The 119,569-nt window shown below is 46.0% G+C and overlaps 1 protein-coding gene across 3 annotated transcripts; it reads right to left on the minus strand.

Moving 5' to 3' along the window:
• Positions 1 to 21,319: 21,319 nt before the first annotated feature.
• Positions 21,320 to 90,779, minus strand: PAM16 (presequence translocase associated motor 16). Of its 3 annotated transcripts, none has more exons than XM_069646850.1 (5): positions 90,615 to 90,779; positions 63,091 to 63,175; positions 54,406 to 54,542; positions 22,289 to 22,354; positions 21,320 to 21,883 (listed from the first exon to the last, which is right to left on the minus strand). In XM_069646850.1, the coding sequence occupies exons 1-5, from the start codon at positions 90,615 to 90,617 to the stop codon at positions 21,776 to 21,778; spliced, it is 399 nt and encodes a 132-aa protein (XP_069502951.1). In that variant the 5' UTR covers positions 90,618 to 90,779; the 3' UTR covers positions 21,320 to 21,775. The 3 variants fall into 3 exon arrangements, with proteins under 3 accessions (XP_069502951.1, XP_069502952.1, XP_069502953.1); XM_069646851.1 differs by lacking the exon at positions 90,615 to 90,779 and adding an exon at positions 90,417 to 90,584; XM_069646852.1 differs by lacking the exon at positions 90,615 to 90,779 and adding an exon at positions 89,724 to 89,937.
• Positions 90,780 to 119,569: the final 28,790 nt, after the last annotated feature.

The raw sequence follows: 119,569 nt of genomic DNA on the forward strand, positions 1-119,569 counted from the left end.
TGGAACAAGGGTTGTGGCTCTAGGTGGTTGTACGTTTATAGTTTAATTTTTTGTGGGGTTGTGCTGGTCCGTTCTTTTCCTTAACTATACTGTCAGCCTGCAGGATTTGTCCCATTACAAGATGGTGATCCTACTGGACAGCAGTGATTGATCCAGTGAAGGTTCTAAACTGCCTTTCATTCAAACTAAGCCCAAGGGTAGTCCCAGCCACATGAAGCTCCAGAGAGAATATTTAGAAAACTGAAGTCAGGAACAGGTTTCAAGAAGTCAGCTACGCTTGTGGTCCAGTGAAACCAAACTCAGATAAGTGACCATTGAGATTACAAAGGAAAATGCAATTTTTGACATGACTGTTACAGAAAGAAACATGCACGGTTTACCTTAAGGAACTCACTAACAGGAATAGTATTGAGGAACCTTAAGACTGTTATTTGTGGAAGTTAATGTAGTCTTGTGGAATTTTTAATTGAGAAAATATTTAATATGAAGAAATGCAAGAGATTCTGCGCGTCCAGCAGCTGCTGAAAGAGGCGTTCGCATTAGAAGGGCATATGTAAACAGTTTGGGAGAAGATATCTTTAAATGCGCGTGGAGCTTCGTTAGCACGTTCGAGGAAAGGACCAATAGACGCATTCGGCGTCAAAGCAAAACTGAGATGGGCCGCGTTGGGAGTCCCCTTAAACCTTTGAAGCCGCACAGCATTAAATAACAGAGGCGGACAGAAGGCATCGGTGGAGTTTCAAGTGCGAAAGGAACTTGAAAATGCTTGTATGGAAAAGCGTGGCGGGCAAATAAAGTATCTAATAGCGCAGAATCATTCAGAGTTTTGTTTTCTCTCGTGAATGGGTGAGATTTATGAAGGTGAGAGTTTATTGAAAAGATTTCCACCAACTAAAAAGAGAACAGAGACTCCACGCCTGTAATTTAAGGACACATGCTCAAAGTTAAGAGACCATGATTTTGAGTTACTCAAGTTAAAACAAAGAAAAAGAACTGTAGCAGTGAGCGGAGTCCAAAATAATTCATATTCCTTTTCCATGAGTGACCTCCAGGCTTGGGTCGGAAGTAGTCCGGTAATCTAGGAAAGAAGGGATTAAAATGTAAGGGAAGTGTTACAATATTTGAAGATGTTTAACCATAGATTTATCCACTGCAGATTTCCTGAATACTGAGATATCCAGGAGTTGGAGGTTATCGGAGGAGACCTGAACCTTTGTTATTTTATCCACTTCCAATTTCCCCCCCGGTCTGGTCTGCTCAGTAGTTGTATTTTACTGCTGGGTGTAACCGGGCTAGGGTATAACCGGGCTAAGGGGTATGGAGGACTCCTCCTCTGCTCCTGCAGGATTCAGCGTTGGGAGAGCCTAGGGTTGCGCAGAGACAGATTACTATTATGTCAGGGAGTTAGGTGGAATGTGCAAAGGCTGGGAAGTTTAGTAGAGATCAGTAGTGGATGCTCCCCCTTCGTGCACCCTTTCTTACCTATCGTTCGCAGATGGTCAACAGGTGCACCGTGCGCTCGCACAACACCGCAGCCTTGTTCCGGCGAGGGCTTTGCCGTAGAGGGTCGATCCTCGGTTCTTAAAGGTTTGGATGCGTGGACTTAGGCGCAACGTACCGATCGACGGGCAGCGTCTCCTGCACACCTGTGTCGCACAACACTGCAGCCTTATCCTGCAAGGGCCTTTTGGTGAAAAGGGAAAAGCAAAGAGTAGCAGTATAAAGAGAGAAAAGAAGAGGACCAAGTACCGAACCTTGAGGGACACCATAGAGAAGAGGGAGTGAAGCAGAAGAGTGCCCAGCCCAGCTCACAGAGTAGGATCGTAGAATCAGAACCATTTTATTTATTGTATATTTGTATGGTGCCCATACACGAGGGTTTCCAGGTGCCACAAGGCAAGAATGGGGTTGCAGGGACATGGAAAACCAAGTGTAAAACAACAAGAACAAAAGAAACAGTTATATTGGCCTTGTGTCACTCCTATCGTGCAAATGCATGACAAGGTGATAAGCGCGGGTGGGTGTGGGTAAGAGGGAAGAGCAATAGTGGGTGAGCCCTATGGGTGGGGGATGGTAAGTGCCATAGAGGCCAGGGAGGCAAGTGCCCAGGGAAAGAGGGGGACAGGGAGGAAAAGTGCAGTGGACAGGAGGGCTGGATTGGGATAGTTCAGGAAAAGGTACCCTAGGGCAAGTGCTGGCAAAGTAAATAATAGGCAGGGACTGCCGGGGGAGGGTGAAGACCCTGTATGACTCTGAAGGGACCAGGCCCCAGTACCTGCAGCAGGAGAAAAGCTTAGCACAGGAGGGAGAGAGGGAAGGATGATGAGAAAAGGAAAGTCTTGAGAAGTTTCCGGAACTTAAGAAGATTCGGCTGGTCTTCAGGGGGGCGGAGGGAGACTGTTCCAAAGGGAGGTGCCAGCTGAAGAGAGGTATCTACCTCCCACTCTATGCTTGGAGAAACGTTTGACCTTCAGATAGTTGGAGCCAGAGGATCGAAGGATTGTGGCTGGGAGGTGTTTCAGGCGGGCAAGCTGGATGTAGAGAGTTCCCAGGCCCCAGACAGCCTTGTGGATGATGCAAAGGGTTTTGAATTTGATCCTTGCAGTCACTGGGAGCCAGTGGAGAGATTCTAGGACTGGAGAGATGCAGTCCTTGGGCCTGAGGCCAAGAATAAGTCTTACAGTCCCAGTCTGGATTAGTTGGAGGGGGCGAAGGGAGGAACGAGGAAGGTTTAGGAAGAGGCTGTTGAAGTAGTGAAGCCCACAGAGAACCAGGGTTCTGCAGACATTGAGCTTCTGGGTGGAAGATGAGGACATTCAAGAGCATGAACTGAAATACCCAAGGAGGAAAGGGAGGAAATAACAGTGAGCAACAGTGTCAAACGACGCAGACAAGTCGAGAAAATAAGAATAGAGGAGAGTTTGGAATGATGAGCTATGAAGAGAGAATTTGAGGCATGTAGAAGAGCAGTCTCTGTAGAGTGAGAAGGGCAAAAACCAAACTGAAGAAGAGTGAGGAGAGAGTGAAGATTCAGTTAGCAGGTTACCTGAGCATAGGCAGCTGTTCAAGAATGTCAGAAAGGAAAGGCAGTAGAGAAATAGGGCAGACATTAGCATGACTAGATGAGTCAAGCAAAGGTTTTTTTTAGAATGGGAAGAATAAGTGCATGCTTAAATGTCGCAGGAAAGCAAGAATTTGCAAAAGGGGAGTTTCCTCTTTTCCTCACCCTCTGGAATATATTTTGCAGTCATTGCCACAACTTTCCACAAAGTGTGTCAGAATTTGGCTATCGCACAAGTAGCATTAACTGCTTTCAGCACCATGCCCCACGGCAAGAACACCCTTCCCCCCAGGGCGTCAAACCTCTTGTCATCCCTATATGGAAGAATTGTTGGATATGCAGCAGCCTTTGAGGTTGATGTGGCCGCCTGGACAACCAAACATTCCAGAGTTTGATGTCCCGACAGGAATTCAGGATCTATTGCACAAGGCTGTACTTCCTAGCCAAGTCCTTACTAACTGTTGGAGTAGTATCAGTTTGTTTCCAGTTCTCCAGGACCCTGTTCTTCCATGTCATAATTAAAGGCAGAATTGAATCCTTGCCAGGATCGCTGTCAATAATGTCTGTTAAGATCATCATTCACATATTCATCCACAGGCCTACTCCATCATAATCAATCAACTTAGCTATGACTGACCTATATGAGGCGTCAGCATGACCAACCACCTAAGGAGTGGCAAACTCCACTTCTGGAGATACAGCCAGGCCAGTGGCATCCTTCAAGGTGTCCACCATGTCTCTCGGTCTGGACTCCTCACAGATCAGCTCTTCAGGAGCATTTGGAGTCCATTTTCCAACAGAAACAGAGGGCTTCTCTCCTCTTCACCTCCTCCTCTTCAGAAAATGGAGGTCATCAACAAAGTGTCCTCCTTTGGTAAGGGCTTACAAACCTTAGACAAATCTGTTGATGGTTTCGGAATCGAGGGATTTGGCGTTGAAGAACCGGACATTGATACCTTTGACAGAGCAGAAGGGGATAATGATGGCTTTGACTTGACTAGAAAAGCAAAATCACTCAACCCCTTTCATGGGAAGCTCAAGGATTTTCTGCCAGGGCTCTTCGATGCACAGGCAGAAGATTACAACAACGCCCTAGCATCCTCAGGAGGAAAAGGTGGAAGATGCCACCCTCGTGAACACCTCAAAGATTCTGCGGCGACATTACTCCAGTTTGGCCTTGGAAGCCGATTTACTCAGAAAACGTTTTCTATCAGGTAAGGAGTCAGAAGACGATCGGGAGAGATGGTGTAGCTTCTTAGACTTATGCGAAGATGATGACAATGAGTTTTGGGAAGTCGACCATGAGCTCTTGTGGAATGTTTGCGCTTTCCACCTCCATGAAGTGAAACCTCTCTCGAGTTCTTGTCGTTCCACGACCGCATTGTCGACGGGGTAGTGGAAGGGAATTTGGACAAGGGACTACCTAGGCCGAGTTTCCCCTTCCTCTCCTTCAGGGCTTACACTGTCAACGACTGGCATGAGCCGCAGTAGTCAACTTCATGGCCTATATCAAACGCCAAAGGCATTTTCAGTGTGGATCTGTGATGGACATCTTTGACCCACAATCAAAACATTCTTAAACCGAGTCTTCAGGGTAAACATCCTGAAAAATTCAATAACGCAGTAGACAAATCGGAGAGGCGAACAAACCATTTTGAAGCATGCTGTGAGGAAAAATGGAACTGAAGCAACAGGCGAGGTGTGTGCTACTTCTACCAGTGTGTACGTCACGGCCGAGCGGGATGGTAGCCACCGAGGAACCTCGAGTAGATGACCTCTGCTGTTGAAAAGTTTCTGAAGCTACAAGTAGGATATTCGATATATCAAAGATGAGGAATACGTGGGAGGACACAATCCATTACAAAGAAGCATTGTCAAGTATCACTCCAAGTGGGACAGAATAGGAGCTCTCAGAGAGGGTTAATAGTCACATTGCCAAGACATGTTCTATTCCAGATAAATGAGAAAACTAGCATCTGGATAACAGAAATACGGCTCATAAAGCATTTAAAGAAAGAAAACGTAACAGGATTACCTTGGCAATTCAAACCCCTGCAGCCAGACAAGACGGTGACACACCCTGTCATTTACTCCGAGTCTTGCAGAGAATAATTGAACAACAAAAATAAAGTTAAACTTTGTATCTTTTTGCCCACGTCTACTGAGTTGGATTGGTCACAAACGGTATCAAAAGGATTTGCCAGAAGTCCAACCCATGAAAAAAAAATAAACCAGGCAAATGATGGCACCCATGGAAAGTGCTGTTCTAAAGTTTACCAAACATATGTTACATGCCTATATGGCCACTAGAAACTCAGAAGGCAGCAGGACTTTATATCGCACCTATGAGTACAGTGCCACGTCACAGTCAAGGGGCTTAGTTCAGACAGCCATCCCAATTGTAACCCTTACAGGGTGTTCTAAGAAGATCACAGTTAGATCTGGATTAGCCCTCAAGAACTTAATGTGGGAGCTGGTTATAAGACTGAAGCCTATAGACCTAAGCTATTCCTCGCTTATGATGCCTAATGAGGCCGAAACATGTCTGAGGTTGCTTTGCAGTCTTGTGCAGAGGGGGTGTTACCTAGCAGTTCAGGCGTGACTTGGACCAAGCCTGATTTGCATTTAGTCTTTCACCTTTCTGTAATTGCTTGCAAGGGTGAAGAACGATGATCTGGAGGGTTGCGCAGAGCTACGCCAGATGTTAAGATTAATTCTAAAGCTTCCAGCTATCACCCAGCTCTTTTGTTTTGCGTCAGGACTGAAGACTATCATGGGAACCTGGATGTTTTTATGTTCAAATTGCAGAGCTTCTTGTTGAAATCTGAAGTGTGGACAGAATTATGTTCTATGGCATTTGTAGTGCTCAATGCCATTGGTATGGCCTCAAAGCACTGTGGGTGAGCGCCCTTGGAGGACCGAAGTCCGAGGTATGAAGGATTTTTAAAATGCGTGTGTGCATTTTAGCCAGCATGAAGATAGGGAGGGGTGGCTAAGTCCCTGCTAGTGACCCATGGATATCTGGCTAGTGGATGGGTGCTGTGACAGACAGACAGGAGAGTAGGGGAGTCAAGGAGACTGATTATGTACCCAGCTGGTCAGAGTTTTTGTCGTGGGGCTCGGCTATATTCTATTGGCAGAGGTGATGTGCGTTATGAAGTCGAGTAGTGAATTGCTGCAGATGTATGTGGGCGAGTAGCCGTGCCCCAGGCGGGATACAGCTACGTTCCATTGAGATGGAGTGCTATACATACCCGGGGGTCCATGTAGGCTTTGAAATGTATACCTACAGCACTATCCCTGTGGGAAAAGATGCAGGGTACCGGCAACAAGCAGCAGTGAGATTCAAAATGCAAGCCTACAACACCGCCCCTGTGGGAAAGGATTCAGGGTAGTGTGGTTAATTAATCTTTTTAACAGATATGCTCCTTTACGGTTGAAGAGGTAGAGCTAATGGTGCCTTAGGTTTTGATTCTACTTACTCAGCATGAACCTGCATCCCACAGATACTTCGAGCAGGAGCTTCCCATCTCACCTGACTTCGCAAAGCAGGAGAGGTCTTTAAAACAGGTTTTTCATCAGCGCACCACATATGGAAAAGGGCACTGATGGTAACCACTCCTAAAAAAAAAAATAAAGTGGGCCTCCCCCTTAGGGGGATGGACAACCTTACTGGCAAATATTAGTTTTGAAGTCCTTTCACAGGTCTGTAATGAGCCTGGCACATTTGATCCACTGAAGGGGCACTTGGGGATAGCCAAGATGTAGTGATCGTTTAATGTCCTCTTGTCCTGCCCGCTATCTGTGAATGCTGATAGAATGTTGTATGACTGAGAGCTCAGGAAAATGTTGCATGGTGTGTAAATATTCTGAATGGACTTTCTAAAGAAGTGGGCGACACCAAGCATGTGTCTGGTCTCCTTCTGCACCCACCACTGTGGCAACGCTTTGTCAGTGGACCTGCAAAAAAAACAAAAAAGTAAGTAGTTCATGGGTGGGGGCGAAGTGAAGATGGACCACCCACTGCACCTCAAAGGTATCACCCATATTCTAGGCAAGATGCGCTACAAGGTTGGGAAATAGAACTACATCTGTGGAACTTTCATGTGACCAGATTACCACATGTGCACTCCACAGAGCGTGGTGCAGCAGCATCCTCAGAACCCAATTGTGGGGGAAATAAATGTTACGTGTGTGGATATTTCCAGCAACAGTCTCTTGCACCGACCTCACAGGTGCACTGAACAGCACAGACGACATATGGCGCACACTGCACTGTATATGCAGTGGGTACAGTTTAGTTGACCAAGTTGAAGGTTCCATCACAATGTGCTGTTCCTTACGTTGCTCAGTCTTATCTGCTTCGAAATTCACATAGAACCAGTTGGTGCAAATCTTGTGCTTTGGCACTGTGCTGGTATCGGCCCCCGCCAGTGCAAACATTCTTGCCTTCCTGCCAACGTTACAGGCTCTCGTTAGTAGTTGCCATAGATTAAGCCCTATGTTAGGTATGCAGGGCTGCTGTACCGGTCAATAGCTTTCATTGCTTGGTGATGCTCCAGGTTAAAGGCTCACAGAGGAGTTCATTCACAGTGTTATATTTTAGTGTAGACGGACTAAAAGCCATGTTTGCCCCATACTAGATGTCTTGTGGAAGAGGGATCTACACGTTAAATGTTGGCTCACAGGATTGTTCCCCTTGGTTAGGATTATTTTGTATGCATAAATTAATCAAGGGCTGTAGGTAATAGGTTAGTAATTTAAAGCTTAGTAGCTTAGCCATAGTATCAGTTCTTGTTTGGATTCATGTTTTACAAGTTAACACTTCACTTTAGTGTTATTTTATATACCGCTCCAGGAGGTACTGCAAATCTCTTGCATGGGCAGTGCAATTGTCTGGGGATATGTAGCGCTGTGTTTGGTGACGCGAATGGGCATATATTGGGCTGTGACTAAGGTCTTGTGATGAGAACAGCAGTGTGTCACACAGACACACATCGCAATGCGTTTCGTGACAGGGTAGGTGTCTGACTACAAATGTGTGCATCTGGTGGTACTGTAGTGCCTTGTAACAGAGGCGCATGTGTATGGATACACAGATCTTTTTGCTTATGGGTCTGTGTGTTCGGTAAGGAATTGGGATACAGTCCACACAGTGTGTGTCCCGAGTTGCTGGGTAGTTGTACTCTGGTCAGTAGTTTGGGTATTAACCTGGGGTGGGGGGTGGCTTTACTGGTTTGGTTCTCTTGCATGATAGAGAAGAACAAGTTACTTACCCCCGGTAATGTTCTTTCGACTGGATGGTCCTTCCACGTATTCCTCATCTTTCATATTCAATACCAGGTTCAGCTACTTCGAGAACATTTTTCAGTATAGGGTGGCGATGTGGGTCAACTTAATGTCCCTTGAGGGCCTCCGTCTTGAAGATGATGTCATCAAAAGGTATATATAGCATGCGTAGCGCCAGTTGGCTTTAGTTCTGTTTTTTCTTTCAGTAGAACTACCCGCATAAACACAGGTTTGACCGTACTATGCTTTATAAAGCTGTAAAAGCATGGGAAATTCTACTGTGGGGTAGGTTGGGAGGGCGATGAGGAATACATGGGAGGAACATCCATTCGAAAGAACGTCACCAGGGCAGAGCAACTTGTTGTTCGAATGGATTGTGTCCTCGCACGTATTCCTCATCTTTGATAGACTCCCAAAGCAGTATTTGTTTTGTTAGAGGGAGTAAAAATGTTATCAATGTTTCCATGAACCGGATGGAGGACAGCTTTTCCAAAGCTTCCATCCTGTCTGAGGGAAGAATCAAGGCAGTAATGTTTAGTGAGTGTGTGTATTGCAGACCACGTAGCTGCCTCACAAATGTTTTTGATAGGAACACCTCTTTGCAGAGCCGAAAAGGTAGCCACAGCCCTGGCGGAATGGGCCTCAAGCCTTCTGGAGGATCTTTGCCCGCCAGCCTGTAGCATTCTGAAATTGCTAGAATGATCCATATGGATATGGTCTGCTTTGTCACAGCATGACCCAGTTTGTGACCTGTATAGCCTATAAAAAGTTGATCATCTAGACAAAGTTTGGACAATCTAGAAATGTAGAAGCTTAGAGCTCTACATGGATCTAATCTGTGCAACCTCTCTTCATCCTTGCCAGGATGAGGTGGAGGGTAGAAAGTTGGTAATACAATGTTTTGTCCTACATGAAAATCTGAAATGATCTTAGGCAAAAATGAAGGCGTAACCCTCAGGACAACCTTGTGGAAACTGCAAAGTGCAGTTTAGATGATAGTGCCTGCAATTCACTCACTCTACAGTCTCAATTTAGTGCTACCAACAAAATGGTCTTGAACGTTAGTAACCTTAATGGACATGAATGTAGCGGTTCCAATGGTGCACACATAGTCATTCAGAAAAGCTACTAATAAAGGCTTTGATGAACTGGCTCCACTTAAACCAGAAACAAAAATCTACTAATCTGAATAAATGGTTTTCTAGTGATATCCTAAAAGCCAGAAGAGCTAAGCGCAAAGCTGAGCGTCTTTGGAGAAAAGACCAATCTGCACAGTCACTAGCATCCTATAAACAAGCCTCAAAAGCCTATAAAACGACTATTTTTCAAACAAAAGCAGAGCACTTTAACAAGAGAATTCAACAAGCCTTAGCAAAGTCATAATCCAAAGAAATCTCTTCAATTCTCAAGGATCTGAAAGACCCTCCGGCTGCTCACCTAGCTCAAGAGAGTGGCAGTTGGTGTCAGCCAATACATGAGGGTTTCTCTGACAAAAACTTGCAAACATAAACAGGCTATTGAAGCCCAGAAAAAACGTTTTCTTGACCCAAAGAACGATCTCCATACGACATCCATTACTAAAAGTGACAAGCCGGATAGCCATCCAGATCCTTTCTCCTTTGAAAAGGTATCTGTTTCAGAGGTTCTGGAGGTTATCCATACTTTAAGGCCATCCTCATGTCAGGGGGATATTTTACCCGCAAGATTATTTAAGTAATTTGCAGATACCCTAGCTCCTTGGGTAGCACAATTTGTGAACCAGTCTTTCGAAGAAGCTTGTTCCAGTAGACCTTAAGGAAGCATGGATCACGCCTCTTATTAAAAAGGAGAACCTGGACCCCTCAATACCTGGCAATTTTAAGCATATAACAAACATGCCTTTTTTGCTCACAATTATTGACAGGATGGCCTATTTACAGTATCAAAAATGTGGGTAGACACAAATGAAATACTGGCCAATGAGCAATCCGGCTTTAAGGCTAAACACGGAACAAACACCGCTCTTCTGGATCTCCAGGCTAACATCGCTGGTATTATAGAACTGCCCTACTTCTGCTACTTGATCTCACCTCAGCGTTTGATCTTATTGATCATGATCTTCTGGCCGAGAGATTGAGAACAACTGGCAGATGTTCTCCACTCGCAATAAAATGGTTTAAATCATTTCTGGGCGCAAGGATGGCTGCAGTGGTAGAGGGAAACTTTTGCTCCCTGAAAACACTGCTGACCTGTGGCGTCCCGCAGGGATCAATTTTGTGCCTGTTGCTTTTTAATATCTTCTCAAAACTATTGTGTGGCATGCTTCAAAATCTGGTGTCCAGTTTACGAACTATGCCGACGACACCTAGTTGGTATTTGAACTCTCAGGTTCCTACGAAAAGGATGCGCGAAGTATTAATGAAGTGTTCAATGCTATTCAAATATGGATGCCAACTAACTCTCTTGCGCTCAATGAGGCAAAGACCGAACTCTTGATATTTGGCACTCCTCAGAAAATAGGAAAATTAAACAAACAATACAAAAAATCTAAGATTAATAATAGTCTCGTCGAGGTATCGGATCATGTTAAAACTATGGATACCTTTCTTACAAGAGACATGTGTCTTACCTAAAATTAACATGTGCGTTTCACTCAAACCTGATAGGGCAAATTTGACCATCTCTAACTGAGCAAAACCTAGCTTTGATTACAGGAGCTAAAATTAACTCAAAACTAGACTATTGTTATAGTCTCCTGATGGGTACATCCAAAAGCAATGTTACAAAAATGCAAACCATACAAAATGGAGCGGTTAAGGCAGTCTTTTGATTGAGCCGACGGGAAAAAATCTCAGCAGCCAGAAGAAAACTTCATTGGCTGCCAGTCCAACAGAGGATTACATTTAAATGCTCAGTCATGGTTTTCAAATGCCTAGCTGGTACCGCTCCCAACTATCTTGCAAAAAAAACAAACAAAGGCACCATCCGAAGAAACCTTCGATCTAACAATAAACATGACCTACAACAACCACAAAAGATTTTGGAAAGAGTAGGTGGTACAAATGTTGCTCATTGGGCACCAATTATTTGGAACTCCACGCCCCCCCATCCCCGATTAAAAAAAAGTGCGTCTGTTGCCGTCTTTAAGAAACTACTCAAGGCACACTTGTTTGATGAAGGAGAAATCTAATAGCCCCCGTTGCTCTTTATCTTGCTGTAGGTCCACTGTATTTGTTCTTTGTTGTTTGTCTATGTGAGCGGTCTGAGGCCTATGGGCGATATGGAGCTATACAAAAACCATGAATAAATGAGATGAGAAATGTTAACACCAGATTAAGGTCCCAAACTGGAACCTGGAAAGGAGATTGGGGGGTGGGGGGACACAGTGTTGAGTCCCTTCACAAATGGTGTCACTAGTGGGATCTTAAAGTATGTATATTCTTCAGACGAGCGCTTAAAGTTGTATAGCGCCGCCAAATAGCCTTTAATTGTTCCAACCTGGACCCCCAGATTGGCTAGGTACAGTAGAAAAGAGAACACTTCTGATATTTTGCATAGTAAAGGGTCTATATTCTTGTCCCTGCACCAGCTGCAGAATTTGTTCCAACGGCAGCGGTACAGGACCTTCTTTGCTGGCCTTTTGGCTGAAAGCATTAGGTCATCTGGAAGGGCCCAATCCTTGTATCTCAGCCTCTCAGAAACCACGCGTGAAGGAGGAGAGTCTTGACCTCGGGATGGAGAACCTTAACCTCCTCTAACGAGAGAAAGTCCTCTCTTTGTGGAAGATGTATTGGAGGGCAGATAGATATGTCCAGAAGGTCTGGGTATCACGTCCTCCTAGCCCAATACGGGGCAATTAGGATTGATTGATTGATTCGTTTATTTATAGAGCGCTTTATACCAAGGCGCTGTACAATGGAACAACTCAAAGTGAACAACAATAAACAAACAATGTGAGCAAAATTACATGATGAATCATTCCACAGCAAAACAGTGCAAAAAGCAATTAACTGGGGAGAAGGGGAAGTGGAGAGGAAGTAGGATTGGTGTGGGGGAACAGAGAAGGATAGAACAAGTGAAGAATAGGAAGGTGGGAGAATGAGAAGGGAGTGGGGATTAAGGAGTTAGAAGAGGGAGAGAGGGGGGATGATGAGAGAATATGGAGATCTTCAAGGAGAGTGGAGGAGAAGGGATTTAAGGGACGTGCGAAATGAGGCAAGGGTAGTGGAAGAGCGGATTGAGAGAGGGAGTGCTTTCCAGTGAAGAGGAGCAAGGAGTTGGAAGGAGCGGAACCTGGAAGAAGCACAAGGGGAAGGAGGTACAGTGAGGAGGAAACGGTCAGCAGAACGAAGAGAGCGTGAGGGGGGAGTAAAAGGTGAGAAGGGAGGAGAGATAAGGAGGAGTTAGACCATGTAAGGATTTAAAAACAAGGCAGAGAAAACAGAATTTTAACTGAAAGTGGAAAGGTAGCCAACGAAGATGAGAGAGCGAGGAGGAGATGGAATCACGGGAGGTAAGGATACAGAGTACGAACAGCAGAGTGGTAAATTGATTTAAGGGGGTAAGCTGGGATGCAGGAAGACCAAAGAATAATGGGGAGCAGTAGAATAGTCGGGAAAAGGAGAGACGAGATAAGGAGTTTGGTCGCATGGAATGTGAGGGAGGGACGGATTTTGCGAATGCTGTATAGGTGGTAGAGGCAGGAGCGAGAGGTAAGTGAAATATGTTGTGAGAAGGAGAGGAGTCAAATATAACGCCCAGATTACGAGCATGGGAGGAGATAGGGAGGATGGAGGGGGGAAAGTGGATGAATGGGGGAGGAGAGGGAGGAGGAAGTGAGTTAGAAAGGAAGAAAAGAACTTCCGTCTTATCAGTGTTGAGAGAGGAAGCGGGAGGACATCCAGTTCTTGATAGCTGTGAGACAGGAGGAGAGTTTGAGATGGAGGTCAGGTGTGAAAGAGGAGAAAGAGAGAAAGAGTTGAGTATCATCAGCATAAAAGTGATGAGATGTCAAAGGAGGAGATAACAGGGGCGATAAGTGAGGTATAACGAGAGAAGAGGAAAGGACCAAGTACAGAGCCTTGTGGAACACCGTATGTTAGAGGGAAGGAAGAAGAGGTCTGACCTCCCCATGAGACAGTAAAGGAACGAGAAGAGAGGTAGGAAGATAGCCAATTCAGAACAGGGCCCTTGAAACCAAAGGAGGAGAGAGTGTGTAGGAGGAGTGGGTGATCAACAGTGTCAAGGGCAGCAGAGAGGTCAAGGAGAATAAGGATGGATGATTGCTTGGCATGCCGAGCAGAGAGGAGAGAGTTGAGGATGGAAGTGAGAGCGGTTTCAGTGTAATGTTTAGGTCGGAAGCCAGATTGAAAGGGAGGAAGGAGAGAGGAGGAGAGAAAAGAAGAGTTGAGAATAAGCGAGACGCTCAAGGAGTTTAGAAAGGAAAGGTAGAAGGGAGATAGGTCTGTAGTTAGAGGTAAAGAGTGGGTCAGCTGAGGTTTTTTTTGGGATAGGAATAATCGTTGCATGTTTGAAGGCTGAGGGAAATGTAGAAGAGGAGAGGCAGGAGTTAAAGAAAGTGGTAAGGTATGGGATAAGAAGAGGGTAGATTTTGGGGATGAGAACAGAGGGGAGAGGGCCTGAGGGAGCGTATGTGGGGTGAGCTTTGGACAGGAGGGAGGAGACATCCGACGTAGAGACGGGTGAGAAAACAGACATATCAGAAGAGGAAGGAGAGGGGGGAGGAGAAGAGAGGGAGTTAGAGGGGGAGTTAATTTTTTGGCGGAGTGAGATGATTTTGGAGGAGAAGAAGTTAGCAAAATCAGAGGGAGAGAGCGTGGAATTGGATGAAGGGTCAGGAGTAGGAGGAGTGAGAAGACGGGTAACAGTTTGAAAGATTCGCCGAGGATGAGATGCTGGAGACTGGAGGAGGTTAGAGTAGTAAGAGGACTTGGTGGTTGCAAGACAGGAGTTGTAAAGAGCGTCATAGGAAAAGTAAGAGGTTCGATTAGAGAGCCAGGGAGTTTTGAGCAAGAGCCTCTCTAACCACCTGAGGAGTCGCCGCATAGAGCGGAGATGGGGGGTAAGCCAAGGTTGAGAAGGCTTGCGTTTAGGGCGGAAGAGAGAAAGGGGGTAAAGTTGGTCAAGGGTAGTGGAGATAGAGGATGAAAGGGAAGAGAGAGCATCATCGGCAGACAGTAATGCAAAGTCTTGGTGAGATGGGAGAGAAGAAGAGCAGGTGTCAAAGAGGAGGGTAGCGTCGAAGTTCCAGAGGTCACGACGCGAGTAGATAGGATCATGAGTTTCCAAACTTTCTCAAACTCCTGATCATGTGAGGAATGACAAGGACTGGAGGAAACACGTACATAGTGGAAACTCCCAGTCCACCACAAACGTGTATCCTAGAGCTCTTCTTGGAGGAAATTCCCTGGAGCAAAACAGTTCGCACTTTTGGTTGACACTGGTCACAAACAGATCTACTTGAGGGGTTCCCCAAAGGGTGAAGATCTCATGAAGGACTTCCTGAGCTAGTTCACGCTCGTGGGAGACTGCTCTGCCTGCTCAGAGTGTCCGCCGCCGTGTTCTCCTCTATGGCTAGGTTAAGGGAGATTCCTTCTTGAATTGCCAGTACCAGAGCTGCTTTGCCTCTCTGCACAGTGGTAGTGACCCTACACCACCTCTCCTGTTGAGGTATTCCTTGGCCACTGTGTGGTCCGTAATTATCAGGCCATTCTTTCCCCGTACAGAGGATAGCAAGGCCTTCAGCGCAAGTCTGATTGCCCTCAGCTCCAAAAGGTTGATGTGTAGTTTGGACTCCGATGGAGACCAACAGCCGCTGATTGTCAGATCGTTGGTGTGGGCTCCGCATCCTGTGAGTGATTTGTCCCGTCACTACTGTGGATCTCTGGCCACGGTTGGCAAGAAGGTTCTCCCTTCAGAATGTTGTCCTCGCAGGCCCACCACAGTAGATCCTGTGCGACCCTGCTTGGAACCTGAAGTAGGTCTGACATGTTCCCTGAGAGCACATTGAAGTGATCACATTTCCAGGCGAGCCTCTGGCACCAGACAAATGCAGGTTGCCATGAGGCCGAGCAACCACAAAAAGTTGAATGCCTGGAGATGCTGGGCACTCTGAAACTTGGAGAACATCTGCAGAATGTCTTGAGCCCTGAGCTTGGGTGGCAAACTCTTTCCCAAGGACGTAACAGTACAGCCCCGATGACCTGGAGCTTTTGAGAAGGTGTCATATGGGACTTCCTGTAACTGGGGGAGAAGCCCAGTCTGTGAAGAGAGTGGCAGGTGACGTTGAGATGATCCAGGACTTGTTCTGGAGAACGTGCCCTGATCAGCCAATCATCCAGGTAAGGGTAGTCTTGAATCCCCCCTCTCCCGAGACTCGCTGCCACCACCGCCATCAGTTTGGTGAAAACCCTTGAGGCAGAGATCAGCCTGAATGGCAGAACTCGAAACTGATAATGAGAACTGCCAATGACGAACATCAGGTACTTTCTGTGCTTCAGATGGATTGGCACATGAAAATAAGCATTGACACCATCCAATCCTGGAGTTGGAGGGCCTGAAGGATATGAGAAAGTGTGACCATCTTCAACTTGTCCTTCCTGAGGAACTTGTTCAAGTATCTCAAGTCCAAGGCGGGTCTGAGTCCACCGTCCTTCTTGGGGGATTAGGAAATATGGAGAATATCATCCTTTGTTCCTCTCCACTAGAGGTACCGGCTCTATAGCACCTTTCCCTAGCAGGGTCAACATTTCCTGCACAAGGAACAGATCTAGAACCTTCAAAGAATGGCTCCCCGGTGGATGGATCTGAGGTCTCTGAATGAAGGGAAGGCACTGACCTTGGGCTATGGTTCCTAATGCCCAAGCATCCGAAGTAATGTCTCGCCATTCTTTCAGATGCCGACACAAAATGCCTGCCGCTGGTGAACTGTGACTCAAGAGCTCAAAGCAGTTTTGAGGCGGCTGAAGCAGTGGCTGTTGGTAAAGATGTCCCTGCTTGAGCAGGCTTTGCACCTCTTCCTCGTCCGCCATGAGGGAATCTTCTTTGGCCTCTCTGACTAACTATTTCTCTCGCTCTTCCAACTCTGCAGTAGTAGCGACAAGATCTACCCCTCCAAGGCTGTCCACTGGGATGAAAGGGCTGAGGATGCCCGATGGCGGCACCTAAAGATTTTGCTGCCGCCTTCGAGATCTGCAGCTTCTCAAGGCTTTCATCAGACCTGCTGCCAAAAAGGTGAGACACATTAACAGGCATGTTAAGGAGTCTAGATTGCACATCCGGTGCAAAACAACATTTCCTCAACCACGTAAATCCGCGAATTGCGGTGCTTGCCGCCATGGCCCTGCGGATGCTGTCAGTAGAATCCAGACCCGACTGAAGAGACTCGCACATGGCTTCTTTGCCGCCTCTAACAATAGCAAAGAAACTGTCTCTTTCCTCCCCTTTGGGAATATGCTCAGCCGCCATAAAAATAGAGTTCTATAGAGTGAATGAAAACTTTGCTTAGGCACATGTCGAGGTGTCAGACCCAAGAGCCATGCTCCCCAGAGAAAATACTTTCTTTGACCGTGCATCTACCCTTTTGTCATCCCTATCCGGTGGGATGGTTGGATAAGCTGCCTGTTTTGAGGTTGCAGTAGCTGCCTACACAACCAGCCTTTCTGGGGTGGGGCGTTTTGATAAGTAGTTGGGGTCACTACTGGATGGGTGGTATTTTCTTGTCAAGTTCTTGTTTACTGCCAGACTGGACAATTGCGTCTCGCAATTGGCAGACACTCTTTAAGTGCAATGTGCAACGGTAAAATGGGATCCCTTTGCGGACCGTTAAAGGATGTCTGTTAGATCCCCAAGTAATCTACAACCTTACACATCAACGGCCCATATGATGGATTTGCATGTTGACCAGATTCAGGTTTACCAAATTCTAACTCTGGTGAACTGTCCACTCCACTGGCTGTGGAATCTTTTAGCCTTGACTCCTCTGATATAGAGTTATCAGGGACATTTGGTGTACCATAACCCAAATGGTGCATCATTATCCAATGGCTCATTTTCCTCATGAATCAAAGTTAGGGACTTAAATAATCCTTTCTAGGTAAATGAGTATAAGTTTTATCTGGTAAGGGCGTCGAAGGTTTAAAAAATTATGAACCCGACCCTCGAGGAGTCGATATTTTCAATGAAGTCTTTTTCGACTTCGATGGTGTAGAAGGTTCCATTGGTATCGATGGCGCAGCTGGCGTCGGGGGAGTCTATGGTCTTGACGACCTCGACTTTTGACTTGCGGCTTAAAGGATCCTTCGATGATTCACTGCGTCAAGGCCTCAGCAGCTCTCGGTGTGTATTTGGCCTTCGGCCCGAGCTCGAGGGCATGCAGGATTTGACTAGAGCCCTTTCATTACCAGCTTTAGAAGGTGCGATAGGTGCATGGTTTGTCGAGGGTTTTTGCTTTTCAAAAATTGTCAACATTTCTAACCTGAATGCTTCCCATTCGGCAGGAGTGGAGGCCTTTGTGGGGCGAGATATAGCTCTCTCAGGAGAGGAGTTGAAGTGCTCGACTTATGGTGCCTCTTGTTCGACTTAGACGACGGGGACTGGTGGGAGTCACTCCTCGATCTGGACCTTTTCACCTTCTTCCTTTGAGGAGTCACCTCTCGCATCGTCCGAAGGTTTCTTTGACGGGGGGGCAGGGGGGTTAGTCAGTGGGGATTTCTTGGGGTTTCTACCTACTGCCAATTTCACCTTTCGCTCCTTCAGAGCTTTTCCTGTCATCGATTGGCATTTCGAGCAGGCTGAGGTCTTGTGCTTCACACCGAGACACCACAGGCCTACTCGATGCAGATCGGTTATCGACATCTTGGAAATGCAGTCCTGACACTTTTTAAAACCGGTCTTTGGGGTAGTCGAAGATGAAGACATTTTCGATTTTTGCAAATGAAACTATTGAAGCGCCGTAGTTCTCGAAGCGTTTAGCTTACTCAGAAAAAAGGAACTGAAGCCATCGGGCGCTGCACATGCTATATATACCTTTGATGACATCCTCGAGAACAAGTCCCTAGAGCATCGAGTCGACTGCAGATGCACAGCACCCTCTGCCAAAAAAATCTTTTCCGAAGCAGCTGGATATTGAATATCAAAGATGAGGAATACGTGGGAGGACACAATCCATTCAGAAATGTGTCCAGAATAACATGTCTTGCATCATATTGGATGCTTGGTGCAACACCACTCTGGAGCTCGTATTACTGTCTAGGCATAGGGCTGTGTAGGTCGGCCTGCCCAAGCTCTGCACCTCACAGACTAATGCATCCTAACCCCGTTGTAGTGATGACCTGGGGTTGCCTACCAGCTGTAACCCTGAATGCTTCAAGTTTATTTCTGCTGTGCTTGATTTTGCATTGTCATGTGTGATGACCCTGTTGCAGCTGTGTGTGTGCATGTAGTCGGTGTGACCGAATTGAACGCAGTGTGGTAATGAGTTGCTATTGTGTCTTGTTTGTAAGGAAGGGAGATTTAGTGACTGGTTGAATGTTGTCTCGTCCTGCTAGCTAGCCGTGAATGCTGACAGAAGATTGAGGAAAATGTATGACTGAAGGCTCAGGAGAATATTCATGAGTGCTTTGGGTAGGAGTGTACTGAATGAAAGAGTAACTGGAGCCTGTAAATACCTGAAAAGTAACCTTGTCTTCTAAAGAGGTGGCCACAGCATGTCTTTGTTTGGTCTCCATTTGCACCTTCTTAATTTACTAAACAATATTGTATAGAGTCCTTTTGATAGAAAGGAATCTACAGCCAGATTTTTTTTACAAAGAGACGAAAAAAAAGACCTGCAAGATTTGCCAGAACACCAGTACAAAGCCATCTTCAGAACCCCTGCCTGTCATTTATGTTCCAATTAGTAGCATAGAGCCATGGGCATTAGACCACTCAACCCATCCAAGAGTGTATTCAAGTACAACATGGATAAGCCTTTACACTACATAGTAAAACAACCCATAACATTCTAAAATAAATTTGAATGCTAGATTTCACCCAAGTAGGGATTACCTAAGAAATGTGCACCGTCGGGGAAGTAAAGACATATTGAAGATGAAAACTCTAAGGACATCCATTGTTCATCCCCAGGAAGATTGCTGGACGAGAGATTCAACAAAAATCTCATGAGGAAAGTTGTTGACCAAGGCAAAGGGAATTGTGTGATTTTGCTGCCAAGAAGAATGGGGTGCTATTGTGAGTTGAAAGGAGTATGCAGGAGTCATGGCATCTTCAAGCCAGTACATTTATTCTGTTCAGGCTCAAAATGCACAAGTACAGCATATGGGAAACTCCTCTAAATGGAGGGCTCATTCCTGTATCTCCAACCATCGTTATCAGGAATCCTGCTCTTTGATAGGCATGCCCCACTGTCACCTGAGAACTCACCATGCCAGAGAGTGCTCTACTAAGAGGGTAGTGGGGCAGAAAAGGTACACGGTAGGATAAAATGGGTCTCTCTCTCTTGGAGGACGCACAGGAGGCTGGCAGGATGGGACAAATTGGGACACAACAGAAGACAAGGAAAATTCCTGCATGAACATTACACATGGCTAGGTTTATATAGCAGGCCGGACAAATGCATGGCATTACTCCAAGAAAGCCTGCAATAATATCCAGAAAAAGATCAAAGGGGAGCGAACACCTGTATGGCAAAAACCCACATTGGCACACCCTCAAAGAGGGAGATCATATGGTCTTAATGACAAATAACACATGCACAAACCATTTGCCTATCAACCCACCAATCAGACTAACGAAATAAATATCAAATGTTATTATGTGAACTGGCTAAGTATATGGAAATCCAGAGAACAGTCCAGTACATACATCACAAACAAGGAATAGAAAAACATTACAGGTAACTTTAGATGGAGGTGTGCCCCAAACTCTAGAAATCCTAAAGCCCAAGCAAAAGACGTTCAGACGTCAAGAGAAATTAGTGGAGCAGAAGAAAGTTGTTAGAGACAGCTGTTTTGTAAATGTTTGCACAGACTTTGCGTAAAGATACTTGCCAAACAATCCTCAACTGTCTGCTAACAAACCCTTTACATATTTATATATTAAATACATAATAGTATATTTAAGACACTTTTTAGGACTTCTGAAAATGCAATAAGTGTAGTGGTGATGGTCACAGGTTTTACTTTAACTCAGCATCTTACATTAGTATGCATAGCCAAGACTGACTTTTACCCCATACATGGAGTTTAATATCTAATCATTTAAAAATGTGCACAAAACATTGGTGAATAATGAACATAATTGCCATAATGTATTTATGTTCTTGGCTTTTAACAGTAGTAAAAATGTGTTTTTTAAATATAAAAATAAAAAAACAACCACAATTAAATTCTCATTGAAATATTGAATCATTGTTTTATCTTGCAAGATTCAGACCAAATAATCTTCAGTGGATCTTCCTGGTCGGAGGGCTCTCAAGGGGACTGGTGTGCAATATACATACATGAACACACCCAATAAAACTCCCCACTGCATTGAACATTTTACTGGATGTTCACCAGCCCTCGAGGACCGTGGCTAGTGTACAGATATGGGAAGGAGCCATCCAGAACAAGGAAACGTGAACTAGCAGTTCCTTTCAATCATGAGCACGGCCATACTTCTTACGCCACCATTCTCCTCACCCTTTGAAGCTGGAGATGTGAAGTGGATGTGGGGGGCTGAAACACTGCAGTGTGTGGGCAGTCACCAAACCAGATTGATCTCTGATCTCCCGTTCTCCTGTGCCTTCATTCCTTGTATCCATGAGTCATGATTTTGTGATGGGTGGAGGGAATACAACATTTATCTTGTACTCTGCTAGCCTAGCTGGCCCCGATGTTGCCCTCTGACCCCACAAGCTGAACACACCCTGATGACACTCATGCGATGCTGAACCCTCCAATAGCTTAAGCATTACACAGTAGACCGACCGATATTCATCATTTGACTTTATTTGTTGGTGATCAGAAGGTAACCAGAGTGAGTGTCTTTGAGAAAAATATTGGTTACCAATGTCAACTTTTTCTCATTTTCAATGTCTTTGTTGAGATGATGAATAAATGGGAAAATGAACCAATTCAAAAGAGAACATTTTTGCAATAGATTCTCCCAGAGCTCGGAAACAAAGGATGCCCTGTGCCATAAACAATTCCCCATTACCATTAAATGCATTCACGGCCTCTGCATTTAATTATCATTTCCAGTAATGTCTTGCCCTTAGATGGCAGGGATCCAATGGTACCAGTCACTTGCTGCTCCCCAGTCAGCGATTTGAAGCATATGACTTGCTCTATATTTGTGTCTCCCATACACATCAAAGTAAGAGAAAACACTGCATCAAATTTCCTGAAATATTTATTTACAAGAGTGAAGGAGGAGCATGAATGATCACGTCTCTGGAGGTGGCGTACGATGTTGCTGCTTGTTTTGGTTTTCGATTTGCTCTTCAAACTGAATCTTGAGCTCTTCTTCCAAGCGTTCCTTCGCCCTTACCACCTGTTGAGAGAGATCCCGCTCGTTAACTACATGATAATCAATCTGGGAAAGAGAATTTTCCACTCGGCGACTTTAATCGTTTCTCATGTATGCAGATACCCACCCTCACACTTTCCTGCTAGAACCATAGAAAAACAAAGGGAGAAATACACGTTCTCGAACATATTTGTAGAAAAAGGTTGGTGCAAGAAAATTATTTCTAGGAGCCACAAGAGAACAATTGTTTTAACGTGCAAAAAATTACTTCTACGTTATCCAATTTAATGGGTGGCTCGGAAATCCGTCAAGACTGAATGATTTGTGGTCAATTGTTTAGGTTAATTTGATCAACTAGAATTACATATTGAGGTAAAAGCAGGCACTCCTCCCAAGAATTCTAATAACAAAAATACTCGAGGCACTTACCTTTGACTGCAAGTAAAACGATCCCCCAACAGACTTGTCGTTTACTTTAAATAAATGTTCATAGTTCTGTAAATACAAAAAAAAAAAAAAGTGGTTGGCACTGGTGGTCAGGGGGAAGTCTCATGCAAAACTGGATAAGAGGCACAGCATGAGATTAAACGGGAGTCTCAAAAATGAATGCCATGGCACAAATCTAGCATGCTGGAAGATGTGTTTAGTTCAAGTGCAGTTAAGTTGACCAGATTCAACACAACAAACCCCTTGAAATATTCTCTCTGAAATCACTTGCATAACAAAAGACCTAGAGAGACACACTTCTATCCTATAACATCTCAAGCCTCTCCCCTCCTACAAAACCACCATCTACTCTTCCACTTTCCTCTTCCTCCTCCTCCGTGCTCTACTCCTCAGAATTCCTCATACTATCGTGTAGCTGTCCAGCAGGCTCCCAAGGAGACCCTTGCCCCGCCCCCACCCTGTTAAAAGAAATGTCATCCACTTGTGCTGGAAATCCTGTACAGTCCATCAACTCGTCACTTACGTCTGGTATCTTCCCAGCAGAATGTAAAACCACCTACATCAAGCCTCTCCTTAAAAAAGCTCCCCTTGACCCGACCAATTACAGACCTATTTCAAATAACTGCTAGATACCTAAACTAGCTGACCGCATACTTCAAACTGCGCTTCTTAGAATCTAACAAGATACTAGACGCTGCTAAACCAGGGTTCAGACTATTATGGGGAACAGAATCATGCTTAAGTTTCCATTTGAGACTATCTAAAAAGACACACTGACTCAGATGGATGCGCTGCCTTAATCATGACTCGACCAACCTCTCTGCAGCATTCGATACCATAGACTATTCCATCCTCACCAGTAGACTACACACCCTAGGAATCGGGGATCTAGCTATGAACTGGATCTCCTCCTTCCTCTCCAGCAGATCACAAATTGTACACTTATCTCAGTTCTCCTCATAAGCCCACCCAGTCCTTCACAGGGGTCCACAAGGTGCCTCTCTCTCTAGTTGTTAACCTCTTCCTTGAGGCAGCTCTCATTCGTGCTCACAGTTTATCATGCTACAACTATGCCCGAGGACAATAAAATCTTCTTCAAAACCTCAAATAACGCCTCTCCCAATCTCGCAACTTGCCTCTCTGTGATGGAATGCTGGATGACGGCCAATAACCACCTACTCAACCTAGGCACAACAGAGGTCATGCTATGTGGAAACCCGCTCTCTTCCCTCAACTCATCCCTTGCCCCTCTTCTGGGCCCACCACCGCTGCCTCTAGCGCAATAAAAAGTCTGAGTTGCATTATGGACTCTAATCTGACGGTCAAATTAACTGAGTGGTAAAAAGCGGTTTCCTCGACATCTGTATCCTTCGCCACATTTGTCCTTGCCTGAAATTCCCACACAGTTAACACAATCATCGCAATCATACTTTACCGTCTAGACTATGATAATGTACTATACTTAGGGGCTCCCGCCTTGCATCTTAGAAAACCTCAACAAGTGCAAAATACTGCTGCAAGATCTTAGGCCCAAGAGAACACATCTCTCCTGCCCTCAGAGTTCTCAATTGGCTTCCGATCAGTTGGCACAATTCCTTCAAAGGGATGTGCATCACTCATCGAACTTTCTACAATAAAGGACCTGAAAATCTGCAGCAAAGGTTTACTCGCTACAGGTCAAACAGAAACCTCAGATCTGGCTCAGCACTTCTACTCATAATTTCAGTGAGCGAATCAACTTATGCAGGGGTACCTCCTTCTCAGCAGACGCACCCATAATTTGGAGCTTACTCCCTATAAACATCTGCCGCATAGAGGACCACCTTGCCTTCAGGAAAGCACTGAAAATATGGCCCATTACATTTACCCCTCCATACCGGATCCACTTGCCCAAGACAAACAACCCCCTCATTTGCCTGAATCCACCCACCAAAACCCAGCGCCCCCAACCCACTCCAATAAGCCATCCATCAGACATCCTAGTTAATCAAGAAGAAAACCTGGCTAATTTGCACTGTTATTTTTTTGGAAAGGATACATTTCCACACACTTGCAGTTAGTAAGTTTATTTAAGTGAAGACTCTTGGTCTTATTGGTGTTTCAACCTCTCGGGTCTTCATCAAGGCTATGTTCTGATTTTGGGGGTGGGGGGGTTGCCGGGGTTGTGTTCCCAGATGGATCCCCCTTGGGGAGGATTTAATTCTATATGGAATGATCGGTGTACTGATGCGAGACACATCAGGACACTGATCGTTCCACTCGGAACCAACAACAGCAGGCCCACACAGAACCCAAGACTGGGACCATATAGAACATAATTCTGACCCCCAAATCAGAACATAGCCTTGATAAAGACCTGAGAGGTCGAAACACATGTCGGCTGACCACCAATAAGACCAAGAGTGATCACTTAAATAAACTTACACCATATCAACCGCAAGTGCGTGGAAATGTATCCTTTCCAAAAAAATAACAGTGCAAGGTAGCCGGGTTTTCTTCTCGATCTTACCAAAGAGGTGTGGGCTTCACCTCCGCCAACCTGTGACCTTGCATATATAACTACTATAGTACAAGAACTCAGAGCTTAGCGCAGGAGCATTCACAAACTAAGGCCCGCCCTTTCCTCTCCTATCATATTTAATCAATTCCGATCCAACCACAGTGACATTAGCAGCGAATGACATTTAATGGACATAGGCTCTTCTAACAGAAGCTATTCTCCCAACTAGGCCGAAACACGTGTCTGGGGTTTGTTGGGTGTCTTGACCCACGTTCAAGTTATTATGCTGCAACATTTGGTGCTGTGGGCTTAGGAAATCCAAGATGGCAGAAAAGCCCACATTTGCGTCAGAATCCAGGAGAACCGCACAGTTTTGCGCACACCAAAATGGTCTCCTGACCTGCCACCCACCAGAGCAAAGAAAGATGGTTCTGTTCAAAATCTGTTTTTATTAATGTCAAAAATTGCTAAGATCATGGGCCCGAAACCACCAAACAGAAATCCAACTATGGTTGAGTGTTTTACTTTACTCTACTGCAGATCCACATCAATGCCATGTCAAGCAAGGATCATATACTATCAAGTAAAATCCTTTCCTTTTTAAATGTATTAATTCAAGACAGCTGTCAAAAATAGGTGCAGTACAGGCATTGGACACTGACCGGCGCTGGTGCTCTATAAATCCTGACAGGAAAGCTGTCTTGCAGAACTGTGCAGTGAACAGAAGGGGGTCTTATGTAATTAAAAGTTCAAAAGACTTGCTTTTCCTGAGAACCATTAACACCTCAGAGACACACAACAGCCCAGGATATCACATGGCCCTGTTGATTGAGAGGGAGGAGTTTCCCCTGCAGCCTGCAGGACACAACACGGTAGACCCTTTCAATTGAATGGGGTATGCTGATTTTGGGTGTGGACTGTAAACAGTCTTCTGGAGAAAGGAGAGGCCTGTGATCTCTGACTCACCAAGCTTCTGGGGGCGGGCCAGACTGGATTGTGGATTCATATTGCAGCAAATATATGTTTAAGTTAAATTGCTTATAAAATCTTGTATTAAGCTCACAGAAATGTACAATTTGGGGGTCCTTAATATGGAAAATGCCCTCACGATTTGAAACCAAACTCCACTTTGTGCGGTGTTCTGGGACCGAACCCCGCTATTTATTAATATTGCAGACATTGTGTTTATGCTAGAGACATAGTCAATTACTGTAATATGCTCAGGGAGAGGGTACAGGTCTGTGTAAAGATTTGATGAAAAAACAATGTTGCTAAAGCTCCCAAAAACGAAAAAATGTTGTCATTTCTTAACCCAAGCTCTTAGAAAGATCAGAGTTAGACAAGAATGTACCTTAATCCATATGAAATGTGTACATGTAATTTCAACAAACTGTATCTGGGAAATATGTGTTTAGGGTAAAATTGATTTTTCTAAGTAAATGCAAAGGGGAGTGTTCTTTCTGTATGCCATAAAATTGATGCCTGATTACGCTCCATTCCTTCCCCCAATCAAGGGAGAGAGGAGAGCTTGGCCAATGATAAGTTGTGAGGGGCAGGCTTAGTTATGCCTACGCACAAACCCATTTTCAAAACACATAAAAAGAGACTGCTTTGGACAGGCAAGACATTCACTTTCCACTTTCTTGCAAAGCATTTTGCCAGATCAGACAATATCCAGAAGGACCATCTGCAGATCTTAGACTCCAGACTTCAGAACTTTGCATTGAGGCCTCAACCACCAGCTGAATCCTTTTTCAGCAGGCCTCAAAATCTTTTGCAAATTATTCAAACAGCCGGGCTGAGCTGTTTGATTCTACCAAGAACCCTGTGCCGGTACCCAGAAAGCAGTGCTGTATCCCGAATCCACTTGATCCAGACCAGCAGAACCAGAGACCCAGACCAGGTCGCTGTGAGCAGAACCGGTACTAAAGACAGTCTGTGGCGAGAGAACCAGCCACCCTGACCAGACCCTGACGGCCTATTTCGAATTTATAGTGCGAGTACTCAGCTAGAACTGTGCCAGAAACAATCTCTTAGTTTAAAATAATCTGATTCAAAACATTTGAACCTGTCCAGAATTGCATCATAGGAATCGTGTGTTCATTCTGTCATTTCAAAGCTGTAAAAGTGTCATTTTGTCATTCTGAAGTTTACTTTCATTTCGAAAAACTATCTCCACAAAATCGTCCGTATCTCTGGGACCGCGTGTGCTAGGAACGAGATTGAACTTTCATTTTAAAGCTAAGATTTTAAAGCTTTCCAACAGGCCTAAACCCGACTTTCTATTCATTATAGTTTTTCCGTAATCGCGCTCGACGCACTCAGAAAAAGTGCCGCGATTTGGTGCAATTAGCTCCTGTCAAAATAGCCGCTTTTGCTTGAACTGCTAAAATTCGTTTTCAACCTGCTAATCCCTCATTGAGCATTGCCAGTGTGACTTGAACTAATCTTAAATAGCCATCACCTACCCTGAACCTCCTTGTTACGGACTTGGTCTTGATCGTCGTGAAGATTAGTAAGCCTCCGTCCCCAAGTACCACACAGACAACGAGATATTCAGTGTCTGTGCAGTCTTTGAGGCCACAGGTTTTTTGTGAGCCGTCAGGTCTGGAACCGGGAACAGCCAGAAGGACCCCTGGAGCACTGCAAGGCAATAAGTGACTATCAAAACAATGTGCGTGTTGTACAATCAATACCCAGCAAGGAAAAAAAAGCACCGCTTACCTAGTGTATAGAAAATGACACCCTGATGGATAGTGGGGCCCTGGACGGGGTTTGGTGTGCGAGACTCTGTGGATGGGCGCACACCGAGGTTTGAGGCAATCCAGGTTATGCAGCCAGGCGAACGCCTTGCAGAGGCCGGTGGCCAAGAATACCAAAACACAACGAAATCCGTGAGGCAATCCAAATCCAAGTCCGAGGTCGTAAAAAATGCAAAGCCAAGGTTCAAAGGTGCCAGAGGAGTAGACAAATCAATCCAGTAGACAAATCCGAGGTCGTGACAGAGTTCAAGCCAAAGTTCACAAATGCCAAGGGTTAGACAAAAACAATCCAGTAGACAAAATCCGAGGTCGTACACAGATCGTAGGAGCAAGGTTCAAAACAAGGAACAAGAGCCGTACAGCACTGAAAGAGTTCAGCTGTGAAGCAACGCTTCCGTGTTCCTGGCCGCTTTTGAATCTTTGAGAGAAATCACGTGATGCGTGTCACGTGATGCGGAAGCGTTGTCGCCACGTGACTCCTGGCGGTGCTCGCCCCCTCACGTGATGCGTGATCGTGTTGGCCCTCTCACGTGACGCGAGGATCGTTGCAAACGATGTGGATTGTTACGGGCTGCCAGTGGGAGTCTCCATTGTGCTTTCCAGCGCTGGGATGGCCGGTAAACCCCTGGTCCAAACAGTGTCCTGGTATGGCGGGTAAGATGATGCAGTCTCCGACTGCCAGAGTGCATAAACGGGATCTCCTGGTGGATTTTGGCAGAGACCGGGCGTGCGGAGGGAGCAGGGAGAGGGTGTGCGGGAGAAAGCGTGACAGAGCCCCCCCTCAAAGGCCCACGACCCCGTGGGCTAGATGGGTAGTCCCTATGAAAACGGGCAACCAGGGCCGGGGCGTGCACATCTCGGGAAGGGACCCAGGAGCGGTCCTCAGGGCCATAACCCACCCAGTCCACAAGATACTGAAGACGACCCCTGAGGAAACGAGAACCCAAAATGGCACTGACCTCGTACTCGTCAGGAGAGGACACAGAAACAGGAGCAGGAGGGGCACTAAGTCGGGTAGGAGCAAGACAGGGTTTGAGGAGGGAGGTGTGGAAAACAGGGTGAATCCGCCAGGTAGGCGGAACTGAAAGGCGCAAGGCCACAGGATTCAGGACCTTAGCAATTTTGTAGGGACCAACAAAGCGGGGCAGCAGCTTGCGACAGCCAGGTATATGCAAATGGCGGGTCGAGAGCCAAACCCGGTCACCCACACAATATTTAGGAGCCGCCAGCCGCCTCCTATCTGCCTTGGTTTTCATCACCGCCTGGGCCTCGCGCAGGTGGGTAAGTGTTTGGGCGTGGATCGCGACCAGGTCACGAGCGCAGGCGTCAGCAGCAGGAGTGGCGGAGGGGAAATCAGGAAGAGGAAGGGCACGAGGATGCTGGCCGTACAAGGAATAGAAAGGGGAGAAACCAGTAGACGAGTGCCAGGAATTGTTATAGGCAAACTCAGCTAGGTGGAGCAGGTTAAACCAGGAATCCTGGTACTGGAGGGTAAGATAGCGCAGATACTGTTCCAGGGCCTGGTTCACTCTCTCGGTCTGCCCATCACTTTCTGGATGATAGGCAGAGGAGAAGCGGGAATCGATACCCAAAAGGCCAGTGAGAGCACGCCAGAAACAAGACGTGAACTGGGACCCTCGGTCCGAAACAATGACCTGCGGGAGACCAAACAGACAGAAAACGGACTGAAAGAACAAACGGGCCAATGTGGGTGCCAAGGGTATTCCCGTACAAGGTATGAAGCGGGCCATTTTTGTGTAGGAGTCAACGATAACCCAGATCGTGTCGTAGCCTCGTCTGCGGGGTAGGTCAGTGATAAGGTCCATAGAGACCGTGTGCCAGGGCCTGGGCGGGACTGGTAGTGGTTGGAGCAGCCCCAGAGGCCGTCCCCTAGACGACTTGCACTGAGCGCATATTGAACAAGTGTTGACGTAGTTCTCTATGTCTCTCCTCATTGAAGGCCACCAGCACCACCGCTGTAGGAGTTCTAGAGTGCGTTTTTGCCCCGGGTGCCCGTTGACTGCAGCATCATGAGACCAAGCGAGTGCCTGATTGCGTGCATCGCTGGTTGGGAGAAATAGTTTCCCTTGAATAAAAGGCAACCCCTCCTGTAGTTGAACATCCCACTCATTTAAGGCATGTGGGTGTTGGGAAACCCAGTGTCTGATGGTGGTAAGCATAGGAGGGGATGGTGTACACACACAGATGACGTGGCCCTTTTCTAACAATGTGTCGGGAAATAGAGGTAACGATTCCCCCCCAGGAGACCGGGAAAGTGCATCCGCCTTGCCGTGGGCGAGACCCGGCCTATGTTTCACCACAAAATCAAATGCTGCAAGAAAGAGATGCCAGCAGACATGCCTGCTGTTTGTACACTTCAGCGTTGCTAGATCTTGCAGGTTCTTATGATCAGAATATACCACCGTCTGGTGTTTTGCCCCGATGAGGTGGTGTCGCCATGTCTGTAGGGCGTCCTTGATGGCTAACAGTTCCTTTTCGGTAACTGTATAGTGGGATTCGGCTGGAGTGAATTTCCGGGAATGATAGGCTACCGGATGGAGACGGCCTGTAGTTGGACAAGACTGGGAAAGAACTGCCCCTAATGCGAAAGAGGAGGCGTCTGCTTCTAGGATGAACGGGAGTTCTGGGTCTGGGTGTTGTAAGACCGGAGCCGAGGCAAACCTAGATTTAAGTGCCTCAAATGCCTTTTGGTGTTCGGGAGTCCAATTAAACGGAACAAGAGGGCTGGTCAAGGCTGTGAGGGGAGAAACAATGGTCGAGAAACCGGCGATAAAGCGTCAGTAAAAATTGGCGAAGCCAAGGAAAGACTGGAGCTGTTTAACATTGACCGGGGCAGGCCATTCCATGATGGCTCGAACTTTCGACGAATTCATGGAGAGACCCCCGGGGGTGATGTGAAAGCCCAGGAAATCCACCTTCTTCGAGTGAAACAAGCACTTCTCTGGTTTAGCAAATAAAGCATTGTTCTTGAGACGGGATAGGACTTCTCTGACATGCATGACATGTTCTTCCAAGGAGGACGAAAATATCAGTATGTCATCCAGATAGACAACAACATAGACATCAAGAATGTCAGAGAAGACTTCGTTGACGAAACGCTGGAAGGTGGCAGGGGCGTTACACAGCCCGAAAGGCATTACTGTATACTCATATAACCCTTGTCGGGAGCAGAACGCCGTCTTCCATTCGTCTCCATGGCGCATTCGGATCAAGTTGTATGCCCCCCTTAGATCCAGCTTAGTGAAGATGGACGCACGTGTCAATCTATCAAGCAAGGTGGAGATAAGCGGGATGGGATACCTGTTCTTTATAGTGATGGCATTCAACCGTCTATAGTCTATGCATGGTCGTAGGTCACCCTCCTTTTTGGGCACAAAAAAGATAGGGCTGGCGGCTGGGGAACAAGAGGGACGAATGTGGCCTAACCGTAGGGCTTGTTGTATATAGTCCTTCAAAACGGTTTCTTTGGAATGGGATAATGAGTAAATCCTACCCTTTGGTATTGGCGCATCGGGAATCAAGTCAATGGGGCAGTCATAAGGCCTATGCGGAGGGAGACCCTCTGCCGTGGCTTTATCAAAAACCTCCAGATAATCGTGGTAGTCAGCAGGAATACCAGCTGTAACAGCCCCCACGGTATGTGTAGGTGTGGGTGGATCAACATCCTCAATTCGAGAAGAGGCCATGGCGCCAAGAATAGCGGCGGGAGAGGTGAGTCTCTCGGGTTCTGTTAAGCAGAAATGCTGACATACATCTGATTCAAACGTTACCTGCCCAGTGCCCCAATTGATCAAGGGGTTGTGTTGTCTTAACCAGGGTATGCCCAGTATGATACCAAACTGGGGCGTGGTGATAAGGTCGAAAGACATGGTTTCTTTATGGGTGTCATTAATCACCACTTCTAGAGGGGCAGTCTGCTGTTTGATTGGACCAGACGAAAGGGAGGTGCCGTCAACCGCTTGTACAGGCTCAGGATGTTCTTTCTGAACTAGGGGCAGATTGAGATGCTGGGCTAAAGTGATGTCAAGAAAACAGCCAGTGGCCCCTGAGTCAATCACGATGAGTACGGCATGCATGACCTCCCTAGAGGGTTTCAGCAGTGCCTGTACTACTATGGGTCTAATAGGGCCAAATACGGGTCCAGTGGGGGTCAATGAAGGGCTCGCCGGTACCCCCGATCTCAAGGGCGAGCCTTCGGAAAACCCAGAGTTTTGTTTTTTGGCCGACGGGGACATTCTCTTACATAATGCCCACTAGTCCCACAGTAAAAACAGGCATTCCTGGTTCTCCTGCGTTCCCGCTCAACTGAGGTTATAGGACTACGGATGCCATCAATTTGCATAGGTTCACCACCAGTGGCAGTTGAAGCGGGAGAGAGCTGGCCAGAAATAAACGTCTCTGCTTTACGCTTGGTTCTGCGAGCGTCCACCTGGAGAGTGAGATCAACAAGATCAGAGAAAACAGAAGGAAGGGATGGAACCACCGCGAGGGCGTCTTTCATGGGGTTGCATAACCCTCGATAATAGACAATCGCCTTTTTCTGCTCTGGCCAGGACGTTTCGGCTGCAAGCTGGTTGAAACGAGTGATGTACTCAATCAGAGAAAGCTTGCCCTGTGATAGTTCAAGGAGTTCCAGGTCTCGTGATTGGGCCTTATATCGGGTATCGAACACCTTCGCCATCTCGGACACTAGTAGTTCGAAATCATACAAAGCTGGATGGTCGTTCTCTAGTAACGGATTCGCCCAAGTAGCGGCTACACCGGATAAGTGGGACAGAAGAAAAGCGGCCTTGGTAACGGAGTCGGGGAAGGCCTGGGGTCTGCACAAAAAATGTAGTTTGCATTGGTTGATGAATGTGCGGTATTTGCGGGGATCGCCTTGGTAGCGTTCTGGAGCCGCCAGGGGAAGAGGGGTTGGGAGTAGAACAGGCATGGGAGTAGGAGGCAGAGTAGGGGCAGGCTGGAGTGGAGGGTCGGGATCCCCGAACTCTGCGTCAACAGGCAAAGGTTGGCGTGCGTTTTGTAAGGCGTCGAGACGATGGTGAATGGCAGTGGTTGCGGCGGCCATGTCGGTCCTAAGGGCCGCGACAGCCTGCATTAGAGCGGTCACAGGGTCCCCGGCGGAGGCATCCATAATCAGCACGACCAAGCAGGCTTCACAGTCTGTTACGGACTTGGTCTTGATGGTCGTGAAGATTAGTAAGCCTCCGTCCCCAAGTACCACACAGACAACGAGATATTCAGTGTCTGTGCAGTCTTTGAGGCCACAGGTTTTTTGTGAGCCGTCAGGTCTGGAACCGGGAACAGCCAGAAGGACCCCTGGAGCACTGCAAGGCAATAAGTGACTATCAAAACAATGTGCGTGTTGTACAATCAATACCCAGCAAGGAAAAAAAAGCACAGCTTACCTAGTGTATAGAAAATGACACCCTGATGGATAGTGGGGCCCTGGACGGGGCTTGGTGTGCGAGACTCTGTGGATGGGCGCACACCGAGGTTTGAGGCAATCCAGGTTATGCAGCCAGGCGAACGCCTTGCAGAGGCCGGTGGCCAAGAATACCAAAACACAACGAAATCCGTGAGGCAATCCAAATCCAAGTCCGAGGTCGTAAAAAATGCAAAGCCAAGGTTCAAAGGTGCCAGAGGAGTAGACAAATCAATCCAATAGACAAATCCGAGGTCGTGACAGAGTTCAAGCCAAAGTTCACAAATGCCAAGGGTTAGACAAAAACAATCCAGTAGACAAAATCCGAGGTCGTACACAGATCGTAGGAGCAAGGTTCAAAACAAGGAACAAGAGCCGTACAGTACTGAAAGGGTTCAGCTGTGAAGCAACGCTTCCGTGTTCCTGGCCGCTTTTGAATCTTTGAGAGAAATCACGTGATGCGTGTCACGTGATGCGGAAGCGTTGTCGCCACGTGACTCCTGGCGGTGCTCGCCCCCTCACGTGATGCGTGATCGTGTTGGCCCTCTCACGTGACGCGAGGATCGTTGCAAACGATGTGGATTGTTATGGGCAGCCAGTGGGAGTCTCCATTGTGCTTTCCAGCGCTGGGATGGCCGGTAAACCCCTGGTCCAAACAGTGTCCTGGTATGGCGGGTAAGATGATGCAGCCTCCGACTGCCAGAGTGCATAAACGGGATCCCCTGATGGATTTTGGCAGAGACCGGGCGTGCGGAGGGAGCAGGGAGAGGGTGTGCGGGAGAAAGCGTGACACTCCTACAGGGAATTAAAATCATTTTTAGCATATTTTTCCCTTCTTTGCATACCACATTTAAAGTATTTTACCTGTGTTTTAAAATCATCCCTGTTCTCTAAACTTGCTAAGGGGGGGAACTGAAATTCGTATTGTATTCCTGAAAACCGTGTGCTTCACTTCCACCTCCTTATATTGCATAGGGGGGGGAGTGAATTGCTACCAGGGGAAAAGTGACATATTATCTCTTGTGAAACCCTATCAGTTATTTCTGTACTGCATTCTTTCCATCATTGTTTTCCTTGAAACCATCAAAGCATTCTCAGTTACCTTTTCCTTCCTATACTAACTCTTAAGTAATTAAATCAGTGTGCTAGTGTAACATCATCCATTGTTGATCACTGTCATATGCCTAAGTGTGCTATCAAATATTAATTTATTATAAAAGTGTGATATATATATTGTTTAATTTTTCCAATAAATCTTTTTAAATTGCAAAACAAACCTACTTCTTGGCTCAGTGAGGTCAGGGGGATTCAAAGAGAGGGGCGTTATATAAGGGTTTATCATCCAGAGTATGACTTGTCATAAAAATATATAAATAAGGGCTTCTCTTGGGCATCCCAGACGAGGCACTGACTTAGTGGGATTGCTGAATTGAAGTCACTTAACAGATTGGGGGCTCGAGTCGGGGATTCTGGATTAGATCTATCACTTGTGCAGATTAATACGGTGTGCTAACTGACAGGACACATAATCCTGTTGGATCACCACGCCGTGTTTCCTTTTAAAAAACACCCCTCAAAGGATCGCTCTAAGGAAACGGTCTGTTTTTCAAAATAAAATACAAACTTCTGTAAGTCAGGAAGGAAATCAATTTCCAGAATGACGACCTTGGTAGATATCAAAATAGCCAGAGAACACCTCTTACATAAGCTATTTGTGAGAGGTGAGTGGGCTCATCAGGACCAGGCGGTCTGGTTGCAGGCAATCGCACCCCAGATCACTGAAACAGGGTCAGACATATGGAGAGATCAGGGTCCATTACATGTGGCCCTGAGTGAACTATATATGGCCCCTAAAGCCAAAGATGAGCACGACAAGATTGTCAGGATAGCGGCATATTTATATTTATATATGGGAGCCATACAGGACAAATGTGCTGAAGGCCAAGATCTGGCAAATAGGCAACTGAGGGCATTAGAGAAGGCCCAATCTGATCTGGACTCTTCTGAGCAGAGGCTGCACAGAAGCCAGGAGTCAGAAAATGAGAGTAGACAGTGCATCATTAAAATAAAGGAGGATATGGATATCCTGCAACAGGAAAAGGCTGACCGGGATACCAGATTTCTGGCCTTGCAGAAGGAGTACCAAGAAGGTTTGGACTCCCTACTGCAGAGCCAGAAAACGCTGGAGCAACAACTAGACTAACAGGGCATGCACAGAGCAGGTAGCCACCCTGCAAAGTCATCTAGATGGGGAAAAGGCAGAGAGCAATAAACTGATTTTGAAAGACCTGGATACCCAGGCAGAGTTTGATCAAGAACGCCAGAAAGCTGGTGCATTTCAAAGGCAGAGGGATGACCTGGCGGCACAGATGCAGGCTCTTAGTCAGGAAAGGGACACCTTAGGCCAGGAAGTCTGCCAATTAAAAGAAAAAAATGAAGAAAATCACTTGGCCCTCCAGGGACTGGGTGACCTCCAAAAAGAGCATCAGAACTTGTTAGAGCACACCAGGAGGGTGGAAGATGCTCTGGCAAGAAAGGAACAGGCCAGTAGGGATGGGGCTCGGGAGGTAACCCTCCTCCAGCAAAGACTGGCCCAGTATTCCAGGACCAATCAGGAGGCGCAGAGAGAAAATGAGGCTCTCTGTCAGCACAATGATAGGCTCCAGCAACAGGTAGCCATGCAGGAGAGACAGAGTCTAGTAAGGCCTTAACTGAGGAACTGAAAGCGCAGGCTCTAGCATTGCAACAGGGAGCAGGGGCTGACAGAGATGAAGTTCGCTGGGAAAGGGAAACACCTGAGCATAACCTCAGGAGCCCTAGTACCAGATGCCTTCATCTCTCCCAGTCCCTGGACTCTGCCACCCCCATGGCCCCTGGCGCACATGAGCACAGGGCCACAGGGATGGCAGATTACTATCCAGCCAAAAGTATGGGGATCATAGGCCAGTACCACCCAGGAATGGATGGGCGGGCATTCGGGTATGGGCACCTAAGTACAGTGCAATTTAGTGAGGAACCCCAGGAGAGTAGGCCCACTAAGGGCATCCTGAAAACCTCTGCCCAGTTAGGTCAGTGGGGTGGGGGGTACCCATCACATCCTGGCAGCAAGGAGGAATCTGAAGACTCCTCTGAACGTCACAGGACACAGGAGACCAGGTCCCCACATTCTGCCAGCCATTCCCAGGCTTGCAGATTCCGGGAGAGCCTGGAAGATCAGACAGGCACCTCTGGGAGCAATGTTTCGGAGTCAGAGGATGAATGGACTAGGGTTACCCGAACCAAAAAGGCCAATAAGGCAAAAAAGGGCCTTGCTTAAGGACCCCTTAAAACAGATTAAGGCAATAAGGAGTGTCATCACGCCTTATCACAAGAACGCCAAGTATTCTGTTTGGGAACACTTGGAGCTTTATGAGCAAATGATGGAGACTTTCCATTTGACAGACAACAGTAGCTGCATTCAGTATGTCAAATGGACAAACTCCCCAGAATACTCCAGTTTCTTTGCAGGGCTGGAGGACCAAAATCATTCAAGATGGTCCACCTACAGGGCGGCCATCTTGAAACATTTTTCTGTTCACAGAAATCCCCAAGAGGCTCGCAAGGCAGCCTACAATTTGCAATGTGGGGAGGATCAGGCCCCACAAGAATTTGTGCAGGAGTTGAAGCGTGCTTTTGCGCAGACTACAAAAAGGGTACGCACGGACAGTAAAGAATTTGTTCATACGTTTTTCCATGCCTTACCCAAATACATAATGACCCAGCTCATGAGAGACTTTCACAAGAAAAGATCTTTAGACTGGGTCATTGAGCAAGCCACCCGCATCTATGAGGTGCAGAAACTGGTGGAAAATAAGAATCAGCCCAAAAACCCCAAAACCAACAGCACCCCTGCTGCTGCCAAGGTGGCAGAGGTAAAGGTTGCCCCCGTTTTAGATCTGGAGATGGGGGGGCCTAAAAACCTGCCTGCACCGAATAATTCACAGCCCAGAAGGCCCTCGGGCCAGTCACAGACAGGGAGTCAAGGAGGTAATCCCACAAATGGGGTCCCTCGCTCCCCTTTCTATGTTAGTCCCCGCTACAAGGGAAACAGACACATCCTGGGTTACCTGTGGACTCCAGCCCAAGGGGGGGGGGATCCAGGCAAGCACCTGACCCAGGGAACTTCCCTCCTAACTTCACACAGGAGGGCAGAAATTCCCCAAATCCTGGGCAGAACTTGTTCCCCAGGTATCCACCCAAACTTCCAGCCCCAAAATCATCCATCCTTCTTTCCCCACTTCCCTGAGCCCAGACCACCTAATCCGGGAGAGGGGAGGCCAAGGGTGGAGGGGTACCCACATCTTCCCAACCCGGGGTACTATCAGAGAAGGGATAGCTACCCTTCCCGGGATCAGCCCAGGGGAGAAAATAGAACACCGTATCAGCCTGAGCGGGTTTCCCAACTTGAGTGCCAGGTCCAAAATATGGCACGGGATCTGGGTCACATACTGAGGGCTCAACAGGACCCTCAGATGAGCATGCCACCGCAGAATGCCCCAAACTCTGGCCTGGTGCTCCAGAACAATGACGGGGCAGCACCCAGATAACCCACCGGTTCCCAGGGAGGAGGCACAAGGTGAAGGGGGGTGTAAAGCTTTGGAGGAAGCTTCCTTCCCCCCTTGTAAACAGCCCCTGGATACCCAGGAACAGGAAACAAAATCTCCTACCCCTGAAAGTCTGCCGCCCAAGGAGCAGAGAGGAGGTAGGAGAAACAAAAGACCCAAACAGACCCATTTTGTGGAGGAGGAACTGATCTTCCAGTTTGAGGGAGAGGGATCCCAGGAGGATCCAGGGGAAAGGATCTTCTCCTTCAGAGATGGGGGAACTCCTCCCAAGGAAAAATGGGTCCCAAGGGATTCCAATCCTGACTGGGTAGATGTGGGGATTGAGCTGTCGCCGCCCATCATTCTATCCCAGAACCAACAATACCGAAAACCCCTGGTTCAAACCCATCCTGGTGACTGCCTCCAAAAAGGGGGGGGGGCGGCCCAGAACTGGAACTAGGGGAACCCAAAACCATATCCAGCTGCCAACTTTTTCTTGCCGATTCCCATGACTCTCCACAGAATTTTGCCCAAATCTCTTCTCTCTCAATGTCCAAAACCAGAAAATTAGCCCCCCAGTTGTCCAAAAAAATGTGCATTATCTGTGCCCCCTTACAGAGAAGGAGGGAAGATACTATGCCCCGGTTCAAGTGCAGGGGCAGGGTACAATTTTGGCACTGGTGGACACTGGATCCCAAGCTACTCTTCTGTCCAAAAGGGCCTTTGATTAACTAAATTTAGGAAGGGGGAGAATTACCAAATTCCTCTCACCTCGCTTCCTGGACAACTTCAGAACTTTGACGGGAAGGAAATTCCCGTCGAGGTGACTGCGGATTTGGACATTAAAATTGGGCGACACAAGGTAAAATACTCGATCATAGTAGTGACTCCAGAAGGCACCCCTTGTTTACTAGGGAATGACCTCCTGAGAAGGTGGTCACCCCTAATAGATTGCGTAAACAAGGTCCTCTGGACCCAGACTAGACGACCAATAAAATTAAAACAGAGTGTCAACCATGTTAGTTTAAACGGCACCTGCCACATGGTTGAACAAAAATCTGACCAAGTAGAATTCCACTTCCAGAACAACCAAATTCCAGACGTGACAGTAATAGCAGAAGGACAACAGACTGGTGATGGTGGGGTCCTCTCTATTTCTGAAAATCATCCTTCCCTCCAGTTTAAGGTGGTATTCCACACTGGAAGGAAATACTCTGAAATTCTTTACTAATCCACAATCAGAAACTCCCACTCCTATAGTCCAGAAAGAGGTGAAATCAGCTCAGAGCCTGGCTGATGTTCAGCAAATTGGAGAACAGTTGTTCATCCCTGTTCAGTTAAATGATGGGAAGGACTGTTCTCGCCCGAGTGTGTGTGAACAACGGTAAGAGCTTCATCAGCGAAGCCATGTTCCGCCAACTCCCAAAAGATCCAGCCATTCCCACATTCAAACTGATAGACAAATGGGAAATGGACCTGGAAGCACCCAATTCCAAACATCTCCTGCCAAGCAGGTGTATGCTCAAGATCTCCATTGGCAACAAGAGCATAGTCCATAATTGTTGGGTCGTGCGAGACGTCACCGCCGCCTTTTATTTAGGCAGTGATATTCTCAATCGCTTTGCCATTAGTTTGGACCTAATAAACTTCAAAGCTTGGTCCCGATTAGCGGATAATCCCATGGGCTTTGATGATCCAGAAAAAGCATTTAGGTCAGCTCAATTGCTACCTTATGCAGTTGAAATTCAGGTTAAAGAGGAAGTCACCATCCCAGAAAGGACCCGACAATTCTCCCTGTAAGTGAAAGTTAAGAGGACAAAAATGGAAAAACCCTGATGCTTATATTCATCTAAATGCTTCTCTCCAACAGGAAGGGTTGGGGGTAAACCCAACACCATTAGTCAACATTGAACATGACACCACTCCAATAGAGGTGGATAACAGCGACTTAAAGAGTATTACTCTAGCCGCAGGCACCATTATTGGAAAGGCAGTTGATGACCGACATTTCTCCATTGATTTAGGAAATTAACTGCGAGGACCAACCCCCAAGGACTGTTTTGACAGCGACAGTGATGACAATACTACACCAGACAGGATCTTTACCCGGCATGGGGGGAACTTCCTGGTGTACACTTCCTGCCCTTATGGTAAGGAAGATGTGACTTGTGACTTCTGGAGGGATGAGGTGATTTTCCAGGTCCATGAGGGCTGCCTTTCCCACCTGAAGTCTCCTGTCCAAATCAGCACTCTGACCAGGGACTTCTCCACCCAGCTGGAGGAGGCCGCTGAGATAGCAAAACCAGAAGTCTTTCCAGGCTTCAGGCAGATGGTTGAAGAGAGAGTCAACCTAGCTGACGCCTGTGTGACTCTGGAGCAGAAGCAAAAGTTGAAACAAGTTTTCTTGGATTTTCAAGATCTCTTTGCAGTAGACTCATATGACTGTGGTCGCACCGACATCCACACAACAATTCCCACGGACCCTGCCATGACTCCAGTGTTTGTGAAGCAATATCGCTTGCCTCTCGCATCCATGGAGTCCCTTACTGAAATAATTAAGAACCTTGAGTCCAGGGGAATAATCCGTCCAGTCCACAGCACCTTCAATAATCTGGTGCTGGGAATATTGAGGCCAAACGGCCAGTGGAGACTCTGCGCCGACCTTAGGGAGCTCAACAAACTCGTCCATACTTCCCGATAGCTTCTGCCCTACATCGACCAAGGGCTGGCCCAGATTCAGGGGTCACAAGTATTCACTGCAATAGACCTGACCAATGGATACTGGACCGTGCCCGTCAGTAGGGAGGACCAATACAAACTGGTTTTTACCTTTGGAGGCCAGCAGTACACATGGACCCGGACTCCCTTCTGATACCTCAACTCCGGCAATGAGTTCAACATTTTCCTACACAAGGCCATGCTTGACCTGGGTGTAAGGGGCAACCTGGCTTATGTAGATGATGTCCTCATCAAAAGTTCAAATGTGGAGGAACATATAGCGGAGATCCGTTATGTTCTGACCCAGTTGAGGGCCACCGGAGCAAAACTTTTCTTACAGAAAGCACAGATGTGTAGGACCCGTGTTAATTTCTTGGGGTATGAGATTACTCCTCAGGGTCTCTGTCCCCAAGAAAAGAAAGTGGAAGCACTTCAGAAACTGAAAAACCCCACAACTCTGCGGGAACTAAGGAGCCTCCTTGGACTGACTAATTACAGCAGAAAGTTCATTGAGGGCTATGCAGAGATCACCAGACCCCCGATTCACCTCTTGAAGGGGGGCGGGGGCAAGTGGGAGTGGGGTCCAGAACAATCCGAGGCAGTAAAACAGCTCAAAAGAAGCCTCTCACAAGCGCCCTGCCTAGCTTACCCTGTCAGAAACAAGGAGTTTTTCCTGGAGACAGGGTTCTCTAATACGTGCTTGACGGCAGTATTATACCAAAAGCATGACAAGGTCAATAAAGTAATCTCCTATGCGAGCAAAATGTTATCCTCTGTGGAGAAAAAATTCAACGATTGTGAGAAGGCACTCCTGGCAACGGTATGGGCATTGAAGAATTACCACCCGTTTATCCAGGGGAAACACATCATAGTGGAGACTCCACACCAGCCTCTGCAATATCTCCAAAGTGACAGAATCCGGGCCGGAAATGTGAGTAATTCCCGAATTACTTCCTGGATTCTGTCAACGCAAGGCTTTCCTGTGGAGGTCAGATATGGCCAAAACAAGAAGAGGAGTCCCCTCGCGCAAGGTCTGGCTGACTTGCATGATTGTGCCAGAGAAAACTGTCTCGAGCACGAAAGTCTAAAAATCAAGGACAACATGGAGGCATACCATAATTCCCCACACAAAGTCTTTGAAGAAGACAAGTGTGAGGGAATGCCCACTGTCTATGTGAATGGATGCTCTTACCATGATGACAACGGGGAAAAAGAACTTGTGGCCGGCATAGGGAATGCATGGGTGAATGCTGTGTATCAAGCCATCCTCACTGCTGTCCATCAACTCCACAAACTGGTCATAATCACATATTCAGATTACGTACGGAACAGATTAGTGGAGCACCTCGTTAATTGGAAAACCAGAGGCATGTTATGTGCTAATAACAAACCCTTGAAACATGGGAAGTTAATTCAAAACATTGATGATCTGGTCACCTCGAACGTGATGACCATCTACTGGAAAAAGATCAAGGGTCATTCCAAAGTAGAGGGACCAGACAAAACTGTAAATGACTTAGCTGATCAGCTTGCCAAAACCGGGGCCATCCAAGGGGATCTAATAGAGATTGAGTCCCTGTTGGGGAAGATCCTTGTCACTGCTATCACTAGGTCCCAGACAAATGCTCACAATGATCTTTCAACTGCACAATGGAGTAAGGAGACCCCAGATGCTGATTTGATTACGGCTCAGAAGGGGATCCAATAATTGGTAAGTTTTACCAACACATTGAGGACCCTGAAAACTTTCCCCTGACGGATACCGACTACATTGGGAAAGAGGACCTTAGAGTATTGATGAAATGTCCAAAAATGTTCCGAATCCAAGACGGTTTGTTGGTAAGGAAATCCCAAGCTGGCCATGATCAGAGGGTGGTTCCTACCTCATTCCGAAGCCTGATGTTAAGTCATGCCCATGATGCGGCCACTGCCGGTCATAGGGGGTTTCACACAACACTTGAAATCTTAAGAGAGGTTGCATACTGGCCACACATTCAGTAGGACCTCGACCAATACTTGAAGGGGTGTCTTGTGTGTGCACAATTTCAGCCAACATCCCTCACACACCGGGCGCCTCTCCAAAAGAGGGGGATGACACTGCCATGGTCAGATTTGCAAATCGACTTCATAGGCCCCGTGATTCGCTCCTCTAGGGGAAAAAAGTACATGTTGATGGTGACATGCTTATTTACTAAATGGGTGGAATGTCTCCCGGCCCCAAACTGCAAGGCAGAAACAGCAGCTGCCCTGATGATCAACCACATCTTTTCGCGTTTTGGTCTACCCCAAAGGATTGAGTCAGACAGAGGTAGCCATTTTACCAGTGAAGTAATGACTAAAATGTAGGAGATACTGGGGGTTAAAAGGAAGCTACATATTGCTTACCGGCCAGCCTCTTCTGGTGCAGTGGAGAGATACAACAGAACTATTGTGAGCATCTTAAAAAAGTTTGTGGCAGATTCTGGGTTAAGTTGGGATATCCGATTACCTCTGGTCCTAATGGCCATCAGATCTACCCCTTCATCTGCAACTAAAATGTCACCGTTTGAGCTGATGACTGGACACAAGATGGCGCTTCCCCAGTATTTGCTCTACAGGACCCAAGAGCAGACATTGATCAATGCCTCCACAACTCACGAGTATGTGGAGAATTTGAGGAAACACCTCCAACATGCTTTTGCCTATGCTCAGCAGAATCTAGAAAGATCAGCTGATAGCATGAAGACCCATTATGATTTGAAAACCACCATGAAAGAATACAATGTGGGAGACCGGGTCCATCTATACAATTTCCAGAGGAACCAGGCCAAACAGCGAAAATGTTTGCCTACATGGAAGGGACCTTTTGAAATTGTAAACAAGATCTCCCCAGTCGCTTACAGGATCTGCATCCCCAAAGGTAATTTGGCAGAAGGGGAAGACAAGTGGGTCCATATAAATCAGTTAAAGTGGTGCCATCCCAGGCACACTCTGCAGCAACTGGAGGAGTCCTCTGCAATACCAGAGGGGGCCGCTCCAGAGTAATTCAGTTCCAACCCTAAAATATCCCACATATAGTCTCTAAAATATTATGATTCTTGAATGAAGATGTCTTCTGATTATATCTTGTTTTTTTTTTTAACATAAGAATGTATATGTCTATTGATTTATAAAATGTATATGCCGCCTCACTATATCAATATTGGGGGAGAAATGTCTACGAATAGGTATTGCCGCTTTGCTTTGTCATCCTAGGAGAAAGAAAACCTGGAGACTGACCACGGAAGACGACCTGGGGACCGGGAGCAAAGATCCGAGGGGCCCGGGGTACCGCCCAATACTCCCATCAGGACCGGCGAGGAGAACCGATCGATCCACCCTGATGGAGGAAAAGATGCTGAACTTTGTCATCTGCGGAATCGGAAGAAGATGATGCGGACATCCCAGCGCGTGGATCAAAACATCCTTTGCAACCGACTCCCCCTCGACTCGAAATTAAAGCGCAGTCAGGCAGGGGGGCTTGTTGGGTGTCTTGACCCACGTTCAAGTTATTATGCTGCAACATTTGGTGCTGTGGGCTTAGGAAATCCAAGAAGGCGGAAAAAGCCACATTTGCGCCATAATCCTCGAGATCCACGCAGTTTTGCGCACATCAAAATGGTCCCCTGACCTGCCACCCACCAGTGCAAAGAAAGATGATTCTGTTCAAAATCCGTTTTTATTAATGTCAAAAATTGCTAAGATCATGGGCCCGAAAACACCAAACAAAAATCCAACTATGGTTGAGTGTTTTACTTTACTCTACTGCAGATCCACATCAATGCCATGTCAAGCAAGGATCATATACTATCAAGTAAAATCCTCTCTTTTTGAAATGTATTAATTCAAGACAGCTGTCAAAAATAGGTGCAGGGCCGGCATTGGACACTGACCGGCGCTGGTGCTCTATAAATCCTGACAGGAGAGCGGTCTTGCAGAACTGTGCAGTGAACAGAAGGGGGTCTTATGTAATTAAAAGTTCAAAAGACTTGCTTTTCCTGAGAACCATTAACACCTCAGAGACACACACAACAGCCCAGGATATCACATGGCCCTGTTGATTGAGAGGGAGGGGTTTCCCCTGCAGCCTGCAGGACACAACACAAAAGACCCTTTCAATTGAATGGGGTATGCTGATTTTGGGTGTGGACTGTAAACAGTCTTCTGGAGAAAGGAGAGGCCTGTGATCTCTGACTCACCAAGCTTCTGGGGGCGGGCCAGACTGGATTGTGGATTCCCATTGCAGCAAATATATGTTTATAAAATCTTGTATTAAGCTCACAGAAATGTACAATTTGGGGGTCCTTAATATGGAAAATGCCCTCGCGATTTGAAACCAAACTCCACTTTGTGCGGTGTTCTGGGACCGAACCCCGCTATTTATTAATATTGCAGACACTGTGTTTATGCTAGAGACATAGTCAATTACTGTAATATGCTCAGGGAGAGGGTACAGGTCTGTGTAAAGATTTGATGAAAAACCAATGTTGCTAAAGCTACCAAAAACGAAAAAATGCTGTCATTTCTTAACCCAAGCTCTTAGAAAGATCAGAGTTAGGCAGGAATGTACCTTAATCCATCTGCAATGTGTACATGTAATTTCAACAAACTGTATCTGGGAAATATGTGTTTTGGGTAAAATTGATTTTTCTAAGTAAATGCAAAGGGGGGTGTTCTTTCTGTATGCCATAAAATTGATGCCCGATTACGCTCCATTCCTTCCCCCAATCAAGGGAGAGAGGAGAGCTTGGCCAATGATAAGTTGTGAGGGGCAGGCTTAGTTATGCCCACGCACACACCCATTTTCAAAACACATAAAAAGCGACTGCTTTGGACAGGCAAGACATTCACTTTCCTGCGAAGCATTTTGCCAGACCAGACAATATCCAGAAGGGCCATCTGCAGAACTTAGACTCCAGACTTCAGAACTTGTAGCATTGAGGCCTGAACCACCAGCTGAATCCTTTTTCAGCAGGCCTCAAAATCTTTTGAAAATTATTCAAACAGCCGGGCTGAGATGTTTGATTCTACCTAGAACCCTGTGCCGGTACCCAGAAAGCAGTGCTGTATCCCGAATCCACTTGATCCAGACCAGCAGAACCAGAGACCCAGACCAGATCGCTGTGAGCAGAACCGGTACTAAAGACCGTCCGTGGCGAGAGAACCAGCCAACCTGACCAGACCCTGACGGCCTATTTCAAATTTATAGTGGGAGTACTCAGCTAGAATTGTGCCAGAACCAATCTCTTAGTTTAAAATAATCTGATTCAAAACATTTGAACCTGTCCAGAACTGCATCATAGGAATCGTGTGTTCATTCTGTCATTTCAAAGCTGTAAAAGTGTAATTCTGTCATTCTGAAGTTTACTTTCAATTCGAAAAACTCCACAAAATCATCCGTATCTCTGGGACCACGCGTGCTAGGAACGAGATTGAACTTTCATTTTAAAGCTAAGACTCCAAGCTTTCCAACAAGCCTACAACCGACTTTCGATTCATTATAGTTTTTCCGTAATCGCGCTCGACGCACTCGGAAAAAGTGCCACGATTTGCGATTTGGTCCAATTAGCTCCTGTCAAAATAGCCGCTTTTGCTTGAACTGCTAAAATTCGTTTTCAAACTGCTAATCCCTCATTGAGCATTGCCAGTGTGACTTGAACTAATCTTAAATAGCTATCACCTACCCTGAACCTCCTACAGGGAATTAAAATCATTTTTAGCATATTTTTCCCTTCTTTGCATACCACATTTAAAGTATTTTGCCTGTGTTTTAAAATCATCCCTGTTCTCTAAACTTTCTAGGGGGGGGGGGGGGGGGGGACTGAAATTCGTATAGTATTGTGATTGTATTCCTGAAAACCGTGTGCTTCACTTCCATCTCCTTATATTGCATGGGGGGGAGTGAATTCCAACCAGGGGAAAAGTGAACATATTATCTCTTGTGAAACCCTATCAGTTATTTCTGTACTGCATTCTTTCCATCATTGTTTTCCTTGAAACCATCAAAGCATTCTCAGTTACCTTTTCCTTCCTATACTAACTCTTAAGTAATTAAATCAGTGTGCTAGTGCAACATCATCCATTGTTGAACACTGTTATATGCCTAAGTGTGCTATCAAATATTAATTTATTATAAAAGTGTGATATATATATTGTTTAATTTTTCCAATAAATGTTTTTAAATTGCAAAACAAACCTACCTCTTGGCTCAGTGAGGTCAGGGGGATTCAAAGAGAGGGGCGTTATATAAAGGTTTATCATCCAGAGTAGGACTTGTCATAAAAATATATAAATAAGGGCTTCTCTTGAGCGTCCCAGGCGAGGCACTGACTTAGTGGGATTGCTGAATTGAAGTCACTTAACAGGTTGCTGGCAGTACTCTTGTTCAGAAGAGAATTGCCAGTCATTTCGGTGCTGGACTGCCCTTACGCAGGACAAAGAATGATGTGTAGTGGAAATCTCTCTTCTGTGAAAGAATGGTGAGCTAAAGACTCTGCTTGAGACTCTAACCCGGGATATAGGCCGTTAGTAGAGAAACTCCCAGAACCACCCCCCCCCTTGTTTTTGCATGTTAAAATATCCACCCATGCCACGCGTACATGACCATGGTACCATACGCTCGTGGTGTGCCCAACTCTTGGCTTCTTTTCTTCAGAGACCCCTTTCGTCCCTGATGCTTCCTCCGGATCATGAGGGACCCCTACAGGTTAGGGTTCCTTAACCAAGCTGGTGCAGTCGTAGGTGGCATGTTAGCACATGCATTCGTAGGCATACATGCATACATTTTTAGGCAATTGAAATTGTGATGTGGGGTTCACACTTGCATGCCAGGCAGGGTCAGACTGGGACAAGAAATGGGCCTGGACACCCAAGAAAAAAGTGGCCCACCCCTCGCCTCAATAAAAGTGGCCCACCCCTCGCCTCACAACCCTTGATCTCTGATGACATCACCGGAAGTGATTTAATTTGACCCCAACCGAAAGTGACATCCCGGGAAGCGATGAAACATGACCTTTCACCCCTTGACAAAACAGAAAGTGGCATCAAATAGCATTGTTCCTAAGTACACTACGAAAAATATGGTTATGATTTCACTAATGTGATATACATTTCATACAAGATCATTAATATCTGTGTATAGATCCATATTGTCAAATTACTGTGAGTGCAAGCAGACGACCAAGGCCAAATGCTAATATGTTATTGTATAGCACTTAAGCTCTTTTTTACAGAACAAAAATGCACACAATATCACTCAACTTGTGTTGGAACTCCTTTATCAACCTCAGAAGGACGAAAGGCTGGGATTCGAACCTGCAGATATCACATACATCGCAGCAGTGAGCGCTCAACCCACTGAGCTAGCTTATCAGCTGTAGTAAAAAGAGCAATTACTCTGTAGTGGATACCATTAAACTGGTAACCTAGATTTAACAGCAGACCAGTTAAGCTCGTCTGGTGCAATGTTGGCCGCATGATGCATGCATCATAACGTATGATGCACACATCTTGCATGCAAATCCATCATCAAAGCAAGGTAATGTTTTACCTTGCTTTGATGAAATATGCTGTTTGCAGGTGCTTTTTTTTTTATAAACCGGACCAGGTGTGGGCAGAAGCCAGCCCCCTGGGGCCTACACATGATTTTGTCCCGGCCACGGGCCAAGTGGCGGATGGGCCAATCCAACCCTGATGCCAGGGGAATGTTTGGAAGGGTAGAGGGGGCAGAGGTTATCACAGCAGTCCTTAAGTGGGGGCTTTCAGAGGTAAAGGGCAAAGTTAACTGCTTTTAACATTCAAGCTTCACCAGAATAGTCTCATGGAATGAATGTGTAAAGAAGTTCTATGCTCCCACACAAGACGTTTGCCCCACCCACATTCTCTGAAGTTAGCTCCAACACCATTAGCCCCCCTCCCTGAAATTTTAGCCTCGGTGTACCCCTGCAAGAGGGCTGATGTGCGCAGTTCCTACTGGCAGAGGTGAGGAGGGAAGCCTTTCCTGAAACTGGCGGCAGTAAAATTTTACTGTGTTTGTGCAGAATCAGAAAAATTCACAAACCCAGTGAAACTTTAAAGCTCCTACTTTCAAGACTTCCATCGCCCATCTGCCTCAGCAAAATCAAATGCTCACATCAGCCCCCTCCTCACGGAAGCGAGCCAACTTACAACTACCTTGTGTACTTTGACATTTGTGGGTAGGGGCTTATGTGCGTACCTGGTTTTTCTCCAGAATATGTGTTTCATGTGGCTAGAATAGCATTTTGGTACAGTCAGTCAAGTCAATTATTACTGTTGCATGACCTCAAATTTCTTTTAATAGCTCCTGGTTAAGTCATGTGGCTCCTGCTTAGAGTAATATTCCTGTAATATTCCTCACAACCATGAGCTGCTTTCAGCTCCTGCTCCATGAATCCCAATTTCGACCCCTGGATGTAGAAATGTATTTGGCCAAACCTAATTTTTCCATTAAATCAATCTGTGGCATTGGGTAATTAACGAAGATGGAAATCGAATTTAGTTTTCTAAAATCTATACAGAATCGCCAGGACTGACGAGGTCTGGCCACCCCGACAATAGACTAATGAATCTCAGAGGGTTTGATATCAGCCTTTAGATTCTCTTCTAGCTCCTGTTCAATGATTTTTCTCCGGGCTTCAGGGATCCTATAAGGTGTTAGGTTGATAGTTTTCCCGGACGGTGTTCGGATGTAATGGAAAAAATGAGCAGCTCTACCTGGTTGTTCCGAAAACACTTTGGGAAACTGAGACAGTAGGTGGCTAAGATCTTCTTGGCAGGAAAGTGGAAAATCAGGGAAATCAACTGGCTTTCTATTTCTGAGTCTGTCAGGAGAGCAGCCATAATGAAATGTCTCGCTGGGGTCCACGTTCCACTCTTTGATCAAGATAGCATGGTAGACTTGGGTTTTTTGACATCTATCAAGCTCGGATATCAAATAAATTAGGGGCTCTTTCTTTTCTAGGACTTCATAAGGTCCATACCACTTGAAAATCATTGTATTCTCAGATGTTGGGAAGAGAACATAGACAGATTGACCAACAGAGAAGGATCAACACACCGGGCATTTGTTTTTCTCCTACTGCTGCCATATGGGTTTTCAATTTTTGGACGGTTTGAGAAATTGATAAGATGGCCGCCTCGCTCTCTTCCGAGATTTCTTTTAGCATGTCCAAGACATCCCGAGGTTCCCTCCCATAGAGTAACTCAAAAGGGGAATAGCCCAAGGATGCCGGATTGGTCTTCTGGACTACGAATAAAGCCCAGTGTATCATGATATACCATTTTATCCCCCGATTCCTTTTAATGTCGGATTGAACTATTCTCCCAAACCATTTGTCTTGGGATGGTAGAACGACGTTCGTAGGGTTTTGATGCTAAGTAACTCCTTTACTTCTTGCATTAGGCGGGACATGAATGTAGTGTCTCGTCCGTAAGGATTTCCTAGTAGATGTTTTAATATCTGTTGGGTAGTGTTAATACGAAGGGGAAATGTTTCAGGATATCGTGTGGCATAGTCCATAATCACTAGAATAAATAGGTTTCCTAACTTAGATGTTTCAGGTGGACCTCGTATGTCTATTGCTAGTCTAGAGAAAAGGGATGTCTATGATTGATAAGGGTTGCAGGGGGGGACGGTCGCCTAGGACTGGAGTTGCTGCAGTTGACATATATCACATCTCAAAACATTGCTTTTACAGGAGCGAAAAAAACTCCTGGCCAGTAGAACCTAGGGATTACCAGACTCTGGGTTTTACCTACTCCTTGATGAGTGGCCTTCAAATGAGAATGGGCCAACTAACAATATTTCAATGGCTTCGGGGGACCCCTAACTGGGTTTGGGCTAAGCCACACCTGGTTACATGACCCGATAGAGTAACCTTCTTTATGAAGATAAAAAAGAACTCACCTAGCTGCGTCCGGCTTCCTTTGAGAATAGCCTAGCAAATGCCTCTTTGAGGACGGGGTAATTTCTCTATGCAAAGGCTAGGCCGAGGCTTCTTGTTGGGGGGGGTCTGTACTATGGGGATATCCGCTTCTCCAAAGCCTCTCACACCCCTCTGTTTCTTTTAACATGTCTACCTTTCTTTTAAATACACATGTTACCTCTTGGGGTACTGAAAATAGGGTCGTTGCCAGGATCCCTTGTGCCATTTTCTCTACCTCTTTCACTGTATAGGGATTATTCCCCGTGATTGTGTAGTAGAATTTTGACGTTTCCCCTAAACTCAGGATCTATGCTCCCACCCCCTACTAACACATCCAAGCCATATCGCCAGGCTAATCCTGATTTCTTTAGTATAGTGTAATATAGGTACCTTGGAAGGGGCCAAAGTAAGTCCCTTCGGTATCAAGCGCCTCTCGCCTGGTGGAATCAAGAGTTCCTCTATACTTTGTAAGGTCAAAACCAACAGATTATTCAGTGACCACAGTAGGGGCTTTGGGACTTAATTTGGTGAACAGCACGGGTCTCCACCTTCCACCAGTTGGTTGACATCCCAATTCAGACACCATATGTGACGAGGTGGCCACGTTAAAGAGATTCAGACTTACTTTTAATAAAACTTATAGGGAGGCCCATCTTCCTCTACTGCTAGAGGGATTTCCGTGCCTATCTAAAGGAATAAAAGGTGCTCGTCAGTTGTCAGGTTGTCTTAAAGAAAATAATGCCCCCCGTCCAAATCTAATTCTACTTTACCCCACAACTAATACAAGCAATTTAAGGGCTTAATTTTCCTGCTATTCTTTTATCTTCTAGTAGTCTCTTTATATCAAGGCATCTCTTTCTGGTGCTGGTTTCCTAAAATGATCTTCTAGTATATTCTCTGGATATCTCCTCGATTAATTCTTGTAGCTCATCCACAATATTCTTGGGGCTTGCATGCTCTTTAGTGATGCGTCTACGATAGCTTTCCTTGTGCTACTTCCTCACACTCTTGTTTGAACTTCTAGAGCTCTCACATTCAGTTAAATCCAGACACACTCAGCTTGAATGTGGTTTGATCCACTTTGGTATCTCTCTCCTCTTGGGCCCACTATCTGTAACTATCTTGTTCACTTGATATCTCCTCTCCTTTATTACAGGTTTTTGTGTCATACTTTCTCCATTCTTCAATTTTGGGCTTGCATTGTATTTTACCTTCTTTCACTGGCCTGTTTTCAGTCTATATCTACTTCCCATACAGGGCGATTCACTCTTCTCTTTGTATGCTTTGCACAGCTCCAGTTTAACACTTTATATTTAGTATCTCATTATTACTGGGACAAGTTTCTCTCTCCATACAACGTTTCCCCAGCGGACTACCGCTTCTCCTGTTCTCCCGTAACCTCTTTACGCAGGGGGACGCGGCTGGGTATGATATTCACTCGGTTATTCCTCTTCGGTGTTCACCTTCTTGTTCCTCGGGTTTCACTGGTCTCCAGTTCCCGGCCTCTTCTCTGGCTGCTGCCGTTTCCGGATGCTGGCTTTATGAAACTGTTTACGCTCCCTCTGATGGTCTGGGGGGGGCGGGGGAATTCCTTGGGCGTCCGGCACACCACGATATGGACTTGGTCCCGTCACCACCTGGTACCAGATTCTGCTTTCCTGGTTCACAACAGTCTCTCCATTATGGATGCGCCAGGTCTCTGGCGTATAAGACAAGTGTTCTTTGCTTTCTCGAAAGTCAATGGCTCGTCTCAGGTCCGCCTCTCCAAGGCATGATCACGTTAGGGGGCTTCCCCCTGTGTAAGATACTCTCCTTGGTACTCCACTTGTCTCAGTTAAGCAGAAATTTATTTTTTCCTTTTTGAGGTTGGTTTGTGGCAGCATTAACTTCAGATAAATATGCAAGGCTCATATACGCAGAAGATAGTCCCGCATATGCTACTATGGTATGTGACTCAGGGAGTTCCTAACAGTAACAGGAGTCCTTGTCCCCAAAGGGGGAGGCTCCCCCCGGGAAGAAGGGACAAATACCCGCAATTTGTCACAGTGGGCATTGCTGAATGACGGCGTTCAGCCCAAGGGATATACATGTGGGGCTTGGAGTAATACTACTGGTTTGTGGAATAGCCTGTAATACAGCTAGGGAGTTGGAACATAGAAAGAATTCAGACTACAATTCAGTATGATCTTTCTGGTTAGGGGCTGGTGACTGGGTTCGGTTGGATTACCCCCAACAAGCTTTTGAACGCTTACTCTGACATTTCCGTTGGCTTGGGGCTGGGTAGGATTTTTTTTGCCGATTCAGTTGAACTTAATTCTTGCTTCAGATTAATGGAATTAATCGTTCCAAGGCCAAGATGCTAAAGTTTCTCTTTTACAGCGCACCAATGATGGCCTTCAGGGATGGCAGGAACTCATTTGTATGGTATGGATAACATTGTTATGATCACCTTAAAGGTCCAGAGTCTAAATACTCTGTAGGCCTGGGGCTGAAGGTGCAATGTTGCAAAAGACTTCTTTAAATCCCCCTGATGAGCATTACTTTTAGAACAAGCAGTTTTCTAGCGACAAGACGAAACAAAGTAGTCGCTGTTTTATAGTGTTCCGAGACGGACACAGCAAAAAAAAGGTTTAACTTGAGAAAGGTTCCTTAAGTAATGCCCATATACAAAGTAAATACCTTTGAATTATTATAAAAATGTGTGACAGTTTGGATTTTGCACACTACTACATTAGCATAGCTAGGGTAAAGAGACTTCTATTCACAGCAATGAAGAGAAGTATTTTTACTAGGTCTATGTAATCGCCTTCCAACACTAACATTACACACCCCACTTATCTCCATTGCCATTATGACCTATAGATAGATGCTAAAGGCACCAAGCAATCTCTAAATAGTCACCCCCGCTGATATCCTCCAATGGGATTGATTGGCAGCCATGATGTTAACATCATTCAATCCAATGGCTGGGATGTTTTCTACATTCAGGGGCTGAAAAGGGTGTGCCTCATAAAATAAGGCTCAACAGCTTCCCTGCTGGTACCTAAACAAACAAACATAAAAAATATTTTTAAAAATTAATGAATCAGCCACTAGCTTTTCTAAACGTGCCATTCAGTATGTGGCACTGACATAGAACAGACCAAAGGCAAGCCAAACCCTTATCTTCAAAAGTATACCTTTCAAAACTACTCTGAGGCACAGTGGAGACAGCTGAAACAAAAATAAATTACAAGAATAGTGGACGCTAAGTGGGAACGTTAAACCTCCCTTCGGATTTGAAATGGTGGCAGGGTTTACTCTCATTTGCTTCCTCTCAGATGAAGGACTGGATGGGGAAATTGCCTCCTTGCACTACACTTCCATTGTAAACCAAAAGCACAGAGGAGAACGAACCAAGGATTACCACCTGTGAACACAGAGTAGCCCTTAGCTCCACAGTGGGTAGTAAACATTTTTGTACTGCATGTATTGCCTGGTAACAAATCGAATTACTCAGTCGTGATAGGGAACCAGCACCTTTTGCACTGACTGAGATGGTGATTCGCAGATGTGTGTCTTGCAGTGGTTACAGTTTTTCAACTCAGAACAGTTAGGGGTTAGAAGTGGAGAGTATAAGCATTTCTGAAGAATTTACATTAAGGAAGTAAAACAAAACGTCCAAGACCTTTATGGAACATAGAAAATAAAGAAAATAATTTAAAAAATGATGTGTTTAAGTCTTGTCTACACCTGAAGCTTATTACTGTAGATAAAATGTGTGGGAAATCAAGTCAATACAGGAGCCCACCGGGTGAAGGACTCAGATGATCCACAGACTGTATGAGCTCACCTTCTCATTTTCAATGTCATCCACAGTATTAACCGACTGTTTCAGCGAACCTTAACAGTTTCTAGAAAAATCACTTCACCGAGATCACCTTCAGAATATGTTCTAGAATATGACGAAACTAAGCCAGTGGACCCTCTGCAATTCATGCATCATCGAGCAAGCTCATGTTCAGAATTAAATGGAGAATGGAAAATCATTGTGAAAGCTTCCATCAATGTGTTCTAGATTTTAAATTCACCTTGTGGGTTTGGTTTTTTGCATGGGCTCGAAAATAGCAAATCCCAGCAAGAGCTCACCTTCTGTATGTCCTCTGGATTGATCTTTGGAACGTTCAGAATCTGTTGTGCCTCTTGGAGGCTAATACCAGAGAGGTTGGAAGCAGCAGCCGACTGGTGCCCTGACCGGCCACGTGCATCGGCTGCTGCTCGACTGGCTGCAAGAAAAGAAAAACAAACGTGAGAAGCCTGCAGCGGGAGTCTCCCACTTGCAGAAATCCCCACCTATTCAGGACACTCATATTTCCCCTATATAGTTTCATGCAATCTGTTATTAAAGTGTATTCCATTTACGAGCACATTTTTTAGTAAGCAACAAATAAACAATATACATCTTTCCCTACAAACCTACCTCAGTTGAATCCAGTGAGTACAATACTAGAATTACCTTTATTAACTATAACTTTAAACAAGTCATTTGCGATGAAAATTAAAAGTTTGGGATTATGGAACTAAAAGTATTCTTTTCTCCAGGCAGACGAATGTTAAAAGAATGTGAGCCAGTGCACATATAATCTGGCCCCCTTAATAGGTGAAAAGCGAGTGGCATCTATATATCTGGTGCAGGTTATTGATACACATTGTTTAACACTTAAAATGGATTACTGAAAAGAAAGTAGTCTCCGATTTCCTCATGTTAAAATTGTATTTAATATGTTGCATTAGGACATGGCTCACAGGAATCATGTACAACATTATTATAATGGCTTTAAAAACAGACATTACCAACTGTACGTAGCATATAAAAACAAAGGGAAACTGATGTGACATTTGGGGGGTGTTTCAGAAAGTTATCCTTGCATTGGGGGGGAGAGGGTGGGGGGGTGGGAGTCCGCGGTATCCTCAGAGATGTGTTCTGCTGTGAGGACAGACGAAAGTCCAAAAGTAAATTGGGCCAGGGCACAGGAGTTGTCGATGCAATGAAGGCCGAGGGTTGCAGAGACAAAAACGTTCCTTCCCCATGCATCCAGTCTTTTGCTCTCCTAGTCAGGGGGCAAAGAGGGGAATGGTGCAGTTTTCAGGTTTGCTGTAGCAGCCTGTACAACCAAACTCTCCGGTGATACAGGAGCAGATAGGAACAATGAGTCTGAGGATGCTGGCTCTGGGTGATCATGGTTCTACAGTCGGCACCAAGGCCGGTTTGGCTCATAGCTCAAGGACTGCTGCCTCAACTGCTTGGTTGAAAGGCAGCAGGGTTTGCTTCTTTGGTCCCTCGTCCAGGATATCTATGATCTCATATTGTACCTTGGGACAGGATGGGGCTAGCAATCCTAAGGTATCCACCCTTTGGCAATCAGGAGCAGAAAAGCTGCCTGTGAATTACCTGTGGTGGAAGCAGGGAGCATATTCAATTCTGGCGAGGTGTCAAGGCCACTTGCCTGCTGTAAGATCCACTTGCTCACCATAGAACTCCTCTGGGAAGTCCACAACACGGTGGCATCGTGGAAGGAAGTGTAGATGTCGTAGGACGTACTTCTGAAGATCGAGCATTGCAACTTTGAGACTTCTACCGGTGGGGCCTGAGGGTGCTCGGCTGAACGATAGATCAGTGTCTCAGCTCGACAGAGCGCAGTGGACTCAACTGTGCAGAAGCCATCAACAAGGAGACCGCAGCTTTCGGCACCAAGGCCAAAACAAAGATGTCAAGTATCTCAAGTCTGAAGGCTTCCCATTCCAGCAGATTAGAGGGTTGAGTGGGCAAAGGTTCCTGTGGTGCCTGATGGTGTCCCTGGAGTGCTGGCTCCTTTTCTTCGACGAGGAAAAAGAATGGCACCTTGAAAAACCACCTGTAGACAGATTTCCGGTGGTGCTTTTTCTTTTTGTCCATTTGAACTGGGGATAGTTCTTCAGTGCAACGACCCTTTGTCACTCTTCTCATTATAGAAGAAAGTGAAACGCTTGACTTCCTGTTCCCAGAAGTGCCTTAGGGTGCCGCGACTGAGAATATACGCAATCCTGCATGTAGTGTCCCCCACCTAGGAAATAAAGACAAATCCACTGAGGACAAAGATGCCCGAAGTCAAAGCAGGGTTCAAACCCTGAAAACTGTCGGATTTTGCATGTTGTAGATTGTAAGGAGAAACCATCAAAGAAGCAGTGTCCCTAATGTGAGCAGAGTGCATGGAAAAAAGCGGGGTGCAGAGCCTGGCCCCAACATGTCCATCACAGGGTGTGTAGTAGCATCAGGCAGAGCTGCACTGCACACACAGTGGTGGAAAAGATTCTAAAAAGCAGCTTCAGTGGGAGAGAGATATCAAAGATGCGCAATGGTATTCCTTAAGCAATCTGAACGCAACCTTCGGCTGGTTGTTAATTAAATAACAGACTTCGGTAACCACACTTGTATGAGTATTGACTGGGGAAAAGTCACAGGCATTTCCCCTAACTGAGAAGGCAGCACTTCTGTTGGGAACCTCAGATGGGCTCAGTCTAGTGTTAAATGCTTGGCTATACATGTGGCTCACTCAGTTGATTCATTATAGACATTGAACTATAGCTGCTTACTGGTCGAGCTACAAAGCAAAGCAAAAAGATGCTCCAGTTTACAGTTAACGTTTATGGCTAGAGTATCGCTAGTGAAAATGTTATTTCTTCCCAAATACCTGTATTTGACAATATTCCTATTCAACTTACCACTCAATATTTCAGTAAGGTCACATCTAGCCTCACTGATCTTGCCTGGGGAGGTAAAACACCTTGCATCAAATGGGCGACTTTGGTGCTACCATGTAGTCCCGAGGGTCTGAATGTGCCCACTATTAAACTGTATGCACGTATCTGTGTGCTTCAGCACGCGATTCATTAGTATCAATGTGCCCCTACACCCCAACGAGTTAGAGTGGAAAAAATGCTTGCCAGACCGGCTGCAATTGAGTCAACACCCACTGATAGGTCTCGGTGCCAATCCACATCCATCAATTCGGTAGTAAGTACACATGGGGCGTCCCAAAAATTATATCATGTGCACACACCGTCTCCTGTCTCAAACCCATTTACGCTGCAATGGCTCACCTTGTTCATAAGGAGGATATTTTGTTTACAACAGAGAAAGGCATTATCCATGAACTACATAAAAGGGGGTTTATTCAATGGGAGGACCTCTTCATTGACGGTATCTTAATTTCACTACATACATTTTGTCAACTATCCACTCCCTCTATGATAAACACACTTTTATACGCCCACATTAAGGGGGAATTGAAGACCACACTCCAATGTATCCCTGAGGAACCCAAGAGAAGTCCCTTTTTACACTACTTGATGACTTTGGACACCACATCACGCACTGTCTCGGAACTTTATATAACTTGCTCTGATCGAAACGCCAGTTGTTGAGAATACTGCTAAAACGAGATAGGAGCAAGCTTTGGGGACACAAATTGATAACACAAAATTAAGGAAAATAGATGATCTACAACTATACACACAGGGCGTTACAGTACTGGTTCCTTCACTAGACATACTATACACCACTGAGGTTTAGGAAGTTTGACCCTACAGCTACCAGTGGTTGTCCCAAGTGCTAACAACTTGGGCAGACTTCCTACACATGGCTTGGACATGCCCTAAAAACAGCAGAATGTTGGCATCAGGTCACACATATCCTGACAGCTATCTCCAATACTGCTGTTTTCCACTGTGCCCTTATATGTCCGATTGGCTTCCCTCTGCCCACACCAAGGCATGCAAGCAGGTTTGTGGTGTTGGCGCTGTTGCTGGCCCGAAAACGTATTGCTATTAAGTGGATGGACATGGTCTCTCCCTCGGTTAATCAGTGGATGCATAAACCTAAGGTCCATGGATATGAGGCCTTACACCGCGAGATGGTGACCCGCTTTCTAGACCCAAAGGTATGTGGCATCTCCTACAAAGGAAGTTGGCAGAACGGGTTAAGTTGCAAACTAACCACATACCATAGGTATACAGGTGATTGTGGTTGGATTTTACAAATGTGTTCCTATTGGTTTCATGGTGTCTGATTTGCTTGCCATCTGTCCTGTCACACAATATTTAAAAGGCATCTGTTCTTGGTTTCTAGGTCTACTATGGTTAGACTATGTTGGTATTTGCTTTAACGGTCAAGATGATTGCTATGGTATATTAATATTATGTAATGGCAACCTGAATGAAGAAATATTATTTTAAAAAAGAAATGCCATTTCTCTAAATATCTATGTTGAGTAATCTCTAGTTTATTCAACCAGATAGCGATGTTGGTGGTAAGTGACACTTTGAGTTAATGAGTGTTCGTGTAGAGGTCTATCTATGTTCTCTCAAAAGAGTCGCCCATACACATATATAGTTAAAGGTCATTGGCACATTGATAGTGCTTGCAAGCGTGTGTGAGTGAAAACGTGGCACATGAACTGAGAACACAAATTCCGTGCAGCATTACATACCAGCCTCTGTTAAAGCAAGTTTCACACAGTTCTCGAAAACAGGTAAGGTTCGTTTCGCAACAATGTACAGCCCATCAGCAGTCATAATAAAGCCTGAGTTTGAAAAATCCATTTAAATAGGATCCAGGTAGCCTTCTTATTTATTTCAAATTTACAGTAGTAATGCCATGATAAAGATTGAATGTAGAGATTTGCAGAATTGATGGTGGTACAATGTAGCATTCATTTCATATAATGACAGCAATAAATATATAGCTTTTTATACACCTATGAAAAAACACATAATACAAATAGTACATTCCTATAACACAAGAAAACAAATCCAGAGAGTAGACAGGCACCTTCATATATAATCTGAAATTCCGTGCTCACAATCCCTCCATCACAGTAGCAATTTCATATCATAAACGTGTCAAATGATATATTAGACTTGAGTCCTTTCCACTCACATCTATCCCACAGATTATCACTATGTGCAGTCAGTACTTCAGAATGCCCATATGCCAACAAATGTTTTCTGCGTAGTGGGTTTAATGCCTGACACAGTCCATATATGATCACTTTCAATATGTTGCATCATACACAACTGGCAAGTCCTTCGTGATCGATCGATTTTTGGCAAAAGCACCAGTAATTTTCCTTAATTTCACTGTGTTAAACCCTAATCCTCAATCACGCTGTATCAGATTATTTGGAAATTCATTCATATACCTAGGAATTTCTTCCATATTCGGGGCATAAGGATAGTATTCACTACAATATGCCTTAGTTGACAGATCCCTCAAATACTGCTCATAATCTAATCCCGCAATTAATTTTAATATGGCTCTTAATACTGGAATCAGAGAAGTCATCCCATTTTATCTTGATGTTTTTGCCCCAAAATACCCCATCTTTCATAAATGTATCATTTACAATACCCCTTTAACATAGGTTCTTAGCAGGAAATCCCCTAGCAGTACGAGACTTCAAATTCTAAAAAGGACCCTTGACATATTTCTATAACTTATGTCTACATTGTATATTGTCAAGTTTGGCAGAACCAAAACCAAATTCTGCACGTCATACTCTATGGGAAGACTACTTGGTAAGTCCGTTATTCTTCTTAGAGAATAACTTTCTATCTTAATAAGTTAATTCATTTTGGCTGAGGCCCATAGCAGGTATTATTTGCATTCTGTAGGTGCCTCTTAGCGGTCGAAGGGACTACTCAGAGTTTTGTGATGAAAGACCTCATAGGGCAGCAAGAAGTCACTGCATTTGTTTAAATCTAAAATATATGTATGTATGTTTGGGTGGGGTAAAGTGTTAAATTTTGAAAACAGGGGTTTGGGGGGACTCCCCTCCCCCCAAATACAATTAAAAAAAAAAAGAATTGGGATACAGGTTTTCGGCGAATAGTGTTATTAATCTACATTAGGTGAAAAGGTTTTAGGTAAATAAATGTGATGAAAAAATCTTTACACTTTATTGCGCAAAAAATAGAATACAAAACAGAGTAGAATACTTCCTACACGGAATACCACTATTCTTTCAGAAACAGGTCTTCAACCTTCATTTCTTTTTCAAAGGCCTGCCACGCCTTTGCAATTGCACTTGATAATGAGGTGCTCCACCCCGAGACACATCTCAACCAGAAGGATTCATTTTGCACTTCATAGAGTCGGCCAACATGCTTCAAAATGTAATCTAGTCTAATACTTTCTCATGTGTTTACAGGCAGTGATCACATGATGCACTGTTTACAGCACCCCGGGATCACAACGCAACCAATGTTGATTGAGCTTCGGAATGCTTAACTATATTCTAGATATGTGGTCACAATTAACCTCCCAAGTTCAATTCAATAAAGTACCTTTAGATAGTTATTAGCAATTACTTTGATTAAATCATTCAATTATGATACAAGGTTCTTCACGGTCTCTACCATCTTTTCCACTGGTTTAATCTTTCTTCCTTCCGTGTACTCGTCTTGGGTTTTTTATGCGTGTTCCTTTCCTTTGTTCTTGTTTCACTTTTAGCCTTGTATCTTGTCTGAAACAAACCGCACTGTTGCATAGGTTGTTCTTACGGTCCCCCTCCAGGTCCTCACGCTTTCCCAGTTAACCCAGTTTGTTTAGGAATTACGCCACCAGGATTTGTGGCAACTCGGGCCCTCTTTTCCAATTGTCTGGTTGGCTTCCCGGTTCCTCAGGAATCTCTTCGCTCTTCCTTCAATACGTTCGCGATGAGGAACCATGTTGTAGGTGGTATCGGCGTGATAATGGACCCCCAGGTCCACCAAAGCTGACTTGTGGTCCCACACCCAATTGCCTTTGTTTCAGGATGCTCTGTGTCCACTTAAGCTTCTCCTCCTCTCTCCAACACGACGCAAGTCTTCTACTGTGTTCACTGGTAAAGTTGGAAGCCGCGCGTCCACCTGTTCCTCCACGTAGCGTGACCAGCTGTTTTGAAGCTCGCAGGTTCTTTCGCTTTGAAAGTCTTTGGCTCTCAATATTACAGGGCTGTGGGCCTTCCCTGGCGCAGCATCAAAGTGTCTGTTTGATTACAGATCTGTATTCTTCCAATGGGTTTCCTCGTCTCAGTATTCCATGTTTTCACAGAGTTCGTTGTTGGCTTTGGTCGCAGATGGGTTGGTGAGACTTTGGTTAGGGAGTTCCCAATGAGAACAGAGTTCCCCATGAGAACGGGAGTACTTGTCCCCAGGCAGGGAGTCTCTCCCGGTGATGTCCCGCTTGCCCCCATCGCTAAGGAGGGTATTGCAGAGCAGGCTCACCTCCCTATCCTCACAGGGAAAGGCTCAGCCCTGGGGAGAAGTGACAGAATTGCAGTTTGTCACAGTTCATAGATAGCTGTGTTTGCTGTCAATATTAGTGTCTGTTTTATCAGTGTCAGAAATTAAATTCTCGCTAATAGCACATTAGTCTTCTTCGTGCTATACAGGCTTCATCAGCCCTAAATAGCTGTACGCAGCACAGAAAATACATAAAAGTTCAACATCATAACAAAATCAGTAGCAAACAGGACTAAAGGAAAACTAATATCAGATGCAAACATGTTGTGTGGCATACTTTTTTTGCATGTGACATCAAGACAGTTACGGCTTTAAACTTTGTCCTGACCATTGAGGTGCGTGCTAAGCAAAATGCTGCAATGCCATGTACTATGTGCAGTAAAACATAGTTTGCAAATGTTTGATGGTGACAAGTGATACAAAACCTACTTTTATTCAGGGACAATACACCAGGCTCCATTGATTTAAGTACCTTATTTTCACATTCTGTCAGTGTGAGTAATCCCATCTATTTCTCAGACAATTTTCTTTTGGGTGATTTCAGCTCATTTTGAAGGTTCACCTTTATCCTAGATGATGGACCTGTAAGCCCTTTATTTGGATACCTTGAATCGCTGCCTATAAAATTGCCATTGATTAGAGGAAACATATTCCCTGCAGTTTTGAGAGGGTACAGCACCCATGCAACTCAGGGAACCTACAAAGTCAATGCATTTCGTTAGTTTCCCATTTCATAGTGGAATTCTGTGCACCAGAGGGTCTATAACCACTGATAAAATTGTCAGCTCGATTCAATACGAATATAAATAATATCAGCTTTTAAAATATAGAACGTCATGACAATTCCTCCCCAGCCAAGCGCTGAAATATTAGCTGTTATTGCTGGTTTCAATGAAAGCAAGAATGATACAGGGGTTGTAGGTGACATAGGGTGCCATATTTTATTGATTGAGGTAGCAAGATGGGACAACTAGATTGTTTGATAGGACAAGTAGATACCTCAAACATTCTTTCCCTTGACCAGGTAGACATTTTTTTTTAGCAAATCCAGACCCATGCAGCATGGCATCCTAGAAAATTAAGAAATGGCACGATGGCCAGACCTTGCAAGCATTTCCTCAGTGTCAAGTTGTACAAGTCTCTCAAGACTGTGGCCCCTTCCAGGCTTCACACCAAAGGAGTAGCATTTAAGGAAACACAACAGTATGTTGCTGAGGCACCCACAGTTTTATCCAGGATGTAGTGGTCTACATACTTTATTGAAGTGTAAAGACCATATGCGCAGTTCATAATGCGAGTCATAATTCCCATTTAACTTAATGTCGGGTGCATGCATGTGTTCCCAAAGGTAGGATAGTGACATGTCAATGAACTTTGAGACACAGGCATGATCTGAAGAAACTGCATATTGGGATATGTTATTTTGTGATGCGTGTACCTCCCAAGGAGGAATTTTTGTAAGGACAATTAAGATGGAAATTACCTGCAGCAACACTAAGGCTTTCTGCTTACCTGCAAACTCCTGACGAAGGGCTCTTGCGAAGGCCCTTCCCACCACCTGCGCCCCCATCACTATTATCTGCGCCAAGTACCTGGCCTGCAAACAAAACAGAAAGCAAAGTTAACCCTACATAAATCAATTAACACACCACTCCCAGCATGATGTTAATCATTTTATGTCCCAAAGGATTGGCCCATAGCATCACGTGTGTGGTTCATTCAAATGCCACCAGTGGCATTCGAGGAAACAATGAGGATTCAGATACACAATGTGCTAGTTCCGGTCATACTCTTTACTATGTATACAAAACAAAACCTGTTACGGTGTCAAATCTAAATGGCTGTTGCGGAAAAGTCTCAAGCATGTACTCCACTTCTACCGACTGCTGCCATCAAGGCTACAAGACCATCACTTAATTCATCAAGGGAGTTTCAAATGTCTATTTAGCCTGCAAATATAGAAAGTGTAGTGAGTACTGTGAAAATAAATGCTGCTTTCTGAGATTCCAAACTACAGGCGGACCAATAATTTAGCACTGGATTCCCAAAAGATATCCCATTTGGTCCCCAGACCTTTACCGTAGGTCTGATCACTGACTACGGACTACTAAAAGTGAAAATGAAATTAAAATCTTTTATTTGAGAATCGAGCTAGCAGCACACAAACCCAAATGACACCAACAGTGGATGGCTGAACAGTCTTGTGAGCATCTCAAACTCTGAGACAATGTTAAACCAAGTCTTTGAATTTCAGTCTATACAGGTCCACCCAGTCCATTTTTGGTACCTAGCGTATCTGCTCCAGTCTACCCATTCAATTGTACACCCCTACCGCCCCCCGTCTATTCCTTAACCCAAATTCCCCACTATCCCACTAAACAAGCATCATCAAATCAGGCAGAAGGAGGCCGGACTCATCCAATCACACAAGAACAGAAGTGGTTCTCTTCGTATAGCAATCATCATCCAATCCAAGACCAGCACGGGGCGTGGACAAAGATGGCACGTAGGTAGCTCTGTTCGCCCACGTCTTTTACTCATGCATTGCTGAGAAACAACATACCATCTGCTTCCCAAGTGGAAAGTGTTGGGATGTCGAAGAGATCCCGACGGTGCCCTTCTATAAGTGGAAAGAGTGAGAAAGGCAGATAGAAGAGACAGCGGCCTACCCCATGTTGAGAAGAGGCTCCCTGTGCGACAGTTGCGGCTTCGCCTGAGGTCTGAGAAATATCCTCAGTGAAATTCTGCACCGTATCGTATTTGGGAGGTGCGGAGGATCAGAGCCCTGGACTCCGTGTAGCTAATATAGCGGGTAACAGTAGTCACGGGACCGGGCGGGTGCAGGAGCGCCATGACCAGGGTGGTGGTTGCTGGATTTGAGCCCAGGTTGCCAGCCCCATGGAGAGTGCTATGCAGACTTGAATGCAAGAGGATTCTGAGGTAATTTGTGGCCACCTGCATGGTTCTTTGGCCTGCAGTTACATGCTTGTGGAATCTGGTTGGAGTATCATGCGAGGCAGCCACCCAAATAGTGGAAGTGTGGACCCTGCTGCTCGGAGTGCCAGCGAGACCCCTGGACTGTGGCGGATGGTGCCCATGGGAAGTTTGAGGCTAGTGGTGGATTACAAAGAGCTCCAGGTGGAGATTAGGAGCCGTGTGGGTGTGCAGGCACTTGGCAGCACAGTGGCCGCCGCTTCATCACTGCGAGGCCTCGTGGATGCTCAGGGCCCACACAACATTAGAAGGAACCACTTGAGGCGGGTATATGACCGAGATTGCCAATATTAGTTCACAAAATCACAGGTACCCCCGATCCAGAAGTGCTAGTTTTAGGTGGCGTAGAGGGCCACTGGGACTTGGCCCACTTCCAGTGCAGTGAAAGGATTATCACGTGAAGACTGAAGTATTCTGGAGAAGGCTTAGTCTGGCAGGCTAGGTTGTGGCGGAGGAGGGTTTCAGTGGAGACTGAGGAGAAAAGTAGGGCACATCCCCTGGAGAAGGCCATTCAGGCCCCATCCACGAAGGAGGACATATTGCAAGAGGGTCAGCCTTCAGTTTCCAACTTGAGAGGAAAAGTGAAGGTGTTGGAGACGAAGCTCGAAGGCATGGACAATAATCACTTCAATGCGGATATCTTTGAAATGAAATTCGAGGGGAGGATGACGGACTTGGAATCCAGGAATGAGGACTACCAATTAAAGCTAAATTACCTTGAAAACAGTGAGCGAAAAAACAACTTGCGCGTCTTCAGCATGCTGGAGTGCAAGGGAGAGTCAGCCAGAGATGTAATGAAGACTATCAAGACATTGGTTAATACCCGGTTTTCGGATGAAGGTGGCAAAGAAGTGGAGATTGAGAGAGCACAACGGCAAGGCATAAAATAAGCAGTGTCGCATAGCAATTTGCTATACAGTTATGTAGGTTTGCTTAAGCTAGCTATTTAAGTTGCTGTGTTCAATGAAAGCCCAGCTCACCCGGCTTTCCTCTCTTGCCCGGTCTCTCTGCACCCTCTTTTCTCTGTTTACTGCAAGTTCAATGGGGCTAATGGAGAAAGATGGCAGCAGTAACCTGCTCCTCCAATCTTAAGTGCCAAAGGCCTTTGTGGGAGTGCAAGGCAGGATATTTGTTTTTCTTTTTCAAATAATTAACTAGACATAATTGGGATGATAATTTTATTAAGCTATGTCCTGTCTGTCGAAGGCCAGTATGTACTCTTTTTTTTTTTAAAAGACAGTCCTGTAAATTCCATTCCTAAAATTGTAAGTAGTTACATAATGCATAATTACAGTATTGCTACTGTAAAACACTGTTTTATCTCAAGGCCTTAGAGAAATTTAGGTTAGTGCATATAAATCTCATAGTTTCAACTAGGTTTCATTTAATTGCGGAAGATGCATCACATTGACAAGTGAACACTTTTGAAAATGTACACGATCACACGCCCAAATGCTTTGGTGGAAACACAGGTCTGTGCTCATTGCATACATCTGTGTAACTGGTGCTCAACCCATGAGCTCATCACATACTAGTTGCCCTTCTATCTTATCACCCCGTTGCTTTATACCAGCTGCGCTGAAAGTGAGCTGGCCGAAAGCTGCAATATTCCACCTAGTTTTCCCAGTTCTCTGCCTGCCATGCCATCCACTCTTAGTCTCTTACTTTCCTTCCTCTTACATAATGAATACACAAAGCTAACTAGATTTTTCTGCAAATTGGCAATCAATAGTTCTATCCAGACTAATACATCTTCAGATCTGCTGCAATACCATACATTGTAGTTGGCCTCCAGAGCACTCTTTGCTCTATGATCAGGATTGCATTATCTGTTCACACCTGCGTTAAGAGTGCTGGCCACACTGTTTTCAAAGCCTTTTTATATCATATCTATTTATTTATGTCCATTCATGCAGCTAACATTTTACAGACATTCATCCAGGGCTTGCAAAGTCTATTCGCCCAGTCTAGTGGTTCTTAGGAAGTGCAAGTACCATTTGCTGTGGATGTTGGAAGCTTTTATTAAACATGTACTTTGGAAGCAGTACATGTCAAATACAAGTTTCACTTTGAATGGCTGGCCTCCGGGTGGCCGCAGTGGGCCAAACAAAGTAGGTTTGTGGTGACAACCATTTCAAAGAAAGCACAGTTACATATTTGTCATCCGTTGTCATGGGTCTGGTGCATTTCTCTTAGGTCGAGTAGATAAACCAAGTGTCTCTCTTTTTTTTAAAAATGTTTATTTAACTTTTACCACAACAAGAATACATAGATCACAAAGCAAATACAGCATAATATGAACGGAGAACCACAATGCAAACAATACTTGAATACATGAAAAGAAAAAGAGAAAGAAAAAAAAAGGAAAAATATATATATATACACACACACACACACAACCCTTGCTAATACAGATTTATATACATTCAACTTGTTAATACAGATTTAAGAATACCTCCTACACCTTAGCATGTACCTGCAATTTCTTCAATCGCCTATACATCACCAATATTTGCCAAGGAAATCATCTCATCAATCCAACCTTCCGCTGTTGGCGGGATCCGGGATTTCCAACCCCGTAAGATCATTTTCTTGGACACAGAAGCCCCTCTGAACAAACATTTCTTCTCAGACATAGAAAGATCTTCAAGCAATTCACCACAGCCTATAACCATCGTCTTAAAATCCAAATCAATGTTACAATCCAGGACCCGTAAGCACATAGTGCAAACCTCCTGCCAAAAGCCCCTCACCCTGACACAATCCCAGAGCATATGTTCAAGAGTTCCAACATCCAAACCACAAAACCAAGTTTCTCGAGCTGCAGGTCTAGCAGAATTTTAATGAATTTGCCAGGACTGTCTCATCTCATTAATGTCTTCAGCGGTAGACTGAAATGCTATATTGATGCTCATTTTATGTTTTGGGTATAAATAATGTCGGTTGACATTAAATATATTAGTACAGCATTGCTAATCAAGTGGGTTGGTTTGCTAATCAAGAAAATGTTTATTAGCAAACTATGCTAATCAATTTTTGAAAACTAATTTATGCCTTGCAACGGGGTGGCATGGTCAGGGGTAGAGGCCCGAGGTCGGTTGTGGTGAGGTTCCTTCGATATACCGAGAAGAGCGCAGTGCTGAAGAGCAAAACGTCAATGCACCATTCAGTTTGAAGGGGACAAAGTGCAAAGCTACCAGGACCTTTCGAACTTCAACCTATTAAGGCACAGGGCCTGTCGGCCTCTTACATCTTGGTTATCGGAAAGGGGAATACTTATTTGCCTTGGTTTTTGAGAATAAAGAGGTGGATTATAGGGTAACTAAGGGCTCAAAAGCTGAACAGGTTCTTCAGAACGTCTCTGAAGGAGAGAGCGGTAGGTCGTGATGCAGAGGAAGGATCGCCCACGAATCAAGACTCATTGAAGGGCCCGATGCAACAAATAAATAAAAGAAAGTACATAAAGGCTGAAGATTCCTTTGCCCGGGAAGTGAGAGCGAAAGGACTGGATCCCCAGATGGGGGCAAATTGGTGTCCTATATGTAGTCTTATAGGATTGTGCCATGTTCGGCTAGTGTTGACAGTTAGATGGTTTGGAGTAAGGGGGGTTCTTTGGTGGCCAAGCAGGTCATGGGCGTCTCACAAACAGTTGGGTTAGGGGTGAAATGGGGGCATTGGTATTCTGGGAGTTAGGACGAGGCGGAAGGGGATATGCAGTACAGAGGAATGAGTGAGAAAAGTGAACGAGGTGGCCGTGCAGGTTTCATATTGGGGGAAACAAGACTGCAGATAAGATTGAAGCGGTAGGGGCGCTGTTGCACGAACGGCAAAATGGCTGCCCTTGCGTGAGCTCCGTGGGAGTTGGAGTCTCCAACAAAAGCTAGGCGACAACATGAAGGGCAAGCTACAGAAATGAATGGGAAGAGACATGAAAGAGCCTGACACACACTGACCGAGTTACGAGGAAATCGCTTCGCTGGACCAAGAGATACACAGTGGGTCCTGTTGGGCCCAGGCAGTTGGCACATGAAGAGGAACTGCAATGACAGAGAGGTGCCCTGTGCGGGCGAGCCTGATGGTGGCCGAAGGTCGGTGGAGAATGCTCGAGGGATCTCTAATGAGACAGAGACCCACCACAAGTGATACTGCGAGACACCGCAGTGAGGCCCCATTGATCAGGGAACCAGAAGCATCACCCATGAATACCCTAGACAGCAAAGTGAAGATGAGGCAGAGAGGGGCGCAAATCAACGAGTGAAGTTCCTGGCCCTCGATACTGCAGCCTTACTCCGGCTTCAGCAGTGCGAGAGGCGCCAACGGGACCAGGCAGACGTCCCAACGGAGGAGCTTTGAGCATAATACCCGAAGCGAGCGTGACGGCAGCGGTGTGGCTGCATCGGGAGGCCCCCGTGTACTACGCTCGGGCCAAAGGAACCAGGGTGAGCCGGCCCGGAACTATGATACACAACATGGCGCTGTGAGAGTCAAGGAGGTCATGCTCACACCGCAAATACTTAGCTTCCCAGGAGAGACATTTATGCAAACCACTCGAGACACTTGATGGGCTGCCCAGGTACTGGCCCTCCAGCTGACAGAGCATCGATTCCCACCGAAGTGCAGTGCTGAGAATTCGACGCAGCAACTGCATACCCTGAATAACACGCTGCAAGGAGGCCAAAAGCTTGCGACATCAGCAGTGAGGCTGCAGCCCCCTACGAAACACTGTGGTGGTTGTGATGGGAATAACGTGGTGGCAGTACACACAAACCTGGAGTCGGGGATGGGTGGGGGCTAGCTACGGCCACCCAGGTAATACAGCGTGTGCAGGTGTTTCTCTTGCGTGGACACCACACCACGAGAACTAACGCTCCGAGGGCATTGACGTTTACTGGCTAATGCTGTGGAGAAAACACAACCAGAACCCTCAAACCCCCCCCCCTCCTCAAGACAGCAGGGAGAGAGGCAAGCCCCCTGATCACACTCTTGGGCCGTCCTGAGTGGGGCCACGCAGTGCAACCATCTGGCGGAATTGCAACCATCCTGGGCTCATTTATATTTGTATTTTGTTTATTTATAAAGCACAGCCAGGCCCTGGGTGCATACGGGCGCGCAAGTTTAGATCTGGTTACAGTTACATTTGAATGCGGTAAGCAAAGGTTACAATGGTTACAGTTGCAGATGAGTACAGACATTAGTAATACAGATACATACATACATGTTGCAGTGTTCATGTGGCAGGCAATGGAGGCTGCCGATAAAATATAGTATAAAATAAATTATTTACAGTACGTACAGTAGGCAGTCAGTAATTCAAGGATCGGGGAAGTTTTTTTTACCAACTTTATTTAATACATTTATATGAAACAATACAACTGAGTAACATCAGAAATGTCAGAGTGAGAATAAGTGAAAGAACACATCACATACAGCAGTTCATTATAATATAAATTACACACTAAGTGAACAGCCTTTCAGAGAAAAAAGAACAAAAAAAAAACATCCCCACCCTCCTACCCCATAACAAGACAGAACACCACAAAACAAAACCACAGGACCAACAACAGCACAAAACAAACACCCCTACCGACCCCCCCAATCTCAAAATCCATTAACAGAAAAACCAAATCCTACACCTTATCCAAAAAGATCACGAAATGACCCCCACCTTTCCTCATATTCAATTTCCCTATGATGTCGAATTGCCCGAGTCTTCTCATACCAAGAAAGTGTCCACATATCCGACACCAAATTCTCGCATTGCGGCTTCTTCCTAGATTCCCACACCCTCATTATTTGTTTTATGGCCATCAACAATGCCCTATCAATCCAATCCGAATAGTCCCACAACTCCACATTCCAACCATCAGTTGAAAGGACAATCACTGATTGAAAGGTACGAGGCAAGAACATACCAGTTACCATATCAATACTATCTAAAACCTCTCGCCAAAAGTCTACCACTCTACTACACTCCCAGAGCATATGCAGGTAAGTCCCTCTCAAGCTTCCACACCCCCAGCATAAGTCCACATCAGTCAAACCTCTCCCTTTCATCCTCACTGGCGTCCAATAAATACGATCCAAAAGACGTTGGTGAATATACCTCAGATTCAAATCAACCTTGGCCTTCACCAAAGCCCTCCAGCTATTATCCCACAAATTCTCAGAAAGGTCAGTTCCCAATTAGGATCTGGGAAGTTTAGGCTGTCATTGTGTACAAGTCGTGAAGCCAATGCTTCGTGTTGCGTTTGAATAGGTTAAAGGAAGGTTCAGACCTAAGGAGCGCGGGGAGTGTGTTCCATAATTTCGATGCTTGTACAGGGAAACTAGCTCCACCCGAGTTATGGAGTTTGAATCTCGGTATGGACATGGTGTTTGCTTGAGCTGCTCTGAGTGGTATTGATGATATATGTGGTGTGAATTGGTTGGTGAGGTAGGCTGGTGCAAGGTTGGCCCTGGCTTTGTGTGACTGATGCCACGGAATGACCATCTAATCCCCCCCTGTGGAAAGTGGGGAGACATACTCATCACACAGGAACCCAAGCCAGCCGGTAAGACTAACCCTGCTGCTAAGATTCTGCCCTTGTACTGCGCCCACTGTGCTCTGGAGTTAAGAACCCGCAGGCCTGCTGTAGGCTAGCACCAGCCATACAACAACATTGTCAAACTACCCCGCGGCGGCATACAGAAGGCGCTAGGCACACGTCGAAGCATGCCCGGCTGCTAGATCCTAAAGAACACCCTTCCCCCCAGGGGCACCGATCAATCGGGTAGGCTTTACCTCACTGCAAAACACGGCACCGGACTAAATCAGGCCCCCAGAAAGGAAGCACTGGCGTGCTGCCCTTTTCACAGCCCCCACAGAGGGACTACTATCTACTGGCCCAACCTGCAAATATCGCAGGGAAGATCTCCCGCTTGACTCAGTCCCCCACACCCAGCACACGAAGAAGAAGCAACTGAGTACCTAATTGCAGCCATAGTCTGCAACTAGCGCAAACTGGTGAGTGGAGACAATACTAAGGTCTTGTACTAGGTCCTACAAAGGGGACGGACAGCAGCCAAAGCACCAATAGTGCATTTTAGTTACAGTTTTAAGGCAAGCCAAGCAGTCAAATGTCAGACAAAGCCGGGCATATCACACTGCATGGGGGAGCTGTCAGAAAATAAATCAATCAGATAAAACAAGGGCCTTTGTACAGAAATACACTGTGCGACACAGTGCACAAGCACTGGGTACCGCTCAGTGGAACAGTATAATGCCTAAAGGAGCACTCAATAAAAACAGTGGCACAATGGATAAATTCACCAAACCTGCCGCTACGGTAGAGGACGCCACGAGCGAAGGGGCGAGGAGTCAGAAACCCCGACGGTGACCTTGGTGACACAGCCCGCTTATCTGCAGGGTTTATGACCATCATGCAGCAAGGGTTTGCGGCCATAAATGGCAAGCTAGATGGCATAACTATCAACGTCAACACAATCCGGGCACAACTGGAGAAAGCCACTCAGCGTATTACAGAAACTGAAACGCGTATTGTTACGGCGTAGGGCGCAATAGAAGCACTACAGGGCACAGTGACTACCAACGCCAAGGACCTGGGTACTATTAAGTTGAAATGTGAAGATCTCAAAGCAATATGGCGACAGAACAAAATCCATATTATAGCGGTGCATGAAAACAGCCTGAAAGGTCCTATGGAGCTGGCTGTAGAAGGGCTATTGAAAGATCTGCTGGGGGACCCAGGCTGATCCCAAATGTTTGTGGTGGAACTCGCACATAGAATACTAGCAGCAAGACCCAAAGCAGGCGCATTCCCCCAGCCAATATTAGCATGCCTAATGAACAACAGAGACATGGTTTTAAAAGCTGCAAGAGAGAAACGAGAGCTGTGAATGGACTCTGACGTGATCTGCATTTTTCCGGACTGTACTTTAGCAGTGCAACAGGAGAGATGCACATTTGTCTGGGTCAAGAAGCTATTGAGAGAACGTAATGTACCCGGCTAGGCTATGCATGCAATATTCAAGACCAAAATCTACTTCTTCACGTTTCCAGAGGAAGCAGTCTCTTTTGTGGAAGCCAACATTCCAATACCAGAGAAACATCCACCCGAAGACACGGATTGAGTCATGCAATGTTGTGCAATATACATTGAAGGTACTGAATAAGCTGTGTACTCTGATCCCACTGATGCACGAGAGGGTCATAATAATGTTGCTTGGAATGTTGGATTAATCAGTGCATGGGGGACACAGTCGAGACCAGCCGGAACACAGTAGACAAATGGGGCCAAGTAGTATGCCTGGGGCAGTATTAAAAACTATGGGAGTGCTGTACCATGGAGGTAGCTATGATAATTCATGATGGGTTATGGTAACGTCCTATGTTGATGCTAATGGGGATAACATAGCCCGGTCAAAGTTTGAATAAGGTATGACTAGGGGCTCCAACCACCATGGAAGCAGTCACCCCCAATGCGAGTGCGAAGTTTCGTTAAACAGGGTCAAGTGGAGGTGGGGAATAAGGGACTGGGACATAACAGTCAAAGTTTGGGGCACTATAAGGGAGGGGGAGGGGTGAGTTGTGGGATGTTGGGGTGAAACAGTTAAAAGAATGTACAGAAAGAGTAAAATGAATAACTACCTAGTTGCAAACATGCACTGAAACAGAGAATGCCAGGAGACATGTGAGAGATGATGGCAACAAGGGACCAACGGAGGTTAAAGTAATTGAGCTGGAATGTGAGGGGGGCCTAGACTTGCCCATGAAAATGTGTAAGGTAATGGCATATGTGAATAGGCAGGGAGCTCAGATATTATTCCTACAAGAGACACACTGCTAGATCACCAAGCATGCAAGATTGCATCTGGGTGGAGGGGGGGGTGAGCATCGTTATTATACTTCCTAGTCGTCTAGGGCCAGAGGAGTTATGATCATGGCCCACACATTATATGACTTAAAGCGACCCCTGCGGCAGATATGTGATTGTACACAGGAAACTGTGAAGTGCTGAGGTGTTATTAATAAATGTATATGGCCCTAATATAGATGACCCAGACGTCTACAGTTAAGTGTTCCGAAAATGCGGGAGGTATCCCACTGCACATGTGATCTGCGGGGGCGACTTCAATACTATACTCAACGTGGATCTAGACCGTACATCCCCGATGCCTAGAGCCCTGTCGAATGCAGCTCGTCTGATACTTACACATATGGACAATCTGAGCCTACGAGACGTCTGGCGCTCGCTAAATGGGATGCGGAAAGCCTTCCCATTTTACTCCTCAGTCCACGATATGCACTCCCGTATAGACCTCTGGTTGATATCACAAAGGGTACTGAGCTGGGTGTCAGGTGCTCAGATACTACCCAGAACACACTCGGACCACTCCCCAGTGTCAATCTCGCTGAATGTTCGAGGGCGACCCCAGAAATCACAATGGCATTTCAAAGCCACATCCCTGTTAGACCCAGTGTTTAAGTCCAGTATGGCACAGAATATTACTGACTTTTTCGAACTCAACGAAGGGTCAGTAAGCATGCAAGCGGTTCTCTGACAGGCCTTTAAGGTATACATACGGGGGTTAGCAATGTCCAATGAATACAGGGTACTCAGTGATATAAGAAGGGAATTTAAGAGGCGAGAAGACACTCTAGCAAAACTACAGGTGGAGTATGCCAATAACCCAACGCCACATATTACTGCAGAAATTAGAAAGCAGCTGGATGAATATAGACAAGCAGCAGACAGAGAACTGCTATTTTGAGAGGCTGGCCGCTGCGTGAAAATATGGAGAGCAGGAAAGACTGGGGAGACTCTTAGCACATACAGTACGTAATAAAAGGGGCAGCACTACTATTCCGTGTATCACCAGACGAGATGGCGTAGTGGTCACTAAGGTTGAAGAGGTCTGCAAGGTGTTTTATGGCCTCTATGAAAAGCTATAATCGCCTCAGAGCGAGGCCACGACCAATGAGATCGATGAATACCTGGCCAAGGTACCCACAACGCTCCTGGAAGCAGGAGCTCAGGATGTGCTTTAAACCCCCATTAAGCTGGGCGAGATAAAAGAGGCGATTAAAAACCGGGTGGGAAGGCCCCGGGGTCAGATGGGCCAAGTACAACAGAGTTTTATAAAGAATTTAAGGACATACTGGCTCCCCGTCTCCTAGCAGTATGGACTGCGTAACTGGAATCTGGCAACCTGCCGGACACTATGCGAGAGGCTGTCATAACACTGTTGCTGAAACCCGGGAAGGCGACGACAGACTGTGCATAATACCGACCACTATCCTTTATTAACACAGACGCAAAGATAATCGCAAACATATTGGCCTCCCGACTAAACCCACTAATGCCCTACATGGTGCACAAGATCAATCCGGATTCATCCAATGAAGGTCAACAGCATCGAACAATGCCATACGCAAGGGGGGTTAGAGGGGTGTGAGTGTGTGAGTGAGTGGGAGAGAGAGAGAGAAGCCGTCACCAATTTTAATGCTAGCTGGTGGCACCAGACAGGGATGTCCACTTTCTCCTTTATTGTTCGCACGGATCTTATGCGGGCCTGGCACACGCGGGTAGGCATTCCCCCCCCCCCCCTCCCTATGGCAGGTCGGATAGAGCTAATAACGTTGAATGCCTGCCGATATCTTGCTCCATGTGAGAAATCCCAGGAAATACCTACAAAGGGTCCTAGACGTGGTCAAGGCGTTTGGGGAATATTCGGGTCTCAGCCTGAACGTCAACAAATCCAAAATATTCCCACTGACGGATAAGACAGATATACCTACCAACCTGCTTGGATTGTGGTGGACCTCCCTGCAAGTGAAATATCTGGGTGTTGAGACGGCACGCACAGCGAACATGCTACGCTGTCTTAATTATGACGCACTGGTTAATGTAGTGTGCACTAAACTAGAACGCTGGAACCATCTCCCTCTTTCCCTTATGGGGTGCTTAGCTCTGGTGAAAATTATACTTCCCAGACTGTTTTATCTCTTTAGCACGATACCACAATGGCCAGGCAAGTCCTTCTTTATGTAAATAACCAGCGCATTCTCTGCGTTTGTATGGTAAGGGTCTGCTGGAAATGGCTTACATTCATTCTAGAAATATTGACCAGGAAGGTAGAGGCGCCAGATATCAATGGGGAATGGCAAAAGGACCTGGGCATAACGTTTTCGGAGGCACAGTTGATGCAATTGTGCAGACTTACGAAACATAATTTAACTCCAGGTAACGACTGATCCAATTTAAGATATTGAATAGAGTACACTATACCCCACCCCGCCTGAAGAAAATGTATGCGACAACTGAAGGGAGGTGCCCGAGATGTGGGACTGATGACGCTGATCCAATACATATGCTGTGGTCTTATGGAATGCTCTCAATGTACTGGAGTAAGGTGTGCGAAGCACTGGAAGAAATGGTAGACCAGCCAGTAATCTGGGGGAAGGCAGCATGTAAACTGGGCTACACGTCTAGAATGAATCCAGTGAAACTGCAAACTTGTGAATATGGGGTTACTGATGGCTAAACGTGCTATATCAATGTGTTGGAAGGATAGGGCACCTCCTACGACTGGGTGACTGCCATGACCTGGGAGAATGACAACAAGGAGGTGTATTCTAGCCTGCTTCCTCTAACTAATCGCCCGAGCGATATATGCGCCAATACCTGGCTGCCAGAGATGATGGGGGAAATGCAAAGAATGCATCACCTTGAAGTTGAATGGAATTGCACTGTACTTGCAATGTATGATGCTCTATTCTGTGCAAAGTAAATAAAAGTTTTTTTTAAAAAGGAAGTGGTTGGAGGTAGTAAGGCGGGGCAGGCAGACCACCTACTCATGGGGACCCTGAATGTGAAAGGCCCGAATTCCCCCACTAAGAGCTCGCTGTTTGCCAGGGAATTTCAAAGATCGGGCTGGATATATTAATGTTGCAGGAAACAAGGACGATGGAGGGTGAAAGAGGAGGTTGCTCCACAAGCAACTACGGTTGGAAATGGAAAAGGTTGTGGTGTGGAAGGAGGGTGGAGGGAGGGCATTGTTGGTGTTTGGTACTCAGGATAGCATGCAGGTGTTTGCAACGTTGCATTAGCCTAGTCCAGGACAGAATTATTTTTTTAGGGGACTTTGGCCCAAATTATCCGTGAATGTCAGGGATCCCCGATATTGGGTGGAGATTAGAACATGTGGGCTGACCCAGTGTTGGATAGACGGGCCCTAGGAATAGAGGTTGGTCGGGTGACTGGAGCAGGAAAAGAGGAGGGGTTGCAGAAATGTTTGGAGTTACACAGGCTGCAGGATATGTAGAGGCTGCTCCATCCGGATGAAAAGTGTTTCATATTTTATTCCTCACCTCACGGTACATATACCCGCATTGACTAGGTGTGTGTATATGGGGAGCTTGTTGGGAAGAGTGGAATCATGTGAAATAGTGCCCATCAGTTGGTCAGACCATGACACAGTCTTTATGGAGTCTTCTTTTAGTGGTCTGAATACTAGGTAGTCGCTATGGAGATGTAATGAATTGTGGAAACATGAGAAGTTTCTGGGGAGATGATGGAGTGGCAATCATGAATACTTTGACTTTACTGATACCGGGGAGGTGGATTATTGCATGGTGTGAGTAGAAAGTAAAAATACTCCCAACATAATAATTGGAAAAATTAATGTAGAATCTTGCGCCCCTAGTTTCAGCCTCAAAGGTCCATGGATATTTTTGGACCAGTAGTGCATGTAGAAACTACTATTTGAACTGGCTGATTGGAAAACGTAAACGTGTATCTTTTAATGTGCAAGACTTATCCTTAGCCTCAAGCCCATGGATCTCTCTCCAGCTCTGAAATCTCTTCACTGGCTCCCCGTGGCTGCAAGGATCAACTTCAAGACCCTCTGCATTGTCCACAAGGCTTTCTGGGGCCTGTGACCGCTCAACCTCCAACTTTCTCTTCCAAATCATCTTCCTTCTTGAGCTCTCTGCTCATCCACCTCCAACTCTGAGGGTCAGACGCTTCTGCAAGCAGAGAGTTGGGGGCAGATCCATCTCCTCGGCGGGGCCTTTCTTCTGGAACAGCGCCCCTTCCTCTCTCAAACTTGAGCAGAACCACCTCCGGTTCCTGAAGCAACTCAAGACCTTCCTTTTCACTTCCACTTTCTCTCTTCCTTTCCCCTGCTGAAGCACCTGACTGCTGCGCACACTTGTCACCTGGTCACCCTCTGAACTCTGGCACAGGCTTGGGCATGTCCAGTTGCCCTTGCACTGCCTCCGGGCTCCCAGCACTTAAGAGTCTGTATCTGCAACCCTACAGTCCCTTCTCGCTGCACTTATGAGCCACTTGCTGGCTGCACTTCCCCTTCCCCTCACCCCTGGCACTTCTACCCCACCCTCTTCCCCGTACTTGCGCGATCTGAATGACACAAGGCTTAGTAAGATCGTTATTTTGACCTCCCTTTTTTCCTTGTCTCGTCGCGCCTAGAAACACAGGCGCGTTACAAATGCCATATCATAAATGTGATATGATGATATGGCATATCTAGGTGCAAGGAAATCATAAAATAATTTCCATGTTTCAGTGAAAACATTTTTACTCGTTTATGAAATACTCTCATTGGAAAATGGACTCGCTAAAAATTAAATTTAATCCCAACTTTAAAAAATAGGGAACAAAACACTCCCACTTTCAAATCTTATCTGGAGAACTGGGTGGACGGGATGATGCAACTCGAGAGGAGATAGAGCACATTGCAGTGTTTTATGAGGGGTCTACAGTGTTGGGAAGCAGGTGGAGGCAGTGCTGCTAGAATCCTATCTGAATGGGAGAACGCTTGCAGTGCTAAGAGCAAGCAAAGTAGCGGATGCGCCATTCATCCAAGAGAAGGTGTGTAAGACTCGGGTATACCATCAGGTTATACAAATCATTTGCAAGATTAATGGCCCCAGTTATGGTGAAATTGTTTAACCATATTTTGGAAACTGGGAGGCCTCCGGGTTCCTTTTCTCAGGCCCTGATATCGGTGATACCCAAAGCAGGGGGATTAGGGGGACCCATAGTGATACGGATCATATTGATCTGTATTGCTCCCCAACGTGAACACATGATATTTTATGAGGGTACTGGTCTCTATACTTGAGAATCTGATGCCACGGCTGGTTCATACTGACCTGGTGGGTTTCATTTAGCGCAGACAGGGAGTGTATACTTTGAGAAAGACTCTGCCTCTGATGGACATGGCTCGTGGAAAAAGGGGAGACCCAACTCTCCTATCTTTGGATGCAGAAAAGGCCTTCGACAGGGTAGATTGGGCCTTTCGGTATGCAGTCCTTGGGAAATATGGGTTTGGACTGAATGTTCTTAATGGCATGCAGCCTTTGTAGTCGAACCCGAAGGCAGGGGTAGCGGTAAACTGAAGGCACTCAAGGGTGTTTGGGTTACACAGGGAATCTAGACAGAGGTGCCCGCGCTTGGCCCTGCTGTTTGCAATGTCCATGGAGCCACGAGGAGAGGCTGAGGAGGACTCCCCAGGTGGAGGGAATCCTAATTAGGGAATACATTCAAACTGGGGATGTATGCGCATGATGCAACATTGCATGTAAGGAACCCACACACCACTGTCCCAGCAGTGTTAGTGACGATTTGGCAAAAAGGGGAGTTTTCAGGGCTTAAAATAAATAGAGCCAAGTCCATTCTGTTCCCCTTCGACAAGAAGAGTGTTGGGAATATTGGAGTACTCGAACATCTACTGAGATTAGAGAATTTTCACTATCTTGGGGTCGTTATCACTAGAAGGTTTAGTGAGCTTTGTGAGGCAAACTACCCACCCGTACTCTATACTCTGTATAGACAAATGTTAAGTTGGAGGAAGCTCACTTTGTCCTGGATGGGCCGCCTCAATGCCTTAAAGATGAACCTTCTCCCCAAGTTGCTGTACCTGTTTGAAATGTTACCGATATGGGCACCAGAAATGCTACTTAAAGAGGACCAGGACCACGGTGTAATATGCCACACCGGGTGTGGCATATAACACCCTGAACCTGCTCAAGGAAAGGGGGATGGTTCCCTGATCTTCACACACATTATAAGGCATCGCAATTAAGGTTGTTTGTCCCCCATTTAAGAGAAGAGACAAGCAAACAGTGGGTTTCGCTGGAAAAGCATCATTCGCAACTCAGGACACGGGTTGTGGCTCCTGAAAGAAAAATAAATAAAATACAGCGCAGATCAGGGGGCATCCCATTTTGGGGGTTATCTGGAAAATATGGCATAAGGGACCCGGGACGTGTGGGATTACCTCATGGCCCCCGCCTTTGAGCCATTTGTGGGATAAAGAAAGAGATTCCTGACTTAGATACCAGAGATGGTTTGAAGAGGGATTGGCTAGAGTGTGGCAGCTGTGTAAAGGAGGGAAATTAATTACGATCCAAGAATTGGAAGAAGCTTAAGGTATAAGGACACTGTCGGTATTCTCCCATTTGCAAATAAAAGGGGTTCTTACTGCAGAGAAATGTAAGTCACCGGTCCAAAAGGGAGCCTACTCAGATGAGAAAAACATTGACATGCACCTAGAGATGAAGGGCTTAATTTACCTACTATATGCTTCACTGATTGAAAAAATTATGCGTGGTACGGAAGGGCTCAGGGACAAATAGGAAAGATATCTGGGTCAAGAAATAGATGACCGGCTGTGGTGTAAAATGTGTGGTAGAGCATTTAAGACATTGATCGCATGCCAGTATAAGCTCCATGGTATTAAACTACTCCACAGATGGCAATATGACTCAAGTCTGCCTTTCCAGGAGGTTTTCGGAGTTTGTTAATAATGTTGCCGTTATTGCAGAGAACGAGCCACGTACTGGCACATGTGGTAGAGTGCAGGTGTATTGGTCTGAGGTGTGGGATGGATAAAGGAGGTGGAAGGGATATGAGGTCGTTAGATCCCATGCTAGTGCTTTTTGGTTTGAAAAATGTAGAGGGATAGTTGAAGAGCTTACCGCAAATGACACTTCCTAATTTTGGCAACTAGAGTTCTTCTGGCAACTCGATGGAAGGGAGAGCGGCTCCCTGAATGGGTGGAGTTGCTGTCCAAGGCCAAAGACCTATTTGATGGAGAAGATCACGACAGCCCTACATGGTGGGAGTGCTGAACTGGAAATGGGTTGGTCAGGGCTTTGTAGTACGTACATGGGGTTATCAGGGAATTCTTTTGGTGACGGAAGGGCTGATGCATGCAGCCCAGACATGAGGGGAGTAGCAGAGAGCTCCAGCTCCCTAGTTGAAATCGCTGGAATTAAGGGTTATGCTGTTTTGGGGGGTGGCTTGTAGTCGAATAGATATTTTATTGGACTTTTATTGCACACAATGCCGGGTTCCTGCTGGCTAAATAGTGGGGTTGCCGCAGGGTTGGAGGGCGGCTTGAAAATAAAGGAAGTCCTGGTGGTGTGTATTTGTGTTTGAAAGTAAGTAGTTCTTGTATCTTCCTTACTATGTTAAAAATAAAAATAACTTGAAATTTTAAAACAAAAAACTTAACAAAAAAAAGACGGTCCCATATAGCAAACTTGGAGTAGAGTGGTTGGAAGATTTCATCTTAGGACAAGCAATAGTGCTGACATGTGCAGAGATATAGCTGCATGACACTTATCTGTAAGCAACCAGATGGACACGGGAGCTTGCATGAGAAACATGTTCAGACGCGCCGAGGTGTAAATTCTTGTCACGACAGACGATATAGGTGAATAGTCTGAGGTACCCATTGCTTAATTATTGGACATTTGCCACGGTTCCCAGACGTTTAGAAGATGTGATCAAACTTCCAACTGGTGATACAACCAACTAAACTGTGTGGGGCTTAGATGCTAGATTCTGGAACGACAGCTAAAATCAGGCTAGCATATCCACAGGATAAAGCAAAAAATTAAAACAGTGTATGGAGAAGAGAGTAAAAGGCAAAAAAAGCTTGACAGCCAGTCGAATGCAGATTTAAGGCATGGTCTATATTAAATCTTAAGTGTAAGCTAAGAGTAGCATAGCTCAAAATCTGAAAAAAAAACTCTCCATGATTTTCATGGCCCTGCACATTAACTTCCAAGACACGTCTTCTTATGCTATTTTGATTAAACCAATTAGGAACTCAAGTGGTTATTAGTGCATGACTGAATATACCTCAAACCTTAAGGAAGGATCACTACTGTAGCTGTACGTTGATTGAGATACCGATTTACTCAATGTCCAATCCTTGATCAAATGCATTTGCATAATATATTTGTGAGATGTGTGTTTTCGAAGTTAGGATTTAAATACAAATCACTTGTAGAGGAGGCTGATGAAAGGACGCAACACCATTCTTAGTCTGGATGCACTGCAATATCGGGATGCTATTATGAGAACATAGGTACATTATTTGTAAAATAAAATAATTGAAACATTTATTTTCCTATTTAACCTGCTTTTAAGAGCGTTAAGAGTTTCTATATAAACTATAAAACACTGCAGTAACAAAAATAATTTGTAGCAGACAACAGCTAGATAAAGCATTTCCGTACATCACTTTCTAGTGTTCAGGAAATCATTCATGGTTAGTGTGAGATCACCACAAAGGGACAGAACTAATATTTTGTCTATGCCTTTAGGTGCAACCAAGATGTCTTATCAGTAGTCAAGACACTGGTCTAAAGCTTGGTGTGAACCCAGCCAAAGGGGTCCTATTTACTTTCACTAAGGCAAATCATTTTTATGCCCATACAATATTGGGTGTTTAATCATTAAAATAACTGCCACTAGCAGTACTAAAATATGCATAGTATTTTCTTTTGAAAATGTTCTTTTGTATATGGCATTGTGGCACTTTTTATGTTTTATTGCTATAGCGCAAGCCTAGTTCAAAAGCAGCAGAATGTTTTACAACAGGAGGGTGCAAGCCTTGCGCCTGGCATTTTGTGCAGTACTTTTGGTGGAGGAGAGAGAGATTATTATTTGTCTGGCATGAATGGTCCAGAGAAAAGAAAGAAAATAAGTGTTTTGAAGAACTGAAGGATTATGGGGGTATTTCAAGCCTCTGCCGGGTTGGAGTTCCAGATTGTTGGGTGTTGCAGGTGAAGGACTGCTTGCGGATCTATACATACTGTGATGAATCCTGTGGAGTCATTACTGATCCCCAGCCTAAGATCTCCACCCATATATGCAGGGGACAGCAGATGCTACCTGGTCCGGACCTTGGGGGTGGCAGCTTGAGGGAGGAGATGGCTGTTGGGAAGATGTGGTGACCCCATCAGGAGAGACACGGTATGCTTCACTTCCTTGTGAAAAAAATCCTACAATTCCTACATTTCTGATGGCAAGTTGTCATACAAATCCTTCCAGTTGTAAAACCTTCTTGCCAAACACTAGACAGGAACCCATTCACACCTCATATGTAAATAACACCTTTCGTTTCTGATGGATTTGGTTTAAGCAAAAATCCACAGCAACACAACTTTAAAAAGCACAATAATCATATGGACTCAACTCCCATAAAACATCATGTACGTAAACTAGGAAGAAGAAGTTAATGTGGATTAAAAGGAACACCAAGCTAAACGTGCAGACTAGGTGTTGTGATGGAAATCAGCTGTGCCGGACATTTAAAAATGGTGTACTACAAGTCAAAAGTGAAGGTGGAGAAGAGAGATGCAGAGTGGGCGAAGCGGGAAGCAGAACCGAAGGCAGACACACAAGAGCAGACCGTGCTGAAGGAGGCAAGCGCTTCCTACCGGAAAGGCGAGAGACCATGAGAAGCACAGGAGGTATTGCAGGATCACCGTTGGGGAGCCGCTAGCAGTGGAGAAGCCGTCAAGGATGTGGTCGCATTGAAGAGCAGCAGCTCAACAGGCAGGAGAATGAGAAGCCGGTAGGAGAACGGCACAGGAGTCTGCAGGGAAGGAAAAGCTTTCCCGAAGCAAGGACTTCACCGCAGCCATATGCCACAAGTCGAAAACACCAGCAAACAGTGCTGTGTCTGTCCAGAGGTATTGAGAACCCCAGTGTGTACCACATTAAGGCACAAGGAGGTTGAGGGAAAATAATGGATCCCAAGCAAACCCTCACATGAAGGGTAGAACCCTTGTTAAATGACAAAAAAGGCTTGTGACTCCACAGTAGACCGCTGTCTTAGAAAAGCAGGAGAAACCTAACTTTCATCCTCAAACCATGATGTTATCAAGGATAGGGAACAACAACGTTCATAAGTCGAAAACAATTGCATATTTTAATTAATATTCAAACATAAATCAATTACATAAATATATTAGAAACAGACAAAAGAAATGCTTTTTTCAGAAACAATTAAAAAAACAAAGACGACATCACTGTACACGAGCAATGCAAAGTAATTCAATTCAAGGGTCCCAACGACGGAGTCTAGGTGATTCCAATCACATACACAATGTCGTTGTGAACCAGCCTCTTAGTTACTCTCCCACTCGTCTTCAATCATACCACTCGCACACACTCACGAAATAAAGTTAATTCGTTCACACAAAATAAATTTCAACAATGGTTAAAACAAGCCCAACATGTTTCTTTCCTAAAGGGGATTAATCCGTGGCAGAAATTCAAGTGGGAATCTTTGTATAGTAACAGTGCTTATTTCTTGTTGCGTACAATGGAGTTCGTCAAAGAACATATCTTTATATTGCTTTCATAGAAATCCCAATAATTTGATTTCTACCCTGTTAGTAGCAGAGTCTCTGCGTCCAGACACTAAAGGTTTTAGGACTGTGTTGTATATTGCCATCCGATGTGCGTACAACGTCAGTGGAGTAATGTGTTCCAGCTTTTGGTTGTCACCATTGATGTGCTCTTTTAAATCATCCAGGCCTCTCATCCGTGTAGGGCGGGATACGGTATGGTGTGTCAACACCGTATGCAGCACGTACCTAATATTTGGAATGTCGAGCAAACGCTCACTCAGATACTGGTGATTTCACAGAATCTCTAATCACTGTGTCCGGTTACTTCACGGCACCATAACGCTCAGCTGTAGACGCCGTCTCGCCCAAGGACCGTCTCCTCAGTTCATGGACACATACCAGTGTTTACCAAAAGGTGTGCAAACAATTGGACACTTGTTTTGAATAGCAACCAAGCAATAGAGAAAGACAGAATGTAAAAAAGTCTCCATATATGAGATGTCGATGTGGGGAAAACTGGAGTAAAGGTCGTCATAAGCAATTGAACACTAATCAAGAAGTTGAAAGGCAAGATCTGTACAGGTCTTCATATAGGAGATGCCAATATGGGGAAGATTGGAACAAGTATTGCCACAAGACAATGAATACTAACAAACAAAACTTGAAACAAGTCTCCATGTATGAAATGTCAATTCAATATGGGGGAATTGGGAACACGTAATACCTGGAGCCAATCAAGTATAAACAGGGAAGGAGTAAAAATGTGTTATACTTAAAGAGAAAGGGAACAGAAAGATAAAGTAAAGGAAGTACATGAGGCAGTGAGCCTTTGATGGGGTTTGGGGGGTAGATTATACCAGGAGATATTCAAAGCCCATATGTATAATTCTGGCAGTTATTACATTTTTTGATAAAGTTTTACATTTTGTGTAAAGGTACATGCAGATTTGTGAGTAGTTTTTCAGAGCAGTTGGGGGTGTGGGTGCATGGGTGCACCCGGGGGTTGCAATGATGTCCCCCACATGAGAAGAGAAGGTGGTGGAATAGGAGCTGCCCCAAACAAAGTGTTTCCCAGCAGAGTCAAAGACAGACCACGGACACCGGGATTTAGGGATAAATGGCCTGCGGGGAAAACACATGGTACCCAAACAAACTGACAGTCCAAATCTGTCCGCTTGTGCTAGTTAAGAAGAAATTATAGTTGTACCTTGGCTATAGAGGAGTCACTACAGTAGACCTTCAGTATTTCTAATTCTGGAAATGTGCAAGGCTTTTGCACTGTAGGGAACACCAAGGACACTACGAACAGACAATGGGCCACCATCCCACAGTAAACAATGTAAACAATGTGTATTCTATCCTTTGGTTCCACCATCTCACACTGCACTTGGGACCGGCGAACTGCGAGATGCAGCATTTTATGCACACAAAGCAGATGCTCTGCAATGCAACTGCGAAGAATCGGTGACTATATGAAGCAGTGACTTCGTGTATGTGTTACAAGGGATGCCACATAGCGGGTGGTGGGGGGGAAATCAGAATCCCAATCAACTTTTGTTGGAATAAGTTTGCAAGAAAAATGAGACATGTACAGAACAAGGCAAGCTGATTAGACCGATGCCATCGAGTTGAGGTAGTAAGACATACAGGAAATTAAGTGGCGATAGGAGGACGGCAGGCCAGGCCTGTGAGTGCAACTAGATGTTTTGGTGTTTCTGCGCAACCTGCAAATGTCCCATGCCCCATGCCATTGTGTAGTGATGAGAGGGAAAGCATGATGCCTACAGCACAGTGAAATGGCTAGTTGGTGACATGAATGTCCCAGTCTTCAAAAATTGATTTAAATAAAAGGATGTGCCCAACATCCAGTAGAAACCAGAGAAGCAATCAAGAGGTGGCAGTGCAAGAGGAGCCACCAACAAGCAGTTACAAGTGTCCTGTGCACAGCCAACGATTCTCTAAAATGTTACATGAAGGTAGTGTGGTAGAGCAACATGAAAGTGCAAGTCTCTAATACTTAATTTGAAAAGTAGAGGGTGAAGTAACTCACATCTCCAGCAAAGGTAAATCAGGTGGCCACATTGGCACACGCAGGACCCTACATCGGCCAAGAGTTATCGTGTGTCTCCATTGCAGCTGGCCGCAACACTCCTGTGTTCCTATTTATTGATACAGTGTGTACTCTTACAGGCCAACATGCTTAAGTCTTTTCTCTCTTGTCCTTTGCAAAGAACTTTCAACCTGGTCTCCTACTCCCAGTACTAAGTGCTAAATTATTCTGGTTCTTAAGCCGGTCCTATTCTGGACAACCATACTCCATTGTCAATTACTTCATGATACAATAGCTCTTCTAAAACCACCCTCTTTGGCCCTGCTCTGACATTGTCCCCTTTCTTTTTCCTCTTTGCTTTTAGAGCTTGTATGAGTGGTCTCAGGATAGTATCAAGTGCTAAACAAGTAAGCAATATACTGTGACAAGGTCACCAGTATGTGATAGGTAGAGAAGGGCGAGGGAGCCACTCTCTCTGAGAGGACACCAGGGTGCATTAGAAGGTGGGGTTTCCACAGTCCTCCAATGGGTGACCCTAAAGTGCAACCCATCTCCAAGGCAAGGGGGCAAAACCACACCATATAAGCCAGGAAATAATATGCTTCATGACGGAGGAGAGTAAGCTTAATACCCGTGCACAAGATCCAATCCCATCGACACAAGTCAAAAACACAGACAATATAATTTGAACCCCTTTTTGACATTCCCAGGAGAAGCAGGATTTCATTCAAAACACCACAGGACACTGCAGAGAACAGAAGCAAATCTGCAGTGGACATCAAGCATAAACTCTTGGCATGAGCCTCTCGACCTGGACCCAACATAAGGCAAAGAAATAAAATGAGCAAACACTTGCACACAGCACAAACGTGCTAGAGCAAGGAAAAGATAACATCGGCGGCCTAGGGAAGCAACGGGTCTGCAGGCCACCATGATTGTGCCACCTGACCCCAATATGGTAACCAAGGCTTGTATAACCAAGGGACTGCTGTTTGATGTTAATGGAACATTCACAACATATGCAGACAAAGAAATTCATGGGCTACACAATTGGAGGAACTGAAACCATAAAGGAAAACCAATCATGGAATATGTACCTTATGGGGAAGCGAGCCACAAATAAAATTTCTCAACCACTTCAGTAGTACAGTTATAAAGATAATGTTTTTCTTTTTCAAGACATAAGCCCTGAATTGGGGATGTTGTGACAGCATTCTTGAGAGAAAGTGGTGTTCTAGTGCACAGAGGTAGAGGAGAGTTAGGAGTGCAGAATCTGTGTTTGGCAAGCCAGGCATACTAAGTAAAAACGGGGAAAAATAGAGAGGGTGAATCAGAAGAGCAGTACATGTGCTGGCCAAACAAAGGACAATTAGTAGAGAAGAAGGTGGCTGTTCTACTTCAGTCAGAGATTAAGAGAAACCAGACTGAAGGAGCCACAGACTAGGCAGCCTTCTGAGAATCTGGGTTTAAAGACCTGCAAGGCACAAACCTTTAGGAAGCATTTCTAGTGAAGCCATCTGGAGTTTCTGGACCAGTCTCTGGTTGCAGGATTAAGACTTCCAGCCCAAATAAAGAAGTCTTGCCAACCTATAAAAACCTAGATGGTGCGATTTGGGAGATTCTACCGATGGGCTTGCCAAGGTAGACAGGCGAGACCACCTGGTAAAACTAGGGAATTGACTGAACACTTCCTTAGTCACAAAGGCCAAAAAAAAATGGTAGCAGCCTTTTTTTCAAATGCAACGTGATTCGCAAAATGTCTTTTCTTCAAATCCTAAAAGACAACACTCACTACGCCCACCCTTTATGTGCCGACTCCATGCCCCACCCCCTTCTGAACTTCAGAATAAAATATCCGATATTACAAACCACAAAGGTGGGACGAGGCAGCCTCAAAATCAAAGAAGCTAAAGTATTGCCCCACCCCCCATTCCCCGCGTTCTGTAAATGCTGCACTGACTGACTTTCCACTGCTAACTTTCAACGGCTCGGCCACCTTTGCTGCTTCTGCCAAGAACCTGGACGTCTACCTCAACAGGAATACAATGGCCACAAAAGTTAAGTTCAGTAAGAAAATACACCTTTTTTCCAATTCACGGAACTAAAAATGAGCTTTGCCTTACACAAAACAAGAATTGCATACCACAGTTGTTGTTGACGTCAGCCCTACAGATAATGGGTGTACCGGCCACTTTTACTGCTTAAAAATGGGCAAATACTCCAAAAAACAAAAATAGGGAGTAAAAATATTCAACAAAAATAGGAAACGCAGATAGGAGCTTGTCCTGTGCTTTCACCCACAAAGCTACATGGATGCCTGGACCAGTAGTAGACCTAATGCCACAGGAAGCAGCTCTACTATTATTACTGCCTGGTCTGAGGTAAAAATGTATCTTAATGTGCATGACTAACTTGGTGCAAATACATAAATAGCACAAAACATACACCTAAAACTTTTTGTGTGCATCATACAGTTAAGCAAATAACTTTCGACAACACCTTCGATAAAGAATACAGCTCTTGTATCAAATTAAGCTCATAAAAATACAAGCACATTCAATCAATGATCTTCGTTAGAAAGACTATCAGTCCGTCATGAGACCAACACACGAAGAGGGCCCCATAGAGCAGCTGGAGGGTAGTGGGGATCCAATCCTGATGCCCGAATGTCCCTTCAACGAAGCACAGTCAATGCATCACAGGTTGTCAGGAGATGCTGTACAGTCTCCACCTCACCACTGCCACAGAGCCGGCAACATCCACCCCGCCCCCCCCCCTAGGAATTTTGGACCACTGAACTACAATTTCAAAAGGAGCTTACTGCATCAAACTTTTTTTTACATGCTTATTAAATACTCCCATTGGTAATGGGACTTTACATTTTTACTACCTACGAAATAATTTTTCACCCAACTTTAAAATACTCCCACTTCTAAATCTCAACTAAAGCACTGGTTAATGCCAAGCTTGACTACGCTAACACTCTCCAAGCCATCCTCTTAGTTTAAAGAACTAAAATAAAGAAGGTACAAAACTGTGCAGCAACGACATTAAACAGACTAAACACAGAGATCCTCTAAACTGCAGTTTTCAATAATCGGATTTAAATTTTAAACAAAAATCTAAAACCTGCATCGCATCCCAATCTCCACTTCTTTATGCAGCTAAATCACACTGCAGTTCCTTCCTCTTCCATTTCACCAATGTCTTTTGTTACAGGCCAACAAATACGTGGCATTGAAAAAAAGCGCTTATGGTGGTTTGGATTCGAATCAAATTAATGTTATTAAGCTTTCTCCATTATCAAATCGAAACAACTTACACATTCATTATGAAGTTATTCTCGCCCCAACTCCTTACAGCAGAATTTAAACGGGTGCGCCATTTGAAAAACACATCAATATCACATCCAACCAACATTACCTGTGATCAACGCTCAAGTCGTCTGGCTCTTCCCTGCTATGGAAGGATGACTGAATGATGGAGAGGATGTTGTGATGTCATTGATGCTGTGATGAGGGAGTAGAATGTTGAGCGTGCACAGGAGAATAGAGGTGAATGTTCCAGGTGTGACAGTTGCAAGAGAACTGACAGGTCTGACTGCAGTGATCTAGCTAGGACCCTAAACGTGGGATACTTCCTTTGTTGGGGCCATGTGTGGCATCGTGCATATGTTTAGATTTGGTTGGATGGGCGTTACTAGTTCCAGTTTTTACTATATGGGCTATGTTGGATCCAGATAATATGTTCAAGCACGAGTTTGAAGCTGTATGCTCTAATAATGCTGAAACATACACAACACATTGCATTTGGAAAAAAATATAATGAACGAAACATTTTCTCTGCGGGTTTGGGAGGCATTGTCTCGCCCACCGCGAGCAATACCCCCATTTAACCCTTTCATTACCTAGTTGTATTACCTTATCTACCGCTGCCGATTTAATCACATCAAAGCCATATCGCACCAGCACATCAGAATATATATAACTTCCGAATTGCGACAGTTTTACGTTAAGTTGGAATTGAAAGCAGATAACATGTTAATGCTATTTCTTACTTTAAAGTATGTACAAGTGTTTACCAGTACAGAATAGAAAGCATAAACACAGTACGTACAATAAGTCGATCTCTCTAATGAAGTACTGTTGCCAGTTTTAGATGCATTGTAACACCTGTATGTGCACTTCAAATAGTCCACCTCGCACGATACTCTCACTACGGCTCCGAAATGACATACTATATTATATGCCTAACTGCTCAATCGCACATATTCCTTGACAAAAAATAATTCCCTGATCTATACCCCACTCTCACCATTATGCCGCCGGGAATCCCTCCCACTGATCATGCAATAGCTGCAATATTGAAGGGCGCGGGGTGAAAGGGTAAATCGTCCCCGGATCCGGAAATGACGCTCGCTCACTGTTCAGACTATTCATCGCCCGAGAATCACACCCATCTTGGATGAGGCAGAACGCCGATATGACTTTGTGATTTCCCAAAAGGGGTCGCGTGGATTCCTACACGCACCATTGTTCCATAGCCCGTGCTAATTATTGCTATGATTATTATGTATAATGTTAGGCACTTTTCAGGAATGTTGCTCCCAGGAAAACACGTTTTTCCCCCAGCACATTTAAGATGGCGGACAAAGCTACATCAATCCCGGTTGCCTTGGCAGCACTTGCTAGATAAGCGTCCACAACGGTTAGAGCGACCTCTACTTGTTCTTTAGCGCTACGCTTTAAACAACTAGATGCCAACTAACTTCGCTTAGAGGGGGCCAGATTCTCAAAAGACATTACTGCTTTACCTCATTTCATCATTTGTGGGGGGAAAAAGTGCACTTAAATCCACAAAAGCGTGCCCTCATTCAGATACCCTTTTTGCGCAAACACGCCAATATTTTCATACTTGCTAATACTTGCTACAGATTTAGGCAGTAGGCTACTGCTTTTGAAGCAGACCTGCCGCCTACAGATTTCAGTGAAAGATCCTACTGCTTTTTAGAGTGGCAAGTAATTTGTGTGATTCCAAGGCAGACTGCTTGAGACCAGCCCAGGACAAAGCATGCAACACATGAATTACTCTGTCTGTACAGTGGCCTAGAAGGTGATTACTTTGATTGGGCTCAGACCAATCCACTGACCTGTCAGTTACGCGACTCTCTCCTGCACTCTTGCCAGTACAACCCTTAGGTGAAGCAGCAGTGAAAGCCAGTGGCAGAGTGTAACACCATTACACAGCATCTGACGACAATTTGGTGTTAGCATGCATCATGATACATTTTGAACATTTCAACATCTTTCCATGTTGTGCTGTTTGTATGTTTTGTCTTTTCCTGTGATGTCATTGTTATGGAAATTATTATTTTTCAAACTTGAAAAATCCTACACCTTTCTGGTCACAGAATGTTGGCAAGTATGCATTTTGTAGCACCTGGGAGCATAAGTTCCAACATTTGGACGCACTTGGGAGGGAGATTTCGTCAGGGAAATCGGGACACCAACATTTTCCCATAAGAATGCATTGGGGCTACATTTATTTTAGGTGGGAGATCGTGAAAAATAGCAATATTTTTCACAGAAAAATCGTGAGTCTCCTGCCTAAATCGGGAGGGTTGGAATGTATGCCTGGGAAGAACATTCTCTCTGAGATATTGGCAGAATTGAATTTCCCCATTCAATTGCATTGGGACTAGAATTATTTTAGTTGACAGTAAAACATAGCAAAGTTTTTGTTACCAAAATCAGGAGTCTCCCAACTAAATCAGGAGGGTTGGCATGTATGCGCAAATAAGGGTGAATTTCTGCACATTTCAGTGGCATCCTGTTGGCTCTTCCCTTCCCGGGACCGTCAGCCGGTTAAACTAGCAGTCACGCTGGGTGTTGCGTGGGGGTCTAGTTGTTGTGGGCAACGTGAGCGCCTTGACTGTGTCATGACGCTCACGTGCCCAGTTAATAAAAGGGGCTCTGCTGGCGCTGCGAGGGCAGAGCAGCAGAGCCCCAGGAAGTGGCAACTCGTGTCTGTGGTCATTGTGTGGTTGGGCCTGCCACGTGGTCGTGGCCTTGTGTGTGCGGTGCGGCCCGAGTGCCTCGGAGCCGTGACCGCTAGGAACCTGGGGGTGACACCCCCACACATCGGATCCTGCGCCCGGTGACACCGGGCGCTGCAGAGTGTCGCCCTGTCTAAGGCACGCCGGCTGTCCGCCGACGTGCACATTGCCGTCGGGTGATCCCGACGGCATTAGAGGGATGCCCCGGAGACCGGAGGCAGCCCCCCAAACACTGGTGACGAGGAAGTCGTGCCCGCCAGCTGGTGCTTGCGGCAGGCGGAGTCGTGGACCCGCGCACACGGCCGCAGTCGGCGGCCGTGCAAGGACGCACGGAGCGGCCCTCCATTAGTTAGGAGTCGGGGCCTGGAGCTCCGACACGCGGTGACGCGGCACGGAGCGGGGAGAACGCCCGCTGAGCGCCCGGGCTGCCACGGGTGAAAATCTTTGTTTAAAAAAAAATAAAAATAAAAATAAAAAATAAAGTGAGGTTTCGTTTCCTCGCAGGGCAGAAAAGGGGACGTGGCCTTGAGTGCCCACCCACGGATCGTGCGAAGGGCCTCATCAACGGCCTGTGTTTCCCCAAGCACCGACGGGGAGGAGCGGAAGGAGGCGTGGCCCACGTGCGAGCCCCATGATTGGAAAGTGGGCGGGGCCCGGTCCCTGTCTCGTGTGCGGAGCCGGTAGGAAGGCTCCCCTTGCCCGGGCCTCAGCGGTGAATGGCCTACTCGAAGGAAAGCCAATCACAAGCATCTCTCAGGAGGGGATCTCGGAAAGGGCACAATAACCCCTCCACAGGCTGTATTTGTGCCACACCCGAGGGTAGCGGCTCCACCCGGAGTGCTTGTGCGCCCTCTAGGGTTCCAGAAGAGGAAGGCCATCGAACGAGGGTGTGGTCACCGGGAAACGGGCAGTGCCCCTCCACAGGCCAAACCGGTGGCAAGCCCTGGGGTTGCGGCTCCACCTGGAGTGCTCGTGCGCCCCTGGGCAGGGAGAACGCCAGGCACCCATCGACAGCTACCTGAGCCTGGCAACGGCAAGCGCACACCAACACCGGTGATTGGCGGATGACGTCCTCACCTGCCAACAGCATGTCGGACGATGAAGGGATATGTAGGGGTCAGCTGGCCTATACCCCATCAAATACCCCATTAATACCCTATATTAATTATTAATACCCTATATTAATATATTAATACCCTATACCCCATCAAATACCCCATTTTGATGTCCTCGGTGCGCCAGCAAGCCTGGGGGCCCGGTGGGTGGCCTGGGTGGAGAACCTGGAGTTGTACTTCAAGGCAATGGAGATCAAAGACGCCGCCAAACGCCCGACAATCCTATACTCGGCCGGGCTGGCCGTCCAGAGACTGTTCAAGACACTAAAACCCCAAAATCAATCGTACGGTGCAGCCGTCGCAGCCCTGAACGAATACTTCAGACCCATGGTCAACAGGGAATATGAGAGGTTCAGGATGATGTGTGCGAAGCAGGAGGAAGGGGAAAGCCTTGATGCATTCCATGGGAAGCTGCGTGGCATTGCACTGGGCTGTGACTTGGGGAACTTCGAGGAGGATGAGATCCGGGCGCAAATCATCTATGGCTGCAGCTCCACCAAACTGCGCAAGCAGGTTCTGAGGGACCCAGCGCTGACCCTGGATCGAATACTGGAGCTTGGCCGGGCCCAGGGACTGGCGGAGGTGCGGGCCTCGGTCATGGACTCCTCCAGAAACCAGCTAAAGATGGAGGTCCCCACGCAGCGAGTGAAGGTTGAGGAGGTGGCGGCTGTCAGCAGGTGGCCAGGAGGAAGAGTGATGAGGAGGGGAGACTGGCCGAAGAGAGACCCCAATGCCACAATATGTCAACAGTGTGGGTGGGATCTGCCTCACCCGCAGGACTGCCCGGCGATGGGACAAATCTGTGGAAGGTGCGGGAAAGGAGACCATTTCGCACGAGTGTATCTCGCTCCAGCCCCAGCCGGCTTGATGGGGGCATCAGGGGGGAGTGAGGTGAAGGGGAGAAGGACCCCCAAAGTAGCGGCGGTCCAGGTGGTGGAGAGTCCCCGAGAAGCACCGTACAATATGGGGGCGGAGTAGGAAGAGAATGTATTCTTCTTGTCCTGCAGCGGCGCCGAGGGCCAGTTTGATCCCGGAATCTTCTGAGTGGAAGGACCCCGTCATGGGGCCCCGTGGTGTGGGGACTGGAGCACACCTGTTTTGTCTTGCGGTGTCAAAAGAAAAATGTTTGGGTTGGAGTAGCGGTTAGCTGGTACGCGGAATGGAATGCACCAAATGTTTGCGGTGGGGTGTCGTTTGTTTTTGTTTGTTTATAATAAAGGAGGGATGTTGCGTGGGGGTCTAGTTGTTGTGGGCAACGTGAGCGCCGTGACTGTGTCATGACGCTCACGTGCCCAGTTAATAAAAGGGGCTCTGCTGGCGCTGCGAGGGCAGAGCAGCAGAGCCCCAGGAAGTGGCAACTCGTGTCTGTGGTCATTGTGTGGTTGGGCCTGCCACATGGTCGTGGCCTTGTGTGCGCGGCGCGGCCCGAGTGCCCTCGGAGCCGCAACCGCTAGGAACCAGGGGGTGACACCCCCACACATCGGATCCTGCGCCCGGTGACAGCGGGCGCTGCAGAGTGTCGCCCTGTCTAAGACACGCCAGCTGTCTGCCGACGTGCACACTGCCGTCGGGTGATCCCGACGGCATTAGAGGGCTGCTCCGGAGACCGGAGGCAGCCCCCCCAACACTGGGCACAAAAAATGCACGGGGACAGAATGTTCAAACAACACGTCTTTATTCACTCAGCGTTCACACTAACTCTTGCCCCTTCACGTCAATTCCTGCCCTGGTCTCGGCCCCACCCCTTTCCCCGGAACTACAATATTCAACATGACATCAACCTCAAATTAAACAGTTGCATAAAACATGTGAGATGCTCTCTCCTTGTCTCCTCTATGAGTCGTCGTGGTTTGGTCCTGGCTCGCCGTGGTCAGTGACTCTCTCCTCTCAACCCTGAGGGTTCCTCCTACACAGGTTCTACTGTCTCGGCTATGTCCGACCCTTCATCCCCTTGGTATGGGTCATCTGAGCAGTAGCATTTCTCTTTTGCGACCTTTGCGTGACCGGGGTAGTTCATTCATGGGCAGTCTCTTAAAATGTGAGAAGTTTCTTGTTATGTGTAGTTGCTCCCCTTATGCCGTAATCATCGACCTGTTCTGGGCTGTAATAATGAGCGGATCTTCTTGGAATGAGACCAGGTGTTTGCTGGTGTGGGGCTGCTTGTGTCTTGCATCGTTATTCCATGTGGAAGAAATGGAAACTGCCAAGATAGTCCCATTCTTCTTCCTTTTAGCGTGGATTCAAATGGGTCCTCAATCCCAAGTCACATGACTCGGTCTAGTTGTTTCCAATCCGCCTATCCTTCTCTTCAAATACGCACCGTAGTATTCAGCTGGCACGTTGCTTCAACCCCGATTACTTGTTACTCTGGTACCACGCTTGAGAAACCTCCTCCGTAAGTTTACTCCTCTTGCTTCCTTCCCGTTTCTCCCTTCCCAGCTTCCTTTTGTCTTTTCTCTCTTTGCTTCCTTCGGTTGCTCAGGTGCCCCTCTCTATATTCGCCTCAGCGCCCTGCAATTCTGCTACTTCGTTTTGAATGCTATCATTTTTTCCTTGTTTTTCGTAAACATTGCTGTTAATTCCTACGCAACACTTTCCTTAATCATTTTACCTAGGAATACAGAACGGCTATATCACCAGGACCTACTTCTCTACGCATCTCTCCCACGGATCATTACTCGGCTGCTTTTCTTGATATTACAGCTTCTACTTCATACGCAACACGATCCTCAATTTCTGCAAATATTCGAGTGCTCTTACTCTTTTTGTAAAGAGCTCTGCACGCTGCGCTCTCTGGCTGTTAAGTCAGTGTTGTAGAACAGCCTTTTTTCTCTAGTTAGAAGGCAGCTCTCTGCTTCATTTACATCTCAGATGCTCTTATGTTTCTTTCAAATTTTTCCTTTTTGTAATCCCCTAGGCATACTCGTTGTTTGAGCAAAACACCACTGCAGACTGTTCAACTTCCACGCTCCTTGGTGCCATATGCTTCCCTTTCATGGAAGAAATCTCTTAAATTCTGTCACTGGGTTATCTACCCCAGGAGGGGTTTTTCCCAGGCCTCACTCCTGTTGCTGGGCCACCCTTTCAGGGACAGGAGTGGAGTCAGGAAAGCTCCCCACTTTCCTCTAAACTGCCTTCCAGCAGGTAAAGGATCAGTGAACCAACCCTATTCAGATTGTGATTTGTGCAAACTGTGCTTACAAGTGTACATTTGAACAGCTTGACCACCACTTCCCTTGCTGTTAGTGATGAGTCCCTGTCCCTTCTTCTCGTGTCTGCATACTTGTTCATCTTCTGTTTTGCGTGCTTGTCTCTCTCATATCCTCATCACCAGGGTGGCCAAAACTCACAGGTTCACATTGTGGCAGCCTCACGCGAATAGTCCTCCCAAACGTTACTTCCGCTGGGCATTTCCCCGTGGAGCTATGCAGGGTGCTCCTATAGTCCCGCAGCACCTGATGGAGTACCTGTTCATATAGCTGTCCAGTGAGGTGTGCCACCTGGAGTGCTCGTTTCAAGTTGGTCATGAATCATTCGATTATCCCGTTAGCCTGTGGCCAGAGAGAGGCGTTATTTTTCAATGCTGGAATCCCATGTACTCACTGAATTCCTTGAAGTCTTGGCCTGTGACTGGAGGCCCATTGACCGTCTTCACTAGTCTCTGTATTACGTATGCTGTGAATATACGGTTGTGAGAAACCATAGAGTGTCTCACCCGCTAGTCGCAGGGGATCTCTCTCTCAGGTGTCCAGGGCACAGCCATCGCTTTTGGATCCAGACCCTTGGGGTGGACCAGTGCATGAGGATCACCTGGGTGAAGGGTCTTCGGGGGTGGGGGTGAGACAGCCGATGGTGAGGCGCGGTATCCCCCTTTTTTATTGTTCATCTACCCCATCCTATTTTGTAGGAGTTTCCAAACGCCCCACTCCCTCTGACCCCCTGCTCCCTTTTTGCACAAACACTGGGAGGAGGAAGAGGGGGACTGAGATTAACCAGACTAATTCTCTCACATCGTACTGAACATGTCCTGTTAATCGGGTCAGGCAAAGTCAGGCACTTTATACTAAGTGCATACACCTGATACCAGTTAGCTCTCCTCACATGAATAAAAGGCAACATTTAAAGACACACTCTGAGCAAGGCAGAACACGAGTACGAGCAGAACTTCCGGGACAAAGGCACACCCACTGGAGCAGAGCAACAGACCAAGGGACAAGAGCAGAGGGCCAGAAACCCCAAGGGTTCCCTACTGGAGGTCGTTGCCTCTGACAGACTGCGAAAGACACGTGGAGAAGGCCAGAACCCACAAGTGAAGATTGCATTGTGTTTCAAGGATGCCAGCGACCGTCCCGGGTGAACAGCTGAGTTGGGGAGCCGAGGTCAAGCCTGCGGTACTAACCTGGACTCATGAATTGGAAATATCAAAACAATAAAGAAGCGCACACAGCCAGTGACATGGAAAGTGACCTGAGAGACCGGTGTGTGTTAAAGCGAATGAAGTAGCAACATTATATCACAAGTGAAGGCTGCATGTGTGTGCATGAGACACGAAGAAAGGCAGACCTGTGAATGAACTTTGAAGTAAAAGGCAGCTGTGTAGCGATACTGAGTAACAGAGGGGTACGACAAAAGGAAATAGCCCATTCGGAAGTCTCTGTGAAAGGTATATTGTTTGAAGCTAAAAAGCGATCGAACAGTAAAAGTGATTTAAGCGAGAGTAAACGTTAACTTTGAGTTGAAGTGGTCCTGTGGTGGTCTGTAAAGAGAGCAACGCACATTTGAAATTCTTTGACATCTAAAAGGGTCTGAGCCCAATTGAGGGAGACCCGAAGTACAATAAACTTGGCTAAGGGAGCCCCTCGGCAAGTTTGTGTTGAACTGTGACGTGAGAGGTCTGAGCCAGAGGGTGACCTACGTGAACTGTGTGCTGCAAGGTCTGAGCCCGGCAGAGGGGGACCTCTGTGAACTTTATGTTGGAAATACAATTTTGGAAAGTCAAGAAAAATACTTTAATGTGAAAGGCCAAGCAGGCCATGCCTCCCCTTCAAGATCCAGCACAGGAAACAATGTGGTGAGATGCCGTGGAGGACACTAGTTGGGCCTCAGGGAAGCGCAAGTGTTCATCCATAATCGCAAGTATGTATTTCCCACCCTCAATTGACCCAAAGAAGTCAGCCGCGACTACCTCCCAGGCACCCCGGGCAGTTCTGACATGTTCAGCGATTCAGGATGTCGATTTGGCGGTTACATGTCTTTATACCGTAGTCATTTATAACGAATACCCATATATAGAATCTTTTATCTTGAAAACTTTTGTAGGACCGCCAAGCTCTCCTTCTCGGCTTCCGAGTAGGCTTGTTCAATTGCTGATAGGCTACGGCTTGCATATGCCACTGTGTACCTCTGGGCCGAGTTGTCTTTGACCTTTTAGGCTAGAATTGCTCCCTCCCCACCGGGCTCGCATCCACTGCCAATTCCGACTCGCGCTCAGCATCAAAGTAGGCCTTGTTCTCCGCTTGTGCAACGTGACTGCGGATGGTTGTGAAAGCTTGTTAACATTTCCCCAACCTGTGGAATGTTGCGTTCTACTTAGTCAGAGTTTGCAGCAGTTCGCTAATGGTGGCTAACTCTTTTATGTACTGGGTGTAATAACTTGCGAGCCCTAAAAATGATCAATGTTCAGAGACACTTGATGGCGGTGGGGTCTCATTGAGCGCCATTACCTGGTCTGGGGTTATGCCATTCTCCAATAATATGTGTCTAAAGAACCAGACTGTTCTTTTCCGGAACTCGCTTTTGTGCTTGTTTAAAGTGAGGTTGGCTGCTTCGAGGGCCATGCACACCCTCGACAATGTGTCATCATGCTTTTCCACATCTGTGCCAAATATTAGAATGCTATTGCCGTAACTTATACAGTTCGTGATGTGTTTAATAACATTGTGTATCTCCGCTTGAAAATTTCGGACACGGATGACACGCCAAAACTTAAATCTCTTGCATCTGTATAAACCTAAATGCGTCACAAAAGTTGTGATGTTCATGCTCTCTGGGCTTAGCACCAGTTGGTGGTACCTTTTTTGTAAGACTAGTTTGGAGAACACCTTGGCCCCATTGCGGAGGTGTATCATGTCGGTAAGGCGCAGTGGCATGTGTCTGAGTCTTTTGAGAGCCTGGTTTGGCCTCCTTATGCCGACACAAAGGCGCATGGCGTCCAACCCTTTCTTGGGAACAGGAACTATGGGGGGGGTGGGGTGGGTACCCCCCATCGTTCCTGTTCGTTGTGAGCCCAGTTGTGTATTTCTTCTTCTACTTTCTGTTGTATGTTTGACATGGATTTGTCTGTAATGTTGCACCACTGGTGGGATCTCCTCATCAATGTGAAGTTTGACTTGCCGGTTGCGTAACTTTCCTATCCCCTTGAACAAAGTCGGATGCGGTTCTCTGATCATGTCTATGGAGTCTACATACTTATGGACCATCAGTTTGTACAACAAGTGAATGAGACCCATCTCTATTGCAGTTCTGAAGCTCAGAATGCACTGAAAGGAACTCATAGTGGCAACAGTAAAGACAGACACAAGTGATCACAGTTCAAGGGTGCTTATTAAAACTGGAAATGCAAGGTGGAAAATGCCTAAGCTAAATCAAAATCTAAGATGGGAGCAAGTGTCAACCATCAAATGAAAATAAGGCAATCCTAGTGGCGTTGTATCAAAGTAAAAGGGCCTATACTAAAAAATAACTATTGCCAATCATTACGCTAAATACAAAAGTGTGTGGGATAGGGTTTCAATAAAGAAAGAAGTGTTCTCAAATAATAAGTCAGCATGTGATTGCCAGGGTTCCCCCTTGGCCACGTTTTCAGCACGGGACAAGGTGGCTTTCCTGAGCACAGCACAAACTTGAGTTCTCCCCAACATGAGCCGACAGTTCCGCTCCAGCTATCAGGTTCTCTAATGGTTAAAGTCTTGTCAAAAATAAAAGCCCCTTGCCTTCGAGGCCTGATATTCTTGACAGGCAAACACACAGTTCTGCTCGGTTTAGGACGATTTTCCTGCATCAAAAGGTTTGCATGAACCTTTTGTTCTAAAAATGCTACCACCAAAGGTTCGAACACCAAAAGCTTGAACCTTTGGTGGTAGCATTATAAAAAAAATGGGAAGTGAAAGGAAACTGGAGCTGCAGGAACCCAGCGCAAAGACAGGGTAAGTGTGGTTTGTTTATGTTGGGGGTGTGGGTGGTAGTGTGCTGGGGGTGTGGGTGGGGGAGTGTTATGGGTGTGTTGTGTGTGTGTGTGAGTTTGTATGTGTGTTCGCATGAGAAAGGTGCAAACTTTTGGTAGTTCGTACCTTTCTCATGCAAACGATTTGCCCGCGGTAATTTCAGCCGCGGGCAAATCACTCGGATTCGTTCTGCTCCACTTATGGTTTTGGGAGACTACTTCAACCCTAGGCCCCCGTCTTCTGGGCACAGACCTCTCACAGTCGTACTTGACTAATCAAACAGTTCCTTTCTCTGTGAATGTTTGGTGATAACTTTTCACCCCTGGGTCTCCCTTGGCCAGGCTCAGATACCAAACGACAAGCAGGACAGTTTACCTTGCCTTGTCTTGCAATCTCTTGTTTCAGGAGTGTCCTTTTGAACAAATCTTCAGGGTTTATCCCTGCTAGTCAGCCTCCCTCTTCCGGGTTTACTCTCGCCAACCTTTCTGATATACAGTTCATGCATTCACTTTGCCAAAAGGAATTCACTTCCCTCTCGCTTCACGATCATCTGCTGGTCACAGACTTTCTACGGTACAGAGGATTTTGAATGACCCTTGTATGACCACTTTGACCTCTCATCTCGCCTTTCTTCCAATGCTTTCTGCTATCTGTAGTTTCACAATAGGGTAATCTCCACGAGCGCGCACCCACGTGATGCCTACCTCTCCTGTGCTGGTTTTCCCCTGTTTTCTTAACAGTTCTTTGTATTCAAAGTTCAAGTAGCCTCTCGCTACTTCTGTTCAGCACAATTCGGTTTCTTTATCGGTTGTCCCCCTCGACTCACCGATTGTGATGAACGGCGTTGCCTTCTCACCTGTAGAGTCAAGGTCGGTACCATGGGGCCATCCGTCTCTCCCCCGCTTGGTTGTCAGCGGAGGAGGCGCCCGGGTACCGTTGCGTTGACATCTAGTGCAACACACGCAGGCTATTTTTTCAGGCCTTACGATTCTTTCGTTTGAAGCTTTATGGAACTCTGTCGATAAGGGCAAGGGCACTTTTCCCCTGGTCTCTTGACTTGTGCCGCCTTTCGCCTCCTCTTGAACTGCTGAACGGAACTGTCTCTCACGTCGTGCTGTCTGCCTAGCTCGTCCTGTGCTCTTGTGCTCCACCTTTTATCCCTGTCGGGAAGGAAAAGGGCCATCAGGTGTGTATGATTCTGGTCAATTGCCTGACTTTGCCTGACCCTTGTAATGGGACATGTCAGGTAAAGGCTCTCGTGTTAGTCCGTTGTCTTCTGTGTTGTGCGAAAGTGTTTGTGTCGGAAAAGGGGGCGGGGGCAGTGTTTTGGAATATCATACGTGGTGGTATGGGGAAAAGGGGTTTAAGGAAGGGGGATACTGTGTCTCACCCGTCGGTGTCCCACTCCCACTCCCCAAGGACTCCCATTAGGTGATCCTCCCACACTGGTCTACCCCCAGGAACTGGATCCAAAAGCAATTGCTGTGTCCTGGCCACCTGGATGACAGATCCCCGGGGGCTAGACAGGGAGACACCTTCAGGTTTCTCACAGCACCCGCTTTTGATATTGGTGGAGATCACGTGGATAGGAATTTTCTTGCGTTTTTTTACCTGTACTTGGCTTCGAATTGTCAGAGGTATTCTACAGCAGTCTTGGCTCTGTATGGGTATGTGTCCACAATGGTCGGTTTGAGTGTGGATATCTGCAGCAGTTCTTTGAAGACCTGTTCACTTATGACGTTTACTGTGGCACCAGTGTCTATAAGGAACTCAGCGGGCCTCTTGTTCAAGCCCATCATTCGGCTGGGACTGTGTTCTGTTGCCGTTGTATTCCAGAGTGCGTATCCTTTTTTTCTTTGTCCTCCTTCAGACGAGCTCGGTTTGGTCTCTGATGGAGATTGTTCTACCAGGGATCGGAAGTTGTTAAGGATTTCAATCAGGCGGAACACACCTTGGTCTCGGCCTAGTGTGTAGGGCACAACTGAGATGCCTTTCTCTTTATTTTATGCAGATTGAATTTGAGATGGTACACAACTCGTACCACACCCCCTTTTTCAAATATCCCAGGTCACAATGGACCATGAACCAGTCCGGTTAGTGAAATGCAATATTTATTTATTTTAAAATTCAAAAGAAAATCATACCATTTTCAATATGGGGGCAACAGAAACAATGGTGCCAGTAAGCTTACCGGCACTGTTTCCGGACCGGCAGCTTGTAATGAGGGCCATGGTGTCTGTGTGGGGTTTTTCTCAACCTTTGCTGTCGCCTCCATGAGTTCCTCTGTGCTCTTTTGCCCTTCTTGAGGCTTTGCCTACAGCCTCGGGGCATACCACCTTTGGTGGCATCCTCCCTTTTCACGAAATGCTATTGTAGCACTGGGCGTGGTGCAACTCTATAGCTGAGCGTACCGTGGCTGCCTGTACAGGCACAAGCACCTCTTGGTAGGTGTGGTGAGAGCTGGGGTAGCGGCCGTCTGGAAGGCACGAGCACCAGTGTATTTGGCTCCTGTTCTGGTTCGCCACAACCTCCTGTCACTCACTGCTGCAGCCATGGGTTTTCTGCCACAGTGTCCCTCCGCTCGGGACCTCTTTCCTCACCGCCGTGCCGATGGGATAATGCACCATCTCGAGCTCGTGCTCTGCGCTCAACCGATTGTCTCCTCTGCTGCTTCAGAGTCTTTCCCCTTCGTCGCCAGTGTCGGCTTTTCCCCTCTCGGGACTGTCACCCGCTTAAACTAGTAGTCACGCTGGGCGCGAATAATGCACGGAGGCAGAGTGTTCAAACAACACATCTTTATCATTTGATGTTTACACTAACTAACCCTTGTTTCTTCACGTCACTTTCCATCCCGCTCCCACCCCTTTCCCCGGAACTACAATATCCAGCATAACACATCCCGAATCCACAAACAGGATGCGCTTTGAAATGCACAAAAACCAAATGGAATCACAAAGGTAATAGCAGTAAACAACTGAATCACAAGGATCAACAACCTCAACCTCCCCCAACAATACCCAGAATCAAGGAATAGTTTACCCAAAGGATAAGGACATCTAAGTGACGGACCCAGGAAGCACCATCCCCTGTGCCTCTAAAAGCCCCTCCCCACCCAAATCTTCTAGCTATCAGACCGTAAGACTCCTCCCCTCAATCACACACTCTCATCCATAACCACAGGCCACAAAGAAGCTGAAGGAACAGTACAACACAAACAAAACTCATGAAAGTGTTGACAGCAGGCAAGGGCCCCTGCGACCGAAACACAATAATGCAAACTCATTAAGCTAGTAGACTACAAAGGACCGCAATATGCCACAAAACAGGATGGGACGATGCGGGCGAAAACTAGCAGAAAGAATAAATCATATGGAAGACCTCTCAAACTAGGGACCGATATCAAACATTCCCTATCCGGCAAAACTGCTAGAAACCTATGTCTATGAACAAACACTGGAGCACGTAGAAACACACCAACTATATTGGATAAGGCACAGTTCGGCTTCGGAGCTATGAGAGGGATGGAGATGGCACATCTCTCTATCTGGGATGACCTAAGGACCAACACAGATTCCAGTCCCCTACATTGCATGAATTTAACCTATACATCCCTTGCTGCTAGTGTTTACACCCGATTGTCCTGGCACCCCCTGTTGCCTCTGGTCGACTGAGCCGTTGTCTCATTGTACCTGGCTGTCCTCAGAACTGGTTATACATCCCCCAACTTGTAACTGTCCCTGGATCCATTGTCCATCACTCTTCCAAGTTCTTACCCCGCTTCAGGCTATTTTCTAGTTCTTTAGTCCTTTTAGTGAGCTTCTAGCCGGAGCACAGCGTTCAACTTCATGTCATCTTTGCCTTTTTCATGTTCCACCATTGGGCCCCAGATCGTGGCTCGCCCACCTCCTTTTCTGGGTGTTTTTTAGTGCTAATTTCTCCCATCTCTCTTTGAGTCACCTGCAGGGCCCTTAGACCGTCCTCCACCCGGGAAACAGTTTTTTCCTCGTTGCCCATGCAAAATTGAAGCCTTGTTGGGAAGAGCCATCTAGATCTCATTTTCCTCCTCACCAGTGTGGTTTGGGACAGGTCGTCATAAATCTGAATTTCACAGCCCCACGCTCAGTTCTTCCCTTTCACACTGGCCACCCCTATGAACTGCGCTTTGTCCTTGTAGTTATGCACTTTCACTAGTATGTCTCGGGGCCTCACATCTAGGTCCGTCCTTCGACTGCCCACTCTGTGTGCTCTTTCTATATCCATAGTCCCGGGCCTGTTCCCCCCCTCTATTAGGTTCTTGAATAATTCCTGGATACAAACTTCCAGGTCAGAGCCCTCCACTCCCTCTCCGAGATCCTTAATCCGGATATTGTCTGTTTGTGACCTATTTTCTAAGTCCTTGCACTCCTCCTCCAGGGCCCTTATTCTCTCCTCCGCCTCCTTTGACTGTTGTGCCCACTCAGGCCCCCTTGTGTCCAGCTCCATCACGCGCTCCTCCATCTCCATTACCCGCTCACCTAAGGAGTCAATGTCTCTTCGGTTGCTTGTGATGGCCTGCAAGTGCTCTTCTCTTATGCTTGCTCCTTCTGCCTTTACTGTCTCAGTGAACTCCCCCTTAAATTTGGCTAGTGCAGTGAGCAGATCCTCTTTGGTGAGTGCCATATCCCCATCGTTCTGTCCCGCCAGGTTTCCGAAGGGGAGCGTCATGTGTACATGTCCCTTATGACTCCTTTCCTGTTCTCTTTCTCTTTGGTGGCTAATAATCTTTTACGGTTCCAATCGCTCTTCCACAGTTCCATTCTTGTCTACGCCTCTGCCCACTGTTCAAGTTTCTCAGATTGTCCTGCTGGGCCCTTACTCACCTTTAAATTGCACCCCTCTCCTGCTTGCTCTTGCCTGATCTGCTTTCCTGCTGCCTGCAGTGCTGCCCCCGGTGGCTCCCGCCGTCCCTCCTCACTAGCCAGGGAGTCCCCTTCCATGCTTTCTGGGGAGCACTCCTCTGGTGCTTCCTCGGTCTTCCCCCTGTTGTGTCTTAACTCTCAGCCTGTAGTGCTGTGGGCGAGGGGCCCCCCGTGTTTCCCTGGAACCTTGAGGTGTCCTATCCCCTCCCTTCTGTTTCTCGAAGGGGAAGGGGGGTGCTGCACTGGTGCACCCTCTTAAGGGGTTGTTTGTCAGTTTCCAGGCCCCCCAGTCGGTATGGGCACCGATCTCTCCCTCTCTCGCAGGCCATGTCCCTCTCACACTGCTCTCGTCCAGTCTTTTAGGGCCCTCCTGTGCTGGTTCTGCAGGCGCGGGCTCCGTGCCTGCAGCCTGCATTCCTTTCGGCCCGTTGCTCCCCCTGTTTCCACGGAGAACTTGGCTTCTCTCTAGCTGTTCTGGTGCTATTTCCCAGCCTCCGCCGCTCTCCACTCCCCATCCTCCACTCCTCCATTCCCCAGCGCTGCTCCTCACCTCAACACCGTCTGGGCTCCAGCTGCTTTTCAATGGTCGCGTCTCCGGACTTTGGAGACTTCCCCCGGTGTTGGGCAGCTCCGCTCCTCTTCTCAGGTGGCGTGCTTCTTCCTGGTACTCCTGCGGCACCCCTGGTCTTCTTTACCTCTGTAGCAGGACAGGATGGACCCTTTTGCTTGCTTCCTCCTTCACCCGGTGCGACTGACTGCTCCTCCTCTGACTGCTTGCCTCTGGCCCCGGGACCATGGGGCTGGGCTCGCCCTACCGCCAGGCAACTTCTTCGCCCATGCCACCCGAAAATCCACACCAGCCACCGGAGACAGTCCCGAGGCCCTCGGGTAAACGCCAGCCACCTGATACAGCCTCATGCATGCTTCCCGCTCTGCAGCCTCTGCAGAATAAGTCACCAGGATGAAGCTTCCCTCCTGCATGCTTCCCGCTGCGTGACCTCTGCACTTCAAATTTCTGGAGACAGATCCTCTCAGGACTGGCAGCTGATATCTACCAAACAGTGGTCCCGGCTTCTTCTCTCCTCCAGCTTTTGCCTGGGCTGCCAGCACAAACCACACTGCTTCTGCTTCTTGCTGCCTCAACTCTTCATTAACAGCTCTATGGCCTGCACCTGAGGGGGCCTTTTAAGCCTCTGTCTCCCTCAGGCCTGGGTCATCTGCATTACTTAGCTCCTGCAACACTCCTGCAACATTTAATCTTTTCAGCCCACTTCTTCGTCCCAGTACTTCGGGGATTATGGGACTTGAAGTCCCTAATAGCAAAATTAGGGTTTTGAGTTTCTGTTTTACAATGAGCCATTAGAACAGTGGGCATCGGGGAAAGTTGAACATGGGGGTTTCCCATTCCTCCTGACCTTTTCCCCTTGCATGTGATCCTCCCGCAGAACACTACTCCCAGGGTCAGGATCAGAAAGCACTGGAGCCACGCCTCAAGTCTCCTTTGCTATCGTTAAGAGTCTTATTGGAGAAGGACTGGCAAATGGAAAATGAATCCAGATATGATCTGGGTATAGACATTAGAGACATTCCTGATGTGTATCCTTCACATCAATGCTTTTGAAAGTTTACAAATGGAACAAGTCTTGAAAAGGCTCCTTTTGGCCTTTGAGTCAGTCATGGTGAGCGAAAGAAAGAATACTTCACTGGGCTCAACCCTGGAGGAGCACAGATTAATTTCTGCCCCCAGTAAACTAGCACCAAATGTGTGCGCAACTTCTAAACTCCACACTAGTAAAGTTCCTATCTGTAGCTTTCGAGTGATGTGAAAAGTAAAGCTGAGTGATGAAGATTCTTGAAGAAAACGATGAAAAAAGTGACAACTTTGCAGAGGACTCCCAAATCCAAAAGTGCATGATAGAATCTTTAAATGGCCTTTAATGATGCAGCTAAGCGAGGCACTGCTTATTGGCCGAAGGGTAAACTACCCAAAACAACACTCAAATAACACCTGAGTGAATGCAGAGCTGAACTCTAGAGGCATGTAAGTGCTGCTGTTAGGAACGGGAAGAGAAAGACAAAAGAAATCAATGGAAAAAGTAAAAGAAACCACCTTTGTATTTTTAAAACAAATTGAGAAGGTGAATCCAATACATGCATCTCTTTAGAGGTGTAATTTGGAAGGTAGGAGGATGGGAACAAGAAACGCAGCTACAGAGCAAGGGACCTGGCTGTGGGTGGGTTTTTATCTGCTGAAACAACCATTAGAGACCCATGCTTAAAGGCCAAAACATCCCTTGCTTGAGTAGAAAAACGGGTGCTTCAGACCGGTACTCTAGATTCACAGCAGTATTTTTAGGAGCAGTACAGACTTCCTGCACACATTCAGAACAAACTACTTAAATCTACGTAATGTTCTTCTTGACAGATAAGTCTTTCCTCCAACAGATCCAGCGTCATCTGTCTTTGGAAACCTTTCCAGCCACTTCGGCCAGCAGGTGGTGCTATGCAGCGCCACCTGACTCCGATGTCCTCCAATGACAAAGGATGTGATGCCAGGGGCAGTATATGGAGTCAACGGCACAAAATGACCTCGGAATCACCTTTTACCTCTGGCATTTAGCAGCTGATGGACAGCAGAATGGCACGATATCACGGTCCAACATGAGGGGCAGGATTGGAGAGCAATAAGGAATCAATGGGAGGAAGGTAAAAGCCATCAGAAAAATAAATTACAGCAATATCATTTGTTCTCCTACAGATTTCCCTTCTTAATTAGACCCACAGAGGATTAGAGAACCCTGGAAGAGGGTGAATAGCAGGAAACACCACCATGACCACAAAAACCTAGAGCACTGCCCAGCCACAACAAGTGTTCTGGTCGGACATGCTATTTAAAAAAAAATGTTGTATTGAATTGGTTGAATCAAATCAACCTTTCAAAATATTTTCATTACAGCAAAAAGTAATGCTACACAATACAGAAAAGATTAAAAACAAATTCACTAAAAGTTGCAACACTATATACATTACTAAAGTGAATTTCACAATGTATTGACATAATTAAAACACTAAACATTAATTCTCAGTGCAAGTTTATTCTGAAGCACAACAGAACTTAAAACAATAAAGGAAAGAAAATTATGTTAAATAAATTAAAACATGCTAGACAGCAATGAAGACAAGGCAACACATCAAACACAATCAGCGAGAAGAGACTGAATACAACCTATTATGTCATTTTATCAGGGAAAGGAAATTCTGCAAACTAAATAGGACATTTATTGGGATCAGGATCATTGTCCAGATGCAGACTTTCCAAGAAGCTGACTGTTGCTATTTGGATTGGTAAGTAGGAAGAGTTTAATATCACAGACCAACATTGAGCAGAATCAAAATTGCCCACATATCGACAATGTCTTTCAAACTGCCTTGATATTATAAGTACCAGTGCCGGGCATTGTGCAATTAGGTGTTGCAATGTTTCAGGGATAGTTACAATGCCACAAAAGCGGCAATAGTTTTCTGGAGCTGAAATTAACCTACGTCTCATCAATAGTACTCTGATGGGCAAAATATTAAAACGCAGTCGCATAATTGCTGAGAGAAATTTGACTGCAGGCGCTCTGATAAGGTACAAAGGTATGGTTCGCATTTATTTTAGGGGGAAAACGTTTTAAATCCCCATCCACATAAGACAAACATAGATCACATGTTTTAATCCAGTCACTGGTGTATATTTGGAGTTTCGCCTTGTCCGGATTTTTAATTAAAGTGTCAATTGTAACATCCGCATTACCCAAGACACAATACACAGACTTAAGCCAGAGCAGAAAAAATGTATGTGTGGTAGCAAACATATGTATAGAAAGCTCTCTTAGGAGGACATTATGTCCAGTCGATATTAAACATTTCCTAAAAAAGGGAGCATAAACGCCAGTTATACAAAGCTTGCAAAGATATTAGACCCAACTCATAAAGAATCCAGGAAACCGGGATAGATAACGGTAATCTTAACGTTCATTTCCAGAATTTACCTTCCCATTTGTCACATTTAAGATTAGTATTTGTAGGCAAAGTTTCCAGACCATTTAATATACCTGGAACTGCTTTCTGATTCCAGTAGGTTAGTGCTGGTTTAATTGAGATTTCCCATATTTAAACATAATTAACCTGGTTTGCGAGATGGCTGTATCTACTTTCTTCTCCACTCTATCCAAATGTGCTTTAGATTGATTAACCAGTTCAAATATCATGCCCAAGTATGTGTATTGTGGAACTACAGCAAGCTTTATTTAACTAATGGACCACAGGAAAGAATTACATTTCCTTTTGGACGAGAACAGAACTATTTGGGTTTTGTTAGTATTAATCTTTAATTCTTTGTTCACAATATAGGTGTTAAATGCTGTGAGTAGATTTTGCAGACCAATTTGAGTTTTCGACATGAGAACCATGCCGTCCGCATACATCTATCAAGGCTAGCGGGCTGCCCGAATACAATATTGGGCTTGTCAGTGATATCTTCTTCTTCACTCAAACACAGGATATCTCCTAGTTCCCCTTCCTCCTCACCTGACGTGGATGAGTAGTCCAGTTTCTTCCTTCGGATGTGTCTGGCTTGTGGCTTCTTCTTCTTAAGAAGGTAAGTTATGCCTCGAAAGGAAAGTCCGGAATCAACAGTGACTCCCCTCCGCGACAGCCAACAACGGAGTACGGGGAAAAGCCTTGCAGCACAAAAACCCCTTCAGGATCATAGGTTGAGTGAGAAGAGTCCACACCGGATGAAGACCAAGGCGGCAAGTGGAAAGCTGACTGTAGCACAGTGGACTACAATGCGACGTAATCCAAATTCCAAGCAGAGAGAATGATTACCAGATTCTCGAGAAAAAAGGGGCAGGAGGAAGCAGTCCCTGACAGAATACCAGAGAGAGCCAGAGAGAAGACAAGGAAGTAGGAATAAGGGAACAAAGAGGGGAGGGGCCCACAAGCAGTAGACCCCCACGCATGGAGAAACGGCAGGGAAAAAGTAGCGAAGAGGGGTGAAATGATGGCGAGCGGGAAGGAAAAGCAGGGGATAGAGCGGACCACCGCTAAGTAAGGTAACGGAGCGCAGCGCAACGAGAGAGATCCAAGTTGCAACGCGCCGAACCGCTGAGTGTAGGATGGTAAATACACTTGGCGGCGGCCATGTTGGAAAGGTCTAGACCGTTAACTACGTCTAGGGAAGAAACGTTGTGGCACTGTTAGATGGCGGCCATGTTTCCACCTCTTCCACAGCCGCCAGTATCCCGTGGTTGTGACAACATCAGACTTTTAACTTGCTGGTCATTTATTTTAGGTGAGTCCGAAGTCACATTTTGGAATATTTGTTTCGTATCATGAATTAAGTAGTTGAAAATAGAGGATGCTAGAAGGCAACCTTGCTTTAGCCCACGGGCTGTGGGTATGGCAGCTGACAAAACACCATCCAGCGAGACGCGCACAAAAATTGAGGTCTCAGAATGAAAGGCAAGAATGATTTCAAACTATGTCGGCGGGCATCGGTCGCGTTTCAATTTGTCAAATAAAAGCACACGTGAGATGGAGTCAAATGCCGAGTGCAGATCAATGAAGGCTAGAAATAATGCTTGTTTTGTATCTCGACATTGGACTTTGATGGAATTTAATGTTAACAAATTGATCTGAGTGCCCATCCCCGCAGTGAACCCAGTCTGATGAGGATCTCTCAAAGAATTTGCCAGGGTCCATTTGTTGAACTCATTCAAAACAATTTTAGAATAGATCTTGCCGGGGGAATCTAAGAGAGCAATTGGACGATAATTGTGAGGCATGCATCTGTCCCCCTTCTTAAAGATAAGGATAATGATTGAAGATTTCCACGATGTCGGGATGGTACAAGAAGTGAGTACTACATGGAAAATGTGGTATAGGATGCGGGCCCATTCCACCCAATTGGCTTTGAGCATGGCATTGGAAATGCCATCGGGGCCTGCCGCCCTTGAAGAGCTACCTTTTTTAATGATTTCTTCTATGTCAGCAATGGTGACATTTAGATGCCATCTGCTTGTCCCTGTTTGAAGAAATATCCTATAATTAAATTTGGGATCTGCATAAAGGTCATGATAATATTCAACCCACTGTTGTTCATTTACTGCATTTAGTTGGGCGTCTGCATCTCTATTACACGCATAATTTCCAAGAAGATGCCACATTTGAGCAGAATTCTTATTAGTCATTGCTTTAGCCATAGCTTTGCTGTCTTTCTGAAACATTAATGATTTGTGACTCTTTAACAAGTTTTTGTAGTGGGTTTTGGCACTTTTTAATAATTGCCAACGATCTCTATTGTCTGATGCAAGAATAAGACATTTTGTTTGTCTGAACTCTGTCTTTCTATCTTTGACCGCCTGATCATATGTATGACAATGCTTTATATATTTTTTGCTTGGGATGGTAATCGTAAGAGCAAAAGGGGCAAGAATCTCAGTCTATTGTAGACCCACATTAATGAGGTCGGACATTATCAAGTTCTCGAACTCAAAGACTCTAGCATCAGTCCATTTTAGTCTTGACCTTGTACTGTTGATCCCAAATCCACAGTTTAATGTGGTGTCTCTTCTTTTCGGTAACTGCTATGCAATGGTAAGAGCTAGCAATTTGTGGTCGCTGAAGGGGTAGGCAGTGATAAGTAGTTCTTGTGTCATTCTAAACAGGCTCTGGTCAACAAAAATATAGTAAATGGCAGTCGCGCTGTTATTGCGATCACACGTTGTTTGGGCCGGAATGTCGCCATAACAAAATTCCTCTTATTCATGAAGGGTAACCAGTTATCACCTTCTTTGGAATAGTGACTGGAATCACAGCAATCCAGGTTTAAATCTCCCATAATAATGGTTTGGGATATGGATGCCAAAGTATTCACCAAATCTAACAAAGATGTTAAACCATTATAAAAGTCTTCATCTGAACAAGCAATAGGATTTCTGTAGATATTCAAGACGGCCAGGGAAATTGAAGCAATAGTGACTTTGACCAGTTGCAAATGGATACTGAAAGCCGCCCATGGGGTGATGGAGAGGCCTAATTTGTGGTTGGTAGCTACAAGAAGACCCGAGGATGGTCTACCTCCAGTTAGTAATGCAGGAAGAAGAATAACATCATAAGCATCCCACACGGGTGGCGCAATTAGCCATGTTTCTTGCAGTGCCAACATATGATAAGCAAATGGGAAGTTTTTAATGGAAACTTGCAAATGATTGTGCCCTCTTGTATTCCAGCTAGCGATTTTTAAGACATTTGGATTTTCTTTCGTTAGTGGTTAATTCCGTGAGCTAAGTAGGGACCCTTGTGTTCTTGCGCTAGTTGAATTGGCGGACTGAAAGCTTTCATATGTGTTAAGTTTTGAGATGTATTCCTTGGGTTGGTTTGGTATATATTTAGGATCCTGAGCCAACAAGAAACCCATCTCAAACAGTGACATTTTCGCCTGGCAGATTGTATTTGCAACTATCCCTGATGGTATCCACAATCGAATAATGGAGCTAGAGGTATCAGAAATAAACTCAATCTGCTCAATCGCTCTAGAGATGACGTCTTGTAACTCAACATCATCTTTAAAGATGATCAAAACACTCCTTCTGCCCCGAGTGCCTAAAACATGCTCCATAGGGGGCGCAAAGGGAGTGCACTCACCCTCTCCACGGGGCGGATTCTCCTCAGTGTCATTAACGGGAGTCGTAAGAGGCCCATCAGTAATCCCGTTGCCTTCAATAGCTCGGATGACATTAGGAAACATTGGCAGTTGAACAGCAGATCCAGGGGTAACAATGTGGGAGCCATTTGTGTGATGGGGTATTTCTGCTATTATTGAATGGGTTTGTGCAGAGAAGCTACCACAAATTATGATTGATTCCTCCATGTCAGGGGATTTACTGACAGAGGGGGAATCAACCGCTTTTGAGGGTAGGTGTTGAAGATGGATCCATCGCATACTTTTCTCCAGTTGCAAACCCTGTGTATTCCTTTTTTCCTGCATCATTTCAAAAATGTATGTAAACCTAGAACTGAGGTATTTACAGCAGTAAGGGCTAGTTCTAGCATGTTAGGTGTTGTAGAAGACAAACCACAGGAGGGGGGTTTTACGGCTCTCGGGGTGGGAAGAGCAAAGGATGCAATCGAAAATTTGCAGGAGTTGAATAGGAGTCGTGCGATATATCCTCAATTGGAGCACAGAGCTATCCATCGCCATTGGAGAGATTGGTGAAATGCCAGCTAAAGACTTTTCACTAAACTTTCTTTTTACATTTCTTAGTTTCAAGGAGGCAAGAATGGTTTTATCAGGGATGGATTGCTCTATGTATGAGCCCGCAAGTGGGGGGCCAGGAGTCAGAGGAGCCACATGAGCTGAAGATATAAATGCCAGCTCCGGACTCCCACAAGCCGCTTTAAGCGTCGGATTTTGCGAATTCGGCTTAAAGTTAACTTTTTGAGATACAATACAATTATGGAGAACAGATAAATGAGAGTCTGGGAGTCTAGGTGACAGAGTAAAGGAAGGTAGCTGAGAGTGAAACATTTTAGGAATAGTGCATGTTGCACTGAGCTTAGCAGTATTGTCAGGCATGTTAGTTTTCAAAGAATAAGGGACAAAAACCATGAACAAAATGTCAGACTCGTTCACCAGACAATGACAACAACACAAATCTGAACCACGTTGTAACAAAAGAGATTTCCCTTACTTCTAGGAGCTAAGAGAGAACGATGGTAGCGGCTTACTAAGGACCATATACCACTCGCTGTTAATATAGTGCCTCCCTCTAAAGGGGATAAGCCACAGCCTCTGCGTCGCGGCGCAGCAGCAGAAAAGCGGAACTTATCCGTGAACTTGCTTGTGAGCGTGAGTTGTGCGCATACAGTCCCACTTTGTAGGAAGGGAGACACGCTGTTTCCTGGGCGGGGGTTAGTGAAAGTGTCAATCAAAATGGTATAGGGAAAGCAGTGCGGTCGAAAACACACCGCTAGAAGCCACAAAAACAAACAGAAAAATCAGACTTGGGGCTAATAAACCCAATGAGTTCCAATAGGATCAATGTTCTAGTGCAGGGAGAGCAGGCGGAGCAGATCACCTGATTTTGCAATGGAGTTCACAAAGTCACCAATCCAAGTGAAGTGAGCGAGCAGTCCTCTGAAGCGGCAAAGCAGAACTTATCCGTGAACTTGCTGGTGCGCGCGCGCTGTACGCATGCAGTCCCATTTTGTAGGAAGGCAGGTACGGTTAATGAAAGTGTCAATCAAAATGGTGCAGTAGGGAAAGCAGTCCGCTCGAAAACACACAGCTGAAATTGCAATGCAGAGTTCACAAAGTCCACAAAGTCACCAATCCAAGCGAAGCGAGCGAGCAGTCCTCTGAAGCGGCAAAGTGGAACTTATCTGTGAACTTGCTTGGTCGGAGATGTTATCCAGACAGTAGTGCTTAATCACCATGTAGCTGCCTGACTAATGTTTAAAACCGGGTAAGCTCCCTGCAGGGCAAAAGTGACTACCAGAGGACTGGTGGAGTGAGCCCTCAGACTTTCAGGAAAACCCTTCCCAGCCAGATCATGGCACACTGAAATACAGATTACGATGCACAAGCGTCAGCGTAACCACTGAATTGATGGTCATCGTTTCCGATGTCCCTTTCCATTAGAAATAAAAGGTGAGAGCCCGCTTGGGACCAGCTGATGAAAACTCTCCTTCACCTTGGCTGGATAAGGTGGAGGCACGAAAACCCGAGGATGAATCTTCTGAGCAAGAAGTGTTAGAACACAGCATCCGACTCGTGATGTTTCTCAGTCGGACCCCTCACCTTGCAGTCGACAGCGAACAGCATCAGCTGGCAGAGTTCCGCAGAGTACTATGGATCGTCCACGGAACAGCACATACAGACGCTCATCCCTTGGGTTACGTCATTGCCAGCGTTGCCAGCGCCGACTGGGGGGGTTGCCATGGCGACTTGGACAATGAACGCGCCGCATTCCACGTGATTCCTCACGTTCCGGATCACGTGTTCACAATGTTGCCGGAACGCCGGTACTTAACACCACCCCCAATTCTGCTCAGCGCTTCTGATCGCTTCAAATCGACAGCAGTGTTTCTTCATGTTGGATTTCCTTGTTTCTTGACTGCAGCCCGTTTCCTGGATACTCTTTTGTGTTGCCCTCGAATTGCTGATTACTTGGTGTGCTGACCTCGGACCGTTCTGGACTGGCTTTTCCATTTGGTTCTTGTATTTCTGCCTGGATTTGGTGTTGTGATTTTGGCTACTTTATGGACTGCTTCTCTTGTCTTGAACTCCTCCCACTTCCTTCTGGTTTCTGGCTAATCCTTGGACCCTGCCTTCACAGATTCCTTCCCAACTACTCTCGGATTTCTTCACTCTCATCTGCTGGAAAAACTGATTACCTCAGGATTGTGTACTAGGCGTCCTCGTGCCGGCGGGATAGGCTTCCTTACGGATCTCCACTGCACAGACTTCTGGATTCTGCCCTCCTATGAACAACAAGGACAAGAACATGCTCCGTTTGCAATTCCTGTTTACACACACTGGTAAGACTACTCACCCTTATTTTCCCTTCTCTTCTTTCTCTGTAACCTTTAGTGATATTAAATCATATTCCTTAATATCTGCAGACTCCACCCTCCTTGGTGGCTGATTATTTTGGTACAACTGACCTCCATTTCTTCCTCAGGTTGGTGTTTTGGCTACTTTCTGTATCTGTATTCCATTGTATGATACAAGTGTTAACCACTCGCTTTTTCCCTACAGCCATCAGGATTTCCAGTGTGTCCATAACATCTTTCGACTAATTGGTTTCTCAGTCTGTCCTGTTGTACCCCTGAGAATCAAATTGGTAGGAAGAACTTGCTACTTCACGACCAGTTCAACAGTAGTCAATTGTCTAGGATTCCGATAAGAAGAAAATCCTTGGGAAGGAAGGTCGGTCGGTCGCACCCCGAGTCACTTTCTCCTTGGACACTTCTGGGCAGTGGGTCTTCATCAAAAGAAACTGGAGCTCACTCAACAGACTAGAAGACTTACTGGCAAACAGAAAAATCACATTAAGGATGAGTTACTGCATACAATACAATAAAGGATGAGTTACTGTAAAAATCAAGAATGAATGGGCTCAAACTGAACCAACATCACGAAAGGCAACACAAGATTTTAAGTCCCATGCTAGAACAAACAACAGGTGTGGGGGTAAACCGGTTAATCAATCCCACCCCCACCCTAAAGCATCACAGTGGGGATGATGAAAAACGGCCCTGCTCAGGGTACCTCTTAAAGCATGAAATAATGGCCATCTACCCCTTCACACTGCTAATCTGTTGGCTCAGCCAGGCCAAAGACACAATAAAATACACAACAGAGGTAGGATAATTTGAGGGGTCCAAATCCTTGTCATTGCACCAAGACAAAAACGTATGCCAACTGTAGGCATAAAAAGAGTTGGTGGTAGGGCTTCAAGAGGAGTAAAGTACATCCAGGATATAATCTGATCAATCCCACTGCTTTCGGCACCAGCCATTTGGCTAAAGTTTCAAGCAGTTGACTAACTTCCTTCAGCAGGAGGGCATGTGGTGAGGAAGGAGTAAGAACATTGGCAGGGCACTGAATGAATGGGAGGCAATATCCCTGCATGACCACCTGTAAGGCCCAGGCATCTGAACTGGTGAACTGATGTGCAAGGTCAACCTTCTTCCTCCCCTAGAGAGGGGAGGGGAGTCCAATTCAGAGTGGTTTTAGACCTGAGGCCTCAGAAGAGGCTGAGGCAACACTACCTCTTTGTGCTCCTCTGCCCCTTTCTTGTTGGGGTAAAATGCTGCTGGCCTTGCTTGCCAGGTGGCACCGGACTTGTGTCATGGTTGAAGAAGGAAATGCCTCTAAGTGGAGGCAGACTGTGGTGTAACAGCAAACCCTTTTGTGGTAGCTGTGATGACTCCTGTGGAGTCATTATCAAACCCCAGCCTAAAGTCTCCTCCCATGTGCGCAGGGGAAGGCAGCCGCTACCTGATCCTAACCCTGGGGGGAAGAATCACATGGGAGGAGACGGCTATCAGGGGGAAGTGGTGAATCCACCAAGAGAGACGCATTATTCATCTTCTTCTGAGGATAAAGATAAAATATCCCTCAGATATTTAATGGCATGCTGTCAATGTAAAAATCCCTCTAATATCAATGTACAAAAAGCCTGTTACAAAAAATCAGTTAAAGAGAGGTGCCTCAAAGGTTCAGGATCTAAAGATGAAAACATTGAACTGTCATACTTCAGTCTTAAGGAGAAATCCTCACTCTAATGTTGAATTACAAACTCTTTCGACAATCTCCTCTTAATCTAATACTCTCAGTTCATAGAACAGTCTGACTTATTTAAAAATAACATGAAACAAGTTAATGTTACACATTCCTCTATGGACTTCAGTTCCCATAATGCTAAAAGTACTAGGACAAGGAAGAGAAGCTCAGAGGCATTAAGAACTCAGAATGGTGAATATTCAAAGGTGTGGTCTATTTGCTGTCACTCAAAGCATCTGAGCGGGATATTTAAAACCCAAGATGAGGCGCAGCTGAGGGACGAAGAGACACAAGGTGAAGCAGAGGAAGAAGGCCAAGGAGCAGTGAATGGACGTGCAGGAGGCGTAGCTGGAGAAGCTGAACCCATCCGAGGTGCAGGGGCAGCCATGGAAAGAAGCCCGCCAGCAGGAGTCACCCCGAAGGATGAAAGCAAGTAAAACTGCAGAGTATGTGCAGCAGAAAGCAGCGTACTAAGAAGAAGCCCGGGTGAGGAGGAGATGTGCCCGCAAAGCAGCATGTGTCAGACCGGTGAAGTCGAGGAAGATCAATGGAGTGGTGAACGCTCCCAAAGACCGACGCGCAACTTACCCCAGGTTCGCAGAAGAGAAAGCAGAACGAATGCTTAAGGACCGTTGTGAAGCCTAACAGCATGAGGTAGTCGCTGCAGAGAACCAGTGAGTTGGCAGAAGGTGAATGCTGACCCTCGGGTGCTTGGTACACGAAGGCTGTTACAAAGCAATAATTTTGAATACTGAACAATTGAAAAATCACAGCAAAACATATTTACTGAATGCTGAATAGTTAAAGAAGACAAAGCTAAGTAGCAAAGAAGATAGTTCTCTTTATAAAGAACTACAAGAGGGTAACGTTTATAACCAGTGCTACCCACAGCCACGAGGCTGTCAAAAGACTTTGGAAGAACTATCAGTGGGGAAAGCCTCTAACCAATACTACCCACAGCCAAGAGGCTATGGGCATTCCATATTGAGGTAACCACTGAGAAAAGCTCATAACCAGCATTAACATCAGCCAAGAAGTTGTGAGAAAACCTTAATAAAGCAACTAAAGCATAAATCCCCTTTTCACAGATATACTTTTAGAAAAGCTTGTATCTCACATTGCTAACAGCCAAGTGACTGTGAAACCATACTAAGGCAACAAGGTCGCAACCTTTCCTTTTTTGAATTTCAACTGGAGGAAACTTGGAACCCAAACTGCTATCAGTCAAAAGGTTGCCTGAAAGTTATTGAGAAACCCTTTGAGAATAATCCTTGTACATTTCATTCTCAGTTCAGGGAAAACTGGAACACAAGATGTCAAGAAACTATAAGAAAAGGCAGTTATTGACTACACCTCCTATTGGTGTGGAGAACCTTGGAATCAATATTGCCATCATGTTTGAAGTTAGTTGTAGGAAATGTCTTCCTGGCAGGCGAGTGGGCCAGGAAAAGAAGATGGTGGCTTGATATCTTTTTACAGAAAGATATGTGGAAAGAACCTTTGTTGAAGTAAGAGAATTCATGTACTGCATCATTTGTTTGTCAAGCAATAGTATACAAGTTGCTTTCTGCTATCCTGCCAAAAGAATTTTATTTCAAGAAAAAGCATTGAGAAAGATTGAAGTGCTATCTTGACAAGAAA

The sequence above is a fragment of the Ambystoma mexicanum genome, chromosome 2q, assembly GCF_040938575.1.
Source record: "Ambystoma mexicanum isolate Mex_15411 chromosome 2q, UKY_AmexF1_1, whole genome shotgun sequence".
Taxonomy (NCBI): domain Eukaryota; kingdom Metazoa; phylum Chordata; class Amphibia; order Caudata; family Ambystomatidae; genus Ambystoma; species Ambystoma mexicanum.

Bases quoted from the DNA above. Each gene is read 5' to 3' on its own strand.
- PAM16 (XM_069646850.1), bottom strand. The intron at 22,355-54,405 runs GTGAGCTCTTGC...TTGTATTTACAG, and splicing joins ATCCAGAGGACATACAGAAG to AACTATGAACATTTATTTAA. The intron at 21,884-22,288 runs GTAAGTGCCTCG...CTCTCTCAACAG, and splicing joins CGTTTTACTTGCAGTCAAAG to GTGGTAAGGGCGAAGGAACG.